This window comes from Bufo bufo, chromosome 3, assembly GCF_905171765.1.
Source record: "Bufo bufo chromosome 3, aBufBuf1.1, whole genome shotgun sequence".
NCBI lineage: Eukaryota > Metazoa > Chordata > Amphibia > Anura > Bufonidae > Bufo > Bufo bufo.
The window spans coordinates 551722255-551866433 of NC_053391.1; the positions used below are offsets into that span (position 1 = coordinate 551722255).

Below are 144179 nucleotides of genomic sequence, written 5' to 3' on the forward strand. Positions count from 1 at the left end.
ATGAAACAGAGCTGTACATGTAACATGGAATCAGAGCAGAGTCTGTGTATGAAACAGAGCTGTACATGTAACATGGAATCAGAGCTGAGTCTGTGTATGAAACAGAGCTGTACATGTAACATGGAATCAGAGCAGACTCTGTGTATGGAACAGAGCTGTACATGTAACATGGAATCAGAGCTGAGTCTGTGTATGAAACAGAGCTGTACATGTAACATGGAATCAGAGCAGAGTCTGTGTATGGAACAGAGCTGTACATGTAACATGGAATCAGAGCAGAGTCTGTGTATGGAACAGAGCTGTACATGTAACATGGAATCAGAGCTGAGTCTGTGTATGAAACAGAGCTGTACATATAACATGGAATCAGAGCAGAGTCTGTGTATGGAACAGAGCTGTACATGTAACATGGAATCAGAGCTGAGTCTGTGTATGGAACAGAGCTGTACATGTAACATGGAATCAGAGCAGAGTCTGTGTATGGAATAGAGCTGTACATGTAACATGGAATCAGAGCAGAGTCTGTGTATGGAACAGAGCTGTACATATAACATGGAATCAGAGCAGAGTCTGTGTATGGAACAGAGCTGTACATGTAACATGGAATCAGAGCAGAGTCTGTGTATGGAACAGAGCTGTACATGTAACATGGAATCAGAGCAGAGTCTGTGTATGGAACAGAGCTGTACATGTAACATGGAATCAGAGCAGAGTCTGTGTATGGAACAGAGCTGTACATGTAACATGGAATCACAGCTGAGTCTGTGTATGAAACAGAGCTGTACATGTAACATGGAATCAGAGCAGAGTCTGTGTATGAAACAGAGCTGTACATGTAACATGGAATCAGAGCTGAGTCTGTGTATGAAACAGAGCTGTACATGTAACATGGAATCAGAGCTGAGTCTGTGTATGAAACAGAGCTGTACATGTAACATGGAATCAGAGCAGAGTCTGTGTATGGAACAGAGCTGTACATGTAACATGGAATCAGAGCAGAGTCTGTGTATGAAACAGAGCTGTACATGTTTCATGGAATCAGAGCTGAGTCTGTGTATGGAACAGAGCTGTACATGTAACATGGAATCAGAGCAGAGTCTGTGTATGGAACAGAGCTGTACATGTAACATGGAATCAGAGCAGAGTCTGTGTATGGAACAGAGCTGTACATGTAACATGGAATCAGAGCAGAGTCTGTGTATGAAACAGAGCTGTACATGTAACATGGAATCAGAGCTGAGTCTGTGTATGGAACAGAGCTGTACATGTAACATGGAATAAGAGCAGAGTCTGTGTATGGAACAGAGCTGTACATGTAACATGGAATCAGAGCAGAGTCTGTGTATGGAACAGCTGTACATGTAACATGGAATCAGAGCAGAGTCTGTGTATGGAACAGAGCTGTACATGTAACATGGAATCAGAGCAGAGTCTGTGTATGGAACAGAGCTGTACATGTAACATGGAATCAGAGCAGACTCTGTGTATGGAACAGAGCTGTACATGTAACATGGAATCAGAGCAGAGTCTGTGTATGGAACAGAGCTGTACATGTAACATGGAATCAGAGCAGAGTCTGTGTATGGAACAGAGCTGTACATGTAACATGGAATCAGAGCAGAGTCTGTGTATGGAACAGAGCTGTACATGTAACATGGAATCAGAGCTGAGTCTGTGTATGAAACAGAGCTGTACATGTAACATGGAATCAGAGCAGAGTCTGTGTATGAAACAGAGCTGTACATGTAACATGGAATCAGAGCTGAGTCTGTGTATGAAACAGAGCTGTACATGTAACATGGAATCAGAGCTGAGTCTGTGTATGAAACAGAGCTGTACATGTAACATGGAATCAGAGCAGAGTCTGTGTATGGAACAGAGCTGTACATGTAACATGGAATCAGAGCAGAGTCTGTGTATGGAACAGAGCTGTACATATAACATGGAATCAGAGCAGAGTCTGTGTATGGAACAGAGCTGTACATGTAACATGGAATCAGAGCAGAGTCTGTGTATGGAACAGAGCTGTACATGTAACATGGAATCAGAGCAGAGTCTGTGTATGGAACAGAGCTGTACATGTAACATGGAATCAGAGCAGAGTCTGTGTATGGAACAGAGCTGTACATGTAACATGGAATCACAGCTGAGTCTGTGTATGAAACAGAGCTGTACATGTAACATGGAATCAGAGCAGAGTCTGTGTATGAAACAGAGCTGTACATGTAACATGGAATCAGAGCTGAGTCTGTGTATGAAACAGAGCTGTACATGTAACATGGAATCAGAGCTGAGTCTGTGTATGAAACAGAGCTGTACATGTAACATGGAATCAGAGCAGAGTCTGTGTATGGAACAGAGCTGTACATGTAACATGGAATCAGAGCAGAGTCTGTGTATGAAACAGAGCTGTACATGTTTCATGGAATCAGAGCTGAGTCTGTGTATGGAACAGAGCTGTACATGTAACATGGAATCAGAGCAGAGTCTGTGTATGGAACAGAGCTGTACATGTAACATGGAATCAGAGCAGAGTCTGTGTATGGAACAGAGCTGTACATGTAACATGGAATCAGAGCAGAGTCTGTGTATGAAACAGAGCTGTACATGTAACATGGAATCAGAGCTGAGTCTGTGTATGGAACAGAGCTGTACATGTAACATGGAATAAGAGCAGAGTCTGTGTATGGAACAGAGCTGTACATGTAACATGGAATCAGAGCAGAGTCTGTGTATGGAACAGCTGTACATGTAACATGGAATCAGAGCAGAGTCTGTGTATGGAACAGAGCTGTACATGTAACATGGAATCAGAGCAGAGTCTGTGTATGGAACAGAGCTGTACATGTAACATGGAATCAGAGCAGACTCTGTGTATGGAACAGAGCTGTACATGTAACATGGAATCAGAGCAGAGTCTGTGTATGGAACAGAGCTGTACATGTAACATGGAATCAGAGCAGAGTCTGTGTATGGAACAGAGCTGTACATGTAACATGGAATCAGAGCAGAGTCTGTGTATGGAACAGAGCTGTACATGTAACATGGAATCAGAGCTGAGTCTGTGTATGAAACAGAGCTGTACATGTAACATGGAATCAGAGCAGAGTCTGTGTATGAAACAGAGCTGTACATGTAACATGGAATCAGAGCTGAGTCTGTGTATGAAACAGAGCTGTACATGTAACATGGAATCAGAGCTGAGTCTGTGTATGAAACAGAGCTGTACATGTAACATGGAATCAGAGCAGAGTCTGTGTATGGAACAGAGCTGTACATGTAACATGGAATCAGAGCAGAGTCTGTGTATGAAACAGAGCTGTACATGTAACATGGAATCAGAGCTGAGTCTGTGTATGGAACAGAGCTGTACATGTAACATGGAATCAGAGCAGAGTCTGTGTATGGAACAGAGCTGTACATGTAACATGGAATCAGAGCAGAGTCTGTGTATGGAACAGCTGTACATGTAACATGGAATCAGAGCAGAGTCTGTGTATGGAACAGAGCTGTACATGTAACATGGAATCAGAGCAGAGTCTGTGTATGGAACAGAGCTGTACATGTAACATGGAATCAGAGCAGAGTCTGTGTATGGAACAGAGCTGTACATGTAACATGGAATCAGAGCAGAGTCTGTGTATGGAACAGAGCTGTACATGTAACATGGAATCAGAGCAGAGTCTGTGTATGGAACAGAGCTGTACATGTAACATGGAATCAGAGCAGAGTCTGTGTATGGAACAGAGCTGTACATGTAACATGGAATCAGAGCAGTGTCTGTGTATGGAACAGAGCTGTACATGTAACATGGAATCAGAGCAGAGTCTGTGTATGGAACAGAGCTGTACATGTAACATGGAATCAAGGGATTGTATCTGTGCCTTTAGCAAACTTTAGCAGACTTCTGATATCTCATAGTGACACATCAAAGGTGTCCAAGCACCCCCTGTATTATGGTGGGATCAGAGGTTCGGGAAAAAATACACTTAAAGAGGGCCTTCCATCAGTTTTAACTTGCTAAAATCATTACCTCACACAGTATCCAATTTTAGGAGATGTCATCGCACTCTTTTTTTATACTGATCCTCTCCTCCGTTGCGGTGCTGTGCCCCACATTTGGTTTTATCGCCGTGTATGTTAATCAGTAGGACACCCAATCTGAACGGGGGCACAGTGCTGCAACAGAGATTAGGACATCTCCTAATCTTGGGCTACTGCGTGAGGTAGTGATTTCAAGCAAAAATTTATGAGAGGTCTCTCTAACACGACTTAGGTGCAAAAAGATAATTTACTAAACTATCATAAAATATTATATATACAAAGATATACAAAGACATGGCACTTGGCCGACATCCATATTAGGGATCGACCGATTATCGGTTTTACCGATATTATCGGCCGATATTCAGTATTTTGACAGTTATCGGTATCGCATCTATTTTGCCGATATTCCGATAACGTATCGGGAACACAGATCGCGCTGCTCTCAGCACTCTCCGTGTTCCCTCAGCAGCACAGGGGAGAAGGAAGCAGTGTCTCCCTCCCCCTGTGCTGCCGCTGCCGCCAATGAGAGGAAGGAGGAGAAAAGAAGGGGAGGGGTTATGGCCGCTGAGCCACCAATGAAGAGAAATCTCTCATTCATTCATATACAGGAGGCGGGAGCTGGCTGCAGAATCACATAGCCGGCTCCCGACCTCTATGAGCGGTAGCTGCGATCTGCGGTAGTTAACCCCTCAGGTGCCGCGGATCGCAGCTACCGCTCATAGAGGTCGGGAGCCGGCTATGCGATTTCGGGAGCCGGCTATGCGATTCTGCAGCCAGCTCCCGCCTCCTGTATATGAATTAATGAGAGATTTATCTTCATTGGTGGCGCAGTGCGGCCCCCCAGTATTAATCATTGGTGGCGCAGTGCGCCCCCCACCCCAGTATTAAAAACATTGGTGGCGCAGTGCCCCCCCCCCCCAGTTTTACTCATTGGTGGCAGTGGCCACAGGATCCCCTCTCCCCTGCTCCTCCAATCGGAGCCCCAGCAGTGCAAGCCTGGGGCTCCGATCGGTTACCATGGCAGCCAGGACGCTATTGAAGCCCTGCCTGCCATGTTCAGCTCCATGCTTCTGTGTGCACAAAGCACAGAGCAGCAGGGACAGTGTGAGATCCTATTCACCCTGATAGAGATCTATCAGGGTGAATAGGACAAGGGTTCTAGTCCCTAAGGGGGCTAAAAGTTAGTAAAAAAAAAAAACACCAAAATATTAATTATAAATGAAAAATAAAGATTTACAAAAAAAACTACACGTTAACAATAAACATTAATTTTCAGGAGATTTGTATAGGAATTTTTTTTTTTTCAAAAATGAAAATTCCCAGAATATCAGTATAAATTTTAGGCTATCGGCCTGAAAATTCACAAATTATCGGTACTAAAAAATCTATATCGGTCGATCCCTAATCCATATGATACAAAGAGAGGTGATGGTAGCAAGACATCTTACCCTGATGATGTCTTCACTGCTGAGCTCACTGTTCTAAAACTATGGAGTACATTTATTAAGATCGGCATTTTAGACGCTGATCTTAATAAGCCCCTGCGCTGGCGGTGGATCGCCAAAGTTATGTAGAGTCACCGGTCTCTACATAACCAGCATATCCACCATCGATTCTAAATATAAGACCGCTTTCTTGCTGTCTTACATTTAGACCATTTTCTGCTCCTAAACCAGGCGTAGAAAATGATGAATGAGATGGCCTACAGGCCCGTCCCTTCACACACCACACCCCCTTTTTTAGACCCGGCGTGAGTGGGGATTGCAGATTCTGCTGCAACATGGGGTGCGACAGAATCTGCGCTAGATATACACAACAAAAGTGGCATATATCTGTTCGTAACCTCATAAGTGTTTTCTATTCTCCTTGCCCCTCCTAGCCCCACCTAAAGATTAGTACGCATGTACAGTTACTTCATACTGCAGATATGCGTCAGGTATCAGACATCTCTAACTATTTTAATTACAAAGAATTAAAGGGGAAGAACAAATTAAAAACCTTGCTTTACACCCCCACCAATCACTAAAACAAGGATAAAGAAGAGCTCTATCTCTCCTCGCTGCTGAAAACATGCTCGATAAAGAGTTCATGAGCATGTTTTCTGCAGCAAAGAGAGACCGCACTCCAGAATTCTTTCTCCTCATTTTAGCGACTGGTGGGGATCTTAGCACTTGGACACTCACCGATCAAAACCTTTGATATGTCACTATGACATATCAAACCTGTACTTGTTAAAAGTACAGGTACACTTTAAAGCATAACTAACCTTTTAACAAACTCTGCATTATTCAATAGTACAGTGTGTGTAGATGAGGAACAACGCTCTTTTTGGACATTATATAACTTTTATCTGGCATTTTTAGTAGTTTTCATCGGTGCATATTGAATATCTAGTTTATAGTTCTTCCAGAGATGGTGGGAGAAGACTAGCTCCCTTCTACTGCACACAGAAAGTAGAGGAGAGTCTGCTTCCTAACCTTCTCTAACTCATTCAGAAACATCTCCAGGATCATGGAGGACATTACAGAGAAGTACTGACCTGTATGTTTGTGAGAAATTGTCTTGTGCTGAGATATAAACTTTCTGTTCAGCTCTTTGTCTGTATCTGTCTTCTCTGTCTCACTTCTGCTGCTGCTCACTCCCCCCCCCCCCCCCCCCATAGACTTGTATTGATCCTTCAGCAGAGCTGGTCTCATCCTGGATGGTTTTCAAGCATATTTCAAAGTGAACAGCAATTAGCAGAAGTGGTGGTGGTGAACAGGTAAACAGTAGATAACATGAGAAGTAGACATTTCTCACTGATAGGCCATATTACAAAGTTTCTTGTGGTCACTTGTACTATTGATTTATGTAAAGTCGTGGGAGAAGTTAGCGACGTTTTAACAGCTAGCTCAGTTTGGGTTATGTATAGATCTATTTCAAGTTCTCTGCTTGCTGTCATTAAATACTAAATTTCAATGTAATAAGTCCTGTCTCTGTGTGTCCATCACTTGCCCATGATAGCAAGCAGAGATCTTGAAAAACTGTGAGCAATTAATGATTTTACTGGACACATTTAGTATGTCATGACTTTAAAAATTTTCCATGCATTTCAAACAATACCAGAATCAATTTTCTAAGTGCAGTTTTCGGGGCATGGCACTTGTTTGAGTAGCAGCATGAAAGGTTTTACGTCCAGGTTCTGTGAGTTTGGGGTGGGGGGGGGGGTGTGAAAGTGACATCAGTAAGAAAGATCACAGCCTGTTGCTGACATCTCCCGAAACCGGAATTCATACACCTTCAATGTCAGCTGAATGCTCATTCTCCTGACAGCTATCTGAGTCCCCAACACACATAAATGCTTGGCCAAGAGTATATGTGTATTCAATGAGAATAGATGAGAACGCCACTGACAGACACTTCAGGCTGTGGCTTATCTCCCAGGGGGAAAAAAAGGACAGTGTGTTGAAATTTAATGTGCCCGATCCTTTTCTCCCCCGACATCATCAGCTTTTATTGACTTTGTGATATGAGTGTTCAGTGGAATCCACTTGACAAATGATAACATTGTAATACCAATGGGAGTCTAGAAGTATATTGGTATACCGTAATTGCTGATTCTTCAGTAGGAGCACATTGCTGAAACGCTGTCACTTGGGACCATTCCTCTCGACATTTTCTGTGAAGCTGATATCAGAATAATATTTGCAATGGCTTTTATCCCCATTGGAGAAGCTATGAGCAACAGATGATCCAAGCATCAGCTCATGGTTAACAGCCACTGTGTGGCTTCCCCAGCTATAGTTGGGGATATAACTTTTTTGCATTTAAATGCTTTCAGAGGATTATTAGAATAAACACAAGCCCTCAGCAGATTTAGGAGATTTTTGCAGTTACTAAATTAATATTTATACCATGAGAACTCATAAGCTCACAGCTCATGCCAGATCTTGCAGCAATGATATTTTCGGTGCTATTATTTATGTAGTACCAACATATTCTGCAGCAGTGTACTGAGATGGTCATCATCCACATCACTGGCTCTCTTAAATGGGCTCACAATTTAAATGAGATTATCCAGGGTTGGTATAAATGGTCTAGTCTACTTTTTCTCCTGTCCATGGACTGCCTGGTATTGGAGCTCAACCCTATTTACATGAATGGGAACAAACACAGTCCCTGGACAGATGTGGCACTGTTTCTGGAAAAAAGCTGAATCCTTTCTAATCCAGGACAATGTGGCCAGATGGGTTTGTTGGAGAAAATGAAAGTGTCTTATTGATGTGATATAAAGGGGTTAAACTTTGCAGTCAGACAGGAGTTAAAGGGGTTGTCAGAATTCAGAGCTGAACCCGGACATATCCCGGTTTTCACCCCGGCAGCCCTTGTGATATGAGCATCGGAGCCCTCTGCCCTGAATCGCGCATGGCAAATGCATTTTATGGAGTTCCAGTGACGTATCAGGCTCTCCATGGGACTGGCAGGCGGAGGCTTCCGTCCAGCAGCGAGCCTGGTGACGTCACCAGCACTGAGGGGCGGGCTTTAGCGCTGCCCTAGCCTGTAAAATGGCTAGGGCAGCACTAAAGCCGGCCCATCAGAGCCGGTGACGTCACCGAATACACTGCTGGGCAGAAGCCTCTGCCTAGCAGTGTGCCGAGGTAAACAAACAAGCCCTTGCCCTGCGCAATCCAGGGCAAGGCAGAGCATCGGAGCATGAAATGCTCCAATGCTCATATCACAGGGGCTGCCGGGGTGAAAATGTGGGTATTAGAGATGAGCGAATCGAAGTTGACGATGTGGAATTCGATCCGAATTTCAGGAAAAATTTGATTCACACCGAATCTGAATTTTCTCACGCTTTGTGGTAACGAATCGCATTTTCTCCTAAAATGGCTGCTGCACGTGTTAGGACATGGAACAAGGAACGAGGGATCAACCACGATGCCATGCATGCAGCCAATCAGCAGCCAGCCAGTCCCTGTGATGTCACAACCCTATAAATAGCCTCAGCCATCTTGGATTCAGACATTTTCCAGGGTACTTAGTGCAGGGAGAGACTTCAGCAGGAGCTAGGGACAGTGCTAGAAAAGACTTTAAAACTTTTATTTTGCTGTATAGAAGTTCAGGGAAAGGATAGGAATCATTCCACAGTATTGAAGCAGAACAGGGTTCAGTAGGGGAGTTTACAGCCTGGGTAATAGGAACAATCCTATTACACCTTGCTGCACTGACTGCATTTTTTGGATTGTGTTAGTGGGAAAATAAAGGGCTTATTAGCCATTGTGTGGTGAAGTGAGAAAATTACAGCCCTTTTTGGCGTGTATTAGTGGCAAAATAATATATATTTGCCGTTCAGCGATGTATAAGTGGAAAAAAGTAAGGGCCTATTTGCCGTTCAGCAATGCGGTTATATATTCTAAAGCCTTCTTTGGTGTGTATTAAGGGGGGAAAAAAGGGCTTATTAGCCGTGGTGAAGTGAGAAAATTACAGACTTTTTTGGGGTGTTTTAATTCCCTTTTTATTTATTTATTTCATCTAACAGTATGTCAGACAGAGAAGTGCCAGGCCCTGCACAGGGGAATGGCAGAGGCCTAAATGTTTCTGGCGCAGGCACAGGTCGCAGCAGAGTAAGTGGGCATGGCAGCAGGAGTCGCAGCGAGAGGCCTGAGCTCCCGGTGTCATCTAGCAGTCGTGTCTTGACCAGCAACCCAGCGGTTCTTGAATGGTTGACTCAGTCATCCACTTCGTCCCAAGTGACATCAGACACCCCAGCCAAGAGTCAGTGGGACACAACCCTTAGTTGGCATGGCCCGGGAGCAGGCCCTGTGCCATCACCTGTCCTCAGCCTTCCTCTGTCTTTTTCTGTTCCCTCAGCCAGACAAGTATATGCTGTGGGCTCAGCTCCACTATACAGCGAGGACGAGCTACTAGAGGACTGTCAGCAGCTACTGGCCAGCCAAGATGTGGAGGAGACATCCACCGCTTCCTCCGGTAAGCGGGCAAGTAGTGATGAGGAGAGTTGCGTGGGAGCTGGTGTTACGAGCGATAAGACTCCTGACCCAGAGACCATTGAGGAGGACATCCCATCGCCTACTCCTGATGCTGCTGCCACCTCCATACTCTGTCATTGTGCCACTCTGTGGCCTCCTGATGCTGCTGCCACCTCCACACTGTCATTGTGCCACTGTGTGGCCTCCTCCTGATGCTGCTGCTGCTGCCACCTACGCGCTCTGTCATTGTGCCACTCTGTGCTGTGGCCTCCTCATGCTGCTGCTGCCACCTCCACACTGTCATTGTGTCACTCTTCGGTGAGGGAGGGAGACCCACACCGAACGTAGGAGGGAAAGGGGTGAGGGGAAAAGGCCTGGAAACTAGGGAAGGGAGCAGGTCACCTTCTAGAGAAACCCTAATAAAAGTCCTGACTGACTGCAAGTATGAACTGACCCCAGAGGTAGTTGAGTTCATACACAGGAACCTATAGTCCTAACTCACCCCGTAGGACCCTGGTACTAATGTCAGGACAAGAGACAACCTGTTCCTCCAAACGGTAGGACAAACAGGAGTCTCCCTCAGGCCTAAACACAAATGGCAGTGAAAAGAGCAACAAAAGAAAACCCAAATAATAAAACAACAGGGGAAGGAGACACTTGAATCCACAACAAGACTGAAGCTATAAAACGCACAGCATGGTGGGAGAAGCCACAATAAATAGGGAAGGTAAAATGACCACATAAGCAACACCTGAGGCAAGGGGTGTGGCCATTACCAGAAACAACACAGACAAGAATTGATCCACAAGGAACCTGTCAGATCAAACCACGTGTTGCCAGTCTTACTGGTCTCCTGGCACCTGTCACGGGAATGTCTGTTACACATTGTGCCACCCTGTGGCCTCCTCCTGATGCTGCTGCTGCCTCCACCTCCACACTTTGTCATTGTGCCACTCTGTAGCCTGCTGATGCCACCTCCACACTGTCATTGGGCCACTCTGTGGTCTCCTCATGCTGCTTCTACCTCACCACTATGTCATAGGGCCACTCTGTGGACTTCTCATGCTGTTGCCACCTTCCCCACTTCATGACTGGGCCACTATTTTGCCTTTCGGCCTGGCTGACATCATCATTTATTTGACCCTTCTTCTGATCTGTCAGAAGAAAGGAAAAATGAGATGCACAACGGATCCTGTTTATGTAACAGCTGTAAGGCCTGTATGACATGTTCCCTATTTTGCATCAGAATTGGCTTATGATTTGGTAGCCAAAAGCAGGAGTGGATACAAAACACAGAAGACATGCAAATATTCCATTCACGTGTCATCTCTGTTTTGGATCCACTCCTTTTTTTTGGGCTTCAGCAATACTGATGGATTACTGACCAAATGCTGACCGAGGGAAGGCGGATGCTCCACAGACAGGATCTGTGTTTTGGGGGTTATGGTTCTGCCGGATCAGAGGAAAGGCAAAATAATCAGTGACATCAACACAAACTTACTGATGACACCCACTCCAATCTGTCGGGGGAAGGGGGGGGGGGGTCTACATGTATAAGCGTTTAATAGAACAGGTTCTGTAGAAATCTATGTGGAATCAGTGAATTGGTATAAAAGGAGTGCGCTCTTTCACACTATAGTAGTATCTTGGGCCTCTGCACGGTTCTTTATACCGGGCGCTAACATTGACCTGTAAGGCTGAGTTCACACTTGAGTTATTTGGTCAGTTTTTGCCCCGTAACTGACCAAATAAGTGAAGTGTGGAGTGATTCTAAGAGCGACGCCTGTCATCTACATGTCATACTGACTCACAGTATTGTTTCACTACCACAGCAGATTCCCTATGCATGTTACTGCAAGGCACAGTGTTCTACACCACTATAAAGGCTCTCTGCCTCCAGGAAATAGCCGTTTTTTAACGCGATTCGCCATGAATAAATTCGGATTGAACCAAATTTTTGCAGAAAATTTGGCGAACCAGCCAAATCTAATTTTTTTGTGGGTATGTTCGGGTTCAGCTCTGAACCCAGACAACCCCTTTAAAGGGTTTCTACCACTTCATTTTCACATAATTAGCTTTCAGACACTAGCGATCCGCTAGTGTCTGCTCTCCCAAACAATCCTAATATAACTGTTTATTGTCCTGCCGTTTCGCTAAAAATCGAACTTATATAGATATGCTAATGAGCCTCTAGGTGCTATGGGGGCGTCATTAGCACCTAGAGGCTCGGTCTACCTTCACAAACTGCCGCCGCCCAGCGCGTCCCTCCAGCCCGCCCATCTCCTCCGGAATGCGATCAAGCGGACGAATTCTAGCGCATGCGCCGTGCGCGTCTGTATTCGGCGCATGCGCAGTGAATGTCTGACCGCTTCCCTGCACAGACATCTCCACTGCGCCTGTTCCTCAGAGCACTATGACGTCATCGGCGCAGGCGCAGTGGAGATGTCTGAGCAGGGAAGCGGTCAGACATTCACTGCGCATGCGCTGAATACAGACGCGCATGCGCTGAATACAGACGCGCACGGCGCATGCGCGAGAATTCGTCCGCTTGATCGCATTCCGGAGGAGATGGGCGGGCTGGAGGGATGCGCTGGGCGGCGGCAGTTTGTGAAGGTAGACCGAGCCTCTAGGTGCTAATGACGCCCCCATAGCACCTAGAGGCTCATTAGCATATCTATATAAGTTCGATTTTTTGCGAAACGGCAGGACAATAAACAGTTATATTAGGATTGTTTGGGAGAGCAGACACTAGCGGATCGCTAGTGTCTGAAAGATAATTATGTGAAAACGAAGTGGTAGAAACCCTTTAATTGTAGAAAAATCCTGGACTGTTGTGAGGACACATGTGTTTCTACTATATAACGACTTGTTGTCACTGGATGTCTTAAAGGGGTTTTCCAGGATTATGGCCACTTTTAATTAGCATGTGGTGTATAATAAAATAAATTAAACTGACCTGCCCCCCACCGCTCTGTTCCAACCAGTGGCGTCGCCAGAGGGGGCCACGGCCCCCCCTACATCACGCTGTGCCCCCCCAACTAAAATGCCCCCCCCCTCAAGTGAGCCGCCGCCGGGCACAGGGAGATGAGCGCTTCCATTGCGCTCATCTCCATAGTAATCTGCCTGTGCTGCGGCAGTGCAGGGGAGGGAGAGGCGTGTCCCTTCCCCTTCCTCTGATAGGCTGCAGGCTGCCTGAGCCATACAGCGCGGGACACAGGCCAGAAGAGGCCTGCATCGCATCGCTGACACTGAGGTAAGTATATTTTAATTTTTATTTTTTTTACAATAGTGTTACTGGCACATTGGGGGGCTTATTACAATACTGGCACATGATGGGGAGGGGGCTTAATACTGGCACATGATGAGGGGGCTTAATACTGGCACATGATGGGGGGGCTTCATACTGGCACATGATGGGGGGCTTAATACTGGAACATGATGGGGGGCTTAATACTGGTACATGATGGAGGGGGGCTTATTACTGGCACGTAATGGGGGGGCTAATTACTGGCACGTAATGAGGGGGCTTATTACTGGCATGTAATGGGGGGCTTATTACGGGCACGTAATGGGTGGACTTATTACTGGCACGTAATGGGGCGCTTATTACAGGCACGTAATGGGGGGGCTTATTACTGGCACGTAATGGGGGGGGCTTATTACTGGCACGTAATGGGGGTGCTTATTACTGGCACGTGATGGGGGCTTATTACTGGCACGTGATGGGGGGCTTATTACTGGCACGTGATGGGGGGCTTATTACTGGCACATGATGGGGGCACTTATTACTGGCAGTGGCACGTTATTGAGGGCACTTATTACTGGCACATTATTGGTGGGCACTATAGGGGCATCTACTGAGGCCACAAAGAAGGGGTATTTTATATGGGGGGCTCTGTACAGAGGGGAAGGGGTGAGAGGAGTACTATGGAGTCATCTACGAGGGGCACTAAGAAGGGGTTTTTTATACTTGCAAATTATGGGGGACACTGAGGGCATCTACTGGGGCACGATATATGGGGCATTTTATACTGGTACATTACTGGGGGCACTATATAGGGGTATTTTATACTGGCACATTATGGGGGAAAGCTCAACTGGGGGGGTATTAGCTCAACCAAGGGGGTATTTTTTGCATTGTCACATTATATGGAGAATTATTTCTACTGGGGGCGTTATGGTGGGCTTTATTACTCCCCCATGGTATGACCCCCCTAGTAGCAGCTCCAGCCTCTCCCTGCTCTGTGACCCCTCATCCCCTTCTCCAAATCCTTATTATGAAATCTCTCTCATTAGGATAAAACACAACATCAGCTCCACCGAGCCCCCGGCCAAAGTGTGGAAGTGGCGTCCGAGATCCCCAAGGGCCAAGTAACAGTAAGTTTTCATGTGAAATATGTTTATGTTATAGACATATAGCATACACTGTGCCACACAATATACAGTATACCGCTACACTGTGCCACACAATGTACAGTATACTTCTACACTGTGCCACACAATATACAGTATACCGCTACACTGTGCCACACAATCTACAGTATACCTCTAAACTGTGCCACACAATATACAGTATACCTCTACACTGTGCCACACAATATACCGTATACCGCTACACTGTGCCACACAATGTACAGTATACCTCTACACTGTGTAGTCTGTTCTATAAGCACCCTTGTTCTGTGGCGGCGGACAGAAAATAATCTGGAAGTGCCCCTCCCGAGAGCAGGCTTTGGATCCGCCACTGGTCTCGACCGCTCACAGGAGTGTACAGTCGTGGCCAAAAGTTTTGAGAATGACACAAATATTAGTTTTCACAAAGTTTGCTGCTAAACTGCTTTTAGATCTTTGTTTCAGTTGTTTCTGTGATGTAGTGAAATATAATTGCAATCACTTCATACGTTTCAAAGGCTTTTATCGACAATTACATGACATTTATGCAAAGAGTCAGTATTTGCAGTGTTGGCCCTTCTTTTTCAGGACCTCTGCAATTCGACTGGGCATGCTCTCAATCAACTTCTGGGCCAATTCCTGACTGATAGCAACCCATTCTTTCATAATCACTTCTTGGAGTTTGTCAGAATTAGTGGGTTTTTGTTTGTCCACCCGCCTCTTGAGGATTGACCACAAGTTCTCAATGGGATTAAGATCTGGGGAATTTCCAGGCCATGGACCCAAAATGTCAACGTTTTGGTCCCCGAGCCACTTAGTTATCACTTTTGCCTTATGGCACGGTGCTCCATCGTGCTGGAAAATGCATTGTTCTTCACCAAACTGTTGTTGGATTGTTGGAAGAAGTTGCTGTTGGAGGGTGTTTTGGTACCATTCTTTATTCATGGCTGCGTTTTTGGGCAAAATTGTGAGTAAGCCCACTCCCTTGGATGAGAAGCAACCCCACGCATGAATGGTCTCAGGATGCTTTACTGTTGGTATGACACAGGACTGATGGTAGCGCTCACCTTTTCTTCTCCGGACAAGCCTTTTTCCAGATGCCCCAAACAATCGGAAAGAGGCTTCATCGGAGAATATGACTTTGCCCCAGTCCTCAGCAGTCCATTCACCATACTTTCTGCAGAAGATCAATCTGTCCCTGATGTTTTTTTTGGAGAGAAGTGGCTTCTTTGCTGCCCTTCTTGACGCCAGGCCATCTTCCAAAAGTCTTCGCCTCACTGTGCGTGCAGATGCGCTCACACCTGCCTGCTGCCATTTCTGAGCAAGCTCTGCACTGGTGGCACTCCGATCCCGCAACTGAATCCTCTTTAGGAGACGATCCTGGCGCTTGCTGGACTTTCTTGGACGCCCTGAAGCCTTCTTAACAAGAATTGAACCTCTTTCCTTGAAGTTCTTGATGATCCTATAAATTGTTGATTGAGGTGCAATCTTAGTAGCCACAATATCCTTGCCTGTGAAGCCATTTTTATGCAACACAATGATAGCTGCACGCGTTTCTTTGCAGGTCACCATGGTTAACAATGGAAGAACAATGATTTCAAGCATCACCCTCCTTTTAACATGTCAAGTCTGCCATTTTTAACCCAATCAGCCTGACATAATGATCTCCAGCCTTGTGCTCGTCAACATTCTCACCTGAGTTAACAAAACGATTACTGAAATGATCTCAGCAGGTCCTTTAATGACAGCAATGAAATGCGGTGGAAAGGTTTTTTTGGGATTAAGTTAATTTTAATGGCAAAGAAGGACTATGCAATTCATCTGATCACTCTTCATAACATTCTGGAGTATATGCAAATTGCTATTATAAAAACTTAAGCAGCAACTTTTCCAATTTCCAATATTTATGTAATTCTCAAAACTTTTGGCCACGACTGTACATTTCTTCTAAACTGTAATGTGTATGCTCTGACCTGCAGAAATCAGCACTCGCTCGATAACAACTAACAGGCAGTACCTGTAGGCTGTAGCCTGACCCTGTTACCGAAGCTAGCCGAGTGGTGTAAGGTTAAGGTACTAGTAGAGATGAGCGGCCGCTCAATCCTGATTTAAAGTTACTGCAGGATATGGATTACAGTTTAGAAATGTCAAATGTACACTCCTGTGAGTGGCAGGAGGTGGATCTGTGGATGACACTGTTATAGGGAGGGGGATCTGTGGATGACACTGTTATGGGGAGGGAAATGGGGATGACACTGTCATGGGGTGGATCTGTGGATGACACATATAGCATAAGATGTTATATACGGTATGTGGCATCCACAGATCCCCCCCCCCCCCATAGCAGTGTCATCCACAGATCCCCCTCTCTATAAAAGTGTCATCCACAGACAGCAGGACTTTTCTTCTCTGTTGCGGTTTTAGGTATTGGGTAAAGTATAACAGCATTTCTAAGCGTACTTGTGTAAATGTATCGTTGTTATAGCTGCCCCCCCTACTTTTGTCCTGGACCCCAGTGTGCCCCCCCAAAATTTGAAAGCTAGAGACGCCACTGGTTCCAACACCCTGGCTCTATTTGAAGATCTTCCAGCCCCTGGCTTGTTGACTTCCAGATGGGATTACATGCATGGTTACAGCCAATGACTGGCATCAGAGGTGACACTGCTGGGTCACATACCTCTTTTGGACATGCCACCACTGAGGCCAGTCATTGGCTGTAGGGGTGCATGTTACCCCATTCATACCCCAACTAGAAGTAAACAAGCCAAAGATCTCCAAAGACAGGGCACCGAAACAGAGTAGCGGGGAGCAGATGGGTATGATTTTTTCATTAAGTACCACAGACTACGGGGGCAATTAAAAATGGCCATATTCCTGGAAAATCCCTTTAATACCATATACAGTAACATGGTATGTCAGCACACAGAGAATTCTTTACACTCAGGGAATTTTTTATTTGACTGAACTTTTGTTAACTAGTTTGTACTAGAGGTATATGCACTATTTGGACAAAGGAATTGGGGCACCTATACTGTACACCTACAGAAGTTTTTATCCTATTCTAAATCCAAAGGTATTAATATGAAGTTGCTCAACCCCTCCAAGAAAAACAGCTTTCACTCTTCTGGGAAGCCTTTCTACTATTCATCCAGAAGAGCATTTGTGAGGTCAGACACTGGTGTAAGATAAGAGGGCCTCAATTCTAATTCGTGCCAAAAGTGTTGGATGGGGTTGAAGTCAGCACTCTGTGCTGCCAGTCAAGTTTATCCACACAAAACTTACCCATCCATGTCTTAACGGGCCTTGCTTTATGCACTGGGACACAGTCATGCTAGAACAGAAAAGGGTCGGCCTCAAACTGTTCCCACAAAGTCAGCAGAGCGTTGGTGACTTTTATTCACAATGCATCACAGCACTTGACGACTACACTCTAACTTTACGTGGTCTGCCATTTCACAGCTGAGTTTCTGTGCTTCCGAAAAACTTCCAGTTTGCTATAAAACCACTCACACTTGATCGTGAAAGGAAGGAGGACATTTCATGAATTGACTTCTTGCAGCAGTGACTTCTTATTACAGTACTGTGCTGGAATTCAGTGAGCTCTTTAGAAGGAGCCATTATTTCACAAATGTTTGTAAAGGCAAACTGGATAGCTAGGGGCTGGATTTTATACTCCTGTGGCAATGGAACTGAATGAAACACCTGAATTCAAAGATTGAGAGACATGTTCCTATACTTTTCTCCATATAGTGTATATGTGTGACTATGCCTATGACATTAGCCTCAGCTGAATCATGAACTGTGGATAGGTGCCTAGTGGTCTTCATCAGAAGGGATGGGTGTATATCTATGCAAGATCTATAACGGGACTCCCCATTTCATTGAGGAAAAGGTACTCACCTGCAACATCTATAACTGCAGCTATCATTTTATTTATTATACCTCTGTATTTTATCATATTCTAGTGTGCGTGTAGTCATTCTTAGACCATCACAAATTCAACCTATGCTGGCTCTAAAGACTTGTGAATATAAAGCATCACAATATATGTTCACTTATATAGATATATCCAAGAGACCTAACCAGAACAAAGTTTTAAAAATAACTGCATTGATTTAATTCATAATATTGCTCAAAAATATACAATGCATTTTCACATAAATGAACCAATTGAATTTTCTCAAATTTAGAAACATCAAAGATATTAAATAACAAATGGAAAACACCGTAAGATCTGCAAGGTAATGGGTACAAGTGCCACAGGTACATTCAATTGATTTTAATTATCATGATTATTAGCTGAAGATGAAGTATACAAGAAATCCACAATTCAGTGACATCTTCATGTGGCATTTCAAAAGTACAAGAGATGTAGCAAAAAAAAAAAATCAGAATGCTATATAAATATTTTTAACAATATAAATACCATGGTAACTCATGACTGCAAAATTGAGGTGGTTTGTATTCTTACAATTCAAGCATTTCAAATAAATAGAAAAATGTTGAATAACCTTCTCTTGAGCCACACTTCTAGCACTGGGACATCCAGTAAGTAGGAGCAAGCCAAGCAAATAATTTCACTGGGTTGATGTTTGCTTCTGTAATAAGTTTGCACTCATATTGCTAAAGCTGTAGTATTTTACGTAATCTCATTTTAGTATGTCATCTACAATATTATTTCATCCAAAATGTCAGAAGACCTGCTGATCACTTAGGTCAAAGAAGACAGAATGTAGCACTAAAGACCAAGTATGAATAAAATTGGGATTAGCTAGAAAATGTATTTAAATGGAAGTGAACCCTTTGGAATTACCTTGATTTCTGCATTTAATACTAATAAAATGTGGTCTGATTATTGAAATCGCACGTATAGACAAACACAATCTAGATAAACTGATCACACAGGAAGGGTTGCACTGTATTTTTTGAGCACATTGAGTAAACATCCACGGTGTAGGGAAAAATGTGATCCCTAACATGTAATAAACTGTAGATACCCATCCCCTCCACCAAATGTATCTTGTAGCTGTGAACAAGATTTGAACATTAAGGAACAATTTTGGACAATTCCTCCCTTTAAATGTGTTTTCGTTAATCAATATTTTTGGGATGCCTTGTGTGCATGATGAGGTTTCGGTGTTTGTGTGCAGTGTTCTTTATTATCCAACACAACATATGACATTTTTGCAGAAGCATTATGAACCATCCTGGTGGTGTCGGGTAAACTTCAGACAGGCCGAAATATATATATATTTTTAATGCAGCAGTTTCCTTTGTGATGTCTTTCCTTGAACACCATTCTTGTCACTGTTTTTCTAATAGTGGACACATGAATAGAGATGTTTTTTTCCGTTTTTAGGGCCTTCAATAGTTCTGTTGCCTTTACACTTGAGGTTTCTTACCCTTTTTTAGGATTGTCTGTTGTGTTTCGGGAGTGGTCTCAAAATGACGTCCACTCCTAGAGAGAGTAATGAATTTTCTCCTGTGGCACATAATTTAATTGTCGATTTGTTTATCAATTTTTTTGTAGCCCTTTCCACGTTCATATGTCTCTTTAACACATCTTCTGAGGTTTTTGCATTAAGTAATGGTATACACTAACAAATCTGTATTGAGAAGAACAGATTTGTCTGGTACTAAGCATTGTGTATCTTTATTTAATAGGTATAGTACCTATGAAACGCACAATTCCAATTTCAACTCCTTAATTGAAACACATATTGCCAATTAGCTATTGGAGACGTCATTAACACAGAGGTTCACTTACTTTTTCTCCCTGCTATGTGGATATTTACTTAATGTGCTCAGTAAAATACATGGGCGGTACAACAGTTTTATTTGTAATCAATGCAGAAATCCAGGTAATTCCAAAGGGTTCAATTACTTTTACTTGCAAAGGTATATGAGATTTGTATCACATCAGGTTTATTTCATCTAATAAAGCCACTGTACAGTTTTCATATAAAAATAATCTACATAAAAGTTGACTTTCCAAATGCATTGTACTACTTAAGCTGTATTGTATATCCAGAGCTGACAACCTTGATCATTCCCTGCTGGTTCAGTGTCTGAACAGTAGTGCTGGTGATCTGAATTTTGTGAAGTGATTTCTTTACCCAGATTGTTGTACAATGCAACTGTGATTGGTGCTGTAAGCTGTAACTGCGGATCAGTGTAAGATATGTAATACATCAAGCTGTTTATGTAGATTACATCTATATATAAACAGTAAATGGTGTTTGAAGATGAAATAGGGCTTTAACCAAACAAGGCAAGAAATATACCAATATGATTTTCTGAATATTAAAGGGGGCTTCCAGGATTTTCATACTCATGGCTATTCTCAGGATACAGTAGGTCATCAATATGAAATTGGCAGGAGTCCAACTTCTGGCAAACCCTGATGATCAGTTGTTTGAGGAAGATGTGGCACTCACCAGAACCACAGTGAGTGACACAGCCTCCTCGCAGCTTACCAAGCAGAGCACTGTACATTGTATAGCAGCAGTGTTTGGTATTGCAGCTCAGTCCCATTCGCTTGAATAGGACTGAGCTGTCTGTTATCGGAGGGCAACAGCCTCTTAAAGGGTTTCTGTCACCCCACAAAACTAATATTTTTTTTTTTGGATAGTTAGATTCCTTATAGCGCGATATTGGAGAATATAATAGTCTTACTTACTTTCATGCGGCCGATTCTTTAGAAAACGAAGTTTTATAATATGCAAATCAGGGCTCTACCAGCAAGTAGGGCGTCTACTTGCTGGTAGCCGCAGCAGAAAACCGCCCCCTCACCGTGTTGATTGACAGGGCCAGCCGTGATCTCCTCCTCCGGCCGGCCCTGTCAGTATTTCAAAAATCGCGCGCCTCTGGTCATTCGGCGCAGGCGCTCTGAGATGAGGAGGCTCGTCTCCTCAGCACTCCCTCAGTGCGCCTGCGCCGATGACGTCTTCTCTTTCGGTGATGTCATCGGCGCAGGCGCACTGAGGGAGTGCTGAGGAGACGAGCCTCCTCATCTCAGAGCGCCTGCGCCGAATGACCAGAGGCGCGCGATTTTTGAAATACTGACAGGGCCGGCCGGAGGAGGAGATCACGGCTGGCCCTGTCAATCAACACGGCGAGGGGGCGGATTTCTGCTGCGGCTACCAGCAAGTAGACGCCCTACTTGCTGGTAGAGCCCTGATTTACATATTATAAAACTTCGTTTTCTAAAGAATCGGCCGCATGAAAGTAAGTAAGACTATTATATTCTCCTATATTGCGCTATAAGGAATCTAACTATCCAAAAAAAAAAAAAAGAGTTTTGTGGGGTGACAGAAACCCTTTAACACAGCTGACTGGTGGGGATGCCTGAAATCCTGAGGTTAGGCCATCAATATGAAAATCCCAGAAAACCCTTTTAAAGAAGAGGACCCATGACCACAAAATGCAGTGCAGTCTGCAGGCAGTATGTTATAGAGCAGGAGGAGCTGAGCAGATAAAGATATTGAGCCGTTCTGTCACAAAGGGTTGACTGTTTTTCTAACTGTGTCACTGGTACTTTTTACTTTGTGTGGGTCATCCAATAACCCTTATCTTTAAACTACTAAGAGGTCATAAACACTTAATTAAGCCACATTCTTATCAGTAAGATAAGAAATGAGCTATAATGAGTGTTTAGGAGTTCAGAGAGCAGAGATAAGGAGTCAGTCAGCTCCCTAAATGACAGAAAATACATAAAATCCACAGGCTGCTACTAGAGAATCTCAGCTATGTACACAAAAAAAGGATTACATATTTTTAATAAAGACCAATTTAAAAAACATTTTTAGCTCAAAATAAGTACAATGCAATAATAAATAAAAAAAATTGCATTTAAATCTCTTTTCTTTCTGATTTAATTGTTCAAAAGGGAAGTGCTGTACCTCCAATGAAGGCAGACCATGCAGCTTCTATGGCTTCCATGGGGCAAGGGGGCCCACAGTGAACCAAACCCTCCGCCCACTAATTACATTCAACACAGGCTCCGGTCCAGCTTCAGCGTAGCACCTCTATCATCAGTTAAGAAAACTAAAGGACCTGTGATGATGTCATCACAGGTCCTGTACATCTATTAAAGGAACTGCACTGATAATAGTGTTGTTCCCAGGTCAAAAAGATGCATTTGCCACGGCCTGTGATGACATCATCATCACAGGTCCTGCACCAGTAAAGGAACTGCATAGAGAATAGTGTAGTTCCCAGGCTACAAAGGTGCATCTGCCAGTACCTGTGATGACATCATCCCAGGTCCTACTACACCCTACATCATAGAGAAGAACTGCACAATGAGCTCTCTATTGAAACTGGAATGGAGTGGTAAGAGGCGATCCTCCCCTTTTCTCTTTTTTTGCGACTCCATTCCCGTTTTTACCTATATCTCACTCATATATAGTACTGCAGACAATTACAACCAAACCTACCTTATGTGCCTCACACAGTAACCATAATGTATACATGACCATATATATCTGCACACACTGCGTCTATCATACCTCCTACCTCTCACATATCAGTACACTGCTGTATATATTATATACCTGTACACGCTGCATCTATTATACCTTTTACTATGTGACTGTCGGCAAAATGTGATGTCACAACTCCTTTTACCCACTCCATTGTACCTTCTACCAGAAGTCTCTATACCTTCAACTCCAGGTTTACTGCTCCTGTCCTGCAAGTTCCAGAGGTGAGAAATTTAAATGGGGACAATGCTGCTGTCAGTGGGGGAGGGTTTTCCAGAGGAAAATAATGCTGGGTATTTTGTACTTCATGGTGGTATTTATTTGGCACTTTTGGGGAGATATTTTGTGCTGCAATGTTGTGTATATATGGTGAAGTTGGGGGGGTAATTTGGCAATGCACAATGGTATCATGCTGCTGGGGAGTTATAAAGAGCTTTATCATGGTATGTGTTGCAGAGGGCAAAGTATGTCCCTGACTATGTGATAAGGCATTTTTATGTTCCACTTTTATTCCCTTTCTTGTATTGATGGTTTACATAGGGGCATGACCAAGTAAAACAAAATTCACCTCTGAAGTGTGCATTGTGCATCATTATTTTTAGGCAATATTATATGTGGGCTGGGGTGGTTTGTATGCCAGGGCATTTTTTTGTAATCGCAGTCCTGCCCTGATGGTACAATATATAACATTCATGTAGTGGGTGGGTCTATGAATGGTACATAGGGGCCTAATTTAGATTCTTGCCATAGGGCCCATGGACGAGGGAGATGTTATCTGTGGTTGATGGTAATCTCTGTGTAAATGTGTATACAGAGGTACCTGTCAGTCACTGATGATCTCTCTCGTAAACAATGAAATCAGAAATATCAGAGATTGAAATGTACAAATTATGCATTGTACTGAACCTTTTACCACAAAGCTAAATATCAATCTGCTCAGCTCCTCCTGCTTTATAACATTCTGCCTGGAGATTGCACTGCATTTTGTGGTGACAGGTCCTCTTTAATTTTATAGGTGAAACCTATGGTCTGTAGAGTCAGAAAAAGAGTAGGACAAATTTCCTTCAGATTACAGAATCATTTGTTCAGAAGAAGTGAGCCTCGCACCCTTGCTAAGATATATTGTCACATATTTTGAGTCTCATGTTTTTTCACTCTATATTATTGAGATTTGCCATTATAAATACATACTATCCCTAAGTCATGTACAAATGCACTAACATGAAGGACAGGATCCCCCATATTAGTAGTGGCTATCAGAAATTATATTGTTCAAGAATGCAACAGTGGTGATGAACCTCGATGAGCAGCCGTCTCAAGATACCTACAAATATTTCATATGTAATACTTCTAATGTATCACTGGTCATTTGATGTAATTGTAAGTTTCTCTTTCTTCTTGATTTTAAAACCGTTAACAAACACATATTTTAAAATAATATGAGTGACATGACATGGCTGAGAGGACTTCATGTTTCTAAGCAAATGCTGGACTTACTTCTTCTGGATTCCTGAACATCACATTTTGTAGCATTTAGTAGATACAGTAGCAGATGTCCCTATGAAAAAAGGTTGATCCTGGTAATCCATTAGCTTTAAAATTACAAAGAGTTCACAGAACAGGTAAAGGAGAGGTATTTTTTGTTTGACTTTTAAAACTCTCGATCTAGAACTCCTGTGAATGGTCTCAAAACCCGAAAAATGCAGGTGTGACGGCAAAAAAAAACAACCCAGCTGTTTGGCAGAAATGCCCACAGATCGGATAATAATGACCTATCCTGAGGATACCTTATCATTACGTACATCCTGGAGAACCTGGCAAATTGTTTGAGAGTGTTTGTCCTTATGCTAAAGAGTAGTGGTCTCTTGCGGATTTTTTTCCTTGACTAAATAATGATTCTATTGGATAATGAGGCGATTGCCCAGTTTAGAAATAAATCATGTCCATATAATCCATTTGAAAATTCTAAATTGTTGGTTCCGGAGCCCCATCTCTTGGTCAGAGTGGAGAGTGTCTCTCACTCTAGAGAACCTACCTGTCCTGTCACATAGACAACCCATTTTATGTAATGCTTTATTTTTCCTGTGGCGCTGCAGAGAAATTTGACAATACTGCCAGATTAACCCCCCCCCCCCCCCCCACAGTGTACATAAAAATGCGGGAAAGGAGGCATATGATACTGAAATTTTCTGCAGTCACACCTGGAATTTTCAAGTTTTGAGAGGTATTTTATATGGTTGTGATATGTATGTATGTACAGTTCAATGTAAATTCTACATACAATCTATAGTAACTTTAAATATGTGTTGTGCCAATTTTGAGTTTTGTTCTTCCCCATTCATGCAATGCATTGTGGGAGCAATGACGTTACGTAACCAGTTACAGCTTGGATGTTAAAGGGTTTGTCTCATGAAGATAACCCTATCTCTATGTGCTTTATTAGGGTATATGGATATGGACATCCTCTATGAGCCACAACAGAGAGCAGCTCTGTGGGAGTAATTCCTATTTTGGCAGACTTTGTATTTTAAAGTGGGCCTGTCACCTCTCCTGACATGTCTGTTTTAGTAACTACCGTATTTTTCACTTTATAAGACAAACTTTTTTCCCCCAAAAGTGGGGGGAAAATGGCCGTGCGTCTTATAAAGTGAATACTAGTGAGCGCTTCCATTATGGTATGCAGTATGCATCAGGTGCCGGGAGCGAGGTGTGAAGCTCTGTGAACACTTCCGGTACTCACTCTCCCGGGTCTTCCTCCCTGGGGCCGGCATTGCACTGTCCTGACTCCATACAACGTCAGGACATAGTGCGCGCACTATGACCTGACGCTGCACGCAGTCAGGTGACAGTGCAGCACAGGCCGGAGAAGACATGGGAGCGCGACTGCTGCCGGAGATGGAGAGGAGCAGCGGCGCAGCAGAGGTAAGGGGAGTGTTTTATTGTGATCTGAGGTCTGATGGTTCTGGCAAGGAATTCTGGTGGGTCTGACATTGAAGGCTGTTCTGAGGTCTGATGGGGGTTTCACATTGAGGGCTGATCTGAGGTCTGATGGGGGTCTCACATTGAGGGCTGATCTGAGGTCTGATGGGGGTCTCACATTGAGGGCAGTGCTGAGGTCTGATGGGGGTCTCACATTGAGGGCTGATCTGAGGTCTGATGGTGGTCTGACAATGAGGGCTCATCTGAGGTCTGATGGGGATCTGAAATAAAGGTCTGATGGGGGTCTGACATGGAGGGCTGATAAGATCTAATGGGGGTCTGACAGGGAGGACTAATATGGGGCTCTGATGTGATGTCCTGATATGGGGCTGTGATCCGATGTCCTGATATTTATGGGGGTCGAATCTAAAGATCTGATATGAAGTCTGATGAAAAATATTTGTTTCTAATTTTCCTTCTAAAACCTGTGGTGCAGTTTTTCATCAGGTGCATCTTATAAAGCGAAAAATACATGTAACAATTCTGGAGCATCAATTCTTATGACTCTATGATGTGACATTCCTTTATTATTCCTGCTGGAAGTTATAAATGAGTTGCTAGCAGTTTGCAATGGAAAACAATCTTGGTGTTACCAGTTGTGAGCGGTGTCCTTACACAGTCTGACATTGTCATCACTGATTGGATAGTGTCAGACGGTGCAGGAACACACCCTAACTGGTTACGCTCATCTGTATCTTCACTGCAAACGGCTAGTAATTCATTCATAACTTCTAGCAGCAATAATAGAGGAATGGCACAACACAGAGTCATAAAAATAGATGCTCCATAATTGTTTTTACATTGGAAATGCAAGAAGTTACCAAAACAGACATTTCAAGGGAGAGGACAGGTCCTCTTTAAAATACAAAGAGTCCTCCAGTCTGCCAAAACAGGAATTAATGCTTGGCTTTGTTGGGGTTCACTTCTATTATTTTCGATGTTCTGCTCCTATAACGGAACAGAAGAACAAAATCAACAGTGAAAGAGGCTTTACAGTATTGGAAAGTGTATAAAATGATTTAGATTTGTAGCTGTTAAAAGTGGAATAACACTGAATGGTTTTGATAGGCACAGTATCTGCCAAAATTCTCTTGTAGGCTGCCCCATGCTGGAACATAGATCGCTAAAGTGCTCGATTTCAGATAAAGGGAGTTCTTTGAGGTACAATAATTTCGGATGAGGCAGGTCTCATAGAAAATCTTTTGTTACTCTTAACTTCTGTTTCTCTTTCTTACAGTGAAAAATAAATATATAACGGATATTTCTACATTGTCCATATACTGTAGAAAATCCCACCCTGGTTTCCATTATAAAATCTTGACGAAGGTCTTAGTTTTCCACATTAAACTCTTTTGTCGCCATCACTTCCAAGTCACTGGCTCCATGTTCAATCAGTATGTAACACATTGACATTTTTGTAACTTTACCACATTCACAAACAACTAACATTTTCATTCACAGATGGTTTATCTAATGGGGGCAATCCTATAGTCACCAACGCATAGTCGTTTGTTTTGGTTTTAGCCTCCTTTTTCATGTTCTTCATTTGCGCTAGCTGAAGTTGACTTGAGTTGTAAGCCAGCGCCGGGATGGTGTTCACTAAAATTAATTGTAAAGGCTTCTTTTCCTCCCTGTACCGACATTGGATATATCTTGAGAATGCAGAGCGGTAGGTTTGGTTAAAAAGTGTGTACACAAGTGGATTGACTGCCGACGATAGGTAACCGATCCACACAAATACTTTCAGCAGTTCTCCCATAATGTGCTGATTGCACAATTCCTTGCAGAATACAGCCATGACGTTAGTGATGAAAAATGGACACCACATAATCACAAAAAGGAAAAACACAATCCCCAGGACCTTGGAGGCTTTCTGCTCATTGCTGATGGACTGCATAGTTTTTCTCCCATATGGAGCAAATTCTTTTTGCAAGGAGCGCTGGAATAGTTTCTCTGATGAGATAGATGTCTGCGGGAGGAAACTGAACAAAGCCAGCTTGCTTTTTGCCCCCATGTTATTAAAATACAGGTCAGCTTCTTTCTGGAGGGACTTTATTGTTAAAAAGTATGTGACCACCATTATGATTAGTGGGATGAAGAAAGCTACAAAGGAACCAACAATTATGAAGTGCTCATCGGACAAGGAGCAGTTCTCTTGGTGGAAAACTTTGCTGTCATCTTGTAGTCCAAACACAGGCACTGGCATGGAGATACCTTAAGAAAACACAAGAAGAGTATTAAATACTGAATGATCTGCAGGTTGAATATAAGGACCCTATTAGACTGCCGGCAAGATGAGCGCCGATCGATTATAAACATGTTGATCAGTGTTCATTGGCAGGGGTGGACTGGGAACTTAAATTGGCCCTGGGAAAAAAAAATAAAAGTGGCCTCAGTCCAAACTGATAGAAGGCGGGGCAACACAAGTAGGCACCGCCAACAGAAGCCGCAAGTAGGCAGGGACAACAGAAGTAGGTTGGGCCAAAAATACCATAGGGCAGCACAAAATACCGCCCCAGCAAAACCAAGATGTAATACCTGATGTTTCTAGTATTAACTACTGTAAGAGTCCATTCACACGTCCGTAGAATGGGTCCGCATCTGTTTCGCAATATCCGGAACGGGTGCAGACCCATTCATTCTCTATGGGGACGGAATGGATGCGGAGAGCACACTATGTGCTCTCCGCATCCGCATTTCCAGAGCGCGGCCCTGATCTTCCGGTCTGTGGCTCCGGAAAAAATTAGAACATGTCCTATTTCTTGTCCTCAATTACGGACAAGAATAGGCAGTTCTATGGGGGTGCCGGCCGGGTGCATAGCGGATCCGCAATGCACTATGGACGTGTGAATGGACCCTAATGCTGAGAGCAACAGATCTATATATACCAGCAGCCATGAGGAGGGCTCGAGCAGCCCCATGGGCATCGATCCACCAGGAAATTTCCCTGTAGGGTCTATAGCCAGTCCGCCTCTGCTCATTTCCATTAGTTTATTACACGGGCCAATGGAAAGTGATTGGGAGGGAAATAATTGCTATCACAGTCGTTCCTCCCCCTTTTAGTTCTATTAGTTATTAGCAGTGCAACCCTGATTACACAAGAAGAAATCAAAAGGCCATAACATTGATATAGCCGTATGATGACTTGTTTTTTTTGTGAGACAACTTGTACTTTTTAACTATTTGTGGGGTGGAAAAAAACACAATTCCACCATTGTTGTTTGGGTATCATTTTTTTACAGAAATTCGCTTCGCTTTAAAAATGACATGACAACCTTGTTCTGGGGGGCAGTATGTTTATGGTGATACAATGCTGTGTTGCCCTATTCTGACGCCTATAACTTTTTATTTTTCCTTCGACTGAGTTGTGTTGGGGCTCATTTTTTTATGGGGTGATCTGCGGTCTATATTGATATCATTTTATGGAACATGCAGTTTTTTGATCATTTTTATTTCATTTTGGGGAAGGGGGAGGGGTGACCAAAAGCAGCAATTGTTTTTTTTTTTTTTTATGGCATTCACCATGCATGAAAAATAACATGATATTTTATTATTTCATAAATTTTCTTTAATTATTTTTTATTTTAGAATGGAGAAAGTTTTTTTTTTTTTAAATTGTTTAAAAATATTTTTAAGAACTTTAACCCATTTTTTAAGTCCCCTTGTTTCCCTATATTCCTATGAATAACAATTTTGGCAGCAATATATTTTAATGGATCTGGATGGATAACTTTTATAGTCATCTTTTGTTTTTCATTCCCTCTCCCATTGGTTTCAATTTATAAAAAAAAAAACATGGAAAAATTTGAGATTAAAACATTTTCCCCAATTTCTTTTCTTTTGCCTGAAAGTCAGTAGAACACTGTATGGGCAATGTAATACAGCAAATGAACATGTGTTTACTCATTTGTCATCTGTTCGTAGACAAGAAAAAAAGTATTAATACAATTAAGCTATTTGCACAATGACACTTTAAAATGAATGTTTACATACAGCATGTACTGTACAGTGTATTTTTAATTTCAAATTTCTGTGATGAGTTCTTAATATATATTTATAGCAGTGTGATAAATAACTTCAAATCTCCTTCATAGACTTACAGTAAGGTTAAATTCTGGTTGCTTGCCGATACCACTAGTGGGAGCTAAGGAGCAGGCTGCATACTGTGCCATTAATTAGTTCAATGTACAAACAATATGTAGTAAGTATGCATCCCACTAGTGTTGGAACAATCAGACAGAATATTATGATATAAAGCTGCGTCTATACAAGGGATTTTAAGATCTACATAGGAAAAAAATTAGCTTCGGTTACTATAAAGATACATTAAAGACAAATCGGTACAGAATTTTTAACCTATTTAGTGTAAAAAATCATGGGAATCAAGAGTGTACATCTAAAAAGGTTGTTTCATCTAGACAACACTTCTTAGATGAAATCTGCCCTGATAGTCACCAGATCACGGCATCTCCAGGTTTTTCAATACTTCTCAAACCCTACATGACAAGCGTAGTGTTACATTGGGCCCTGTTAAAGGGGTTGTCCCCAAAAAAATATTCTACAGTTTTCAAACCAGCAGCTGGATCTTAATACTTTTGTAATAGAATATCATTTAAAATTTTGCATAGCAACTGAGCTATTCAATAAAATTTATCTGTATAGCACCACCTGGTGTTTATTTATTTTTTTCCTATTTCTTTGACCTGCTAACTGAGAAGACCGCACATGCTCAGTTTCATCCTTCAACTGCCTCCTGAACTGTTATAGGGAGATCACAGACACGCCTCCTGAGCTGTGATAGGGCGATCACAGACACGCCCCCGAGCTGCAGCAGAAAAGACACTCCCCTTGAGCTGCCAGCTTGATATAAATCTAGCAGAGCAATGAATGGGGAGATCTCTGGATCCATGTGCGGTACAAGGCTTGTCCTAGCTTTGTTAGAAAGAGATTGTCATGTACTATATAAGGTCTGATTTTCATTTTTTACATTAGTCATGGGATAACCCCTTTAAGGCATAAGAAAATGGGTTAATGGAACAATAACATAACTGAACTGTCCAATCAAGGACAAGATATGAAGTTTCATTCAACACTGTTTATTTCCACCCTGCACACCAATGGATCTGTTACACTTGATCAGAACAAGAAATGTAGCATTACATGGTGGTCATTTGAGTTAATCTAATGAATAGTCAGGCTGGATCAGTAGACAGTAGAAAGGAAGGGACAGTAGAAAGCAAAACAAATCCCTCTACTGAATCATCTAATAATTATTTGACTAATTATTGGTTTAAGAATTACTACAGCGATATTGTCATACATGTCTAGCACTTTTTTGGTTTGAAAAGTGTACATAATATATTGAATGGCAAACCACATTGTTCAGAAATATAGTGAATCTACTCACTGACTTTTTATATGTGCAAGGTTGCATGGTGTGCATGCTTCTGTGGTATAACCCCGGATCGTTGTAAATCAGAAACGTGTGAATACACACATTACAATCAATAGTTGGGGAACACGGACCACTGACGTCTGAATAAGGCTCATTAGGCTCAGTCGCAGATTCTATCAAAAACATCAGACAAAAACATTCCTGCATGTAGGACTATTTTGTTTGCTCCAATGCTGGACTCCAGAATGGAAACCAGATGGACCCCATTATAAATGAATGGGATCTTTCTGGTGCTGTTTGTCTCAGTTATGTGCTGGATCGGACACTTCCACTATTTTCATTTTGTTCCTATAATGGAGCAGAACAACAGAAACCAATAGCACCTATGTGAACAAGCTCATAGGAAGCCACCATGAAACTGTAGATGTCCTGGAGCAAACCAAAACCAGATAAAATAGAGTTAAAACACAACAATCGCAAAGTCTACTGGTGAAAAAAAAGTTTAAGCAAGGGAGAAAATAGTATGTACAGCCAGTGCAAACTAGATATATGTAATATCCCCATTCGAGGCCAGCGACAAACGTCCAGGAGCAACCATCACACATGATGTATGTTTCACCAAGGGCTTTGCCTACAGTATTTCATCTTCTATATATCCTGTTTGATGTTTTTTGGGCTAGAACTGCCTGCATTCTACTATATCTTCATTCACTTACATCTCCAGGGAGAAAATTTGCTGATTTTGTAAGAACTGCAAGCATTTTTTTTTTTTATTGAAAACAGATTTCATGCCCTAAATAGAAAAATTTAAATATGGAAGTCTACAGACAGAATAGTGAATGGAAGGATAGTTAGAACCAGAACTTAATAGTAATGCAAGGAATTCTGACAAATAGAGTTAATGTGACATTTGACTGATTCTTTTGTTAGTCTCATAACGTTTTGGAGCAGGAGTGTATATACAGTGCCTTGCAAAAGTATTCACCCCCTTGACTTTTTTCGTATTTTGGTGCCTCACAACCTGGAATTACCATGGATTGTTTGACGATTTGCATCATTTAATTTACAGAAAATGCCCAGAACTTTGAAGATGTTTTTTTTTATTATTATTGTGAAGCAAACAACAAATAGGCCAAAATAAAAAGTCAATGTGCATAACTATTCACCCCCCTAAAGTCAATACTTTGTAGAGCTACAATTTGCGGCAATCACAGCTCCAAGTCGCTTTGGATAAGTCTCTATGAGCTTGCCACATCTTACCACTGGGATTTTTCCCCATTCCTCCTTGCAAAACTGCTCCAGCTCCTTCAAGTTGGATGGTTTGCGCTTGTGAACAGCAATCTTTAAGTCTGACCACAGATTTTCTATTGGATTGAGATCTGGGCTTTGACTAGGCATTCCAACACATTTACATGTTTCCCCTTAAACCACTCAAGTGTTGCTTTAGCAGTGTGTTTGGGGTCATTGTCCTGCTGGAAGGTGAACCCTTCATCCTTGCCTCAAATCACGCACAGAGTGGTACAGGTTTTGCTCAAGAATATCCCTGTATTTAATACCATCCATCTTTCCCTCAGATTCTGACCAGTTTCCCGGTCCCATCCCCCCAGCATGCTGCCACCACCATGTTTCACTGTGGGGATGGTGTTCTTTGGGTGATGTGATGTGTTGGGTTTGCGCCAGACATAGCGTTTTCTTTGATGGCTGAAAAGTTCCATTTTAGTCTCATCAGACCAGAGCACCTTCCTCCATACATTTTGGGAGTCTCCCACATGCCTTTTCGCAAACTCACAACGTGCCTTTTTGTTTTTAGCTGAAAGTAATGGCTTTCTTCTGGCCACGGGTGAATAATGCAAGTCACCCGTACATACTAAATGGTAAAACACTCGGTAACACTGACATGGAAAAGGATCTAGGAATTTTAATAAACAGCAAACTAAGCTGCAAAAACCAGTGTCAGGCAGCTGCTGCCAAGGCCAATAAGATAATGGGTTGCATCAAAAGGGGCATAGATGCCCGTGATGAGAACATAGTCCTACCACTTTACAAATCACTAGTCAGACCACACATAGTGAACAAGGCAGACATAGCAGAGCTAGAGAGGGTCCAGAGGAGGGCAACTAAAGTAATAACTGGAATGGGGCAACTACAGTACCCTGAAAGATTATCAAAATTAGGGTTATTCACTTTAGAAAAAAGACGACTGAGGGGAGATCTAATTAATATGTATAAATATATCAGGGGTCAGTACAGAGATCTTTCCCATCATCTTTTTATCCCCAGGACTGTAACTGTGACGAGGGGACATCCTCTGCGTCTAGAGGAAAGAAGGTTTGTACAAAAACATAGAAGAGGATTCTTTACGGTAAGAGCAGTGAGATTATGGAACTCTCTGCCTGAGGAGGTGGTGATGGTGAGTACAATAAAGGAATTCAAGATGGGCCTGGATGTATTTCTGGAGTGTAATAATATTACAGGCTATAGCTATTAGAGAGGGGTCGTTGATCCAGGGAGTTATTCTGATTGCCTGATTGGAGTCGGGAAGGAATTTTTTATTCCCCTAAAGTGGGGAAAATTGGCTTCTACCTCACAGTTTTGTTTTTTTGCCTTCCTCTGGATCAACTTGCAGGATGACAGGCCGAACTGGATGGAGAAATGTCTTTTTTTGGCCTTATGTACTATGTTACTTATGTTACTCTGCCATAAAGCCCAACTCTATGGAGTGTACGGCTTACTGTTGTCCTATGTACAGATACTCCAGTCTCTGCTGTGGAACTCTGCAGCTCCTCCAGGGTTACCTTAGGTCTCTGTGCTGCCTCTGATTAATGCCCTCGCCTGGTCCGTGAGTTTTGGTGGGCGGCCGTCTCTTGGCAGGTTTGCTATTGTGCCATGTTCTTTCCATTTGGTTATGATAGATTTGATGGTGCTCCTGGGGATCATCAAAGATTTGGAGATTTTTCTATAACCTAACCCTGACTTGTACTTCTCAACAACATTGTCCCTTACTTGTTTGGAGAGTTCCCTGGTCTTCATGGCAGTGTTTGGTTAGTGATGCATCTTGTTTAGGTGTTGCAGCCTCTGGGGCCTTTCAAAAAAGGTGTGTATATGTAATGAGAGATCATGTGACACTTAGATTGCACACAGGTGGACATTATTTCACTAAGTATGTGACTTCTAAAGGTGATTGGTTGCACCAGAGCTTTTTATGGGTTTTCTAACAAAGGGGGTGAATACATACGCACATGCCAATTTTCTGTTTTCTATTTCTAAACAATAGTTTTATTTATATATTTTTCTAATTTCACTTCACCGACTTAGACTATTGTGTTCTGATCCATCACATAAAATTCAGATTAACAAAACACGAAAAAAGTCAAGGGGGTGAATACTTTTGCAAGGCATTGTAGAAGGAAGGCTAGCCCATATTAAGGATCACTCAAGGCCCAAAGAACCCGGGGCTTGTTTTCCGTTCCCTGCCCTCTTCATGGCTCTTGGCCCAATTCCCCACTACCAATGACAACAATTCCCTAGCATAATAGAAAGGAATGGAATGGGATTCTGACTGAATATAATATTGTTCAAGCCTCTTCTACTTTATAAGGTTCATAAAAGCTGTGTGTGTTTAAAGTCACAAGCCATAACCTTTGATTACCACCTACACAGAGGACAGCTATTTAATTAACAAGATTGTGAATAGACATTGGTCCGTTTTAAATACTGTCCTGACACAACAATATTGAGGCATTTAAATTGCCTCTATTGATATCATACAGGAGACCTCAAAATCTGAGGGATAAATTGGTACAGACAGATGTAGGCCCACAGAAAAAAATTGGGCAGAGTTTTTTATGTCCTCAAAAATTTAGTTGTTTTCCATGCTTAAATTGCATTAATTGTCGTTACATGCAGAAGGGGAATATTTTTATTTACCCTTCGACACATAAACCATTTTCCAACAAGTATTTTTTAACTTGTGAATCTTCTTTTGTTGTATATATTCTTTGATGTCCCTGTAACCTATTGTACATAGGGAAAACGTCACTTGACTTCAAAACATGGTTACACCATCAGGAAGAAACAGATGGATCTTCCAGTATCTAAACATTTTACTGAGTTGAATCATAAGGAAAGTGTTTTAAGATGTTTTTTGATAGATCACGTTCCTGTTTCCCGTAATTGGGGGGGGTAATAGGGGCCTGTCCCTCAAGAAACGTGAAATTCATTGGATTGCTACCCTTACTTCTTTGAGACCGTATGGATTAAATGTAGATTTTAAACTCATAGTCCCCAGTTGAACCCCTGGATGTTCATGTCTTGCCTTGAATATGGTGCTAATTATACTAATGACCTTTTTCTGTGTTTTTAGTTTCTGTTGGATGGAAGAATGATGGAGAGGTGACCGAACCAGCATGGACTTACTACGGTATAACAATTGAAAATGTATTAATTACAACAATTGATTATTATAACTACATACTACAACAATTGAAAATTTATTTTTGGATACATTGTACAGTTTGTGATAGGGATGTTGTCCTCTCACCAGTTTCTAATAATTATTGTTATTTCTATTGTTACTGATTTGTTTGGAATATCATTTTGGACCCCATTGCACATTTATGATTATTATTTTTTATTATTGGGGGTCTTCGTGCTATTGAGGTGGTGTGGACCCCATGTTCAATTATTGCTATTATTGGTTTCCACTGTGCATAAACATGACAGAGTGGTTACCGATGGCAAAAATCCCTTTTTTATTTTACTTTATTTTGTTTGGTGCATAGGGAACGCCTTTAAGGCTGGCATCTCTGACCAGGATATCAGCAAATGATGTTCTTTTCGCGGTGGTATTGCGGGAGCGGTACGATATCTGCCAAGCGTTGCCCATATTATAATGAGGTTCTTAAGGGTGTCCTCTAGGTGTAATAACTATAACATATTTGTGCTGAAAAGAGTCTGATGACAGGACAATTGTATACATGACACACCGTCTCATTATAGCATTCTGTTCAATGTTTCTTTCATGTTGCTTTCCCCTTTGAGGTGCGGAGATAGCGCTCAGACGCTGTGGTGATCGGACGCCCATTGGATGTGGGGTCTGTCCTCTCACCTAGGTGCCCGTGCGTGTGTTTTCTGGCACCGGGACGGGATATTTGAATGACACTTGTCACTAACACACAATGTTCATATTTCTTCTCCGGGGAATGTGATCGTGTGATTTGATTATGTCCCACGATCGCTTTCTCCGTACATTATGAAATTACTCAAGATTGCATACAGCGTCTCCATGGCGATTGCGGTCATGTGACTTAGTTGGAGCATGTGATCGCTCCCCGGGGATGAGGTCACTTCCTCACATGCGCAGTCTGGACATGGAGACGCCGAGTTAAATGCAAGACTCTATGCTGGCGAGGTACAATCCCTCCCTCCTCCATTCATTCATTATGTTTTTAATCTAGCACATATGGAATGTCACAAATGTTTGCATTTAATTAATCATGTGTCATTATCTATTTTGACATTTTTTTGATATTTTTAACATATTTATAATGTAATTTAATGGTGAATTCACTATATTATTGTAATATTAGTGTTTATTTGCTACATGAATGTATCATCATACAATGTTTTGAGCACTATTGCACTTTATTAGTTTATTATCTTAATTGTCTTATCACCATGTGGGTGGTATTTGCTGTTATTGCTTGAAAAAGGTTCCATTGAGAGGACCGAAACGTCGCATCTGGTGGAATAAAGTACGCATGTTATTTTTGGAAGTGCCGCAGAGTTTTTCTTCTTTGTCTGTATAACTCAGCAGCTAAAATGTATTTGGTGTGCACTGGCTCACCATTGGCTAGCTGATTCAGTTAAAAATACTAACAACTACATAAAGGCTGTCCATAACCTGTCCCTTCTTTACATCTCTGACCTGATTTCCCGATATACAGTATACCACACATAATCTCCAATTCTCACAGGAACTTCTTCTTTGTTCTCCTCTTGTCTGTTCTTCACAAAACTATCTACAAGATTTCTCACGTGCCTCTCCCCTACTCTGGAACTCGCTACCCCGGCACATCAGACTCTCCCCCAACATTCAAACCTTCAAAAGTAACCTGAAAACCCACCTCTTCAGGAAAGCCTACCACCTGCAATAACCCTGCTGCCACCACACAGCCAGATGAGCAGCTTTTACCCTCATCTACTGGGTCCTTCCCCCCTTCCCTTGTAGATTGTAAGCTCTTGTGGGCAGGGTCCTCTCCCCCTCTCTACCAGTCTGTTAATAGATTTATGTTTATCGTATTTGTGTTTTTAGATTATGTACATATTATGATGTACAGCGCCATGGAATTAGTGACTCTTTCAAACGAATAATAATAAGTTAATTCAATGGGTTAACATTCAGTCCAACAGAAAACTACAGATATCCTTGGAGGAGACTTACTGACACTAAATTCACACTACACAATCCATGGCAAAAAAATCTGTAGCAGATTACTAGCTGAAAACAGGGTGGTTTTGGTGGCAGATTTCTAATTTGGTGGAAAATTTAGAGGAGTATTACAAGCATTTTAGAAATGTATTTGGTTGAGGATTTGGAACAGTATTTAGCATTTTTTTTAAACCAGCCCTTGTTTGGGTGGTGGAAATACCACTAAAAATGCTTCTAAAATAGCTTCTGGGAATCCCAGACATCCCATTTAAATGACTGGACAGAACAATTCAAAAATCATAATTGCAGTGGTAAATTTTTTCAGAGTTTTCAAAAAAATTGGAACAACTGTGAAGAAATGTGTCTTTTTGGGCTTCCCTAATGTATTTTTCATTCAAATTATTCCCTGTTTTAACTGCATAGCTGGATGCATTTCACTCAGGAGCAGGGGGCTTATCTTGTCTGTGAAATATTCCAGCGCTGTACTGCTGTGACATCCTTTCCCTTACTTCCCACTAAGTTTATTTTCAGCTCCAGGGCTCACAGAACAGATAAGGAGGGAGAGACCGCACTTTCAGAAAGGCAAGAGGCTCCTATGAATTCAGAAGCAGTGTAGAAGCAGTTTTTTTTTTTTTATCAGGCTCTGCATCTCAGCAGTGGACTGCAAATTAGGTGGAAGTGAGACCCCTAGTGGTTATGACTTTACAGTTTTTTTTTCAGGTGGATGCACGCATATTTTTTAAATGAAATTATTTAGAAATCTTCTATTTACACCATTCTCAATAAAATGAAATTGTGTGAAAGTACAGCGACTCTTTATTTAAAACACACAATTTTCCGTAGGTTATTTCATTCCACTTTAGATGACATTTAATTTCCTTCTATCTTCTCTGAGTATTTTTTTTTTTTATACTTTATTTATTCATTTTTTTCCCTTTCTAAAACAAAGTTAGGATAACATTTGACAGTGCTGAGTCCGAGTACATCCATACCTGATCTGCCAGCACAGCAGAAATGTCACATTATATCTCACACTGAACAGACAATAAAATACAGAGATAATACATAGTTTACACTATCCAAAGTATTTAACAGACTCTCCGTCCAGTACTTCAATTGACTCGGATCTCCCGCTATCTATCCATACTTGTCTCCCATACACCCCCCCTCCCATCCACTTGATGGTCATCTCGGTAGAATGGTCGCCAATGGTCGTCCCAGTCTCTCTCCCCCCTACCACCCCCGGGCAGCAGTAGCACTCATTCAGCGCCTACCGCATATTCCTCATACCTCTCAATCCTTGCCAATAGGTTCTTCCATTCCATAATATTAGGTGCTCTTTTTGATCCCCACTCTCTTGCGATAATAACTTTTGCCGCCATGAGGCCTCTTATCCAAACCCTTTTTTCTTTTTTTCCCTAATTAATAATGGAAAACAACCTAGGACGGCCACTTCCAATTTATATGGAAGAGATATTAGGGACTCTGCACTTGGGAAGCCGTAGACCTCTCGCCAGTACAATTGCATACCTGGACAAGTCCCTATCATATGGATGTAGTCAGCAAACTCTTCTCTACATTTCCAACATCTTGATTCTCGTTCTTTATAAATCTTACTTAGCAGTATTGGGGTCAAATAAATTCGGTGAATAATATTAAAATAAATAATCCTAAAGTTGCTAGAAAACGTTGTCATTTTTATATATATTCCCCCATTCTATTGTGTTTGATCCTATATCTTTTGCCCATTTTTCCCTCACTATTAAATTTTAATATTTTCCCCAATCCGTTCTTCATTATCCTGTACACTTGAGAGGTGGTCACCCTTGTTGTTGTGTGTTGAAAACAAAAGTCTATAAATTCGTGTTTTGTGGTGATAAAATACTCCCTATTTTGTGTTGCTTCAAATGCATGTTTTAATTCATAATATCGATATTGATATCAAATTTATATTTATTCCAGGGCCATCCTTCACTAACTGTGATACATAAATAAGACCGTGATTTTCCCAATATTTATAGTCCGTGATTGATTGAAATTGTACAATATTGCTATTATACCACAAAGGTGAAAAATATAAAGTGTTCGAGATTCCCAATATTCTTTTTATCTTTCCCCAAGACAGGTCCACGATTCGACATATTGGGCATTTTTTTCCTTTATTTTTAATAAATCCGGTCTCCAATATGCTAAATATATTATATTTTGGTCCGATAAAACCCCCTTCCAAATATTCTTTTATATTATTTACCCCTGACTTTATCCACTGAACTTGGGAGGCTAAATAATATCCCTGAAAAAAGGGGACCGATAGTCCTCCGTCCTCCTCCGCTAGCCAGAGATATTTTTGTTTGAGTTTTACCCTTTTTGTTCCCCAGATTAGGTCATTCAGCAGTCGTTTCAGATGGCCAAAATATACAAAATCTGGGGAAGCAATGCTATTCTGTCCGCCTGTCCCATTAATAACTTCTGCCAAACAATGATTTTACTTTTACATCTGGTCAGGAGGGGGGTAACATTCAATCTCACAAAGTCTAATATACTCGAGCTCAACTTTATGCCTAGATATTCCATAGATTCCGTGGTTTTGAATACCCTAATTCCTAAAGCATTCGATGGTCTTTCCTGGTACAGTGGTAAGAGTACTGATTTTGTCCAGTTAACTTTATATCTGGAAATATCACTAAACGTATTTATTACTTCCATAATATGAGACAGCTGTAATGTTGGGTTCTCTAAGAAAATCAAAATGTCGTCTGCATACATGCTTATCTTATCAGAGGACCCCTTCATACCAAAGCCGCAGATCACCTCGTCCGCTCTGATTTTGGCTGCCAATGGTTCTATAAATAGAGCGAACAATAAAGGGGAAAGGGGACATCCCTGTCTTGTTCCTCTATACAGCTCTATTTGCTCGGACCATATTCCATTGATATAAATTTTGGCTTTGGGGTGATTATACACTGCTCAAAAAAATAAAGGGAACACAAAAATAACACATCCTAGATCTGAATTAATTAAATATTCTTCTGAAATACTTTGTTCTTTACATAGTTGAATGTGCTGACAACAAAATCACACAAAAATATAAAAATGGAAATCAAATTTTTAACCCATGGAGGTCTGGATTTGGAGTCACACTCAAAATTAAAGTGGAAAAACACACTACAGGCTGATCCAACTTTGATGCAATGTCCTTAAAACAAGTCAAAATGAGGCTCAGTAGTGTGTGTGGCCTCCACGTGCCTGTATGACCTCCCAACAACGCCTGTGCATGCTCCTGATGAGGTGGCGGACGGTCTCCTGAGGGATCTCCTCCTAGACCTGGACTAAAGCATCTGCCAACTCCTGGACAGTCTGTGGTGCAACGTGACGTTGGTGGACAGAGCGAGACATGATGTCCCAGATGTGCTCAATTGGATTCAGGTCTGGGGAACGGGCGGGCCAGTCCATAGCATCAATACCTTCGTCTTGCAGGAACTGCTGACACACTCCAGCCACATGAGGTCTAGCATTGTCTTGCATTAGGAGGAACCCAGGGCCAACCGCACCAGCATATGGTCTCACAAGGGGTCTGAGGATCTCATCTCAGTACCTAATCGCAGTCAGGCTACCTCTGACGAGCACATGGAGGGCTGTGCGGCCCTCCAAAGAAATGCCACCCCACACTATTACTTACCCAATGCCAAACCGGTCATGCTGGAGGATGTTGCAGGCAGCAGAACGTTCTCCACGGCATCTCCAGACTCTGTCACGTCTGTCACATGTGCTCAGTGTAAACCTGCTTTCATCTGTGAAGAGCACAGGGCGCCAGTGGCGAATTTGCCAATCTTGGTGTTCTCTGGCAAATGCCAAACGTCCTGCACGGTGTTGGGCTGTAAGCACAACCCCCACCTGTGGACGTCGGGCCCTCATATCACCCTCATGGAGTCTGTTTCTGACCGTTTGAGCAGACACATGCACATTTGTGGTCTGCTGGAGGTCATTTTGCAGGGCTCTGGCAGTGCTCCTCCTGTTCCTCCTTGCACAAAGGTGAAGGTAGCGGTCCTGCTGCTGGGTTGTTGCCCTCCTACGGCCTCCTCCACGTCTCCTGATGTACTGGCCTGTCTCCTGGTAGCGCCTCCATGCTCTGGACACTACGCTGACAGACACAGCAAACCTTCTTGCCACAGCTCGCATTGATGTGCCATCCTGGATAAGCTGCACTACCTGAGCCACTTGTGTGGGTTGTAGACTCCGTCTCATGCTACCACTAGAGTGAAAGCACCGCCAGCATTCAAAAGTGACCAAAACATCAGCCAGGAAGCATAGGAACTGAGAAGTGGTCTGTTGTCACCACCTGCAGAACCACTCCTTTATTAGGGGTGTCTTGCTAATTGCCTATAATTTCCACCTGTTGTCTATCCCATTTGCACAACAGCATGTGAAATTGATTGTCACTCAGTGTTGCTTCCTAAGTGGACAGTTTTATTTCACAGAAGTGTGATTGACTTGGAGTTTCATTGTGTTGTTTAAGTGTTCCCTTTATTTTTTTGAGTAGTGTATAAAATCTGGACCCATCGAATAAAGTATTTGCCCAGGTTCATCCGATACATTATTTTCCAGAGATATTCCCACTCCACCGTGTCAAACGCTTTCTCTGCGTCTAATGACAGGAAGGAGCGGCAACCGCCCCCCTGTTCAACCTGCATATTTAAAAAAGCTCTACGTATGCTAGATTGTACCAATCTCTTGGGTATAAATCCGGTCTGATCTGGATGAATTAACCTTTCGATGACTCCCTTTAGTCTATTGGCGAATATTTTTGCGCAGATTTTATAATCTCTATTTAAGAGGGAGATCGGGCGATACGCACCGATCTCTCTCTCATCTTTACCCTTTTTTAGGATAAGTGTAATCACTGCCTCGGATAAAGATACCGGGAGCTCACCTGTCTGATAAGTGTTATTTAGAACCTGTAGTAACATTGGCAGAATTGTGTCCCCATATTGGCGATAGATTTCGAACGGGAGTCCGTCTGTACCTGGGGAGGAATTTCCCTGAATAGTCCCAACAGCCTCTGATAGTTCTTTTAATTCTATAGGTCGATTTAGTATTTTACACGCCTGCTCTTTTAATTTTGGGAGGTTGATATCCTCCAGGAACTTTTCAACATCTTCACCCTGCTGGTTTTTGTTATTTGTATATAAGATTTTATAATACTTTACAAACTCCCGCTCAATCTCCTCCGGGCACGTGGTGATTTCTCCATTTCCCAATCTAATATTTTTTATTCTGTTAATACTTTTTTGGTTTTGGATCAAGGATGACAGAAGATTTCCAGGTTTCCCTGCTTGAGAGAAATATTTAGCTCCTGGGAAAAAAAAACTGTGTTGTGCTTTCTCAATTAGATCGTTTTTATACTCCAATCTAGCTTCTTCAAAATGTGATTGCGCAGTAACATTTGTGTTGTTAACTAAGTCTTCCTGTAGGTTCTGGACCCTTTCTTTAAGAGATAATTCTTTTGCTACAAATTCTTTTTTTCCCCAGTTTATTTTAGCTATGTAAACTCCACGCAAAAACGCTTTAAAAGAGTCCCACACTATATGCAAAGGTGCTGATGGAGCATTCAATAGCCCAAATTCCCGGATCTCCCTTGTTATATTTTCCTGATCTTTAACCAACTTAATCCAGTGGGGGTTTAGTCTAAAGCTCCTTGTTTTCTTTTTAACGTTCCCAGTTTTTATCGTAACTACTACCGTGTTTCCCCGAAAATAAGACATCCCCCGAAAATAAGACCTACCTCTAGTTTTGCCTATCGCTGTAATATAAGGCATCCCCCCGAAAATAAGGCCTCCCCGATAATAAAGCATCCCCCGAAAATAAGGCCTCCCCGATTATAAAGCATCCGCCGAACATACCGCAATGCCTCCCCGATTATAAAGCATCCGCCGAACATAATGACTCCCCGATTATAAAGCATCGGCCGGACATAATGCCTCCCCGATTATAAAGCAAGCCACCCCGGAATGTAAGGAGCTCACTGATTGGCCGCAGCCGCCGCCAGGACAAGCTGCCGCCTTCTTCCGCCCGCTGCTCGCTCTGCCCTGATGGAGTCTCACAACTTGGCTGGAACGGACACACAGGGGACGGGGTGACAGGTAGGGGGGGGAATATCTGATGGAAGATGGGGAATGTCTGGTGAAGATGGGGGGGGACTAAAAACGGTAATTAAAATGACACAGGGTGATCAGAGGGGGAAATCAAAATGACACAGGGTGATCAGGGTGGGGAGGGGGATCATTTAAAATGACACAGGGGGATCAGAGGGGGGAATCAAAATGACACAGGAGGATCAGAAGGGGGTACTAAAATGCTATAGTAATCCCCCCCTCTGATTCTCCTGTACCATTTTGATTCCCCCTTCTGATCCCCCTGTGTCATTTTAAGTGATCCCCCTCCCCACCCTGATACCCCTGTGTCATTTTGATTCCCTTCTCTGATACCCCTGTGTCATTTTAAGTGATCCCCCTCCCCACCCTGATTTCCTTTTTTTTTGTTCAACAATAAATGTGTACTGTATTTTTCTTCATGGAAAAATAAGACATCCCCTGAAAATAAGACCTAGCGAATCTTTGGGAGCAAAAATTAATATAAGACACTGTCTTATTTTCGGGGAAACAGGGTATTGGAGAGTGATCGGATATCGTATGTACTTCATATTTCATTTTGATTACACATTCCATACACATACTCTTCTCGGAGTATTAAAAGGCGTGTGCGAGTTGTGCAAAAAGGGTGGGGGGAATGAAACAATAAAATAAATTTTTAGTGTCGTGTACCTCTGAGGCCAGAGATTTCCTGAAGAAGTCACATGGGTATACAGACACATCACTGCTGCTGCCAAATAAACAGAGACCAGAGGTGCTAGAACAACAGGGAAATAAATAATACAAAATTCTTCTTTTACTGTTTTGTCACATTTTCCCACTTGGGCAATTTTTTGCCCAGCATGGACAACCCCTTTTAGGAGTGATTCCAATAATAAGGATATACTGTATTAGGGACTTCTGGACCTGCACTTTTTAAATGTATATGTTCACCAAGAATAAACCAGTACTTTAACTTTTATGAGTAGACTTTTATGGTCTATGTCCGGATTTGCTGAACTTTACTTCCATATTGCACACTGCACATTCCTCTGTGTTATCTTCCTGCTCAACATCTCAAAATAATCCACTAAAGAGATGTCTCACTCTTGTATTTATCTTTCCCAAATCATCTTTTCTTCTTTGCTTTTTTTTTTTTATCAGTGTTTCCTTTCATGCGGCAACACACTAAAGCATGAGTCACGAAGCAGGGAAGGGGGGCTGCGGAAAGCAGAAGATTTAGGTCATTTAGAGTAATCCGCAATGTGAAATCCCCATGGTGTGTAGGGCATCAGTGCTTCCCGAGTCCTGCTTAGAACCTCAATATAATGTTACATTATTCTTCATCAAAATGATGTAAAACACAACAGGAAAGAAAAAGATATGTACGTGCTAGATTTATTATCTGCTATACAGTAATATGATATAGCATCAGCTTCTAAAGAATGCCCATACTATAAAATGTATATATTCCTTCTTTAATGTCTCTGATGCTTAATATTCATCCTCTCTTGTAAATGTAATAACTATAATGTAGCAGATCAACATCTATTTTTTATTTTTTTAAAGTGCATCTTTTTTGTTTTGCATTTTAGATACAATTGTACATATCTGTAACGATGAGTATATTGTTTTACCCATTGACTATGTCTTCTCTAAATGAAATAGATAGATACAGAATGTACAGTTTATAAATACAGTGCCTTGAAAAAGTATTCATACCCCTTTAACATTTCCATATTTTTTTTACGTTACACCCACAAACATAAATGTATTTTATTGGGATTTTATGTGATAGACCAACACAAAGTGGCAAGTATGTGTGAAGTGTAAAGAAAATGATACCTGGTTTTAAAATAAATACAAATCTGCAAAGTATGGCGGGCATTTATATTCAGCTCCCCTGAGTCAATACTTTGTAGGACCACCTTTCGTTGTAATTACAGCTGCAAGTCTTTTGTAGTATGTCTCTACCAGTTTTGCACATCCTGAGGCTGAAACTCTTGACCATTCTTCTTTGCAAAATAGTTCAAGCTCAGTCAGATTGGATGGAGAGCATCTGTGAACAGCAATTTTCAAGTCTTGCCACAGATTGTCAATGGAATTTAAGTCTGGACTATTCTAATGGGCCCTTTACACGGGCCGGGAATCTCGCAGATAATTGCTAACGGGCATTCAGAAAAATCGTTCGTTAGTGATTATGTGGTGGTGTACATGTACTGCTGATTACCCAATGAATGAGTGAAACACTCGTTCATCAGGTAATAGATCATTTGTGCGGTCACAAAAATGGTGTAAACACAATCTGGTGCCAGCAAACAACTAGTCCACGCTGACTCTCCCTGCTGTCAAATGGACGCACGCCTGCCTGATGAAGGGCATTCAATTTGCCCGAAACGTTGTTCAGTGTACCACCATGTCCGGCTAAATAAAGACTAATCAAGCATAAAAAAAATTGGTGTGCTGTCTGAATTGTTTAATACAAATTGAGTTCCAAGAGGTGGAGCCAGGATAACACCCTTGACGAGCACCCACATCAGCCAGAATAGACAGAGTGCTGTGATCACCTTGGATTACTATATTGAAGCAAACAACTAGTCAGTATGGGCACGAGTGATGGTATTAGTGATTACTCCTCCCCATACTGTGGAGGAGATCGCTGCATGTAATTGTAGTGGTCTCCTCCACAACTTTATCCCTGACCTGTCTGGTGTGTTCTTTGGTTTTCATGATGCTGTTTGATCATTCACTAATGTTCTTTAACAAACCATTGAGGCCTTCACAGAACAGCTTTAGTTATATACTGAGAATAAATCACACACAGGTGGACTCTATTTAGTAATTAGGATGACCTCTGAAGGCAATTGGTCACACTGGATTTTATTTAGGGGTATCAGAGTACAGGGGGCTGAATACAAATGCACATCACACTTTTCACATTTTATTTATTACAAATTTTGAAAACCATGTATCATTATTTTCACTGCACATTTATATGCACACTGCATACTTGTTAAGTCGTGTTGGTATTTCACAACCGAATAAAATACATTTAAGTTTGTAGATATAATGTGAAGACATGTTGAAAAGTTCAAGGGGTATGACTACTTTTTCAAAGCTATACAATATATATATATATATATATATATATATATATACAGTACAGACCAAAAGTTTGGACACACCTTTTCATTCAAAGAGTTTTCTTTATTTTCATGACTATGAAAATTGTAGATTCACACTGAAGGCATCAAAACTATGAAATAACACATGTGGAATTATATACATAACAAACAAGTGTGAAACAACTGAAAATATGTCATATTCTAGGTTCTTCAAAGTAGCCACCTTTTGCTTTGATTACTGCTTTGCACACTCTTGGCATTCTCTCGATGAGCTTCAAGAGGTAGTCCCCTGAAATGGTTTTCACTTCACAGGTGTGCCCTGTCAGGTTTAATAAGTGGGATTTCTTGCCTTATAAATGGGGTTGGGACCATCAGTGGCGTTGAGGAGAAGTCAGGTGGATACACAGCTGATAGTCCTACTGAATAGACTGTTAGAATTTGTATTATGGCAAGAAAAAAGCAGCTAAGTAAAGAAAAACGAGTGGCCATCATTATTTTAAGAAATGAAGGTCAGTCAGTCAGCCGAAAAATTGGGAAAACTTTGAAAGTAAGGGCTATTTGACCATGAAGGAGAGTGATGGGGTGCTGCGCCAGATGACCTGGCCTCCACAGTCACCGGACCTGAACCCAATCGAGATGGTTTGGGGTGAGCTGGACCGCAGAGTGAAGGCAAAAGGGCCAACAAGTGCTAAGCATCTCTGGGAACTCCTTCAAGACTGTTGGAAGACCATTTCAGGGGACTACCTCTTGAAGCTCATCAAGAGAATGCCAAGAGTGTGCAAAGCAGTAATCAAAGCAAAAGGTGGCTACTTTGAAGAACCTAGAATATGACATATTTTCAGTTGTTTCACACTTGTTTGTTATGTATATAATTCCACATGTGTTAATTCATAGTTTTGATGCCTTCATAGTCATGAAAATAAAGAAAACTCTTTGAATGAGAAGGTGTGTCCAAACTTTTGGTCTGTACTGTATATATATATATATATATATATAAATCTCAATTAATTTTAATATTGTTGAAAACTGAATTTATTTCAGTAATTCAGTTCAAAAAGTGAAACATATATTGTATATATAAACAAAACATATACAAAAAATGTGAGGTATTTGGAGCTTCGTTCTGTGATTAAATTCCTTCCAAAGGAAGAAAAGTGATGATGCTACCAAGCAAAGTTTTGCGCCAAGCACTTTAAATGGGGTAGGGAATCAATTGAAGATGACCCCCATTCAGGGCAACCTGTCAAAGCAACTTCAGAGGAAATATGTTGTAAAGTTGAGGCCATGATTTTGGAAGATCTTCGGGTCAAAGTCAGTGTTAGAGCTCATGAATTAGGCATTTCAGTTGGCACAGTTTCCAGTATCATTCATGATGTTTTGATGATGTCAAAGGTCAGTTCCCGATAGGTGCCACTAATGTTGAGACCTGAGCAAATAACTTGTTGCCAGCAATTTAGCCAAGAGAATTTAGACATGCTTAGAGAAAATCCAGGAGACTACTATTCTTTAATTATAATACAGGTGATGAAACATGGGTTCACCAGCATGATCCTGAGACCAAACAAGAGTCCATGCAATGGAAGCACAAGGGGTCACCAACTCCAAAGTTGTGTGCAGCAGTCAGCTAGAATGATCTTGGGAACAGTTTTTTGGGATACAGAAGGTGTTTTATTCCTAGAATGAATGCCACAAAAGACAACAATTACTGGAGGCAATCAATGAGAAACACCACAGGAACTTGACAGCAGGTGTGTTGCTACATCATGATAATGTGCCAGCTCACAAGTCTCGAAAATCACCAGCTGGGAATGTGGCTTCATTAAGCTTAACCATCCACCCTACAGTCCAGACCTTGCTACCAGTGATTACTTTCTGTTTTGGAACCTGAAGAAATTTCTGTTTGACCAACGATTTTCTGATGAAAATGCAGTCAAAGAGGCGGTTAAGAAGCCTCCTTCTATTCTGAGTGGATTCGATCACTGGAAGCGAAGTGGAAAAAGTGTGTTGAAGTCTTAGAGAAATACATTTAAAAGTAGTAAGTTCAATTTTCTCAGGTAATTTTTAATGCTGATGATTATGGCTTACAGCTAATGAAAACCCAAAAGTCAGTATCTCAGAAAATTAAAATATTGTGAAAAAGTTCAGTATTGTAAACCCAATGTTGTCACTGTTGACTTATCTACACAAAACACCTGCAAAGGTTTCCTAAGCCTTTAAATGGTTCCCCAGTCTGGTTCAATAGTCTACACAATCATGGAGAAGCCACAAAAGGTCATTGATAAACAACCTGACTCTTCACAGAGTGCGTTATCTAAGCACATTAATGGAAAGTTGAGTGGAAGAAGGTTGGTAGAAAAAAGTGCACAAGCAACAGGGATAACCGCAGCCTTGAAAGGATTGTCAAGAAAAGGCCATTCAAGGATTTGGGAAAGATTCTCAAGAAGTGGACTGCAGCTGGAATCAGTGCTTCAAGAGCCACCACACACAGACATATCCAGGACATAGGCTACAACTGTCACATTCCTTGTGTCAAGACACTCATGACTGGTTTCAAATAAAAGTAAATTTTGCATTTCATTTGGAAATCAAGGTCCCAGAGTCTGGAGGAAGAGTGGAGAGGCACACAATCCAAGTTGCTTGAGGTCTTGTGAGAAGTTTTCACAGTCAGTGATGGTTTGGGGAGCCATGTCATCTGCTGGTGTTGGTTCACTGTGAAATATCAAGTCCAAAGTCAGCGCAGCCGTCTACCATGTAATTTTAGAGCACTTCATGCTTCTCTCTGCTGAAAACCTTCATGGAGATGCTGATTTCATTTTCCAGCAGGACTTGGCACCTGTCCACACTGGCAAAAGTACCAATACCTGGTTTAATAACCATGGTATCACTGTGCTTGATTGACTAGCAAACTCACCTGCCCTAAACTCCATAGAGAATCTATGGGGTATTGTCAAGAGCGAAGATGAGAGACATCAGACCCAACAATGCAGACAAGCTGAAGGCCGCTATCAAAGCAACCTGGGGCATAACACCTTGGCAGTGCCACAGGCTGATCGCCTCCATGCCACACTGCATTTATGCAGTAATACATGAAAAAGCAGCCTCTACCAAGCATTGCGTGCATATACCATACATACTTTACAGCACCTCGCCCCAGTGGTCTCTGCTAGGTTTGCACCAAGGCATGACATTCATCACATGAGCAGCGCAGCTAATGACTGACCTCAGCTGTGATGCTTGCATGCATGATATATGACTGCTTAAGATAGCGACTGGCTGTTGCAGCAGGGGACTTTAACAGGTGAGCCCCTATAAATGTATACCATCTTGAACACTTATAACTTGATCAATTATATAAAGATTAAATACAAGATGTGCCCAGAATCTAAAAGGATTGACTCATTATTGTACAGATTGATTTTTGAAGCTACCTTTGCACGGAGGTGCCGCATGTAGGAAAAGATTGTCTTGGAGAGTGCAAAGGACTAAAAAGAAAAAAATGTGTTCGCTCCCTGAAATCAATGTTATCTGCACATACAGTTGCTGTTTGATCTTTCAGTTACATCACTATTAAGCCTCATTCACACGTCAGTGTTTTGATCAGTGGTTTCCATCAGTGATTGTGAGCGAAAAACAGGATTGGAGCCTCCACAGACATAAGGTATAAGGGAGAGATCTGCACCTGTTCTGTGTTTAGAGACGCACCTGGTTTTGGCTCAAAATCACTGATGGAAATCACTGACCAAACACTGATTGTGTGAATAAGGCTTTACACAATCAGCGCCCATTCTAACCTGCACTAGGAGAATGTGAGCATTAAATCTGTGGAGCAAAGTTTCCCCAAATGAGCATAGATTATAATTATATAGTCACCTTTATGAGCTGGTGAAATTCAATAGTAAGGTTTCAGAACTGCAAGCCATTCCCCACTGATTGCATATAACGACGTATATTTTGCTTATAAAAGGAGCTGTCTCATCAAAGACAAGCCCATTCAGAGAGAAGCTGTTCACCGTATTTGGTCTGGCTCCTGGAAATCCTAGTAAACAGCTGATTCAAATGGACATTTCGCCTGCACCGGCCACTGTAGGGGAAATGCAGTATTACAGTTAGGTTTGCGACATCGACACAATTCTAACAATGGATTTGAAATGAAACGAACAAGATGTGTTTTAACTGCAGACTGTCAGCTTTAATTTGAGGGTATTTACATCCAAATCTGGTGAACGGTGCAGGAATTACAACAGTTTGCATATTGCCTCCCACTTGTTAAGAAACCAAAAGTAATGGGACAATTGGCTTCTCAGCTGTTCCATGGCCAGGTGTGTGTTATTCCCTCATTAGCCCAATTACAATGAGCAGATAAAAGGTCCAGAGTTCATTTCAAGTGTGCTATTTGCATTTGGAATCTGTTGCTGTCAACTCTCAAGATGAGATCCAAAGAGCTGTCACTATCAGTGAAGCAAGCCATCATTAGGCTGGAAAAAAAAAACATCCGAGAGATAGCAAAAACATTAGGCGTGGCCAAAACAACTGTTTGGAACATTCTTAAAAAGCCGATGAGCTCAGCAACACCAAAAGACCAGATAGACCACGGAAAGCAACTTTGGTGGATGACCGAAGAATTCTTTCCCTAGTGAAGAAAACACCCTTCACAACAGTTGACCAGATCAAGAACACTCTCCAGGAGGTAGGTGTATGTGTGTCAAAGTCAACAATCAAGAGAAGACTTCACCAGAGTGAATACAGAGGGTTCACCACAAGATGTAAACCATTGGTGAGCCTCAAAAACAGGAAGGCCAGATTAGAGTTTGCCAAATGACATCTAAAAAAGCCTTCACAGTTCTGGAACAACATCCTATGGACAGATGAGACCAAGATCAACTTGTACCAGAGTGATGGGAAGAGAAGAGAATGGAGAAGGAAAGGAACTGCTCATGATCCTAAGCATACCACCTCATCAGTGAAGCATGGTGGGGGTAGTGTCATGGCGTGGGCATGTCTGTCTGCCAATGGAACTGGCAGAGCATCACAAAGGATGAAACCCAGCGTCTAGTGATGTCTATGCGTTCCAGACTTCAGACTGTAATTGACTGCAAAGGATTTGCAACCAAGTATTAAAAAGTGAAAGTTTGATTTATGATTATTATTCTGTCCCATTACTTTTGGTCCCTTAACAAGTGGGAGGCATATATGCAAACTGTTGTAATTCCTAAACCGTTCATCTGATTTGGATGTAAATAGCCTCAAATTAAAGCTGACAGTCTGCAGTTAAAGCACATCTTGTTCGTTTCATTTCAAATCCATTGTGGTGGTGTATAGAGCCAAAAATCTTAGAATTGTGTTGATGTCCCAATATTTATGGACCTGACTGTACATGACGGTAATTCATAAAAATAGCTATCCATCTATACTTGCAGCAGGCGTCATGGCCGGCAGGTCTCTGCTGCTTCAAACAGCAGAGACCTGCCACGAATTACCGCGACCGGCAATAATGCCGATCGCGGTAATTAAAGCCTTTAGATGCCGTGATCAAGTAAGATCACGGCATCTAAAGTGTCAAAAAAACGGAAGCTCGCGCTTCTGGGCATCTCACTCCGGTGGCCAGTGAGGATGCCGGCAATTGGCTTCAATGCTCTCAGGCTCACTGAAGAGGCTGACGGTATTGAAGCTACAATTTTTATTTTGGCCACCAGGTGGCAGCCAACATAATAAAAAAGCAATTCTCAGTAATAAATACATTAAAAAAATCCATGATTGTTTAAAATTAATAAAATAAATGCATTTTTTGGCTCATAAATGATCTTTAAAATCATTACAAAATAAAAAAAGTAAAAATGATATTAAAAAATATAAACGTTTAAATCTTCCCCTTTTCCATATAATAAAAATAATGGATAAATAACAAAAAATATAAACATCATGGGTATCGCCGCAACCACCTGTACTATTAATATATAAACACCTGTACTATTAATATATAAAAATATTTTTCCAATACGACAATTGGCGTAACAGAAAAAAGGGTCAAAATGGCCAATTTGCCATTTTTTTTATTGCTTCTCTTACCCAAAAAATTTATAAAATGTGATCAAAAAGTCACATGCACTCCAAAATGGTATCAATGAAAACTAGAGATTGTCCCACAAAAAAAATAGCCCCCACACAGCTCAGTAGATATAACTGTAAAAAAAAGTTATGGGGGTCAGAATATGGTGATCTAAAAAACAAAACCCGTAAAACGGTGGAGGATTTGCGTTTTTTTCCCATTCCACACCATTTGGAATTTTTTTTAACCGCTTCTCACTACATTGTATGCCATCATTAAATTAAATTAGAAAGTACAACTTGTCCTGCAAAAAATAAGCCCTCATGCAGCTATGTGAACAGAAATAGAAAAAAGCTATGGCTCAAGGAAGATAGGGATGAAAAATGAAAACGCCAAAACGAAAAAAACCTCCGGTATGCTAAGGGTTAAAGATCGTGCCTCCATTCTTTCCCCTAAATGAGGAATTTACATTAGAGGACTGTATAAATGACAATTCTCTAAAATAATATTATAGTTTGACTAGCTCCCAGACTCTGGAGAATATACTGTAACAGGTTAAATAGTGTGAGCAGAGAACGACTACTGAAGGGGAAAGTAGTATTACATGGTGACCATTCATCACAGAGTGTAGGAGCTGGTAGTATAGAGCAGCTCTCCATTCTTGTTGAGGGGTGTCCTCGGCAGAAGACCTCTTCCACCTTCTTCTCTGACATCCATATGCTCTAATAGGGCATTGCAGGCTAGACATAAGAAAACCTGCATTCCTTGCATCCTCTCAATAGATGAAACTTTGTTCTATAGCCATTGGGATCATTTCTGTGGCAGGTCCCATCAGCAGCTTTTAACAAAGGCTATGTGTGCTCTTCACCATGTAACCAGAAAGAGGAATACTTCTTAGGTTTTAGGATTCATGTTTGGCTTCTTACAGGGGGCTGAAGTTGAGTTTGCAAAATAATCCTGTGTAGCATTTTAAATTGGCCTTGGTCACATCAATAGGATCCACAGAAGTTTTGTCTTTTGACAATGTTGAATAACTGATAACTAGGATTATTGTCTGAGGTTAATTTTAATACCAGGGTAAGTTATGATTCTATGGGTCATTTACTTGATAGGCTGTCCATTTAAGGTCCAAAAATGGAAAATACAGGATGGGAAATATGCATTTAACACAAAACTATGGCCATTCAAATGTCCCTTATGGAGAATCTTTTACTGGTAGTATCCCGTAAAGTACAGTAAAACCCTACTAGGCTTTGCACTGCTGGAGTTTCAATCTGACCAAGGAGAACATCTACATGGAGTTTCTATATTCTCCCCTTGTTTGTGTGGGCTTCCTCCAGCTACTCAGGTTTCTTCCCACACTCCAAAGACATACTGATAGATTAATAAAAATTTTTGATTGTGAACCCCTTTGGAATATGTGTGCGCTATATAAATCAATAAAAAAAAAATAAATATTCCCCATAAGAAGGTATTCAAATTATATCACTCTTTATTAGCAGAAATAGCGGTCAAGAGGTCAATTATTTTAGCTGAGCAGATCATTTGAGATTTGCGAATTTACATATTAATTATTGTTATAATTTGTGTTTTCTATCTCAGCGAAAACCAATTTAACGAGTTAACCATTGGGGTGACAGATCAAGTTTGTTCTCCCCAGGAATCCTGTCTGTTGAAATGTGTGTAACATAACTGTTACTCCTTCTTTCAACAAGATTTCACATTTCAAAGGCGATTACATAATGCACACAGCAGTGTTTATCACATCTTCCGCTCCAAGGTTTGTCAGTACGAGAAAATCCTGCAACAGTTCATGTGCCGTACCGGAGGCTGGTGTTTATTATTGCACGCCGCATGTATAAAGTATTGGCAATGTAAATCAGTTACATATTAGCTTACATACAGGAAAGAAAATAAACCGCTGCAGAAAAGGTAGTGATCAAAGAAAGTTATGACTATTAGAATCCATTAATTCATCTTTAACCAATTCAAATGGAATAAACAATTCACATAATGCAAAATGCCACAGGATGAATCTGTATGTAAATTTTAATGTAGTCTTTACTATTAGCCTGGTTTGGAGGGGACACAGAAAATAATTACTGCAACAGATTTAGTCCACGTTCATTGCAGTATTTTGCAACATTAGGCAGGCATTTATCATTTTCTACTCCTGTTTCAGACATACGCCAAACAAGCCGGCGCCTCTATATAACAGGCGCATCAACTGCCAGCTAAAGGGGTATTAAGACCGGCATCTAAAATGCCAGTCTTAATAAATGACTCCCATAGAGTTTCAAATCTTTCCATTAAACTTCTTGTTTACACTCCAGTGAATTTACTTCTTGTTCACACTTCAGTGACGTGTGCTGTCCACGTTCTCCACTCAGAGCACAAGTACCCATTGACTTTTATGTGTTTGGTCACACATCAGTGGTCTTCTACCATGGGTCAGTGGAAGAATCATGGAGACCAAACACACCCATGGAAGTCTGTGAAAAACCACTGGCACAACACGGGTGGCATCTGTTCTCTGTGGTTTTTCACTGACTGTCAGGATTCGAACCCAGGGACTCCTGTGTCTCAGGCGGCAGCTCTTCCAACTAAGCTATTCTGTCTCCTGGACAGCTTGTGTGCTGAACTTATGCCTAGTTCCTGTGCCTCTAGTTTCGGTTCCCGCCTCCCTGGTTTTCTCCACCCTATTCCATGATTGAACATCCTATTTAAGCCCTGCCTTGCGAGATTATTGTGCTCTCAGCCTGTAATCAAGCTAGTCTCTCCTGCTCTGCTGCTAGAACCTGATGCTCCATTTTGTGCATCGACCATTAGCTTCCTCCTGACTATGGTATTTGCCTATTCCTCTAATACTGACGCTCCATTTCATGCATCGACCATTGGCTTCCTCCTGACTATGGTATTTGCCTATTCCTCTAATACTGACGCTCCATCTCGTGCATCGACCATTGGCTTCCTCCTGACTATGGTATCGGCCGTGCAATTACCCCAAGTAGTTGCAATAAAAGACTCTGAACCAGATCTGGACCGTTAAACTGACCATTGTTAGATGCTCTGGAAATAAATTTTCAGCTGAGCAGTGTCCGTGGAATATGGGTGACCCAGAGAGGGCAAAAAACAGACACATGGACCAAACATAGATTCTTCACAGATAAAACACGGACTGATTCTGCATGGATATCAAACGGACATGGAAATGTGAATGAGGCCTTAGTCTCAACCCTAGTTTTGGCATACACATACTGATGCAAAATACTGTCCAAAATATGCAAGTGTGAAGGCCTAACACAGTGCTCCAGATGGCGACCAAAACGGTTGCCAATGCGCCTTAAAATTTGCAGATGGCGACAAGACTTTTTAGTCAATGTTGGGGTACGTTATGCCAGCTGACTGAAATCTTACCCCCAGTGAAAGGTAACACCTCTGAACCCTGGGCCATGAAGACTGCAGAGTGGATGGCAGGGCACACACTGGCATTCCAGGGGCAGCTCCTTGTGATTCCTGCCGCTCAGTAGGTCAGAGGTCAGCGGAAGAACTTGTGAGGTCATTTATCAAACTGGTGTAAATTAGAACTGGCTTAGTTGCCCATAGCAACCCATCAGATTCCACCTTTCCGTTGGAAAATGAAAGGTGGAATCTGGTTGCTATGGGCAACTAAGCCAGTTCTAATTTACACCAGTTTGATATATGATCCCATTGGTCTATAGACTGCACTGGCGGACATTACTGGCCAGAAGGGTGGCACTGGCGGACATTACTGGCCAGAAGGGTGACACTGGCAGACATTACTGGCCAGAAGGGGGGCACTGGGGGACATTACTGGCCAGAAGGGTGGAACTGGGGCACATTACTGGCCAGAAGGGTGGCACTGGCGGACATTACTGGCCAGAAGGGTGGAACTGGGGGACAATACTGGCCAGAAGGGTGGAACTGGGGGACATTACTGGCCAGAAGGGTGGAACTGGGGGACATTACGGGCCAGAAGGGTGGAACTGGGGGACATTACTGGCCAGAAGGGTGGAACTGAGGGATATTACTGGCCAGAAGGGGGGCACTGGGGAACATTACTGGCCAGAAGGGTGACACTGGCAGACATTACTGGCCAGAAGAGGGGCACTGGAGGACAGTGTGGGGCATATTACTACTGTGGAGGCAGTGTGGGAGAAAATTACTATGTGCAGGCGGTGTGGGGCATATTACTACTGTCGGGCAGTGAGAAGGGAAGTTACTATGTTGGGGCCATGTAGGGAAAATTACTATTGGGGAGGCACTGTAGGGGCAGTTATATTACAGGGGCATATTAGAAGACATTATTTTTGGGGACACTATACAGGCATTATTACCTGGACACAATCTTGGGTTTTATTATTATTACTGGGGGAACTCTAGGGGGAATTTATAATAGCTGTAGACACTATAGGGACATTATTTCTACTGGAGTTACAATTTTTTCAGCAATATAGTACCTGGGGCATTGGGGAGCACAATGGGCACAGTATTGGGAGTGGCAGCAGGATGACCAGGATGGGGAGGTTGATGGAAAATTTTAGAAATCTAAAGTGACTGTGTAACAAACGAAATGTGGCTGAAAGAATTTGTCATGGTGGTCTGGGTCAAATGGAGGAGAAGAGGAAATAGAAGGTCTACACGACAGAAGATGTCACTAGATGTAAGAGGTATGTGGTGCTGTATACTCCTATGTGTAGTGCTGGCTCATTACTGTGACCTGCATCTCATCTTCTCCGCCAAGTCCTTTTTTTTTTATTATAATTATATACATTTTAAATTTGGCTCCTAAATTTTTCAGTTCAGTAGTCAATTCCCTGGTTATTTTTTTTTTGTTCTGGAGCACTGCTAACACGTCATCCTGATGATGATTAGTGTATAATAATTGATACCAAGAATGTTAGGCTTGTGACTCTAGGTTTAGGCCTCATGCACACAATCATATCTTTGGTCCATGATCGCACATGCACGTTCCACAAATTATAGAATATGTCTTATTCTTGTCCATTTTTGTGTACAAGAATAGCCAATACAGTGTAGGACTGAGGAAAGTGCAAAATGCACACGGTCTATATATCCATATTTGGTGGATCGGCAGTTTGTGGACCGCAAAATACATACGGTCATGTGCCTGTAGCCTAAGAGAGACACCTTTTGATTTTGTAGCTGGTGGAGTAAACCAAAAAGATAAACTAATGAAAAATGTGTGACTTGTAGCACTGTACTTTGGAAAACTTTTGAATTAACAAAGTGACATATCAAAAGTTTTGAATGTGACGTCATATGGCCTAGGGAAAGCTGAGAGAAGGCTGTGGTGCGCTGTTAAAGGCTGCTGCCTTCTCAAGCAGCTCATCGTGGGGGTCCGGGTGTCGGACCCCCACCAATCAGAAACTGTTTGGTGACTTAAATAGGTCATCAGTATTTAAGTCACGGAAAACCCCTTTAAACTTATATTAGGCAGGTTCACACTGGGTGTTTCATGACTGTTGCTGTTGCTAGTATGTAGGTATTTTCCTGTTTTACACATTTCTTATTTCTGCTGCAATTTTGTTTTTTTTACATCACAAAATGCTTTATGTGTCATGTTTTAAAATCCAGTAGTAACTGCATGTACAAACCATACTGTAGATACCCATATTTAAACAATTTTCTATCTCTGATGGATATCGTAACTGCCTGATGAAAATTTAAAACGGCTGCACAGGTAAAATAGGGATATAGTAACACGTAATTGGGGAAATAGGTCCTTTGGTTTGAGATACTTTTTATGTAGAGCTGCTATGAAGCAGAACAACAACGTTACTGCGGCTTAAATGCAGGTTACAGTGTCTGGGGAATGTGGAAAAAGCACTCATGTGCAAAGCTTCTCCATAGGACACAATGTTTTTTTGAAAACCCGTTATACAAAGAGCTATAATCAGTCTTAACAGCTGTATTTCAGTAGGACTTGAATGAACTGCATGAATATCGTCCAAAAAAATTAAACATTGCTTTTAAGCATCCGCCTTATCATTTTGCAGAAGCTTTGACTAAGATAAAAAAGGTTAAAATAGTCATAGGACATTAGGATCCATAGATATACATGTTGTGTCTTTGCTTTTAATTTCAAAGAGGATGTCCAGTTTCCTATTGGGGCCCCATAGCAGCTGCTCTGACTGTTACCCTGGGGATAGGTTATCAATATCATGAAATTGGACTGGACCACCCATTTTATAAAAAAAAAAGCCTCCTCAGATTTTTTTAATAGTGCTTTTTAATAGCAATTTGCAATTGTGGTTTTTTTTTTGCCCATTGCCAACCTCATATTATCATGAAATATCACGCGGTTAAAAAGTAAACAGATTTCCAGACTCATTGAATAATATAGTTTAAAGAGAACCTTTCACCATGAAAATGCAAATGAATCTGCAGGAGCTGAGCAGATTGATATATAGTTTTATGGGGAAAGATTCAGCAAAACTTGATCTTATTACTTTCATTTCCTGCTCATTCTGGGCTTTGATGTCAAGGAGGTGGTCTTATCAGTAAATGACAGCTTCCCCTCTATGACTGTGTATACACAGATCGCTGTCAGTCACCGATAGGACCGTCTCCTCGTCCTCAAAGCCCAGAATGAGCAGGAATTTAAATGAATGAAATACTAGTTATACTGAATCTTTTCCCATAAAACTATATATTGTCTGCTCTGCTCCTCCTGCTCTATAACATGCTGCCTGCAGCTCAGACACCATGTTCACCATGACAGGTTCCCTTTAAGGCCCTGATTTATCATGCCTTCACTCCAGAATTCTGGCTTGAAAAAGTCACAAAATGGGGCTTTTGTGTCTTTTTGGGCTCACTTGTGCAAAAGTTTAGCATTTTTATACCACTCACTCCAGTTTTGAAACATGGGTGGGAAAGTGGGCTTGTTTAGCTACGTTAATGAGTTTCACTCCAGAATTATCACTAAAACTTTTTTTTTTTTTAAAGTTGCATTCTAACTCCAGTAGTGGAGGGTGGATTAGGAAAACTGGAGTAGCTTTTCTAGACAAAAGTGTTAAGTTTAAGGATGAGACAAATTTATCAAGTCACATATGACATTAGATAAATGTGGAGTATAGTACCCCAAAACAGACTGCAGCAAATCTGACTTTAAAAATTCCCCCCATAGTTCCTAAATATACCCTGGTTAACATCACTGTAATGTACAGCATTTACCTATTCAGCACTTTTTGATTTAACAGTGTTTAAAGATATAGCATCTTTTCTCACTTGTGTCTAACTCTGTACAAGATATAATCTAAGCATTAACAGGATCTCTCTTCTCACAGGTCGTCACTGTGATCTTTCTTTGATACAAGGTTTACACAACTTGACAAGAGGATCAGGGAGTCATAAAAAGTATATGTACAGTATATGTGGGACAGAGTGGAGTGAAGGAAGACCAGCATACCAGGATAACAACTTGGGGAATAACTGTGTCACTGACATGACAGACTGTTATGTGGCAGTCTTTGCCCACCGGCTCCGCTGTCCTGTGTCCCTGCAGCTCAATCCCACTGGCTTTCCCCTCCTCCTACCCAGTGGGTTTGGCGGCTGGAGAATCGCCACTGGCATCCCTTTCCTCCACACAGGCTGAGGCTTGCTTCTGCTATGCCTGTAGTCTGCCAGTTTCCTGAAAAGTTGTAGTGTTTTTCTACATTTGTCTGCCCATGTACTGACGTCTGCCTGTTTTCCAGATTTGCTGCCTGATCTCCATTCTGACCATGAGCTGTCCACTGACCTCTGACCTCAGACTGTTTATTGGATCACATGAACTCTGCCTGTCCCGACCGTGGCTGATCCCTGACTGCGGTTTTGTCTGATCCCTCTGTGTTCTGCACCCAGACTTGACTCCTGTGGGTCTGCAGTAAGTTGGACAGAGACTAGTCCAAAAGGTACGGTAGTAGAATGGTGATTCCTCTGCAGTGGAGTCCAGATCCCTTTATATGGATTAAAGGGGGAAGACCAGGGGTTCATCTAGACCAGTGTTTCCCAACCAGTGTGCCTCCAGCTGTTGCAAAACTACACCTCCCAGCATGCCCGCACAGCCAAATGCAGTCCGGGCATGCTGGGAGTTATAGTTTTGCAAAAGCTGGAGGCACGCTGGTTGGGAAACACTGATCTAGACAACACCCATAGGAGTAGCCCCAAATCTTTTCAGTGGCATAGCAGTTCAACATCCACCTTGTAACACAGTCACACCCCCATAGACCACTATTAATATCATAGTGTACCAATGAAAAACAAAAAAGGGTGCAATGCATTTACTGTTCCGAATTAAGCATGAGAATACCTGTATGAACCTGTATAGTTACAAATTGATACAAATGATATTATACACTTTTGCTATATTTACTCGCAGAGATAATGTAATTGTCAAACTGCAAATCAAGGAAGTAGCAGGTGTCAATAAGATCTGCAGATGATCAAATTTTCAAGCACCTAGCTCCAATCTGTGGCATGTGGGAGAGGCATAAATCCAGATTGAAAGCAAAGTTTTTTAGCCACATGAAATCTCAAAAATGGAATCTAGTCATGTGGGATGATTGTGTGATGACTCCTGTTTGCCAATATGCCAGTTATTGCCACTTATCACAGACTGAGAGAGACAGAATCCTTAAACTGAAAGGTATTGGTTTATCACTCTGGCAGATCACTACGTGACTAGGCCAAGATGTCAGCACTGTTCAATGTGTCCCATGGTTGGGAGAACAACAAACTGGAATGACAGCCAGAGGTACACAGAGGCGAACCTCTGCACAGAGAAATAATCTAATTAGAAAAGTGGCGCGTACTGATCCATTCTGTACTGCAAGTGAAATTGGACGTCACATCCCAAGCCTAATGCAGCCAACGGTGTCTACACAAACCATCATAAGGCATTTGTACAACATTGGGCTGTGTGACACACTGGTCCTACTCCTTGGATTATGGGGGTAGCATAATGTATTGTAGCAGGATCCCTCTAATCTTCATTGCTGGTACACTATCAGCTTGGCGTTACGTTGATTTAGCTGTGGAACTAGTGGAATGGCCATTTCTGACATTTCTCCAATGTGTCCCAGGAGGACAATATGTGTGGGTGTGCAAGGTATACAAGATTATCAACTCACCATATTAATAAAGTGCTGCCCGTTACTGCCTAGAAAAGATACATTACTTTAGATCTTTTTGGAAACTCGTTAAGTGTGATGAATAAAATTTTAATGCTCTGGATATATTTTGATGATCAAAGGAAAAGGCAGTAATAATGTTTCTAAGATTAAAATCTCCCATAAGTGTTCTGAAGATCGTTATGTACTTACCGCATGAATGAAGGCAAAACAAAATTAAAATGGTACTTTTCTAATGAACTTTTTGACCATTTTTTCTAGTCCTATGTATGCGGTAACTTTTTTTATTTTGACCATGTTATCAATGTATAAATAGACTAACAGGGGTTTTGCAGCATTTTAATGTTGATAACCTATCCTTAGGATTGGCCATCAGTTGATTGGAAGGAGTTCCCACTGATCAGCTGTTTTAAAGAGGACCTGTCACCACAAAATGCAATGCAATATGCAGGCAACATGTTACAGAGCAGGAAAAGCTGAGCAGATTGATATATATTTTTGTGGGAAAAGATTCAATAAAACTTGTAATTTCTACATTTACATCTTTGCTTTTTGTAACTTAAGACCACCCCCATGAACAGCCGTCAATACACGGGGGAAGTGTTATCAGTGACTGATTCTCTGTATAAGTTTGTATCCATAGATAGCGGTCAGTCACTGATAACATCTAAGGTCTGTGATGCTGTGGTCATAGGTGTAAAAGTGTTTCTATACAGTCAAGATCCCAGGGACCTTCACCTGCACTATGTGAAATGTGGCCTAACTGATTATATGTACCAAATGTCCTACTGGGGGTCTCTATGTTGATGAAACTGGTCAAAGGCTTAGAACAAGAATGAACTGTCATCACCAAACAATAAAAGAAGAAAGGAAAGATCTGTCTGTACCGAAACTCTTTTGTAGCCATGACCACAACATCACATACATGAAAGTCTTGATATTAAAATGGAATTTCAAATCAAAGAAGGACAGGATAGTCTGAGAGTATAAACTCACCACAACCTTTGACACACTCAGATCAGGAATTAAGGTGTTACATGGATTTATGTCCTTCTACATTTGTTAAAGCGATTTTCCAAGATTTTTATACTGATGACCTATCCTCAGGATAGGTCATCAGTATCTGATCGGTGGCTGCGGCCTTCTCTCTGCTTTTCCTAGGCGTAGTGATGACTTGTTCATGTGTCATGTGGCCTTGGAGCAGCTCAGCCCCATTCAAGTGAATGAGGCGGAGCGCGATACCAAGCACAGCCGGTATACAATGTACGGCGTTGAGCTTGTTAAGCTGCGAGAAGGCAGGAGCACCAGTGCCTTCTCAAGACAGCTTATCGGTGGGGGTCCCAATCAGATACAGAGGATAGGTCATCAGTAAAAAAATCTTAGAAAACCCTTTTAAGGAATTCATCCCTCTGATCTCCTGGGTTCATCAAATTCATGGACTGGACATATATCAGCAAAATAAAACTTTCACACTCCTTATCTGTAACTGCTGGAACAATTTACTGCTAAAAATGTTTGTTTCCTCCTCCACTCATATTGATTTAACATCACTGGTCTCCTCTACCTCACTATTTCTATGTACTGTTGTGTATAAATATGGGAATCTTTCAAATACTGTATAATGCCTGAGGAAGAGACCTGAGTTGTCTCAAAAGCTTGCAGTTTTGTCATCATCGTTTCAATACGCCTGTTGTCTGGCGTGAAAAAGTCTCAATCTGCATGTTTGTGTACTCTGCCGGTCTATGATAAATCTGCCCCATGGTCTGAACAGTGTATGGCAATGATCTTGGGAAAAAGAGGATTGGGCTTGTTGAATTTCAACTCAGTCCGTTACTGTCACTGCAGGTAAGCCACTGCCAGAGGTGAGGTGTCTAGCAGTGGCTAATTCCCTTTTCACACTTGAAACTGGTGCTCAAGGTACACTTTCACTTTAAGACTGTTTACAAGAATCCATTTTTGTACTCTACGTACAGCTACATGGCAGACATTTTTATAAATACAGCAAAGAGCAGATAAATACAATATAACACTAGGCGTACCCTAGTTTTTGATGTGGACTTCATGCCATATGAAAACACCAAGAAGTGTGAAGGCAAAAGAGAGATGTCTATCAATTTCAACCAAGGGATGGAAGGCAATGTGGTTGAAGGTAAAGGGAGTGAAAAAACAGAATTCTACACATTTACATATGCCTTCATCATTTATCATCCTCTTATAGGCAGAAATGGCTGACAATTAAGCCAACTTTTGTGGTGGTGTTTTGTGTAAAAAGTTGCATTTATGGCAGAAAAATTTGACTTTTTGTCAAAAAGTTGCATCTATGAAAATAAAAAAACAACTTGTCGTGGGAACAAGTGATAGGTAAATATTAAAACAGGATACATTTATTTTTATCTAATATAAATGAGCTAAACAGCAGGGTTCTGTCAGTAAATTGACATTCAACAAAAACAAAACAATAGCAGAAATGTCCCAAGTCTGAGACAAAAGTTGCAAAGGAAATGTTGGAAATATGCTTCAAAAGTCACAAATATTTTTCAAAAGTTGCAAGTGTGGTCTAGCAGGGTTGGCTGAAATGGCGCATTTCTGTTTAAAAAAGTAGCATTATCGTGCTATTGGCGTTAAAATGTTGGAAATCAAGAGAAATAGGCAAATAATCCAGTTTATTTTAAAAAGTCACATTCTAAAAGTCTTCCAAGAATCTTTTGATATATGTGGTAAAACAAATCACCACTTTTGATTTGTAATGTTTGTATATTTTTTTTTTGCGTAAATAATGCTATTATTGATAAATGCCCCCCACTGTCTTTTGAGGGGATTTTAAACGGAACAGCTTTTCACCTTACTTTTGTACTGCCTATTTATATATCTATGTAAAATAATTATGTCATCCTTAGAGACTCTTGTCAAGACTAAATAAATGTAATTATTTTAAATAATCTTTCTTTGTGTTTTTTTGTGGAACATGTGTAGATCATGCAGTACAAAATGGGAGAGATTTGTCAAAACTGGCGAAAGGAAAACTGACTTAGCTGCCTATAGCAACCAATCAGCATTCATCTTTCATTTTTCAAAGCAGCTCTAAAATATGAAAGGTGGAATACGATTGGTTGCAATAGGCAATTAAGCCAGTTTTCAGTTACACCATTTTACATACAGTGGGATGCGAAAGTTTGGGCAACCTTGTTAATCGTCATGATTTTCCTGTATAAATCGTTGGTTGTTACGATAAAAAATGTCAGTTAAATATATCATATAGGAGACACACACAGTGATATTTGAGAAGTGAAATGAAGTTTATTGGATTTACAGAAAATGTGCTATAATTGTTTAAACAAAATTAGGCAGGTGCATAAATTTGGGCACCACAAAAAAGAAATGAAATCAATATTTAGTAGATCCTCCTTTTGCAGAAATTACAGCCTCTAAACGCTTCCTGTAGGTTCCAATGAGAGTCTGGATTCTGGTTGAAGGTATTTTGGACCATTCCTCTTTACAAAACATCTTTAGTTCATTCAGGTTTGATGGCTTCCGAGCATGGACAGCTCTCTTTAAGTCACACCACAGATTTTCAATTATATTCAGGTCTGGGGACTGAGATGGCCATTCCAGAACATTGTACTTGTTCCTCTGCATAAATGCCTTAGTGGATTTTGAGCAGTGTTTAGGGTCGTTGTTTTGTTGAAAGATCCAGCCCCGACGCAGCTTCAGCTTTGTCACTGATTCCTGGACATTGGTCTCCAGAATCTGCTGATACTGAGTGGAATCCATGCGTCCCTCAACTTTGACAAGATTCCCAGTCCCTGCACTGGCCACACAGCCCCACAGCATGATGGAACCACCACCATATTTTACTGTAGGTAGCAGGTGTTTTTCTTGGAATGCTTTGTTCTTTTTCCTCCATGCATAACGCCCCTTGTTATGGCCAAATAACTCAATTTTAGTTTCATCAGTCCACAGCACCTTATTCCAAAATGAAGCTGGCTTGTCCAAATGTGCTTTAGCCCACCTCAAGTGGCACTTTTTGGGCTGTGGGCGGAGAAAAGGCTTCCTCTGCATCACTCTCGCATACAGCATCTCCTTGTGTAAAGTGCGCCGAATGGTTGAACGATGCACAGTGACTCCATCTGCAGCAAGATGATGTTGTAGGTCTTTGGTGCTGGTCTGTGGGTTGACTCTGACTGTTCTCACCATTCGTCGCTTCTGTCTATCCGAGATTTTTCTTGGACTGCCACTTCGAGCCTTAACTTGAACTGAGCCTGTGGTCTTCCATTTCCTCAATATGTTCCTAACTGTGGAAACAGACAGCTGAAATCTATGAGACAGCTTTCTGTATCCTTCCCCTAAACCACGATGGTGAACAATCTTTGTCTTCAGGTAATTTGAGAGTTGTTTTGAGACCCCCATGTTGCTACTCTTCAGAGAAAATTAAAAGAGGAGGGAAACTTACAATTGACCCCCTTAAATACTCTCTCATAATTGGATTCACCTGTGTATGTAGGTCACCGAGCTTACCAAGCTAATTTGAGTTCCAATAATTAGTTCTAAAGGTTTTGGAATCAATAAAATGACAACAGTGCCCAAATTTATGCACCTGCCTAATTTTGTTTAAACAATTATAGCACACTTTCTGTAAATCCAATAAACTTCATTTCACTTCTCAAATATCACTGTGTGTGTCTCCTATATGATATATTAAACTGACATTTTTTTATCGTAACAACCAACGATTTATACAGGAAAATCATGACGATTAACAAGGTTGCCCAAACTTTCGCATCCCACTGTAAATCTCCTTTAATATATCACCATTCTCATCTCTCAGATGAAAAATAATAGTTTCTCTCAACAGGGACTTTTCAATGCAGAAAAATGTTGTAGCAACTTGAAATGTCAAGGAAAAATCCCAGCAAACTGCATCCCTATGGCTTAGCAAACATCTTTTACTCTTTTCTATCATGTTTGAAGGTAGCGAGGGACAGTATAATGTTTATGACCTTTGTTGTAGGGTTTTTACTTTTATATACTTATTAAGTTGACTTTGTCTTCCACAAGTTTTCTTGTCTAATAGCATTCTCCCATTCTACTAATATCTTATAAAAAATATTGAGGAGTATCAATCTCTTTACAATGAGCAGAGCTTCTGAGCAGTGTTTCCGTGTAACATTTAAAGGGGTCAGTGGCGTACAGCCAATATAGGTGAACCACGCCGTTGCTATGGGGCCCGCAGCACAGGGGGGCCCAGAGCGCACAGGAGGCCCCACCCCCTCCATTTATTTTAGACAGTACACAGACTTGTGGCGTAGGCGCAGCGCGCCCGCGGCACTTGCCTTTGATCGGCAGCACCTGCCTGGCTGCGGGCCAATCAGCGCAAGTCAGCACAAAGAGGCAGCTGCTTATTAACCAGTGGCAGCAGGAGCGGGCGCCACTCATACATACAGAGCGCGTGAGCGAGGCAAGTAGGCGATGCACACGGCACCCTGCTGCACTCATTCCTCCTCGTCGCCCGCTATGCTGAAAAAGTAATCTGCCACTGCCCTGCGGCTGCCGTGCCGAGTCCCGATGACAGCAAGTGCAGTGGCACTAGTGAATGCAGCCCAGACTGAAGGACTGCCCGCTCCTGACCGGACACGGACGATGGTCTGTTGATTGATTGGTTGGTGGTTGTGTTGTGTATGGGAAGGGATAATGCAGCATTGCCAGCAAGAGAACTTGTAGGGAGGGAGGGGAGGGGGGCTCATAGAGGGCAGTCTTCTTTCCTTCTACTCTGTCCTCTATGAGCCTCCCCCCCGAGTCCTCTATGAGTCCCCCCAACCCCTAATGACCCCCCAAAAATGCCCAGGGGGGTGGAGTAGTATGAGGAAAGCACACTGTCCTCTATGAGCCCCCCAACCCCTAATGCCCCCCAAAATGCCCAGGTGGGAGAGGAGTAGAAGGAAAGCATTTTGGGGGGCATTAGGGGTTGAAGGGGCTCATAGAGGCTTATAGTGAACTCTGGGGGGGGGGGGGGGAGCTCATAGAGGACAGTGTGCTTTCCTCCTACTCCCCCCCCCCCCGGGCATTTGGGGGCATTAAGGGTTGGATAATCCCTCTAACTCCTTGCTGCTGATGCTAAATGTGCACATAGCCACCAATCATATTCCCCCAAGCCATCCATCCCCCAACACATCAGTCACCTTTAGGGGGGGATATGATTGGTGGCTATGTGCACACTCAGCATCAGCAGCAAGGAGTTAAAGGGGTTTGGGGTAAATGAAGTGATGACAAAATGGCGCTGGTAGCAAAGGGGTTAAGATGTGGGGGATGGCCTACGTCTGGCTTTAGCACAGTGGACACAGGCAGGAGGAGCGATGTGTATGCGGGTCCCTGCCCTGCACTCACTCAGCTGTGCTCGCATACATATCGCGCCCTGTGCCCACTCTGCTAAAACCTGACATAGCCCATCTATACCCGGCTTTACCAAAGCAGACAGGCAGGAGCAGTGATGTGATCATATTTATTGTATGTGTGTGTGTGTGTGTGTCTGTTACCATCACCATGCCCACAGTGTTCCTATGTCTTGACGCAGCTGCATCAGGACATTCTGTGCAGGGCAAGAGAAAGAAGAAGGAAGAGGGGACAGATATACGCCAGCATGGAGTCCGTGGGAGAGGCACAGTGAGGGACACTAAGGACACAGGTAACACTACCACATGATCTACACTAGTGTTATCTGTGGTTTTACATAGGACTGCAGGTAACACTACCACATTATCAGCACTAGTGTTATCTGTGGTTTTACATAGGACTGCAGGTAACACTACTACATTTTCAGTAATCAGAGAGCCATCACTGTGTTATCTGTATCCAGAGAGCTATCACTGTGTTATTTGTGGTGTTACATAGGACTACAGGTGACCTCTACTACATTATCTGTACTCAGAGAGTTATCACTGTGTTATTTGCAATGTTACATAGGACTGCAGATAAAACTTTTATGGAATATCCACAGTAGTCCCATAGATTCAGATACCACAGGGTTTTGTTCATACGGCATTCCCTTTGCCGCAAAACTGACCTCTGCCCTTCATTCTCTGGGTCAGTACGAATACGTACGAACGTATGTATACATTTCTTTATTAGCAAATAGGGGTGTGGCAGGGGAGGAGCCAGGACAGGAGGTGGGACGGGCCAGGGGTGGGTAGTGCGCGTGGTTAGGGGGCCCAATTTAGATTTTTGCTATGGGGCCCAGTGATTTCTATGTACACCCCTGAAAGGGGTTATCCCATGATTTATGTGAACAAATGAATATCAGACATGATATCATACATGAAAATCTCTTTCTAACAAATTTAGAACCAGCCCTGTACCTCCTATTGCTATGCTAAATTTATTTCAAGCTGGTAGCTTGGGGGGAAAGGAGGGGGTCCTTTCTCAAGTGGTGTGTGTAACAGCGGCTGCTGTGCGCCACTGTTCCCCTGCTTACCGCCACGGTCCCGGGTGCTGTGTTCAGCTGTGATCTGCCAGTGTTTCCTTTCAGCCCTGGCCACAGCATGCTTGCTGCTTGTTTCCTGCAGCATTTCCTTAAGGTCGGCACTTGTCACTTCCTGTGTTTTATGGGTTGGATCATGTGACCTCACCAACGAATCCTAGCCATCCTGCACATACAGTGGGATGCGAAAGTTTGGGCAACCTTGTTAATCGTCATGATTTTCCTGTATAAATCGTTGGTTGTTACGATAAAAAATGTCAGTTAAATATATCATATAGGAGACACACACAGTGATATTTGAGAAGTGAAATGAAGTTTATTGGATTTACAGAAAGTGTGCTATAATTGTTTAAACAAAATTAGGCAGGTGCATAAATTTGGGCACCGCAAAAAAGAAATTAGATCAATATTAGGTAGATCCTCCTTTTGCAGAAATTACAGCCTCTAAACGCTTCCTGTAGGTTCCAATGAGAGTCTGGATTCTGGTTGAAGGTATTTTGGACCATTCCTCTTTACAAAACATCTTTAGTTCATTCAGGTTTGATGGCTTCCGAGCATGGACAGCTCTCTTTAAGTCACACCACAGATTTTCAATTATATTCCGATCTGGGGACTGAGATGGCCATTCCAGAACGTTGTACTTGTTCCTCTGTATAAATGCCTTAGTGGATTTTGAGCAGTGTTTAGGGTCGTTGTCTTGTTGAAAGATCCAGCCCCGGCGCAGCTTCAGCTTTGTCACTGATTCCTGGACATTGGTCTCCAGAATCTGCTGATACTGAGTGGAATCCATGCGTCCCTCAACTTTGACAAGATTCCCAGTCCCTGCACTGGCCACACAGCCGCACAGCATGATGGAACCACCACCATATTTTACTGTAAGTAGCAGGTGTTTTTCTTGGAATGCCGTATTCTTTTTCCTCCATGCATAACGCCCCTTGTTATGGCCAAATAACTCAGTTTTAGTTTCATCAGTCCACAGCACCTTATTCCAAAATGAAGCTGGCTTGTCCAAATGTGCTTTAGCCCACCTCAAGCGGCACTTTTTGTGCTGTGGACGGCGAAAAGGCTTCCTCTGCATCACTCTCACATACAGCATCTCCTTGTGTAAAGTGCGCCGAATGGTTGAACGATGCACAGTGACTCCATCTGCAGCAAGATGATGTTGTAGGTCTTTGGTGCTGGTCTGTGGGTTGACTCTGACTGTTCTCACCATTCGTCGCTTCTGTCTATCCGAGATTTTTCTTGGTCTGCCACTTCGAGCCTTAACTTGAACTGAGCCTGTGGTCTTCCATTTCCTCAATATGTTCCTAACTGTGGAAACAGACAGCTGAAATCTCTGAGACAGCTTTCTGTATCCTTCCCCTAAACCATGATGGGGAACAATCTTTGTCTTCAGGTTATTTGAGAGTTGTTTTGAGATCCCCATGTTGCTACTCTTCAGAGAAAATAAAAAGAGGAGGGAAACTTACAAATGACCCCCTTAAATACTCTTTCTCATAATTGGATTCACCTGTGTATGTAGGTCGGGGGTCACTGAGCTTACCAAGCCAATTTGAGTTCCAATAATTAGTTCTAAAGGTTTTGGAATCAATAAAATGACAACAGTGCCCAAATTTATGCACCTGCCTAATTTTGTTTAAACAATTATAGCACACTTTCTGTAAATCCAATAAACTTCATTTCACTTCTCAAATATCACTGTGTGTGTCTCCTATATGATATATTTAACTGACATTTTTTATCGTAACAACCAACGATTTATACAGGAAAATCATGATGATTAACAAGGTTGCCCAAACTTTCGCATCCCACTGTATATAAGTGGCTCAGCCCCCTTCCCAGATGCCTCAGTGTCAAGGTCCTTGTGTCCTGCTAAGGTTCCTGATATCCGCCTGTGTTCCTGACTCGTACTCGTGTTCCTGGACTCTTCTACCTGTTTGATCCCTGCCTGCTTGCCTTGACTCTCCTGTTGCCGACCCGGATTGCCTGACCTGTACCTGTGCCGCCTGCCCTGACCTATTGCATGTCTGATTTCACCTCTGCCTCATTCTTCGGTCCTGCACTGTTGCTCCTGGTACCGACTCAGCCTATTGACAATGCCTGTACCTCTGGTACCTTTCTCAGGTACCTCCTGGTCTGCCTGGACCAGCTGCCTCGTGTGGCTACCCTCCTCAAGAGGTAGTGACCTGGTGTTCCCCTTGGGAAAGTCTATCCCCACCATCAGGGGTAGTGTGAAGATCGAAGGGTTCACTTAGACAATGCCCTTAGAGGAGGTAGGACACGTGGCACAGTGGGTTCACACCTCGTGACAGTGTGCACTTTCTGCTGCAGCTCTTTCCAAGTATCCGTCACAGCTTCTAACAGTAAATACAGCTGGTGCAGCTGAAGGATGAATCTGAGCATGTGCGACTACCTCGGAAATAAAACTGAGGTGAACAAAGAAATAAGGTAAAGAAAAAATAGCAGGTGGTGCTATAGAGGTACAGAGATACATTTAGAGATGCAACTTTTTTTTTATTACATGCAGTTATAAAAGTATTCCCATCCAGGTACTGGTTTGAAAAATTTTGAATATGTTTTGTGGACAACCCTTTTAATGAGGTGCATTTTTCTGGCATTTCATAGAATCGCTTCTAACTAGGTACATTCTTTATGCTGCATACAAACACCCCTAATTTAACACTGTTATTCACTTAATCTAGGCCATTAAATGTTTTTTTGGGGGGATTAAAGTTATACTATATTCTGTGTATACAAGCATAACTTTTTGGCCTAAATTTTTGTACACTCAGTGATTAAGTGATGGCAGTTACTAATGAATCACAGCTTTACTATTACAAGTAGAATGGCTAGTTCAGTTCTTCATTTCTTTATGGCGCAATAAAGGCGAAGTATTAAGAATGTTAATAAAAAGAAGTGCTCTACAACTGGCAATTTGTCAGCTTTCGGTATCTGTTAGGTGGTTGTTATTCTGTCACAGTTTGTCTTTATAATTAGCTTCCTATGCCTGAAATATTGATGTACTTACCCACAGATATAGTCCATACTGCAATTATTTTAGTGAAAGCCTTGGTTCTTGAGTTGAAGCGGCTGTGATGGATAGGATTTCGTATTGCAATATACCGATCCAGAGAAATTGCACAGAGGTGCATTATAGAAGCAGTGGAGAAAAGTACATCCAAATATATCCAAACAGGACAAAGTTTCCTATGTAAAGGCCATTCATAATCTAGAAGATAATAAAAGGTAATATTTTTAAAATATTGGTATAAAATGTACTACTACATTTAAAGTAAAACAAATATTTATTAGAATGTATATTTTGCTGTATTAACTAAATAAATAATATAAAATAAATATATAAATAAATACTAAATATTTCAATACATTGACTATAAAAAAAGTTATACAATGGATAATATATACTGTATTTTTTGTATAATAATCAACTAGGAGGAGGAAAAAAATATATTTTTCATCAGACCTCAGATCAGACCCCTAATCTTTATCAGACCCCGAATCTAAACAAATATTTATTGGAAGCCAAGCCTTATATATTATAGTTATACAATATAAATCATGTATATTTTGCTATATTAACGCAATACATAATATACAATAAATAATATATAAATATATACCGTACTAAATATTTCAATACATTGACTATAAAAAAAAGTTATACAATGGATAATATATACCATATTTTTATATAATACACAACTAGGAGGAAAATAAATATTTTTCATCAGACCTCAGATCAGACCCATAATCTTCATCAGATCCCTAATCTTTGCACACCCCAATCTTCATCAAACCTCAGACCAGACCCCCAATCTTCATTAGACCCTCAATCTTTATCAGACCTCAGATCAGTCCCCCAATCTTCATTAGACCCTCAATCTTTATCAGACCTCAAATCAGACCCCCAAATCAGACCCTCAATCTTCATCAGACCTCAGATCAGACAAAATTGAAATAAAACAACTTATCTCTCCTGCTCTGGACAGTGCTGCCACTCAGGAGATCCAGCACGCTCTCCCAGCAGCGCTGCCCTGTGACCTGACGTTGCACAGCATCAGGTCATCGTCCTGAAGCTATGTCCTGAAGCTATATGCTGTCAGGACACAGGGCAGCAGCCCGAGAAGACCATGGACAGGAGAAGTGAATAATACCAGCATTATACTCACCATTCCCTGCACCTTCTGTGTACTAATCAGCGCTTCCATAATGAAAACCCAAATTAGCATTCGCTTGATAAGACACACCACCATTTTTACCCCACTTATTAGATGAAGAATACGATAAATATATACTAAACATTTTCCTATATTGACTATTTATATAATATACAATACATAATAAATATACAAGGCTAATAGATATTTTACTACATGACAATATAAATTGGGTAAGATCCTCTATATACATCTTATAGTGTAGAATTTATTTAATCCAATATTACATAGAAATAAAGAGTCTTCACTCAAATGGCTAACGCAATATCAGTGTGCAATTTAGGCCTCATGCACGCGGCCGTTGTTCGGCCGTTCCGTGCATTGGGGACCCCAATTTGCGGCCGGGACGGATCGAGACCCATTGAACTTGAATGGGTCCGTGATCTGTCCGCACCGCAAAAAAATAGAACATGGTCTATTTTTTTTGCTGTGCGGGGGCACGGACAGACCGCGGATCCACAAAAAACAGAAGCCGCCCGTGTGCCTTCCGCAATTTGCGGAACGTAACGGGCGGCCCATTGTAGAAATGCCTATTCTTGTCTGCAAAACGGACAAGAATAGGACATCCTATATTTTTTTTCCGAGACCACGGAACGGTGCAATGGATGCGGACAGCACACGGAGTGCTGTCCGCATCTTTTGCAGCCCCATTGAAGTGAATGGGTCCGCACCCGAGCCACAAAAAAATGCGGCTCGGATGCGGACCACAAAAACGGTCATGTGCATGAGGCCTTAATATGTAAAAACAAAAAACTTTGGAAAATATTTTTTTCTTTGCATCGCCATATTCTAACCCCCATAACTGTTTTATTTTTGCATCTACAGAGCCATGGATAAATAATTTTGTATTTTAACTCTTTCTAAACGAGGTGATTTTTCTCGGAGCCATAACTTTTTTATTTTTCTGTTCACATAGCCGTATGAAGGCTTGTTATTTGTGGGACAAGATGTACCATCTAATGCCACCATTTAATATTGCATAGGATGTAGTGGGAAGTGAAAAAAAAAATTCCAAATGGGATTGGAATTGTAAAAAACGCAATTCTGCCAGTTTTATGTTTTTTTTCCCCTTTTCTTACGGTGTTCACTAGGCATTAAAACTGACTTGTGCTCTTCATTCTCCAGGTCAGTATGAAACTGGCGACACCACATACTTTTTATTGATACCATTGTGGGGGTGTGTACAACTTTCTGATCACTTTTTATTTAATTTTGTGGAAGGAAAAGCAACCAATCAACCGCGAAGCAGCCATTTTGACACTTTTTGCGTTTTGCCTTTTTCCGTATGGGATAAACATTGTTATATTTTTATAGTACGGGCATTTTTGCATAGGGCGATATCTATGATGTGTATTTTTTTTTTACATTTTTTAATAGTTTTTTTAAACTATAAAACTAAGAATCATTGGATTGCTTCTCTCACAGACTCCATGCATTAGCATCGGAGTCTATGATGATTTTACTGTGTTTCTATGGAGCCCTGCCACAGGCAGGGTCTCCATGGAAACTACCATGCAGCAGCCTCCTGTCATTCTGAGTGACAGGGGCTGCCACACACGCTCTGGCTCCTCTGATCGCCACACAGGGAGCCGGAGCATTACCATAAGCGTGCACATCTGGTATTTCAAGTGCTCAGATGCCGTGGTCATTGGTAATTTATTTTTAATTTTGGGGGAAAACATTTTATGTTTATATATTTTTTAATATTTTAAAAAAAATTTAAAAAATTTAAGTCATCCTAGGTGACTATAGCATGTAATTATTAGACTGCCATTTTTATTCTGTAATTATTTTTTCTATTACAGAATATGCAGTGCTGCCGTCTGCAGGACGGTATTGGAATATGCTAGCAATAGGCCTGGATGCCTTGTACAGGCTTAGGCCTATTGCTATCACAGAATGCCTTCCCTGATCTCAGCCAGGGGATGGTGTCCCGGGCCAGAAGAGGTATACCAGTTTTAGAGCTCTCAGATGCCGTGGTCGCATTTTGGGCTCATGCACTAGACCGTATGGCTTTTTCAGTGTTTTGCGGTCCGTTTTTTACGGATTCGTTGTTCCGTTTTTTGTTTCCGTTGTGTTTCCGTTTCCTTTCCGTTTTTCCGTATGCCATATACATTATACAGTGATTACATAGAAAAAAATTGGGCTGGGCATAACATTTTCAATAGATGGTTCCGCAAAAACGGAACGGATACGGAAGACATACGGATGCATTTCCGTATGTGTTCCGTTTTTTTGCAGACCCATTGACTTTAATGGAGCCAAGCACCGTGATTTGCGGACAAGAATAGGACATGTTCTATCTTTTCACGGTAAGGAAATACGGAAATACTGAAACGGAATGCACACGCAGACACTTCAGTTTTTTTTGCTGAACCATTGAAATGAATGGTTCAGTATATGTACCGCATAATGAAGTAAAAAAAACGGCCAGTATACTGAACGCAAAATACTGTCGTGTGCATGAGCCCTTAACCACAGCATCTGAGGGATTAAATGGCTGTGATCATCGTTATTGCCGATCGCAGACATTAGCCCCAGGTTTCTGCTGTTTGAACAGCAGGCACCCGGTGGTTATAGAGCCAGAGGATGATGTCCCAGGCCAGGAAGTGTGCACTTCCAGTTTTAGGCTAGGTCTACACGACGACATTTGTCGTGCGACAATAAGTCGCGCGACAGATAGGGCACAACTACACAGCAACATTTGTAGCGCAACATTTTGTTGCACCAATGTCGCGCAACAATTTTTATAATGGCAGTCTATGGTGTCGCACTGCAACATGCAACATGCTGCGACTGCGACGCAACAGTCGGAGAAAAATCCATCTCGAATGGATTTTCTGCGACTGTTGCGTCGCAGTCGCAGCATGTTGCATGTTGCAGTGCGACACCATAGACTGCCATTATAAAAATTGTTGCGCGACATTGGTGCAACAAAATGTTGCGCTACAAATGTAGTCGTGTAGACCTAGCCTTAGACCACAGCATCTAAAGGGATTAAATCAATGCAATCAGTGTTATTGCGGATTGCAGACACTAACCCCAGGTTTCTGCTGTTTAAAACAGCAGGTACCTGATGACTATGTTGCCCACTGTGCTCAGGAGTGAGCGCCATCTTTAAACTCTGCACTTTTGCCACATGCAGGGAGTGAAGGGGTTAAAGGTCCTTTCACACCAATATGTAATAAAAAATATAAAAAAAATCCCATTTACTTGCTACTTAAAATGATCCAGTTAAGAGTTATTAACTTTAATTACATAATAAAGTGTATAATAGTGTATAATAAAGTGTATAGCAATGTGCACATCCATCTACTAAGCTGAGTCCCTCTCCTTACAGCCAGGTCTCTGCATCCTCTGTTCCCTGCAGATCAGCCAATAAAAATAACTTTTTTCCCCTGTACTCACGAGTAGATAAAAATGGCTCTCTTCCCTGCAGAAGTTTATTTTTATTAGCTGTTCTGTAGTGAACAGACGATACAAAGACAAAGACCTGGCTGTGGGAGAGTAAGGGCTCATTCACACAAACGTGTGCTGCCCGCATTTTTATAATCTATACATCTCCTTTAAAGTGATTTTTGCCTTTTAATATCATTTTCTGCTTGTAATCTAAATCTCTACTGATTAACTTCCTAAAGTGGTATTCCAGCCTGAAGCATTTATCGTGTTATCACTGGATAGGTGATAAATGCTATACCAATTGAAGTCCTTTCCAATGGATAGGTGATAAATTCTTCAGGCTGTAATAAATCTTTTTTTTTTTTTAGCTTGATAAGACACAGACCTCTAAATCCCCTTCATAGCCCTAGAGTTAAAAGATCATTTTCTGGCTGCCTGCCACTAGAGGGTGCTTACTGTATACTGTTATATGCAGTAAACTTTGATGCTCCCTCTACTGGTGGTTTCATGGAGCAAGCATGTGATCCTTTAGATCTGTGTCTATGCCAAGGAATTTAAAGTGCCCCTACAGTTTAAAAAAAATATATAAATTGTTATATCATAGCGACTTAGCCTGGGTTCACACTTGAGCATTTTACAGCGCGTTCAAACGCGCTGTAAAACGCTCAACACATGAAAACCAATGCTTCCCTATGGCCCTGGTTCTCACTTGAGCGTTTTACAGCGCGTTTGAACGTGCTGAAAAACGCCCTACGCTCAAACAAGTTCTTGAGCTTCTTTGGGGCGTTTTGACGCGCCTTTGTGGCCATAGGACACTGCAGTCAATCACACAAACGCGCGTCAAACGCGCGTTTACTATTGCAAAAAACGTGCATAAAAACGCGCGACAAAAACGCGCGTTAAACGCGCATATCAAATACGCTCAGGTCTGAACCCAGCCTAATCAAAGGTTTTGATCGGTGGGGTCTGAGTGCTGAGACCCCTACAATCACTAGAACGAGGAGAGATGTGTGATGCGTAGCGGCATGACGTAGGTGTGCCGCGCTCCTCCTCCGGCTGCCCTCTCCTCTCTCTCCCTACCTCCTTACCTCGCTCCTGGATGTAGACCTCGCAGGAGCGCCGACTACAGATCAGCCCTGGCCAGCCGAGTCCAGATGGGACTGTGATACGCCTTGATGCAACCGTCTTGATGCCGCCTGCTGCCGCCTGCTGCCGCCTGCTGCTCGTCGTGGCCCGCCGCCTGCTGCCCGCTCTTGCCGCTTGCTGCCCGCTGCCTGCTGTGACCCCGCTGCATGTCTGCCGTGACCCGCTGTACGCCGCATGATATATGCTTCCCTGATCGGCGGCTTGCCTCTGCCTTGCCGTACACTGTTCGCTGCCTGGGAAGTTCTGGACTCTGGAGCCGGTAAGCCTCTGGTGATGCTGGGCTGTGGCTTGTGTGGGTGAAGTGGAGGTCCAGGGGTCGGTGCTCTGCGGGTGAAAATAGTGCTCTGCCTTGACTGCTAAGATACTGTCGGGAGACGGCAGCGACCTGGTGTTCTCGGCGGGGGGCAATGTGAGGTCGGAGTGTGTCTCTTTTCTTACGGTCATCTGTGGTTCCTGCTGGACTGCCCTGGGACTCCCGGCTGGCTGTTTTTTTCTGGACGTTGGAGCTGGATTCTGGGAACTCACTGGAACGATCCCCCCTTTCCTTTTTCTTTTCTTTGCAGAACAAGCGACAAGGCCCATAAGCTCCCCTTCTCTTTACTCCCTGGATGGACGATCCGTCTGATAATTGTCGGTGTTAGTGGGGAACTTAGTTGGGTGCTTTTCTCATTTTAGCGGAGTGGCTGGAAAGGCCATAATTTTGAAGCCCCAACTGGCTAGTAAGAACGACGCTACCACTGAGTGTTCTGTTGCCGCACTCAGTATACTGGACTTATACTTTAACTCTAACTACAACCATTGAGTATTCTATTGCCGCACTTAGTATACTGGACTTACACCTCAAACTCTAACTACAAACACTTATCCATACACTTAGTGGCTCTACCTAATTTACTGTCTATATGTTTGTCATATAACTGTTGGCACCTCTATTTTTGCCTGTTAGTGGCCCCGCATCGTTTTTGTCCTATATGATTATTATATAATTGCGCGCAACCGTATTTAGCCTGGTATTTGGGGGAAGTATCAATTTAGTCTGTAACTATTTTGTGTTATCTGATGTGCATCTACCCACTATTTACTCTTATGTGTGTATCTACCTAATATTTATTTTTCTCCTCTATGAGCACTTGGTAATATTGGTGTTCGGCGTCCGGGGGCGCTGAGCTGTGTTTAGAGTCAGGGCATTTAATTGTGGTCACACTTCCAATTCACTTACTGAGATAAAAATGCCGCCAAAATTTCGTAAATCAGCAGGACTGACCTCTCCAAAAGGTGGAATAGGGGGGAGCCCACAGGCCCGATTAGACAAATTTTTGAAGTCACCCCCACATAAAACTAGAGGAGGTGTACAGAGATCTGCCCTCCAGTCTGAGGCAGGATTAGACAACATGGATCAGTTAGAACGGGGTCTATCAAAGTCTAGTTCCTCCCATAGTGAAGGGTTTGAGGGTATTAATAAAAAACTGCAGGATATACTGGGAGTAGTAAACGCTACTAGTGCCTCGGTGGCTGAGCTGGCCTCTTCCCTTGCAGTAGTACAAGGGGACGTTACCATAATAAGAGACAAAATGATGAAGCTGAGATTAAAGGTGAAGGAATTGGAGTCTGCAGTCAACTCGGTCACTGTAGAGAATGGTGTATTAAAGAACAGACTGGAGGAGGTAGATGAAGACCGCGCCTGGTTAAGAAAGAAAGTGGTGGAATTGGAGGATAGATCTCGTAGATATAACCTGCGGTTAGTAGGGTTCCCAGAAGGGGTGGAACCGGATAACCCGTCGAATTTCATCCAGAAGTGGCTGGTAGAAAGTTTGGACCCAGATTATGATGTATCTACCTTCTGTGTGGAAAGGGCCCATAGAATCCCTTTCAAAAAACCTCCTCCAGGGGCCCCTCCCAGGGCAATCCTGGCAAAATTTGTTTGCTCAAAGGATCGGGATTGGGTTCTTAGACGTAAAAGAGAAGTAACAGATATACAATTTAATGGTAATCTGATATCGTTTTTTCCCGATTTTTTCGCGAGAGACCCAAAATAAAAGAAGATCTTTTTTTGATGTGAAAAAAAGATTGATTGCTGCCAAGATTAAGTATTCAATGCTATATCCCGCTAAACTGAGAGTGGTTGATAATGATTCTGTGCGTTTCTTTTCCACACAGACTGAGGTGGGGCAATGGTTGGATTCAAGGGGCCTATGAAATATTATGGAAAGGTGGTGAGGAGGGAGGTTAATGAGGGGAGATGACGGGAGGGGAGGTTTGGTGGAAGGAGAGAGGTTGATGGGTATTGTGAAATGCCTTGTCAACCATGTAGGTTTTTTTTTTTGGGGGTGGGCTTAGGGGAGGGATTGGCTGCCGTCGCTCGCTCTGTAGATATGCGTGCCTCCCTGTTAAGATGGGGGACTCGGAAATATCTTCATTCGTTGGACATGCCGTGTAACATTCTATTCTGGAATGTGAGGGGGCTGGGAGACAGAGTGAAGAGGACAGTGGTATTTGATCTTGTGGTCCGCCATCTGCCTGCGATTGTGGTACTATTGGTGACCCACGCTACATTAGAGAAGATCTATACACTGAAAAGGAAATGGGCTTCTCTTGAGTACCACGCTTGCTACTCTTCTTATGCAAGAGGTATCAGCGTATATATTCATCCCGGGATGGACTATCAACCATTAGATAGTATGATTGATAAAGAAGGGAGATATGTATTCCTTCATGGGTATTGGAAAGGGCAGGAGGTCATATTGGCGTTTATTTACATTCCTCCACCATTTAAAGCAACCGTTTTTTTACAGTTAGCCAAATATATATCCACAAAAAATCAATGTGCATTGTTAGTGGCAGGTGACTTTAATGCAGTACTTGATTTTGAGTTGGACCGGTTCTCTCCGCTATCTGGGCGCGCCCGCACTGGATCCCCCTTGACTGCTGTGTGCCAGGAGCTGGCGCTGGTTGATATCTGGCGCCACCTCTATGGCAATAAAAAAATCTTTTCATGTTTTAGCCAGTCATACGGGTCAATGTCCCGTATAGATCTGGCCTTTGCAAGTCAGGATTTGTGCGGCCGCGTCCTGAGAATGAGGTTTGAACCCCATGGAATATCGGATCACACCCCAGTCCTCGTTGTGTTTTCAGAAGCTCCAAACACAGGAAGAACCTTTAAATTGAATCTGCATTGGTTGGATGTGATAGGGGAGCAATCCTGTTTAGATCAGGATATTCAGGAATTCTGGGGCTTCAATATAGGCTCAACACATATTCATTATGTGTGGGACTCTTTGTAGGCCCATATAAGGGGCTTATATTTCAGCAAAATTAATAGGTTTAGATTGGAAGTGCGGCGCAGGGAGCAACAACTGACAGACTCAATAAGGTGTTTACGTGCCGCACTTATTGACTCCCATACGGAGCAACGCATCAATCAGTAAAAGGAGGCTAATCTACAGCTTAAGACGCTCCTCAATAAAAAAGCACAACATAAGCTCCTATTCCAAGGCCAGAATCGTTTCTGCGAATCTGGTAAAACGGGCAGGTTTTTGGCTCGTTTGGTGGCCAACCAGAGAGAGGCTACCAGTATAAGGGAAATTAGGAACTCACGGGGTGCTGGGGTGAGATCTGCAGAGGAGATAAGGGAGGAATTTGTGAGATATTATTCTACTCTTTATAAATCTGAGTCTTCGTTTAGCCGTAATGACATGGATCAATATCTGCAAAAATTAGAGCTCCCCCAGTTATCTGCTCAAGATAGAGAGATGTTGGATTCTCCTATTCTTTTGGAGGAACTTGAGGCGACTCTTTCTTCCCTTAGATATAATTCAGCTCCCGGCCCAGACGGATTGCCGTTTGAATTATATAGATTCCACGCCAAATCACTCTTGCCGATCCTGCTGTTAGTTTTGAATGAATCGCGCGCTGCTGGCTCTTTACCGCCATCATTTGGAGAGGCAGTGATTATCTTGGTCTTAAAAAAGGAGAAGGATCCATGTGATATGGGGTCATATAGACCCATATCACTCCTAAATACGGACTATAAGATTTTCGCTAAAATATTGGCTAATCGTCTGAAGAGGGTTATAGCGTGTCTGGTACACCCCAATCAGACGGGCTTTATCCCGGGACGGCAAATACAGATGAGTCTATATAGGGTTTATTTGAATTTGTCTGTTGGGGGCAGTATAGACCACTCCATTCTGTCCTTAGACGCCGCAAAGGCGTTTGACAGGATGGAGTGGTCTTTTTTGTGGGCTACAATGTCCCATTTTGGCCTTGGGAATCTGTTTCTAGAAATGACTCAAATGCTATATGCACATCCAGTTGCATATATCAGTGTCAACGGTATTAGTTCTTCCCCCGTTATGATGCAGAGAGGGATGCAACAGGGCTGTCCCCTGTCTCCTCTCCTCTTCGCTCTTTTTATTGAACCATTGGCTTCCCGGATTCGCTTAGATAGTCGTATAGATGGCTTTGGGGTGGCGGGAGTGAGTGATAAAATAAGCTTATATGCCGATGACGTGATTCTGTTCCTGGACCAGGGATGGAAAATTCTCCCGTATGTCATAGAGGTAATAGAGGATTATGGTAAACTATCAGGCTATAGAATCAACTGGTCAAAGTCATCGCTCCTCCCGCTGAATCGGAAAGCTGTAGATGAGGGGAAGCGAGTTCGCGTTTTGGTCCCCAATGATACCTTAGATTATTTGGGGGTTAAGATTGGGGTTCCTATAAATAGGTTTTATGAGCTTAATCTGGCCCCGGTTTTGAATAAAGTCAGGGACAAAATCAGCGCTTGGCGGAAATTGATACTGGCACAGACGGATCGAATATCTCTGATTAAAATGATTATTTTACCGATAGTTTTGTTTCCGTTGTGTGCCTCCCCCATCTGGATCGATGATATCTTCTTTCATAGGTTGGAGACTTTGATCAACGATTTAATTTTGGGAAGGAAGAGGGTGCGTATAAAGCAGAGATATCTATGGCTGTCGGAGGCAGATGGTGGGCTGTCATTACCTTTTTTTCAAGGTTATTTTTTATGTGCACAGATTCAGCGTTGCTGTTATTCAAAAGAGAGTTTACTTTCACGATATTTGACTAAAGTTTTTGATAAACCAATGGATAATATCTTTGCATGTTTGGAGACTGGGTTTATGGGGATGAGGAGGCCCTTGCTGATCCCGTGCTCACTGCAGAGGGTGTGGAACAGACTGAAGGAGATCCTTAAATCTTCCGGTCCGTTTGTTTTCACCCCTTTGTGGGAGAACAGGGGACTGGAGGAGTTCTTCAAAATTACAGATTTTGGTTATTGGTTACGTAATGGTATCCATAGGGTGTCTGATCTTTTTTATTTGGGTCGTTTTAAATCACTTTTGGAATTTGGTTTTACTGATAGTTCACCATTAGATTTATTTATGTATTCACGCTTGAAACATATATTTGAAGCCTCTAGGAATAGGGGTCGCATTTTCCCACGAGAGAATATATTCTTTGATTTTAGTGACGCTCAGAAGTATGAAAAGGTGAAGTTATCCAGACTTTATGCAAAACTCCGAATGGCACTGGCAACTGTAACACCTTTCAAAAGCACAGATAAGTGGGAGCAAGAGTTTAATTGCCCCCCACTACAGTGGTCTACTATTTATAGGAATGTGAGAAAGGCGACAGTTTCCAGTGCGCATAGGTTAATTCAATTTAAGATCCTCCATAGATTGTATTATACGCCTAAAACCCAAGGAAAATTTCCCCAAAATAAAGACCAGGATTGTTGCTGCTCTAAATGTGGATATGTTAATGCAAACTATGTCCATTTGCTTTGGAGCTGCAGCAAAATAAGAAAATATTGGGATGAGGTTTTCTCTACCCTACAAAAGGAGTGTTCAATGAACTATAACCCGGGGATTTTGATAGTGATCTTTGGAGATTATGGGTCAGAAGTGGAAGTCCCGCCCCAGGTCAGACGGATTTGGATGCGGGGATTGATGGTCGCTAAAGCTATATTGATAAAGTATTGGGGCTCTGTCTCCTCGCCCTCAACAAGGGAGTGGAGTTCATATCTTCAACAAATTAGAGTATATGAGGACATTGAAAGGAAACGGAGAGTTATACGCAGAACTACATAGCTATAATTAATACGGATACTATTCTATACATCAATGAATGGAGCGGACGGCAGCCAATGGGGGGGGGGGGGTGATATAGTTATTATTACATATTATCGCGGGGGTGTACTTAGGATGATGTGTAGAATTTCTTCTATAATGATGTCTATGATTGCCATGCTAGGCATATCGTTGTGATTAATATTGTTTTATGTATTAATATTATGATCTGGAAAATAAAAATATTTATAATAAAAAAAAAAAGAACGAGGAGAGAGAAGGGCTGCCATAGAAAGCTGTCTCTCCTTGCTTGTAAGGCCTCCTGCACACGAACGTATTTTTTTGCGGTCCGCAAAAACGGGTCCCGTTTTTCCGTGATCCGTGACCGTTTTTTCGTCTGTGGGTCTTCCTTGATTTTTGGAGGATCCACAGACATGAAAAAAAAGTCGTTTTGGTGTCCGCCTGGCCGTGCGGAGCCAAACGGATCCGTCCTGAATTACAATGCAAGTCAATGGGGACGGATCCGTTTGACGTTGACACAATATGGTGCAATTTCAAACGGATCCGTCCCCCATTGAAATTCAATGTAAAGTCAGGAGTTAATATACCATCGGATCGGAGTTTTCTCCAATCCGATGGTATATTTTAACTTGAAGCGTCCCCATCACCCCATAACACATTAGTGGCCAGTGTGGCCGGCCCCCCCCTCCCCTGTAGTTAACTCATTGGTGGCCAGTGCGGCCGGCCCCCCTCCCTCCCCTGTAGTTAACTCATTGGTGGCCAGTGCGGCCGGCCCCCCTAAGGCCCCTTTCACACGGGAGAGAATTCCGTGTGGGTGCAATGCGTGAGGTGAACGCATTGCACCCGCACCGAATCCGGACCCATTCACTTCAATGGGACTGTGCACATGAGCAGTGATTTTCACGCATCACTTGTGCGTTGCGTGAAAACCGCAGCATGCTCTATATTGTGCGTTTTTCCCGCAATGCAGGCCCCATAGAAGTGAATGGGGCTGTGTGAAAAAATCACAAGAATCCGCAGGCAAGTGCGGATGCGGTGCGATTTTCACGCATGGTTGCTAGGAGACTATCAGGATGGGGATCCGATCTTTATTATTTTCCCTTATAACATGGTTATAAGGGAAAATAATAGCATTCTTAATACAGAATGCTAAGTAAATTAGGGCTGGAGGGGTTAAAAAAAAATAAAAAAATAATTAAACTCACCTCATCCACTTGTTCGCGCAGCCTGTCTTGTCTTCTTTCTTCTTCTTTGAGGACCTGGGAGGAAAAGGACATTTGGTGACATTACTGCGCTCATTACATAGTCCATCACCATGGTGACTGACCATGTGATGATCGCAGTGACGTCACCAAAGGTCCTTTTCCTCCCAGGTCCTCAACAAAGAAGAAGAAAGAAGACAAGGCGGGCTTTGCGAACAAGTGGATGAGGTGAGTTTAAATTTTTATTTTTAACCCCTCCATCCCTAATTATACTTAGCATTCTGTATTAAGAATGCTATTATCTTCCCTTATAACCATGTTTTAAGGGAAAATAAAAAAATCTACACAACACCGATCCCAAACCCGAACTTCTGTGAAGAAGTCCGGGTTTGGGTCTGGGAACCAAACATGCTAATTTTTCTCACGCGGTGCAAAACGCCTTAAAACGCTTTGCACTCGCATGGAAAAATTGTGCATTTTCCCGCAACGCACCCGCATCTTTTCCCGCAACCGACCTGCAACGCCCGTGTGAAACCAGCCTAAAGCTAGTGTGAACCCACCCTTATTTGCGACTTTTTAAAAAAGTCTCAATGATAAATCTGAGTGAAACTCATTGACATATCTCACCCACTTTTCCATCCATATTACAAAACTGGAGTGATTGGTGTACACATGCAAAATGTCACAAAATTTTGCGCAAGTCAGTGTAAAAAGTCTAAAATTTTTGCGCAATTGCATACATTTTGTCCCAAAAGCCCTATTTTGAGAATTTTTGATGCCAGAATTCTGGAATGAAGGTATGATAAATCAGGGCCTATGAGTCTGTCTCCTGCAGAGAGGGAGAGCACGCTGTGTGAGCACTTCTCTTTCCTTGTACTAGTGATTGTGGAGGTCTCAGCACCTATGCCTTTGATATATTGCTATTACATATCAATAGTTTGATCAAAGTACAGGTACACTTAAAAAATATCAAGAGTTCAATTAATAATGAACTTGGACCTAAAAATAACATGATAATAAAAGGGGGAGATTCATCTTAAATCAGTTCTGTTTAGAATTATATGTGATTTGACAGCACTACCCATTTATTATTGCTGCCTAATGAATTTAAATTTAAAAAGAGAAATGATGTAGTATGACTGCTGCCAGTCACGTATGACAATATGGTTTCTGAAGATACACAGCCAGAATTGACAATGCAGAGAAAGAGCAGGAATTACATTTTGTGGCGTTATCGAGCACACGTTATCTACTATGACCACCAACAACGCATTCCGACTCTAATCTTTTCTGTTGATCTTTGTATAGAATTAGTCTTTCTGGTAATACATCTAATATTTTCTCATTTAGTTCTTATGACAGTGACATCTTAATTACGGAAAGTTGTATTAATCTATGAAATATGCAACATTTGCGCCCCTTCCTGATCAGACCCATTTTCTGTTTTTTTAAGGACGTGTGTTTGAAAGCCACAGTGATCAGTTATGTAAATAATTGTTGTACCTTTTTGGTGATACATGGGCCTTTACTCTAATGTAATTTATTTGGCTTTATTTTTATATTGTGGAAAATAAAAAATAAAAAAGTGAAAAGCTAATATGTTTTTTTTTTACATTTTTTTATTAGCACAAACTGCAACTAAAATATTTTGTTGAGGATGTATGTTTTTACTGCTGCAGCTCTCTTTCTGTAAGGCCTCATGCACATGACTGTATATACAGAATGCTCAAAATAATAAAGGAAACACAAAAATAACACATCCTAGATCTGAATTAATTAAATATTTTTCTGAAATACTTTGTTCTTTACATAGTTGAATGTGCTGACAACAAAATCACACAAAAATAAAAAAATGGAAATCAAATTTTTTAACCCATGGAGGTCTGGATTTGGAGTCACACTCAAAATTAAAGTGGAAAAACACACTACACGCTGATCCAACTTTGATGTAATGTCCTTAAAACAAGTCAAAATGAAGCTCAGTAGTGTGTGTGGCCTCCACGTGCCTGTATGACCTCCCTACAACGCCTGTGCATGCTCCTGATGAGGTGGCGGACGGTCTCCTGAGGGATCTCCTCCCAGACCTGGACTAAAGCATCTGCCAACTCCTGGACAGTCTGTGGTGCAATGTGACGTTGGTGGATAGAGCGAGACATGATGTCCCAGATGTGCTCAATTGGATTTAGGTCTGGGGAACGGGCGGGCCAGTCCATAGCATCAATGCCTTCGTCTTGCAGGAACTGCTGACACACTCCAGCCACATGAGGTCTAGCATTGTCTTGCATTAGGAGGAACCCAGGGCCAACCGCACCAACATATGGTCTCACAGGGGGTCTGAGGATCTCATCTCGGTACCTAATGGCAGTCAGGCTACCTCTGGCGAGCACATGGAGGGCTGTGCGGCCCTCCAAAGAAATGCCACCCTACACCATTACTGACCCAATGCCAAACCGGTCATGCTGGAGGATGTTGCAGGCAGCAGAACGTTCTCCACGGCGTCTCCGGACTCTGTCACATCTGTCACATGTGCTCAGTGTGAACCTGCTTTCATCTGTGAAGAGCACAGGGCGCCAGTGGCGAATTTGCCAATCTTGGTGTTCTCTGGCAAATGCCAAACGTCCTACACGGTGTTGGGCTGTAAGCACAACCCCCACCTGTGGACGTCGGGCCCTCATATCACCCTCATGGAGTCTGTTTCTGACCGCTTGAGCAGACACATGCACATTTGTGGCCTGCTGGAGGTCATTTTGCAGGGCTCTGGCAGTGTTCCTCCTGTTCCTCCTTGCACAAAGGCGGAGGTAGCGGTCCTGCTGCTGGGTTGTTGCCCTCCTACGGCCTCCTCCACGTCTCCTGATGTACTGGCCTGTCTCCTGGTAGCGCCTCCATGTTCTGGACACTACGCTGACAGACACAGCAAACCTTCTTGCCACAGCTCGCATTGATGTGCCATCCTGAATAAGCTTCACTACCTGAGCCACTTGTGTGGGTTGTAGACTCCGTCTCATGCTACCACTAGAGTGAAAGCACCGCCAGCATTCAAAAGTGACCAAAACATCAGCCAGGAAGCATAGGAACTGAGAAGTGGTCTGTGGTTACCACCTGCAGAACCACTCCTTTATTGGGGGTGTCTTGCTAATTGCCTATAATTTCCACCTGTTGTCTATCCCATTTGCACAACAGCATGTGAAATTGATTGTCACTCAGTGTTGCTTCCTAAGTGGACAGTTTGATTTCACAGAAGTGTGATTGACTTGGAGTTACATTGTGTTGTTTAAGTGTTCCCTTTATTTTTTTGAGCAGTGTATTTTGTGGTCTGCAAACATTGATCGGCAAAATACGGATACTGGCTGGCTGTGTCCCACAGTTTCCCATTCCAGCACTATTATAAAAATTCCTATTCTTTACTGCAGATATGCCTATTCTTGTCTTTTTTTGCAGGATGGTGGAACGAACATACGGATGCGGATATCACATGGTTTGCTTAACTGTCGGATGATTGTCAGGAAGGAAGCATAAAAGTGCTTTCCCCACTGTTCTATAAAAAAAAGGCTCTCAGAGGCTACTTTTGAGCAGTGTATCTCTTGGTGAGAGATCTTTGACTGCTAGACATGCCTGTATAATGCAGTTGAAGAGGGGGCGCATCATTGGACTGAGATAAGCTGGATGGTTATTTTGACAAACTGCCTGCAATCTAGGCCATTCTGACCTAGCAGTTAGGATGTGTCGGAGAACAGACTCTGGACGGCCCAGACAGACCACTAGTAGAGACGAGCACAAGCAGCTTCCATAGTTTCGTTGTCCACCATCATAGTCTACCATCCAGACACCGGTGGTGCCTTCATTACACGCTCCTGTCTCTGCAGAAGGAAATTTGGTGTTACGACACCCATTAATGTCTTACCATTGACAGGCAGTCACCGTCACTTTGTTTGCAGTGGTGTTAAGAATGAGAAACCTGGACTGCTACGGACTGGAACTATATTGTATTTAGTAACAATTACAAGTTCTGGGATTTGACAACGGTCGGCCTGTTGGTGAGTGACACATTGCCCCAACTGCTGGTGGAATGATCCTGGGAACCATTGCATACGACAGTCGGTCACCCCTCATACTGATACAAGGGATACTAGCAGCTCAGTGATATGTGCAGGACATCCTGCGGTCACGTGTTGCCTTCTAAGGCGGGCCTTCCAACCTGGCATTTTTCAGCAGTATAATGCTCGCCCACACACTGCAAGGGTTTCCCAGGAAAGTCTCTGCCAGATTGCAGCACTTCTTTGGCCTGCCGGTCACCAGATTTATCATCAAGCATTTATGGGACCAGCTGGGACACCAACTTCAATGACCTACGAGTGTGCAGGCTCTACGGGCCAGCTGCAATAGTCTGGGCAAATGTGCCACAGGATACTAAATAGAACCTGTATGCTTCCATGTCCAACCATATCTCATCAGGGTACTAGAAACTCCTTTTAATTTTACAGTTTTCCCAATAAACGTGTCCTTTTGCTCGAATCACCTACATACTGTATATCATCATTACAGTCACAGATATAAGTTTCATTCCATTCCAACAACTTCTTCTTGGTGCATTTTTTTTTTGTCAATGAGCACACATATGCAGCCTGGCAATTAGCAGTAATTCAAATGCAGATCTAGAGGCCGGACTGCTCAATGTATGGGCACCTTAACAGACGCCTCCTTTACTTGGTTTTTAAAAGGCTTATCTGTGTGCCTGGCTCCACCATTGCATTTCCTCAATGGGAACCTGTGCCGAGGTTTGGATCCACTAAATCACTAGAATGCTCTTATGCAGTTGGGGTTTACCCGCCAATCTCATTTCCTGTAATAGATAAGTTCTTTTACTCCATAATATCGAGATGGACAGTTGTGACAGCGGCATCCTTAGTAAAAACTGATGCCCGACTGTATAAGGATGCCAATACAAAGTGAATGGGGGAGACAGGACTGCAATGGCAGTTGTTCCTCTCTCATTCAGTTCTCTTGATGATTTGCAGCACATCCCTGAATACATAGGCGATGTGCTGCCAATATTCCTGCATTTTTTATTCTGATGAAAGAAGCTAATCAACTGAAAAATTAGCTTGTTTTCAATAATTGACCCGGAAATTGTGCAGTGTAGTAGGGCCTGCCTCAAATTAATAAATTATCACTTTCCTTCACTGCAGAAGATAGAGCTCATTGGCTATTACCGCCTCCTGCCCCCCGGTTATAGGTTATCTGTGTGCCCGGTGCCCTGTAATAACCAGTAAGCACTTTCTCTTACTAGTGGGTAATACTGCTCCAGTCTTGCAGACAATAGCCTTTAACTGGGACAGGTAAATGTAATTACCAGAGCACTCAGCAGTGAAGGAAAGCGCTTGTTAACTTTTTAATGACCAGGCCTGAAAAGGCCTTGATTACCAGAAACTTTTATGATATTTAGCACATAGGATGAACCTAAAATCCACTCTAACCTTTACTGGTGACCTTGCTCTAAACGTTTGATTGCACATGTCCAACTGTTGAATGTTTCAGTACTTTTTGCACAACTTGCTGTTCTCTAACAAGGAGCTTAATGGCAAAATTCACAACAGGTGTTTGATCCAAGAATTTCCTGGTTCAATTAGAATTGGTATTTAAACAGTCCTCCTCATCATGCGGTTCACATTTTGACATCATGAGACCAAGACGACGCCTAACAGTTGATCAACAGTACCTCGCTATTGCAAGACTTCAAGCAGGATGTTCTCAGAAGGAAGTGGCCACTGAGCTTACAGTGTCACAGAGTGTCATCAGCAGGTTGCAAACAGAAATACAGAGAGACTGAAAGAGTCACAGAAAGGCATAGAAGTGGACATCCTTTGGCCACATGCCACACTGATGACCGCTTTATTGTGAACAATGCCCTGCGGAACCGGATAATGAATGCCACACAACTCCATGCACATTTAAGGGAGGTGAGAGGCACCCAAGTTTCACGCCAGACCATTCTAAACCATTTACTTCAGTGTAGTCTGCGTGCTAGATGACCTGCAAAGGGGACAAGTAGCATCTACACTGGACCAGGGACCAGTGGGCCTCAGTGTTGTTCACTGATGAAAGTCGATTCACGCTGAGCTGAAATGATGGCCGCCAACGATGCTGGAGACGTCAAGGAGAGCGCTAACTATTGTCACCAGGCGAGCCTTTGGTGGTGGTGGTGTTACAGTGTGGGCAGGTGTGTCTAGCCAATACAGAACTGCCATACACTTTGTGGTTGGTACAGTGAGAAGCCCCTACTACTTGAATTCCACTCATTCTGCCTCTGCATGAACAACACAGGCCTAATTTCATTTTCATGGATGACAATGCGCCAGCTCATAGAGGTTGCATCCTTAGGGAATGACTGCTGGAGACTGGGGTACCTCAAATGGAGTGGCCTGTGCATTCTCCAGACCTGAATCCCATTGAAAACCTATGGGATTAGCTGAGTTGCAGTGTAGAGGCTCGTAACCCCAGAACCTCAATGACCTGAGGGCCTACCTTCAAGAAGAGTGAGATGACTTGCCTCAGCAGACAATAGGTCGACTTGTGAACAGCATGAGACGTCATTGTCAAACTGTAATTCATGTTCAAGGCCACATGACAAGTTATGAGACATTGACATTTTTTGTATATATATATATATATATATATATATATAAAGATATATATATTTTTTTGGACACAGGTGCCCCCCAACAGGTCACTAAAAGACCTCTGGGGGACAGAGGTGTTATTTTTATTTATTTTTTGCACTTTCCACCAGTAACGGGCATCCAAAGGAGCAACAGTTACAGGGGATAACCGCACACTATTGAGGGAGGGGAGCAGGCATACTACACATGCAGAGCTAATCTGCTCTGCCTAAGAACACCCAGCAATCACGACTGGCATGTCCTCCTTTATTTATTGCATAGTGTTCATTGAGCTCTATGTGCCAAGGAAAGGAGAAGGCAAAAACGGTAAGAAACTACTTCTGACTTCTCCTTGTGATCCCCAGCTATCAGTGACAGCTGGACACTTGACCTGCTCCTGCTAGATTGCAGGAACAGGAGCTTTCATCCTGCAATGTGCACATATGGCGCTGCGGTAAGGAACACAGCTGATCGCACAGGCAAAGTGTTCCTGTCCAGCAGGATGTGAGCTGCAAGCCTTGGCAGGGAGGGCCATGGGTTATGCACCCCTGCTATACATAAATGAGAACATTGCAACATTTACTGCTCAATTTTTTTTGTCATTGGGCCCCCCTTACAGAAATGGTGGCACTCCTCCTACACTTTTTTATTTTTATTATAATCTTTATTTATTTTTTACAAAAAAAATTCTTACAAAATCTTCACAGTCATTTGATTTTCATTTGCATTGTAAACAATATACATACCATTTACATTTCCCTTCCCACCCTCCCTCTACCCACTGCCTGCTCCCCCCTGGAGAAAAAAAAAAAACACAACAAAAGAGATTCCCCTTCTCTTCTCTCTCCTCCCCCCCAGGCCTCCAGGCCACTATTCTTAATAGCCAACGTCCCTAAAAGCAACAACTATTTTAACCAAATCTGCCACATTCTGGCAAATCAATATTTTTTTTAGTGGTTACCAGATGGAATTCACCTCTAGCAAGCGAAACTCTAGTGAGGCTCTCCCATTCCTTAGCCATTGGAGCAACACTATCTCCCCAATGTCCAATAATGCACTTCCTGGCCTGAAATAAGAGTTTAGATGCTATAACTCGATGATTCAGAGTGTCTATTTTATCCATTACCCCCAGAATATATGTTTCAAAATACCTAGGAACTTTGAACAGATGTTGTCTTTATACATGTCCAAAGTATATAAACATCATCCACACCTACCTCCCCACATTTATGACAGCTAAATTCTTTGGATTTATAGCATTTCATTAAGATCTTGGGTGAATAATAAAAACAATATAGTATATTAAATTGAGTAATTCTATGTGAGAACATTTTTTAAATGCTATTTTTGGCTTGAATAGCCAGTTCCTAAAACTCTTCCCGTTGGATATTTAAAACATTTTGCCATTTATACATTAGAGTAGTAACTTCTTTTCCCTTAACCTTTTGATGTAGCAGGCATTCATATATTTTAGAAACTAATTTCCTCCTGCCGTTAATTTAGGGATATTGGCCAAAGGTCGCGGAAGGATAGCAATTTGTGTTCCTTTTCCTAACATCGCTCATAGAGCTTGTTTCAGTTGTAAATAAAAGAGCCTCAGATCTTTACTGCCCATTTCATATTCATTTTTGAGATCTTGATGTAATTATATCCCCCTCTTTCCATACCTGGCCCAATTTGAAGATTCCATATTTCCACCAAATTTTCTGTTCGATTGACTTTAATTCTGTGAGATACACATTATCCCACAGTAGGGTATCTAATTGAAATTCATTTTGAAGCCAGAGCTTTTTTGCTTCCTTCCAAACCTTAGCTAGCAGCTCAAATAACGGTATTTTACTAGCTTGCTGTTGTACCAAAATACCAGCTTCAACTAATTGTAAAATGCTACAGTTGTCCAACCTTTTATTGATCCCTGTTATCATAGTCTTGTATCTTTGCGAATTGCTCCATGTTATCATGTTTTTGATATGGCCAGAAATAAAGTAAAGTTCCAAGTCCGGAATTGATAATCCACCCTCCCTCTCATGGATCTGCAATATTTGTGATCTTATCCTCGGTTTTTCCCCTCGCCATATCAAATCCGATAAAAGATTAGCTATTATTTAAAAAATTCTTTTAGGAATTATTACAGGTGCGTTTCATAAGATATAGTTCAGGGAGGGCAATAAACACATTTTCACCAGTGAGATATGGCCTGCCATCGAGACATATAATCTTTTCCATATCTCTATTTTCTTCCTAATTTCCTGTATTTTGGGGATCACATTCAGTTGAACGTAGGATTTGGGGTTATTTGGATTCCTAGATACTTAACGGGTTCTTTGATCGTCTTTATTTCTAGCAGTCCCGGTATTAGATCATTCAGAGGATCAATCGGAATGCAAGCTGATTTGGACCAATTTATATTGAGTCCAGCATATTCACCATAGTAATCGAAGACCTGGAAAATCTTAGTAAGTGATCTTTGGGATCCCACAAACAACATAATATCGTCTGCATATAGAGCAATTTTTTCCTAATGATCACCAAATCTGAAACCCACAATTTCTTTGTCTTGCCTAATCATATCAGCTAACAGCTCCATGGCTATGGCAAATAACATAGGGGAGAGGGGGCAACCCTGTCTAACCCCTCTACCAATATGCATACTGTCGGAATATTCTCCATTCAATATCACCCTTGTGGAAATTTCAGTATATAGTAGCTTGACCCAGGAGACAAAATTGTCGCCAAACCCCATTTTCTTCAGTGTTGCAATTAAAAAGGGCCATTCTATAGTGTCAAAGGCCTTTGAGGCGTCTATAGTTACAATCAGTCGTTCGCCGCAATTTGTAGGTTCAAGTTGGGTGTTCACAAAGTATCTCATAATGTTATCAGTTGTACTTTTGCCTGACATGAACCGCGTCTGATCCTCATGAACAAGCACCGAAACCACCTTCCTAAGCCTGGCTGCCAAAATCCTTGCTAATATTTTCTTATCGGTATTAATCAATGAAATGGGGCGATATGAGTCCGGAAGCTTGGATCTTTTCCAGGTTTTAAAATAAGTGTAATTAAAGCTTCTCTCAGGGAATTTGGCAGTTTTCCTGATTCCCTCGAGGCAGCCCACATTGTGAGCAATTTCGGGGTCAGTATTTCCCCTACTCCTACTACACTTTAAATTGATTTGTGCTTCTGGTTCCATTCTCAATGGTAGTTCTGGTGACTGTAGGTAACAGCTGATCGGTGGGGGTGCAGAGAGTCAGACCCCAGCGATCTGATAGTGATGGCTAATCCTGATCACAGGTCATCAATATTGTTAGCCTGCATAACTCCTTTGCACACGACCATTGTTGTTTTGCGGTCCCCAATTTGTGGATCTGAAAAACAAGGATCCCAGCTGTGTGAATTCTGCATTTTGTGAAAAGGAACAGCTGGCCCCTAATAGAACAGTCCTATCCTGTCCATAAAAAGCTACGTGACAATGCATCCGCTTTGACATTTTTGACCCCAGGGCGTTAGGTGACCACAAAATTAAATCTAGTAAAAAACAATGACCATCTGGCCTGCCTAGGGTTCAGACGCTTTGCTGATTGCAGGTAAGCCAGATTCTTATGGTCAGTAATTACCGTAATCGGATGAATCGCTGCTTCTATCCAATGACGCTATTCCTCAAAGGCCAATTTAATGGCCAGCAATTCTCTATTCCCAACATCATAATTTCTTTCGGCAGCAGAAAGTTTCTTTGAGAAAAAAGCACACGGGCGCCATTTGCTAGGAGAGTGACCCTGCGACAAAACTGCTCCGACTCCCACTTCTGACGCGTCAACCTCCACAACAAGGGTTGAAACACCTCGGGTTGCATCAGAATGGGAGTGGAAGCAAAACATTCCTTTATAGCAGAAAAAGCCTGTAATGCTTCTTCTGACCAGACTGAGAAGTCCACACCCTTCCTAGTCATATCAGTCAAAGGCTTGACAATAGTGGAATAATTCAGGATACATTTTCAGTAGTAATTTGTAAAACCCAAAAATCGCATCAGAGCTTTCTGATTCTCTGGCCGATCCCATTCCAGTACTGCAGGACCTTTTCAGGATCCATGCGAAAACATGAGGCAGAAAGTCAGTAACCCAGGAACTGCAGCTCCTGGACAGCAAACACACATTTCTCCAACTTAGCATACAATTTATTCTCCTGAAGGATCGATAATACTTGTCTTAAATGATCCTGATGAGTCTCCATATCGGGTGAGTAAATTAGTATGTCATCGAGGTAAACAACAAACCTCCCACCAAATGATGAAAAATTTCATTGATCAAGTTCTAGTGCCGGGGCATTAGTCAAACCAAAGGGCATGACCAGGCTCTCGTAGTGGCCCTCAGTGGTATTGAAGGCCGTCTTCCATTCATCCCCTTCCCTGATTCTTATCAGATTATAAGCCCCTCTCAAATCCAACTTAGAAAACACCTTGGCTCCGAGAGTCTGATCAAATAAATCCGGGATCAAGGGAAGAGGATAAGGATCACGAACAGTAATGAGATTCAGTTCCCGGAAATCTAGACATGGTCTAAGGGTCCCGGTCCCTGCCATAGGTGACTTAGATGGCCTAATATGCCCTTTTGTCAAACTCTCTGCAATATACTCCCGAATAGCTACTCTTTCGGGATGAGAAAAATTATATAGCCGATATTTTGGCAATTTAGCTCCGGGAATAAGATTGATCGGACAATCATATTCTCGGTGAGGGGGCAACTCCTGATCTACACCCTCAGAGAAAACGTCAGCAAAATCAGAAAGAAACTAAGGTAACGCCTTAGTGGAAACCACAGAAATAGATGCGCCGAGACAGTTGTCCGTATAAAAAATCACTCCAATTACTGATTTTTCTAGTTTGCCAATCAATGGTAAGGTTATGTTTGATCAACCATGGTAAACCCAGTACCAGCGGAGCAGGCAAACCTTTTAGAACAAAACAAAAAATGGAGTCAGCATGAGAATCACCCACCCTCAAATGAATATCCTGCACAATATGAGTTAGATACTTTTGCGAGAGAGGAGCGGAATCAATAGTAAATACTGATATCCCTTTGCTTAATGCGCTTGTTATAAAACCATGACTCTGAACAAATTGATAAACAAGGTTAACCCCTGTACCTTCTAACTCAATATTTTCAGAGTCTAGCGCCACCATGGCAGGCAGGAGAAATCGGGTACTGCAGGTAGAATACAAATATACCTTTTCTGACTCCCCATTCACGCTACCAAGGGTAATGGAACTCGTTTTATTGGAAAGAACCCCATTTTTATTTATTTTTCGACTTTGAAGCTTCCTAAAAGGACACACATTAATGAAATGTCCTTCTTTACCACAGAAGAAACAGAATCTTCTCTGACCTCTAGAGTTCCTATTACCAGGGCAAGAAGAGACCTGACCTAACTGCATAGGTTCATCCTCAGGCACTGGTTCAAGTGTCACTATGCCCCGAGGGACAAAAGGAACAGTTTCCCCACATGATAGTGCATCCTGGTTGAGGGGAACCTTGCACCTTTCCCTCAGGTGTCTATCAATCCGTTCAGCTTGGGACATGGCCGCCTCCAAAGAATCACGGTTTTCATGAAATGCAAGGGCGTCTTTTAGTCTCTCAGACAGCCCCTGACAAAACTGACTACGGAGAGCTGGGTCATTGCACTCCGAGTCAGTCACCCATCTTCTAAATTCAGCACAATATGACTCAGCAGAACGTTCTCCCTGACTCAAGCTACGCAGCTTAGATTCAGCTAGAGAGACCCAGTCTGGATCATCATAAATCAGGCCCAGGGCTCTGAAAAATGCATCTGTCAGATAGACTCACGTGCAGCAAGTCTGTCAGATCTTCTCAGGCCTCTCACAGGGCAGGGCGTGACAGGTTTGCTGCAGGTGAGGGAGCCCATCGGGTTCCTGCACTGCTGTAGCGGGGACCCGATGGGTGAGAAGGCAGCCTGATGCAGTGCAGAGGCTGCCCAATGCCTTGCATGGCATCAGGACTTTCCTTCTACAGGTGCCCAGGAGATCCAGCCTCAGGCTTGGTCTCCTAGGCAACCTGTTAATGTATTACTCAGTGTAATACACTAACAGGCAATGCATTACAATACAGATGTATTGTAATGCATTGCAGAGGGGATAAGACCCCCAAAAGTTAGTCAGAAATAAAGTTTAAAAAAAATTAAAAAGTGTTTTTAATAAAAAAAAAAGTTTCAAGTAAAAGAAAAAAAAACACCCCTTTCCCCTGATTTTATAATAAAAAATAGAGAAAAAAAAAAGAAAAAACACACATATTAGGTATCACCGCGTCTGTAACGACCGTCTATATAACTATATCACATGATCCAACCCGTCCGTTAAACACCATTAAAAAAAAAATATTAAAACTGTCAAAAAAAGCCATTTTTGTCACCTTACATCACAAAAAGTGCAACACCAAACAAACAAAAAAGCATATGTCCCACAAAATGGTACCATTAAAACCGTCACATCATCCGGCAAAAAATTAGCCCCTACATAAGAAAATCTCTCAAAAAATAAAAAAAACTATAGCTCTCAGAACATGGAGACACTAAAACATTTTTTTTGTTTCAAATATGCTATTATTGTGTTAAAGTGAAATAAATAAAAGTATACATATTAGGTATTGCCAAGTCCTTAAAGATCTGCTCTATAAAAATATCACATGACCTAACCCCTCAGCTGTAAAAATAAATAAATAAATAAAAACGGTGCCAAAATTACCAATTTTTTGGTCACCTTGCCCCATAAAGTGAATGATCAAAAAATCATATGTACCCAAAAATAGTACCAATAAAAACGTCAACTCTTCCTGCAAAAAACGAGCCCCTGCACAAGACGATCAGCAGAGAAATAAAAAAAATAAGGTGTTCAGAAAATGGAGACACAAAAACATAATTTTTTTCCCTAAAATGCTTTATTATGTAAAACTGAAACAAACAAACTAGATACTTAACGGACCGTTGTTTTATTCCGTGTCCGTTGTTCAGTTTTTCGTGATTTTCTGCGGACCCATTGACTTTCAATGGGTCCGTTGAAAACTTGGCTGATGCACCGTTTGTCATCCGCGTCCGTGATCCGTGGTTCCAGTCCGTCCAAAAAATATAACCTGTCCTATTTTTTTCACGGAAAACGGTTCGCGGACCCATTCAAGTCAATGGGACCGTGAAAAAACGCGGAGGCACACAAGAATGTCATCCGCGTCCTCGTGTCCGCGTCCTTTTTTTCCTATCATTTGCATGGCAAACTTGACTTAGACTTTTTTTTACTTTCCTTCATGTCTGGTGATCCTCCAAAAATAAAGGAAGACACACGGAAACAAAAACAGAAACGGATCACGGAACAACGGAACCCCATTTTGCGGAACGGAACACAACAACGGTCGTGTGCATGAGGCCTTAGTAAAATCAGTTTTGAGTAGCTTAAGGGGTGTAGTTTGTATAATGGGGTCATTTATGGGGGGTCTCCACTATGTAAGCCCCACAAAGTGACTTCAGAACTGAACTGGTCCTTAAAAAGTGGGTATTGGAAACTTTCTTAAAATTCTAAAACTCTAAGCCTTCTAACGCCCTAAAAAAATAAAATGACATTAACAAAATGATGCAAACATAAAGTAGACATATGAGCAATGTTAAAGGGGTTCTGCACTTTCATTTAACTGATGATCTATCCTCTGGATAGATCATCAGCTTCTGATCGGCTGGGGTCCGACACCCGGGACCCCCGCCGATCAGCTGTTTCATAAGGCAGCGGTGCTCCAGCAGCGTCGCGGCCTTCTCATTGTTTACCGCCGGGCCGCCGGCCCACTGACGTCACGACTAGTATCAACTAGCGTGGGCGCGGCTAAGCTCTGTTCACTTGAATGGAGCTTAGCCGCGCCCACGCTAGTTGATACTAGTCGTGACGTCAGTGTGCCGGCGGCCCAGCGGTAAACAGTGAGAAGGCCGCGACGCTGCTGGAGCGCCGCTGCCTTCTGAAACAGCTGATCGGCGGGGGTCCCGGGTGTCGGACCCCCGCCGATCAGAAGCTGATGATCTATCCAGAGGATAGATCATCAGTTAAATGAAAGTGCAGAAACCCTTTAAGTTATAAATATTTTATGAGGTATCACTTTCTGTTTTAAAAGCAGAGAAATTGAAATTTTGAAAATTGAGAATTTTTCCAAATGTTTGATAAATTTTTGATTTTTCCATAAATAAAGGTGAAATATATTGACTCAAATTTATGACTATCATGAAGTACAATGTGTCACGAGAAAACAATCTCAGAATGGCTTGGATAAGTAAAAGCGTTCCAAAGCCATTACCAAATAAAGTGACACATGTCGGATTTGCAAAAAATGGCCTGGGCAGGAAGGTGAAAACTGGCCCGGGGTAGAAAGGGTTAAAAAAGAGCCGTGTAAAAAGAAACCATAGATTGCAATGATTGTGAAAATGGCCGCGTGACAGCCGTTAAAAAACAGGCATTTTTCACTGTCATATGAATATACCTTAAGGCCTCATGCACGCGACCATTTTTAGGGTCCACATCCGAGCCACATTTTTTGCGGCTCGGATGCGGACCCATTTACTTCAATGGGACCTCAAAAGATGCGGACAGCACTCCGTGTGCTGTTCGCATCTGTTGCTCCATGCTGTGGCCCTGCAAAAAAAAATAGGACATGTCCTATTCTTTTTGCAGACAATAGGCATTTCTATTATGAGTGGCCCGTTCCGTTCTGCAAATTGCGGGAACGCACACGGGCGGCATTCATGTTTTGCGGATCCGCAATTTGCAGACCGCAAAACACGGCATGATCGTGTGCATGTAGCCTAAGGGTATTTTCACACTTGCGGAAGAGGATTCCAGCAGGCAGTTCCGTTGCCGGACGCAAACTGATGGCATTTGTCAGACGGATCCGGACGCGAATCCGTCTGACAAATGCATTGCAATACCGGATCCGTCTCTCCGGTGTCATCCGGAAAAACGGATCCGGTATTATATTTTTTTTGCATTTTTAAAGGTCTGCGCATGCACAGACCGAAAAACCGGATCCGTTTTGCCAGAACACTTAATGCCGGATCCGGCACTAATACACTTGAATGTAAATTAATGCCGGATCCGGCCTTCTGGCAAGTGTTCGGTATTTTTGGCCGGAGATAAAACTGCAGCATGCTGCGGTATTTTCTCCGTCCAAAAAACGTAAAAGGGACTGAACTGATGCATCCTGAATGGAATGCTCTCCATTCAGAATGCATTAGGATAAAACTGATCAGTTTTTTTCCGGTATTGAGCCCCTAGGACGGAACTCAATACCGGAAAACAAAAACACTAGTGTAAAAGTAGCCTAACTCTGGTTTGTAGCGTGGCGCTGTTATAGCATCTGCTTTATTAAACTGCTGCATGGGTTACATTTTTATATTTAGAACCAATGACTTTATTGTGTTTAGATTTCCATCTCCGCTTGCTTGTTTCCAGGATATTGAATGCGCCTTCTATGTAAATGGAAGGTCCCACAATATGCAAACTTATTGAATACATTCTGATAATGGTTTCCCATTTCTTTGTGTCTGGGGTGTCTCATAGCATTGTGAACCTTGTATTCATTTAAAAGGTAAAAGTTAAAAGTGAGTAGCTATGAAATGACATGCAGATTGGGTCAGTCTGCATGCGTTTGTTAATTTGGTGGTTAGATATAGCACAGGTAAAAGGCTAAACATGATGTAAAGATGTTACATTCCAACTGGAGGAGATGCATAATTCCTTGATGATGCTAGAAATTTAAAGGTAATGTACGAATGAATCTGTCTCATCCTCTTGTTGTATAGAATCCATTGTAGTGTCAATGCCTATTCTTTGCTTGTAGTACTATAAGAGAATTGTCAAATTGTCACCAGCAGGGAGAGGTGTAGTGCTACAGAAATTCTCTCCGTACCTAGCAAACAGCTGCTTGCTGATAAATACAGTGTGTGTGTGTGTATATATATAATCCAACAAAAATTGTAAATGCCATTATGCTAGAAAAAAACAGCAGTACAATAAAATGCATTCATGATATGTTACTATTTTTTTTTTAAATTAAATACATTATATGCAATCTCCTGTCCTAATAAGTCATTGTTCACATCATGGATATCTAACTGAAAATCTTGAATGAAGCACCACACATGCCACTGACTATAGTTTTCTTGATGTGCTATGTATAATTTATTACAGTTATTACACGCTTGTGAATATGGTTCGTCACATTCACGTCACATTCCGAAGCTGTGATGGGCAAATGTTGGGAAGTATATCTAATTATTTATTTATTTATTTTCACTGTATCCATTTGAATGGAAATTCTGGTCCAAAGGAGGCTAAAATATACACTAGTTTAATAAGTAAATCAAATCTAATGTATCTGCAACAAGTTTATTTTCAAGTAGTATGGACACAAGTGCAGTGTATTCCAAGACTGAACGTCTCCACATTCATACTATTGATGTGTGCTCTATTGCCTATACACTACCTATAGGATTGCTGGATCTTCACATACATACTGTATACTTGCAATTAGAAATGATAACGTTTGCTATATTGTACTTACCATACAGTATATTTAGCATAGAGATGGGCATAACAAGGAAGCCTATAAGCATGTCAGCTATGGCCAGGGACATAAGAAAATAATTAGTGGCATTCTGAAGCTTTTTCTCCAAAGACACAGCCATAATCACTAGAATATTCCCAGCAATGGTCAACAAAATAACTGTGACCGTCAGAAGGGCTGGCCAGTTCTTTTCTAATGAAAAAGAACTTCCTTCTGGAGGGAGTCGCGTTAGATTTTCCGAATTCAAGGTCCAGTTAAAAATATCGCTTGTGTTAGCCCCTCCTGTGGTCCTTTCACTGTTATAGGATCCCTTGTCAGAGTTAAGCTGGAAGAGAGAGCTCTTGGAGATATTCAGGAAGTTCTCCTTTTCTAGAATATCCATATTTAATCCTGAGTTTTGCAGAGAAATGATGTGAAAGAACAAAAGGGAGTAACTTTTCTCAAGCATTGGTCTTTGTTAAATCCACAACGGAGAGATTCATAAGAGTTGGTCCAGCATTCTTCTGAGAAGCTCACTTGGGTGTCCACCGTAGGTCTATTTGCTGTAAGATCCATAGGTTCCTTATCATAATTCCAGGAAACTAGAGCGATTTTCTGCGGTTCCTTTTATACTCAGGCATCAGATCGCAAATGCATTTAATCCAGTCTGAACTGATGTTGCATTAGGAAGTTTTCAATTAGAGACAATCATCCTAAACTGTAATCTTTCCCCGAGTGTTTACGTCCTTCACCTCCTGAGGAATCTGAGAAAAACAATTGCAATAGTAATACCACCCGGGAACACAACTGTCCCTTAAACTTACAAAATCACACTGCCCGTATGGTTATCTTAATGTGAAGCTCTATATTTGACGTTTAGCTTGGTGTATTATTATTGTCTTCTATTATTGTCTTGCATAAAATATTTAAATTGGGTTTTAAGGCTAGAATCACACATGCAGTTTTTTGATCCAAAGCCAGAAGTGGACCCAAAAGGCAATATGAATATAAAGGAAAGACTGTTAGATCTTCTCTCTTTTGCATAAAATAAAATAAAAAGTCACAAACACATCATGCGTGATTCCAGCCTAAATCTAAATCTATTAAGTATATGGTTTAAATAAGGAAAAAATGCAAAAAAGTAACATACTGAGATACTGCACACAACAATAACAAAAGCGCCCACATTTAAGAAAGTGACTTACGGGAGTTGCACAGTGTGACGTCCATTGCTGTTCTTGTCTTTTCCTTACTCTTCCAATATTCAGTATGATAACATTCCAGCAGGATTATTTTTTTTTGGACCTCACATGTGCCTGTCGGATTAAAGGCAGTTGATGCCACAGGAATCTTGTTTCTCCATCACAGATCTGCTCAGCTTGTTGACTTTCCAACACCACATTGTAGGGGGGAAAAAAATGCTAACAGAGGAGAATCCAGAAAAGCTGAAAAAATATACAGATTTGTTTTTAATTAAAACTCACATGGCAGCAGCTCCCTGTAACCAGAAAGAGCAGTGCCCACAATGAGATTACATAGTGATTTAACAAGGAATGGCATTTCTTCCAGTCTTTTCAGACCTCCCACTACACACCATGTCATAAAGGGAATACAGTAAACTGACAATAGTGGTCTGCCTTCCTCCCCAGTCTGTGCTCGTCTCTCGTCATTTTGCACAGCGTGGCTTAAGAATTGGCTCGTCGTAGAGTATCTTGAAATGAAAATGCCTAAAAATAACCACATGCAGTGTAATGACACATAGCAAAGGTTAATTCAATATATCACAGCGAGCACGCGTCGGCTACGTTGTATTTTGGTTTCCATGTAAATGGTTCTAATTGTGACAGTCGGATATTTATGCAGGTTCCCCTCCAAGAATTATGATATAAGTAGCGGATCTGGGAACAATCTATCCTCTCCAGGCATGTTGTGTGATGTATTGTGTCTGTCCTCAGCAATCTGCTCATGTGTTGCACAGTAATGTTACTCCGATCACTAGAATTCTCATGGAAACCTTCTGCGCCAAAGAGTCGTTGAAGAAATGGTGGGTGTATTCATGACTTTTAGAAATGATTTTCAGTGGTTTAGCAGGCATTAGGAAAGTATGTTTAAGCAACGCACAGAATAAGGGCTCGTTCACATGCACGTTTTTTGCGTTCCGTATAAGGGCCGTTTTTTGCATTCCGTATGCAGTCCGTATAGGGAACCATTCATTTCAATGGTTCCGCAAAAAATACGGTATGTACTCCGTATGCATTTTGTTTCCATATTTCCGTTTTTCCATTCCATTGAAAGATAGAACATGTCCTATTATTGCCCGCAAATCACGTTCCGTGGCTCCATTCAAGTCAATGGGTCCGCAAAAAAACAGAACACATACGGAATGTGCTCCGTATGTCTTCCGTATCCGTTCCATTTTTGCGGAACCATCTATTGAAAATTTTATGCCCAGCCCAATTTTTTCTATGTAATTACTGTATACTGCATATGCCATACGGAAAAACAGAACGGAACCGGAAACACTACTGAAACAAAAAACGGAAAAACAGATCCATTAAAAACGGCCCGCAAAACACTGAAAAAGTCATACGGTTGTGTGAACGAGCCCATAGAAATAATTTTCAGTGGTTTAGCAGGCATTAGGAAAGTATGTTGAAGCAATGCACAGAATAAGGGCTCGTTCACACAAAGTTTTTTTTGCGTTCCGTATACGGGCTGTTTTTTGTGTTCCGTATACGGACCCATTCATTTAAATGGTTCCGCAAAAAAAAAAACGGAGTGTACTCAGTATGCATTCCATTTCCGTATTTCCGTTTTTCCATTTCGTTGAAAGATAGAATATGTCCTATTATTGCGCGCAAATCACGCTTCTTGGCTCCATTCAAGTCAATGGGTCCGCAAAAAAAAAACGGAACACATAAGGAATGTGCTCCGTATGTCTTCCGTATCCGTTCCGTTTTTGCTGAACCATCTATTGAAAATTTTATGCCCAGTCCAATTTTTTCTATGTAATTACTGTATACGCCATACGGAAAAAACAGAACGGAAAAACGGAACGGAACCGGAAACACTACGGAAACAAAAAACGGATCAGTTAAAAACGGCCTGCAAAACACTGAAAAAGCCATAGGGTCGTGTGAACAAGCCCTAAGGCAGTCGATAACGTGGCAGTGTAACCAAAGCATTCCCCACTGATATTGAAAAATGACTTCAATACCCATGTTATTTCAGTAGAAGTGGGGGAGAGAAGCATCGTCACAGTGATAGGTAGCACTGTCATTTGTTTTTTGGATATTTATATATAACTTTTTAGACATAACATTTGAAGCACTGACAGATGAAGTGAATAACATTCATTAGGGGTGACAGGTGAACAGTTTTTGAAGATATGTTGGAAGCAGGAAAACTGGGCAAGCGTAAGGACCTGAGCAAGAGCCAGATGACTGAATCAGAGCATATCCAAAACAACAGGTCTTGTAGGATATCCCTGGTGTGCAGTGGTTAGTGCCTACCAAAAGTGGCCCATGGAAAGGCAACTGGACAACAGATAACAGGATCATGAGTAGAGATTAGCGAAATGATCAAAAATTCGATTCGGCTGCTTTGCCGAAGTTCACAAAGAAATTTGATTAGTTACAAATTACTTAGTCACGAATGACATTCGTTTGTATGTAACAGGCGCAATGATGGGGAACAGCGATTACGCTGCACCTCCCCTCCCCGTCATTGAACCCCTCAGATCATGCGTTCAACGCTGATCACGGCATCTGATAGTCACATTGACGCCTTTCAGGGGTTAAAAAAAATACATACTCACCTCATCCATTTTCTTGTGGAGAAGCCGTCGCAGCCATCTTGATTGTAGAAAACGTGCCAAATCTCGTGCGTGCTGACATAAAAATTTCATTACGCTGGCGGGCGCGGTGACGTCACCATGCCTGGCCAGAGTGATGATGTGGTGACGCCAAATATCAGTGTGTGCGAATCTAATTTTTACTGAAATTCAGATGGAACTCAATTTGTTTAACTTTGATTCGCTAAACACTAGTCATGAGTGTAACAAAGCGGATGTGGATCCGCTGTGTTACTTGAACAACTCTGGCTTGGGGCTGCTTCTAAGTGCTTTAAGTGGCCTCCCTGGTCTTCCCCCTTTAACCCCTGTACAGGAATCTGAACTTGGCTGCAGGAGAACCTCAGACCACTACCTCTTGGGGTAGTTTCTATTCAAGTGGTTGCTGACCCACAGGGGTCATGAGACAATGACACAAAGCACAGAGGAATCTGGCAGAACAATAGTCAGAGACAGGCATCAGGGTCAAGGTCAAGGCATGCAGTTCATGCTATCCGATAAACAGGCTGAGGTCATGGCAGGCAGCTTAGGGTCAGAACTAAGATCAAGCAGATGGCAGATCAGGCAGCAAAGGGTCAAGTCCAGGAAACAGGCAGAGGTTGGTACACAGGCAGATAAACATATTAAACAATAAATTTTTCAGGAACATAGTGAAGTAGGACCTATTGATCACATGGGAAAGTACCTTAAGGCCTTATGCTCATAACCATATGTATATTGTGATCCTCAAACCACGGATCTGCAAAATACAGATAGTGTTCATGGAGTATAAATCAGGAATCCAGCCCCTAGCTCCTTTACAAATGTTTGTGAAAGAATGGCTTGTTCTGATCACTGAATTCCAGCATGGTCCAGTAATAAGATGCCACTGTTGCAACAAATCAGTTTGTGAATTATTTTCCCTTCTAGATATTACATGATCAACTGTGAGTGGTATTCTTGCAAAGTGGACGCTTTAAGGAACCACAGCAACTCAGACACAAAGTGGAGACCATGTAAAGTTACAGAGAGGGGTCACCAAGTGTTGACGTGTTTCTCGCATAAATGCCAACCTTCTGCTGGAGAAATCCTGCTGCATGCCAGAAACCAGCAGGATCCAATTGTAGTGAATGGGGATTCAGTGGTTCTTGGCGATATCCGGCTATGTCAGGTATGGAAACTCTGGTACCCTGCCTACGAAAATGAGTTGTCCATAATTTTACATAAAGGTTTCTGCTTGGGCATTTTTTAACCAAAAGGAGATTGATTATATCTTTGTTCAGCATCCAGTCACTGCTATTTTTCACCCGCTTCCCAAGGTGCATAAGCAGGGTTTCCCCCCACCCATGAGACCGATTGTGGCTGGCATCGGCTCATATGCAGAAAGGTTCTGCGAGTGGGTGGACTCCCTGCTACAGCCCTTGGTTATATGCATCCCAGGTTATATCAGGGATACTAGAAAAGTGTTACAATTATTCTCTAGCTTTGAATGGATGAGGGAGTATGCAAGGATGACAGCTGATGTAGTTTCTCTGTATACTACAATACCACACGAGCAGGCACTCATAGCCCTCCAATGGTTCCTTTGGACCTATAGTAATTACACATCGACACTCCAGGATTTTATTTGCGTTTCTGATTTTTTTTTGCTAAAACACAATTTTTTTATGTTTAATAATTCATATTATTTGCAAATTTCTGAAGTGTCGATGGGGGCAAAATTCTCCCCCTCCATTGCGAATATAAACAGTGGATATAAAAAGTCTACACACCCCTGTTAAAATGTGTTTCTGTGCTGTAAAAAATGAGACAAAGATAAATAATTTCAGAACTTTTTCCACCTTTAATGTGACCTATAAACTGTACCACTCAATTGAAAAACAAACTGAAATCTTTTAGGTGGAGGGAAGAAGACAAAAAAAAAACTAAAATAATGTGGTTGCATAAGTGTGCACACCCTCTTATAACTGGGGATGTAGCGGTGTTCAGAATTAAGCAATCACATTTAAAATCATGTTAAATAGGAGTCAGCATACACCTGCCATCATTTAAAGTTCCTCTGATTAACCCCAAATAAAGTTCAGCTGCTCTAGTTGGTCTTTCCTGAAATTTTCCACAGAGAGCTTCCAAAGCATCAGATGGATCTCTTTGTTAAAAGAGATCAGTCAGGAGAAGGGTACAAAATAATTTCCAAGGCATTAGATATACCATGGAACACAGTGAAGACAGTGGCAACCATATTATTTTATTTTTATATTTTTTATTCCCTCTACCAAAAATATTTCAGTATGTATTTCAATTGAGTTGTGCAGTTTATAGGTCACATTAAAGGTGGAAAAAGTTCTGAAATGATTGATCTTTGTCTCATTTTTCTACATCACAGAAACCTGACATTTTAACAGGGGTGTGTAGACTTTTTATATCCACTGTATATGGCGTGGTGGGAAATACATTTTCTATTCTCTGATGTGAACCCTTATGTGGGATCCATAAAATGGTATGGAAGGTTTATAGATGACTTGCTGCTTGTGTGGTCGGATGATATAACCAGTATTCCAGATTTCAATAATTACCTAAATAATTGCTGTAGTTCTCTCTCCTTCACTCTGCATTATAATGTGAATTACATCTCATTTTTAGACCTGAAATTAGAGGGGGATAGTGCTAACAGCAGAGTTTGCACGACATCATATAGGAAAGACACAGGCGGGTACACTATTCTGTTAGCAAAATCCTGCCACCCCGCACATATCATACGAAATATACCCAGGGGAGAGGTCATCAGAGCGAGGCGCAATTGCTCCGATGAGGGAGCTTTCCTACAAGAAGCCCAGGACATCAGCAATAGATTACGGCAAAGGAGATATAATACATGGTCTGTACAAAGAGCAGTGAATGAGACCCTTTCCTCTGATAGACAGTCTTTAGTTTTTCCTAGGGAGAACGGTAAGAAACTGAAATGGAAAAATATGCGCAATACACAGGCTATTTTTACTACGCAGTAGTAGCGAAGAGTACCAGGAGATTTGTAGAATAGTTAATCGCCATTTACCGGTCCTAAATTATGATAAAGAATGGGCAGCGACAGTTAAAGATGGTATTAAATGTGTAGCCAGAAGGGCCCCTAGTTTGGGTCAGTTGCTGAGTCCAAGCCTGTATGTTGAGCCATCAACCACTAAACTATCATGGTTGAGGCATAAAGGCAGTTATAAATGCGGCCAGACTAGGTGTATCTGCTGTGAGCATATGCAGATCAGTAAATCTTTTTCTTCCACGGTAAGTGATAAAATATACAGCATTAAAACCTATCTCAATTGTAATACGGATCATGCTGTGTACTTGATCACTTGTACTGCCTGCAGATTACAATATGTGGGTTGTACTATTAATTCCATTAAGACAAGAATCCGCAGACACATATCTGACATACCGCATTATAAAACGCGGAATGTGTCTGCGGCTACATTGCATTTTGCTGTTCAAGGAAATGTATCGAGCTTAATAGCCCAAGGAATAGGGAGGGTCATCATGCCCAGTAGGGTGGTGATTATAAAAATAAATTGCTTAGTCGTGAGACTTATTGGATGCATGAACTAAGAACGTGTTCCCCCTCAGGCTTAAATAGAAATTATGACCTGATCTTGCAGTACTAATTCTTCCACTTTATTTAGTTTATTATTGGATGTTTACTATATATACAGGGTGGGCCATTTATATGGATACACCTTAATAAAATGGGAATGGTTGGTGATATTAACTTCCTGTTTGTGGCACATTAGTATATGTGAGGGGGGAAACTTTTCAAGATGGGTGGTGACCATGGCGGCCATTTTGAAGTCGGCCATTTTGAATCCAACTTTTGTTTTTTCAATAAATTTAACGTAACTTTATTCTTTCATGAGTTATTTACAAGTTTCTGACCACTTATAAAATGTGTTCAATGTGCTGCACATTGTGTTGGATTGTCAATGCAAACCTCTTCTCCCACTCTTCACACACTGATAGCAACACTGCAGGAGAAATGCTAGCACAGGCTTCCAGTATCCGTAGTTTCAGGTGCTGCACATCTCGTATCAAAAATCTGCCAGGACGAGAAAGTAAAAGGCTGTTACTTAATGCCCCCGGACGAGCATTCTCGTCCTGCAGTCCTTCCTCCCCCCTGTTACTGACAGTCAGATCTCTGCTGCATCCACCAGCATCGGTGATAACGCCGATGCCAGCGAATTAACCCCTCATATGCTGCGGTCAGCACTGACCGCGGCATATGGGAAGTTTGCGCTCCCTCACCTCATCCATCGGGTCTCCGCTGCTATAGTGGGGACTCGATGGCTGCCATGGCAGCCCTAAGCCATTCCAAGGCTTGGGGCCCGGCATGTACAGAGGCCTAAGAGGCCCAGCCCCCAGGCTGGGTCTCCTAGGCAACTGTTAGCATCTTACAGTGTAAGACACTAACAGTTCAATACAGCACAATACAGATGTATTGTGCTGCACTGAAACAGGGATCAGACCCTGTAATGATGAAGTCCCAGAGTGGGACAAGGAATAAAATGGAAAAAAAAGGGGCCTAAGGGTGACTGATGCTACTATATGATGTCACAGGCATCCATTACTCATTTACATAATGAGCCTTTTAAAGAGTTATGCACTAAACAGGTGCCATGATAGTCTATGGGTGGCGGATGCCAGTGTTAGCCATCTGTCACAGGCTCCATTTAATATATACATGAGCCTTCCTGCCGTATATACTAACATAAAGTAAAAACTCGATGTGAATATAGCCTAAGGGCAACATCTGCATGGAGTTTGCATGTCCTCTCTGTGTTTGGCTTTCCTCCCATACGCCAAACACATAGGGATTTGGAATTTAGACTGTGAGCCCCATTGGAGAGACAGTGATGACCATCTCTCTACAGCACTGCTGTATATGTTGCTGCTATGCAAATGAGTAAAATAAGTATTTTTTACTCAGACTGTTAACCCTCGATGTGTTAAAGAAAAAAATGGATTAAAATGGAAAATCTGCCCAAAAAGTGAAAGTTTCAAAAAAATCAGTTTTGAGTAGGTGTAGTTTCTACAATGGGGTCCTTAAAAAGTGGTCCTTAAAAAGTGGGTTTTTAAAATTTTCTTAAAAATTTTAAGAATGGCTTCTAAAATTCTAAGCCTTTTAATGTGCTAAAAAATAAATAAAATGACATTTACAAAATGATGCCAACATAAAATAGACATATGGGGAATGTTAAAGGGTTTCTATCACTTCGTATGACATAATTAGCTCTCAGATACTAGCGATCCGCTAGTGTCTGCTCTGGCCAACCATCCTAATATAACAGCTTTTGTGGCAGCCGTTTTGCTAAAAAAATAACTTTTATAAATATGCTAATGAGCCTCTAGGTGCTATGGGGGCGTCATTAGCACCTAGAGGCTCCGTCTACCTTCATACACAGCCACCGCCCAGCGCGTCCCTCCAGCCCGCCCATCTCCTGCTGAATGCGATCCTCCGTGTGACGCAACGGACGAATTCTCGCGCATGCGCCGTGCGCGGCCGTATTCGGCGCATGCGCAGTGAATGTCTGGCCGCTTCCCTGCTCAGACATCGCCGATGACGTCATAGTGCTCCAAGGAACAGGCGCAGTGGAGATGTCTGAGCAGGGAAGCGGTCAGACATTCACTGCGCATGCGCCGAATACAGCCGCGCACGGCGCATGCACGAGAATTCGTCCGTTGCGTCACACGGAGGATCGCATTCAGCAGGAGATGGGCGGGCTGGAGGGACGCGCTGGGCAGTGGCTGTGTATGAAGGTAGACGGAGCCTCTAGGTGCTAATGACGCCCCCATAGCACCTAGAGGCTCATTAGCATATTTATAAAAGTTATTTTTTTAGCAAAACGGCTGCCACAAAAGCTGTTATATTAGGATGGTTGGCCAGAGCAGACACTAGCGGATCGCTAGTGTCTGAGAGCTAATTATGTCATATGAAGTGATAGAAACCCTTTAAGTAGTAAATATTTTATGAGGTATCACTTTCTGTTTTAAAGCAGTGAAACAGAAATTTTGAAAATTGCTAAATTTTGGTAAATTTAGAATTTTTTCTAAATAAAGGTGAAATATATTGACTCAAATTTATGACTATGAAAAATTATGACTACTAGTACCAGAATCACTGGTACTCAGTTACCATCACTGGATGAAATCTTCACTGCTCGCTGCAGCAACAGGGCAAAAATTATCTGCGGGGATCCAACTCACCCCGGCCACAGCCTTTTCATTCCCCTACCCTCTGGTAGGCGTCTTAGAGCCCTACATGCCCGCACTACTAGGCTGAAGAACAGCTTTTACCCCAAAACAATCAGTCTCCTAAATGCTCAGAGATTATTGCCCCTTCCTAGGATAAAAAACTACCACAGACTGAAAGTTACTGCTGCATTTGTGACCCTATGATGATCTCTTGTCTGCAGTGGTGTCTGAATCAGTGTGTATATACACTCACCTAAAGAATTATTAGGAACACCATACTAATACGGTGTTGGACCCCCTTTTGCCTTCAGAACTGCCTTAATTCTACATGGCATTGATCCCACAAGGTGCTGATAGCATTCTTTAGAAATGTTGGCCCATATTGATAGGATAGCATCTTGCAGTTGATGGAGATTTGAGGGATGCACATCCAGGGCACGAAGCTCCCGTTCCACCACATCCCAAAGATGCTTTATTGGGTTGAGATCTGGTGACTGTGGGGGCCATTTTAGTACAGTGAACTCATTGTCATGTTCAAGAAACCAATTTGAAATGATTCGAGCTTTGTGACATGGTTCATTATCCTGCTGGAAGTAGCCATCAGAGGATGGATACATGCTCTCATTCTGTTTACGCCAAATTTGGACTCTACCATTTGAATGTCTCAACAGAAATCGAGACTCATCAGACCAGGCAACATTTTTCCAGTCTTCAACAGTCCAATTTTGGTGAGCTCGTGCAAATTGTAGCCTCTTTTTCCTATTTGTAGTGGAGATGAGTGGTACCCGGTGGGGTCTTCTGCTGTTGTAGCCCATCCGCCTCAAGGTTGTGCGTGTTGTGGCTTCAAAAATGCTTTGCTGCATACCTCGGTTGTAACGAGTGGTTATTTCAGTCAACGTTGCTCTTCTATCAGCTTGAATCAGTCGGCCCATTCTCCTCTGACCTCTAGCATCCACAAGGCATTTTTGCCCACAGGACTGCCGCATACTGGATGTTTTTCCCTTTTCACACCATTCTTTGTAAACCCTAGAAATGGTTGTGCATGAAAATCCCAGTAACTGAGCAGATTGTGAAATACTCAGACCGGCCCGTCTGGCACCAACAACCATGCCACACTCAAAATTGCTTAAATCACCTTTCTTTCCCATTCTGACATTCAGTTTGGAGTTCAGGAGATTGTTTTGACCAGGACCACCCCCCTAAATGCATTGAAGCAACTGCCATGTGATTGGTTGACTAGATAATTGCATTAATGAGAAATAGAACAGGTGTTCCTAATAATTCTTTAGGTGAGTGTATACTCATAAGCACTACCTACCTTGCTCTTGCTATATATATGCTGTGAACTGTGAATAGTAATGCTTTATAGTGCAATGTTTTTGTTTTTTTTCTAGTGTAATGCTTTAGTTTAAATGTCAGTTCTTGTTCCTCTGTCCATGGCATCTAGGATTGCTCCAAACAACATTTCATTGTGATGTACATTGTATTACATTTTATTGTACAGTGACAATAAAGGCATCTTATCATATCTTATCTTATGATGAAGTACAATGTGTCACGAGAAAACAATCTCAGAATGGCTTGGATAAATAAAAGTGTTAATAAGCTATTACCACATAAAGTGACACATATCAGATTTGCAAAATTAGGCCTGGTCAGGAAGGGGGTAAATAGCCCGGTCTGGAAGTGGTTATACATAATCTGCCCCTGATAAGGGACAATTTTTTAAAGCTTTGGAATATGAAAAAGCATGAGACATGTGCCAGCGTGGTGTATTTTTAAACACACTGTTTGTTAACACTGTCGAATGTGCGTTTACGTTTACATGACTATGTATGTCAGTGTCACTCAGACATGATTTACTATTGCTGTCATTGTGTTCCAGAGCTTGGATGTTGAAGGGGAAAAAATGTCTAAAAAATAAATGAAAAGAGATAGCAAGTTTTCCTTAGGAGGCTAGAGTCCCAGGAGGCTATACAGGGTTATATACCAACTTTCAGGGCAATTGGAGCAACTTCGATTCAGCCCGAACCGATTCGGGTCCGAACCTAACTTTTTCAAAAATTTGTTAAACCGGGCCCGAAATGAATCTCGACTGGTTCACTCATCTCTAGTCTAAATGTTTATAGAGAAAATTATGTATGTCAACAGTTTTTCTCCATTATAAGTTTATGCTGCAAACCCATAACTTTTTCCTTCTCCATGCCAAACAAGCCTACTTCACTTTTCGCATCTTCTCACTATCCAATAACCAATAGCAACTCTTTGATACTTTTGACTCCCTCATTAGCCCTAAAGTTTCCATGCCCATCAATGACCTGTGTGCTGAAGACCTGGCCACTTATTTCAAAGATAAAATTGATAACATCTGTCAAGAAATAACCTCCCATTCCCCAATCAGCATCAATCTTCCTCCCTCCCACACTTCCTCTTGTTGCTCATTTGACCCTATAACACAAGAAGAAGTCTCCAGGCTGCTCTCTTCTTCTCGTTCAACTACATGAAGTACTGATTCTATTCCCTCACACCTCATCCGGTCCCTATCCCTGGCTGTGTTTAGACACGTAACCAAAATATTCAACCTCTCTCTTTCTTCTTTCCCTCCTCCTAAACCCTACTACTAAAAAAAACAATCTCTTGACCCTTCCTGTGCTTCTAACCACCGACCTGTCTCTAATCTCCCCTTCATCTCTAAACTCTTGGAATGCTAGGTCTGTTCTCACCTAACAAGCTACCTCTCTGCTAACTCTTTTCTCGTTGACTTACAATCTGGTTCCCTCATTCTGCACTCTACAGAAAATGTCCTCACTAAAGTATCTAATGATTTTCAGACAGCTAAAAGTAAAGACATCTTCTGAACTCATTTCAGCATTTGGCACCATAGACCATTAACTCCTCCTCAGTATGTTTCACTCTATTGGCCTCAAAGGCACTGCACTTTCTTGGTTTTCTTCCTTCCTTTGCTGGCCACCCTTTCAGTGTACCATTTCCTGGCTCTACTTCTCTTTTTCCACTTGCTGTCACTGTTGGTGTTCCTCAGGAACCAGTCCCAGGTCCTCTCTTCTTTTCTCATTGCACAGTTCCTATTGGCAGACTATCAGCAGATTTGGTTTTCAGTACCTTCTTTATGCTGATGATACCCAACTACATTCCTCATCCCATAGCATCACCCTGGACTACTACAAAACACCAGTGACTGTCGGTCAGTAGTCTCTAACATCATGTCTTCTCTCAATATGAAACCTAATATTTTAATTTAAGTCTGTGGTACTACTGAAACTCCTGGGAAGCATGCCTGCTGTCTTGGGGTTATGTTTGACTGAGACCTTTCCTTTGCTCCCTATATCCAATCATTGGCATGCTTATGTCACCTGCACCTCAAGAACATCTACAGGATAGTCGGTATCCTTGTAATCATAATAAGCTGTACATTATAGTGAACATGTTATTTATGATGATTTTCCCCCCCTTCATTTCAGTGATATACTGTTTATTTAGAATTATTCCTGTGACGAAAACAGCTTTTTTACATAGAACATTTAGCCCTTCCAACAGAGCAGGTCTGTATTGTCATGGTAACTCTTCTGCTTACCATAAAGAAAGTCTGGTGTTCAAATCCTGATGAAGACCTGCTGACTAATTTCTTTAATAAAGTCTATGTGCTGAAAGGGACCCCCTCTCCCCCATCCATATTCAACACAGCTTCATTATTCCCTGCACTGAATATTGCTTGTGCGTCTTGCACTAGGATGTAAACACAATGCAGGTCACAGATCGCAATTACACTGGAGGAGTCAAAATGCACTCAGAATTTCATCATCTGATTTATATAATGCAGCAAGGTTCCATGCTGGTGTTTATTTTATTTTTTATGTAACCAGAACACCCCTTTAATATATCACTAAAGGTCATATTTAATATCTGCAAGAAACCTCAATAGGATATATGATTTTTACCTGTTCTAATTGGTACTAGAGAAGGAAAAATTAAAGGAAGGAAATATTTTCAGAGTAGAAGATGATTACTTTATAGAATGGAGATGGTAATTCCAGTAAAAATGAAACATTAAAGATATTAACTTTCGGACAGAAACATGGAAAAAGAAGATTTCAAGGTTACGATCAAGTAACAGAAATAAAGTCGGCATTGCATTACCTCACCCCAGGATATACTGTATAATTCAGCATGCTCAATGATGAATAGATATCTGATGAGTTTCTAACCTTAAAGGGGTTCTCTAGGAATTTAGAAAATGAAAATAATTATATATTACTGTATTCTAAATATAGAAACATAGAAACATAGAATGTGTCGGCAGATAAGAACCATTTGGCCCATCTAGTCTGCCCAATATACTGAATACTATGAATAGCCCTTGGCCCTATCTTATATGAAGGATGGCCTTATGCCTATACCATGCATGCTTAAACTCCTTCACTGTATTTGCAGCTACCACTTCTGCAGGAAGGCTATTCCATGCATCCACTACTCTCTCATATATTTCCAAATACCTTTCACTAGTTAAAATGGCTTGTTTAGTTTTTTGAGCAATCATTAGGAGAAATAAAATGGCCGCTGTCCTATTAGTACTTACAAAACCTGTCCTAATCACATAGTAGGACAAGTTACTTTACAGCACTGAGCTAAAGAGCTGCCTAATCCTCTTCTCTGCTCTCAAGGATTTTGGGTCTGAATACAGATGATAAGATCTTCAGCTGAATCTCTGTGGGAATGGAGTTCATGAGATACAGAGAGGAGGTGGGGGTAATGAGCAGCAGCACTTGTGTGCAGTCTCCATTACCACAGTCCCACATTACCACAGTCTGTGCTGTCCGTCCTCCCTGTACTTCATGTCTCCTCATGAACTCCATTCTTACAGACATTCATCATTCATCAGACATAGATCATATTAAACTGTGTTCATTATCATAATCCCTGACAAGCAGAACAGAGAGGAGGAAGAGGTAGATCTTTAGCTCACTGTTCTGAAGTAACTTGTCCTGTGTGATTAGGACAGGTTTTCTATGTACTAATAGCACGGCGGCCATTTTATTGCCCCTAATGATTGCTCCCTAGAGAATACAAGCCATTCTAACTTATGAAAGGTATTTGGGAATATATTTCTAATAAAGTAATATTTAGGTATTTTTATTTTCTTAATTCCCAGAGAAAGGTTAGTATATAAAATGAGAACGCTTGGACTGGGAGAAAATGTCTGTATGTGGGTAAGTACGGTAACTGGTTCAGTAATAGAAAACAGAGGGTGGTTATTAATGGTACACACTCAGATTGGGTCACTGTCACTAGTGGGGTACCTCAGGGGTCAGTATTGGGCCCTATTCTCTTCAATATATTTATTAATGATCTTGTAGAAGGCTTGCATAGTAAAATATCAATTTTTGCAGATGACACTAAACTGTGTAAAGTAATTAACACTGAAGAGGACAGTATACTACTACAGAGGGATCTGGATAGATTGGAGGCTTGGGCAGATAAGTGGCAGATGAGGTTTAACACTGACAAATGTAAGGTTATGAACATGGGAAGGAATATTGCAAGTCACCCATACATACTAAATGGTAAAACACTGGGTAACACTGACATGAAAAAGGGCTTAGGAATTTTGGTGGAGAGCAAACTAAGCTGTAAAAACCAGTGTCAGGCAGCTGCTGCCAAGGCCAATAAGATAATGGGTTGCATCAAAAGGGGCATAGATGCCCGTGATAAGAACATCATCCTACCACTTTACAAATCGCTAGTCAGACCACACATGGAGTACTGTGTACAGTTCTGGGCTCCTGTGAACAAAGCAGACATAGCAGCGCTGGAGAGGGTACAGAGGACGGCAACTAAAGTAATAACTGGAATGGGGGACTACAGTACCGTGAAAGATTATTAAAATTAGGGTTATTCAGTTTAGAAAAAAGACGACTGAAGGGAGATCTAATTACTATGTATAAATATATCAGGGGTCAGTATGAAACGCCCGTACGTGAGACTAAGGTCTTTTTAGTATGTGGTAAATGTAATTTTCCGTGACGCCAGTTGCATTTCAGCAACAGGGAACGGAGTTCCATTAAGTAGGTGGTGTTGGTGATAGGTGGTACCCAGGTGTAGGACTGCCAGAGTGGTGTAAGGGTTGCCCATAATGTCCCTTGGCTGAGGCTTTAGCACTTGTCACGGTGGTCCTACATGGATATCCAGAACCTCCGGCGTCGCCGAACGAAGCAGAGCAAATAGGTTGAGTAGGTGGTGGAGAGGATGATGAAAGAGATTGAGTCCAGACTTTGTATATAGTTCAACTGCAGCTTTACTTTGCAGAAACATTTCTTCAAACAGTTTACAGACTTGGTCTTGGTTTCCAGAAAGTTTTAGCATGAAAATGGCAGGCAAACACCTTCGGCTCTGCTACATCTGTCAGGATTAAATAGGAACGTTTCCTTTTGCTTTCTGCTGCAACTTCTCTCTTTCTGTCTCAGTCTATGGCAAGGCACAGGGCAACTTCTTCCTGGCTAATGAGACTTCTAGAAGTGGTCTCTCTGCTCCAGCTGTACTGGAGGTGTTCTGGCGGGTGTGGGCAGCACACGTCCAGGAGGGACACAGCACTGCAGACCTGCTCCCGTAGCAGGGGTTTAGCGAGCACTCACTCACTGCAACTAACTGGTCCCCACCCTTTCTGCAGGACATGGGACTCACCCACTCTTCCACAGGGGGGGGTTAGAATGGACTGGAAAGGTTCCATTCTGTTCTACATACTGCTCTGCCATACCCGCTGCCACCTGCTGGTGAACCAGGAACAATACATTTGAACTTAAACAGATGCATAACAGGAAATGCACAATATATGAGAGCTGGAATAGATGAATAAAATTACATTGAGATTGCATATCCAGATGGAAACAGGGCATAGGTGTGGTTATGCCACTCTAGGTGTTACAAGTACAGAGATCTCTCCCATCATCTATTTATCCCCAGGACTGTGACTGTGACGAGGGGACATCCTCTACGTCTGGAGGAAAGGTTTGTACACAAACATAGAAGAGGATTCTTTACGGTAAGAGCAGTGAGACTATGGAACTCTCTGCCTGAGGAGGTGGTGATGGTGAGTACAATAAAGGAATTCAAGAGGAGCCTGGATGTATTTCTGGAGTGTAATAATATTACAGGCTATAGCTACTAGAGAGGGGTCGTTGATCCAGGGAGTTATCTGACTGCCTGATTGGAGTCGGGAAGGAATTTTTTACCCAAAGCGGTTTTTTGCCTTCATCTGGATCCACTTGCAGGATAACAGGCCGAACTGGATGTCTTTTTTCGGCCTTATAAACTATTTTACTATGTTGCTAACCCCTTTAAAGAAGAGCGATCACCTCTCCTGGCACTCTGTGTTATTAACTACTTGCTTTCCCCATGTAATAACAATATTGGGGCATCTATTCTTACTTCTGGGGGAGATTTATCAAACTGGTGTAAAGTAGAACTGGCTTAGTTGCCCATAGCAACCAATCAGATTCCTCATTTCATTTTCCAAAGGAGCTGTCAAAAATGACAGGTGGAATGTGATTGGTTGCTATGGGCAACTAAGCCAGTTCTACTTTACACGAATTTGATTAATGACCCCCTATGTTGTTGCTATTTTTCTATTATTCCTACTAGAAGTTATGAATGAATTGCCAGTAGTCTGCCATAAAGGTAGTGAGTGGTGTTACCAAGTCTGCCCCTGCACTATCCAATCAGTGTTACTGGTGTCAGACTGTGAAGGGACACCCCCCCAATTAATAACATCTAGATGGATTTTTCTTGCAGACTGCCAGCAATTCATAAATGTCTAGTAGGAACAATAGAAGAATAGCACGACATAGAGATATATGACAAAATGCTCCAGAATTGTTATTTCATGGGGAATGCAGTTAGTTACAGACATGAGAGATTACAGGTCCTCTTTAACTTCAAGCAAACATTGCTGTGTCTCTTTTAGTTGTGTAATGTTACATAAAGACATGAGAAAGAAATGCCGGATGTGATTGATGAGTCTGTGCTAATTAGAGACAAGACTTGGAAAGCTTCGATTGTAAGGGCTCATGCACACGACCGTATGCCCTCTGAGACATACAGTCCGTGAGTGGGCCATATGTCCCGGAGCGGCATACATCGTGCGCACAGCATCATAGGTTACTATGATGCTGTGCACTCCCGTGCGCACGATGTATGCCGTTCCGGGACATATGGCCCACTCACGGACCGTATGTCTTGGAGGGCATACGGTCGTGTGCATGAGATCTAACTCTGTATAATCTTTCTGCTTCCATTTCTCTGTAAGGTTTTCAAAGGGGTCGTGTCACTTCAACAACTGCCATGTATCATGTAGAGAAAGTTAATACAAGGCGCTTACTAATGTATTGTGATTGTCCATATTGTCTCTTTTTCTGGCTGGATTCATTTTTCCATCACATTATATACTGCTCAGTTCCAGGGGCAGGGGTGTACATAGAAATCACTGGGCCCCATGGCAAGAATCTGAATTGGGCCCCCTTGTGAGTGACTAGGGTTGAGCGAACCCGAACTGTAAAGTTCGGGTTCGTACCGAACTTTACGGTGTTCGGCACCCGAACCCGAACCCGAACATTTCAGTTTCGGGTTCGGTATTCGGGTATTATTAATATACCATCAGATCGGAGTTAACAACCCCCCTCCCCCCCATCATTGGTGGCAGCTGAGCGGCAGTTCCGATCGGAGTCCCAGTTTAATCGCTGGGGCTCCGATCGGTTACCATGGCAGCCAGGACGCTACTGCAGTGGTTACTTAGCACTTTTAGCAGCATTATACTTACATGCGCTGTCTATGGCCGGCGCTCCTCCTATTGGTAAGTGAAAGGTCTGTGCGGCGCATTGCTTATAGCACAGACCTGTCACTTACCAGTAGGAGGAGCGCCCGGCCGGCCACCGACAGTGCACGTAATGCTGCTAAAAGTGCTAAGTAACCATGGCAGCCAGGACTGCAGTAGCGTCCTGGCTGCCATGGTAACCGATCGGAGCCCCAGCGATTAAACTGGGACTCCGATCGGAACTGCCGCTCAGCTGCCACCAATGATGGGGGGGGGAGGGGGGTTGTTAACTTGTGGCCACTGCCACCAATGATTTTAATTAGGGGTGGGGGGGGGGGGAGGCCGCACTGGACACCAATGATTTTAATAGGGGGGGGGCCGCACTGGACACCAATGATTTTAATAGGGGGGGGGGGCCGGACTGGACACCAATGATTTTAATTGGGGGGGGCCGCACTGGCCACCAATGATTTAAATACGGGGGGGGGGGGGGGGGGGGGCCGCACTGGCCACCAATGATTTTAATACTGGGGAGGGAGGGGGGTCTGGCCCCTGCTGCCTGGCAGCACCCGATCTCTTACAGGGGGCTGAGATCCGCACAATAAACTCCTCAGGTGCCAGCAGTGTTTGGCGTATGCTGGATCTGGCGATTCTGGAATTCTGCTGGTATGCTAGAACAGAATGCCAAAATCTGATTGCAAGTGATTACCTAGCCTTACCCAATGAATTGTGCCTGCTGCTGCTACTTCTTATATAGTGTGCTATCCTTCCCCCATTGACTGTCCCAGCTCCTGCTTCACCTCCCCCCAATGCTGACTTACAGTTTGTGCTGCTGGCAGTGCGCAGTCAGGGCCTGGGGCAGATCTTCACAGAGCTGGTCTGGAGTCTGGACTGGTGATGCTGCTGGATCAGGTCAGGTCCGGACTGGTCAGTCAGGTCACAGTGCGACACGTGCTGGCAGCGGAAAAGGATTGGGACATTTTACAAAGTGCAGACACAGAAAACTAAAGGATTTAATCCAGTCACAACTGATGTTTCTCTGACTGCTGCAGAACCTTCTAATACACACCTTAGTTTCTGCAGAACCTCCTAATACACCTCAGCTGCAGCAGAACCTCCTAGTAAACAACTCATCTACTGCAGAACCTCATAATACACACCATATCTGTTTGCAGAGCTTCATAATACACACTTCAGTTTCTGTAGAACCTTATAACACACACCTCAGCTGCTGCAGAGCCTTCTAATACACACCTCAGCTGCTATAGAACCTTATAATACACATCTCAGCTGCTGCAGAACCTCCTAATATACACCTCAGCTGCTGCAGAACTGCTTAATACACACCTCAGCTGCTGCAGAACCTCCTAATACACACCTCAGCTGCTATAGAACCTCATAATACACACCCCAGCTGCTGCACAACCTCCTAATACACACCTCAGCTGCTGCCGAACCACCTCCTAACACACACCTCAGCTGCTGCAGAACCTCCTAACACACATCTCAGCTGCTGCAGAACCTCCTAACACACATCTCAGCTGCTGCAGAACCTCCTTATACACACCTCAGCTGTTGCAGAACATCATAATCTGATGCTAGAGAACATATAAGGCTTTGATCACATCTGTGTTAGGGGCCTCAGTCACAGATAAGGTCATAAATACTGGACACAATTTTCTAGCCTGGCAGATGGAAACCCGTCAGATCTCATCATAGTCAGCAGAATCCGTCAGGTGTTGTTGTCCATGAAGTGCCAGATTCGGCATTGCAGTGATTTTCATTGTTCTGCTCCTATGACAGGAAAGAACAGCGAACATCATCAGCACAGAAGTGAATAAAGCCTAATACACACCTCAGAAGCTGCAGAACATTATAATAGTGACAAGGGAACTACAAGTCTCATCATCACCAGATTGTTATTATGGGAAATTAGGGGGCAACACAGGGAGAGGTAAAAGTGGAGAGAACTACAACTCCCAGCATGTCGACGTTGTTATTATTGGATACAAGTGGATATTACACAGAGAGAGTATAAAGCCGGGTTCACATCACTGATCCATCAGAACAGAGAAATAAATAAGAAAAATAAATAAATAAATAAATAGATCTTGTATTTCAAGCACCAGTTCTGCATATTTGGCATCCGTGGCATCCCAAAACGTAAAACTAAACGGTGATGTGAACCCAGAACTACAACTCCCAGCATGTCCTGATTATTATAGGGCATCATCCAGTTGTACTAGGTAAGAGCTTTAAAAGGAAATAACTATAACCCCCAGTATGGCCAGACTTATTATGGGGCATCAGTATACATTACAGAGAGGAAGTATAAGAGGAGAGAACTACAACTCCCAGCATTACCAGACTGTACTAGGGCATAAGTTGAAATTACATGGTGAGGGATACAATAGGACAGACGAACTACAACTCCCAGCATTACCAGACTGTACTTGGGCATAAGTTGAAATTACATGGAGAGGGATATAATAGGAGAGGACTACAACTTCCAGCTTTTATAGTATGTTATATGGGCTATCCTAGGACACCACTAACCTATCCTCCAGGTGCCACACAGAAGCTCTGCCCACTAACAGCAACACCCCACAGGTCTTTCACCAATCCTCTGCACTGGTCACATGATGATGACATCACCAAAGGTCCTTTAGACTTCTTCCATTTTTCATGAAAAAAAATTGAACTTGATGGCAGCTACAAATCTCTAAAAGGTTGGGACAGGACCATGTCTACCATTGTGTAGCATCCCCTCTTCTTTTAACAACAGTCTGCAAATGTCTGGGAAAGGGGGGGGGGGGGGGGGGAATACAAATTACTGGAGTTTTGAGAGGGGAATGTTATCCCATTCTTGCCTGATATAGAAGTCTAGCTGCTCAACAGTTCTTGGTCTTTTTTGCCAGATTTGTTGTTTCATGATTTCCCAAATGTTTTATATTTATGAAATGTCTGGATGCAGGAAGGCCAGTTCAGCACTAGGACTCTTCTTCTGTGAAGGCATGCTGCTGTGAAGGATGCAGTATGTAGTTTAGCGTTGCCTTCCTGAAATTTGCAAAGCCTTCCCTGAAAAAGACGTCTGCATGGAACATATATTATTTCAAAACCTCTATATACTGTCCAGCATTGATAGTGCCTTTCAGGAGCATGGTAATATGTGAATTGCTCATTTCTTATGTTGGCCTGCCACCTGCTGGCCAACATAATAATTGCAGCTCTAATACGCTGGGTCTCTTCAGAGAGACCCAGTGTATTAAAGTCAATTGACGGCATCCCTATTGGCCACAGGGGGATGCCAGTAATGACCCGGAGGCTCACGCTTCCAGGTTTTTGAGTGTTTAGATGTTGTGATCACACTTGATAACGGCATCTAAAGGCTGCAATGACTGCGATCAACATTATTGCTGGTTGCGGGTCTCTGCATGTGCAGAGCGGGCGCCATGTTTACCCATCGCTATAGCACCGTACATGTACGGGGCTGGTTTGCGAAAGGGTTAATTTAAATACAGAAATAGTTATCAATCATCGCCCCCTTGACTTTAAAGCCCAGAATGAGCAGGAATTATTTTAACTAATGAAATACAGATTTTACTGAATCTATATATTATTTGATATATATATTTTTTGTTCAGTAGATTACTGTAGATACTAGAAGCAATTACCGTATTTTTTGCCCCATAAGACGCACTTTTTTTCTTCCCAAAAGGGGGGGGAAATATCCCTGTGTCTTATGGGGTGAATACTAATAAGCGCTTCCATTATGGAAGCGTTCATTAGTACCGGAGGACCGGGAAGCGGTGAAGGCTCTGTACTCACCGCTTCCTGGTCCTCAGCTGTCAGCTGTGCAGTGGCTGCGCACAGCATGAGGGCACTCTGTGACCTCACACTATGCGCGTCGGTTCACAGCACAGCCAACAGCAGAAGGAAGAAGATCGCGGGCGGTGAAGAGCGGCGATGTCCAGGAGCAGGGGATGTAAGTGGTTTATTTATTTTGTGATCTGAGGCTGGGGGCTGCTGAATTATGGCTGGGGGCTCCTGAATTATGGCTGGGGGCTCCTGAATTATGGCTGGGGACTGATTATATGACTGAGGCTGATTATGTGACTGGGGGCTGATTATATGACTGGGGGCTGATCACATATGACTGGAGGTAGATTACATATGGCTGGGGGCTGCTGAATTATGGCTGGGGGCTGATTACATATGACTAGGGGCTGATCACATATGGCTGGGGGCTGATATGAGGCATGGAGGACTGATATAAGGCATGGGGGTCTCATCTGAGGTCTGATCGGGGGTCTTCTTTATATTGGGCTCTGATCTGAGGTCTTATTAACATTGGGGATCTGATTGGGGCTGTGTGCTTAGGTCTGATAACATTGGGTGTCTGATTGCTGATCTGAGGTCTAATGACAAATATTTTTTTCTTATTGTCCTCCTCTAAAACCTAGGTGCATCGTATGGGCCAGTGCATCGTATAGAGCGAAAAATATGGTATGTAAGCAGAAAATTGATTCTTATGGTTAATTTGTGGTTTTACGTTATTACACAGATGGGTGTGGTGTGGTTCAGCTTAGATTAATGTAATTCACTATATAAACTAGTTTTAAAGATATTGCAAACTACTTTTTTGTCTCCTGAAGACCTTTGAATCTCTAGCAAGTCTAGTGTCATATTTGCATAATTGTCTTACATTAAGAGCTATGTACACCTTTGGGAGCAATTTTTTTTTATTATTGCATTGTACTCATTTTGAGTTAAAAATATTTTTTTAATTGGTCTTTATTTAAAATATGGCGTCCTTTTTTCTGTGCAGAGCTGACATGCTCTAGTAGCACCCTTTGTTTTTTTTTCTTTTTCCGTGAGACTAGGAGCAGACAGACTCCTTATCTCTGCTCTCTGACCTTATAAACACTTATTATAACTCAGTTCTTATCTTACTGATAAGAATATGGCTTAACTAAGTGTCTTTGACCTCTCAGTAATTAAGAGATAAAGTTTATTAGATGACCGGCACAAAGTGAAAGTACCAGTCACACAGCTAGAAAAACATTTAACCATTTCTGACAGAACAGCTCAGTATTTTTAATAAATATTTTTAGCTAAAAATAAGTAACATGTAATCATTAAAAAAAAATTGGTCATCACAAAATGGTAATAACTAACCCATCTAGGTATGCTCACTGCAAATGACATCCACCACTGGGATTAATATTGCTTGATGTATATTGATTTACATTTATGTATACTTAATATGGTACTGTATATGCAGTGATTGTATAGTATCTCCTATGGTTCTAGATTTACTTAGCCAAACCAGGAGGTGTTTTTAACTTTTGTCTGTTTTTGCATGATTACTTATCATTGTGTAATAAAGATTATGAATTGATTTTTAAATATAGTGACATGGAAAATAAATAAAAAAAACTATAAGAATTTAGCTATAATTAGTGTTTATGAGCTGTCAGGAATTCAGAGATAAAGGCTACAAATCCAGCCATCAGAACAGTTCTCTGACAGATTCAATGTAAAACAGAAAGCAGGCTAGTTTGCAAATCCACTTAAAGTAAAATCGTTAGAAGAGATAAACTATTGAAATTTTTTAATAAAAAACAATTGAAAACAAAAACAATTTTAACCCAAAATGAGTGGAATGCAAGAATAATAAAAAAAAAAAAACTACCAAAGGAGTACATACACTCACCTAAAGAATTATTAGGAACACCTGTTCTATTTCTCATTAATGCAATTATCTAGTCAACCAATCACATGGCAGTTGCTTCAATGCATTTAGGGGTGTGGTCTTGTCAAGACAATCTCCTGAACTCCAAACTGAATGTCAGAATGGGAAAGAAAGGTGATTTAAGCAATTTGAGCGTGGCATGGTTGTTGGTGCCAGACGGGCCGGTCTGAGTATTTCACAATCTGCTCAGTTACTGGGATTTTCACGCACAACCATTTCTAGGGTTTACAAAGAATGGTGTGAAAAGGGAAAAACATCCAGTATGCGGCAGTCCTGTGGACAAAAATGCCTTGTGGATGCTAGAGGTCAGAGGAGAATGGGCCGACTGATTCAAGCTGATAGAAGAGCAACGTTGACTGAAATAACCACTCGTTACAACTGAGGTATGCAGCAAAACATTTGTGAAGCCACAACACGCACAACCTTGAGGCGGATGGGCTACAACAGCAGAAGACCCCACCGGGTACCACTCATCTCCACTACAAATAGGAAAAAGAGGCTACAATTTGCACAAGCTCACCAAAATTGGACTGTTGAAGACTGGAAAAATGTTGCCTGGTCTGATGAGTCTCGATTTCTGTTGAGACATTCAAATGGTAGAGTCCGAATTTGGCGTAAACAGAATGAGAACATGTATCCATCATGCCTTGTTACCACTGTGCAGGCTGGTGGTGGTGGTGTAATGGTGTGGGGGATGTTTTCTGGGCACACTTTAGGCCCCTTAGTGGCAACTGGGCATCGTTTAAATGCCACGGGCTACCTGAGCATTGTTTCTGACCATGTCCATCCCTTCATGACCACCATGTACCCATCCTCTGATGGCGACTTCCAGCAGGATAATGCACCATGTCACAAAGCTCGAATAATTTCAAATTGGTTTCTTGAACATGACAATGAGTTCACTGTACTAAAATGGCCCCCACAGTAACCAGATCTCAACCCAATAGAGCATCTTTGGGATGTGGTGGAACGGGAGCTTCGTGCCCTGGATGTGCATCCCTCAAATCTCCATCAACTGCAAGATGCTATCCTATCAATATGGGCCAACATTTCTAAAGAATGCTATCAGCACCTTTCTGAAGGCAAAAGGGGGTCCAACACCGTATTAGAATGGTGTTCCTAATAATTCTTTAGGTGAGTGTATACTGTAGCCTTTAAGCTCAATGTCTGTTTGTATCTAGGAGAGGGGAGTTTAGGAAAACCCTAGCTACAGTTACAGCTTAAAATAGAACTCATGCACTTTCCTACCATTATAACAGTACAGATCACACATTACCCCCATGAAAGTTCTAGCCACATACTGTAGTACCCAACATAACACTGCATCATATAACAGTTCTCGCTTGATCAGCATATCTTTTAAGAATCTGAAAAGCTGCTGCAGCTTCAGAAGTAACTGGCTCATCACAGCAGAGAACCTTCTATATACCTGAAGGAGCAGAGATAAAGGTAAGACTGAGCATGCGTGTTCATCTTGGCACATTTACTGAGGTGGACACAAAAAAGGCTGCTCAATAGAAACAGTTGTTGGCACAATATTAACATTATCCCTGGAATATCTGAGAAATATAAGGATTATTTTATTTTATATTCTGTCTATCTATCCATCTATCTATTTATCTATCTGTATGTCAGTCTGTCTATATGTTTACATATTCATATTATCTGGTGGGTCCACGAAATGTAAGCTTTTGACTTCCGTCCAGGGCATCATTCCCTCTAAGGCTGCAGTCTTCCTCAGGGCTTTCTGTCAGGGATAAATGTCTATATGTTGCACACCTAATGAGTTGACACTGGTGTGGTTGGGGGTGGGGTGGGGGTTATATTCAATTTTTAAAATGAATCTGCAATAGTAAGGAACATGCATCAGACAAGGAGATTAGGACCTCCGTTCTTCTTGTTATCTGAGGTGCACTACAATAAGTGTCCCACCAGAAACACTCCCCTGAGATAGATGGTCCCACTCTAGTGTCATATTACAGGACTTGTATACTGCTATTCTGGCACCTGTTAAAGGGAGTCTGTCACCACATTTGAGCATATTAGACTGATCAAATAGCGTTATATGTGCCACCCAGAACTTAAAAACGGTACCTTTGTTGTATCTAATGGAGTTTTCTTTCAGCCAAAAATGAACTTTTAAGATTCTGTAAATGCGCCCTCTCAAGTGCCCAGGGCGGCGTCTCAATCGTCCGAGCCCCAGGCAGCACCTCCTCAACGGCTCATAACCCCGCCCTCCGTGTGCCTCTGCCCGCCCGTTTACTCTCCTCCTCTCTCCTTTTCCACTGCGCTATGAATTTGACCGCGCAGCCGCAGTGGAAAAGGAGAGAGGAGAGTAAAGCTACTCCTGAAAGTGTGGGCTACTACTAGGACATGGTTGAAGGTAAAAGGTTCACTTACATTCACGCCTCTTTGGCACAATGTCTACCTACAAAGGTTAGATGATATTGCAGCTGACACATTTTGGCAAAGGAACAACATTTTGTATATCTCACAGGTAGTTAGGGATGGAGACATTAAGCCATTTATAGAGATGACACATAATATAGAAAACTTTTCATGGTTTAGGTATTTTCAATTGCGTTCAGTACTATCTAGTCTGGACGATAAATTGGTGTTGGAAATAGATAGTTCATCTTTTTTGAATGATTGGGTAGGGGATACACTGTCTAGAATAAAGATCTCAAATATATATAAGCGATTACTTAAGGCACGTTTTAGTGATACACAGTCACCAGGACAAAGAGCATGGGAGGTGGATTGTCCGAATATACAACGAGAAGGGTGGGAGAATATTTTTGGGAATTTAGGTTCACTATCCCTGAACTTCAACCATGTTGTAGTACATTTTTATATTTGCCACAGATTATATATTACTCCTTTATGGATGAATAAATGTGGACTAAGGGATACGTCTAATTGCCCTAAATGTGACACTTTAGGAGCGGATTATCTTCATATGATCTGGACCTGCCCAGAACTCATAAACTATTGGAACAGCATCAATAATTTTATCAGGTACAAACTAAAAATACGAATCCCTTTTGAACCTCATCTATTCTTGCTTAATGATCTTTCCAAAATAGATAATCCTAAGTATCAAAAGATTTTTCTGGGTAGGATATTGATGCTGGCCCGAGTTCTGGTTAGTCGGACCTGGTTTGCTCGTTATACTCCAGATATAAATATATGGGTAAACCTTATTGACAATGTAAAAAACTATGAGAAAATCATCTTTAAACAGAGGGGAGCTGATGATAAGTGGACTAAGATATGGGGTGGTTGGAGGATTTGATTAGTTGTGAAAATTGTGGTTGCTGTGTTTTTTTTTTTTTTTTTTTTTTTTGTCGCACCACAGGTAGGGGGAGGGGGGTGGGAAAAAGGGAAGGGAAAAAATTTATTTTTTGTATTTTCTCTTGTATTGTAACTTGTTTGATATATTAAATAATAAAGATAATTAAATGAAAAAAAAAAAGAGCAGTCATGTCAAATTAATTGTAAATCTAGCAATGCTTATGAAAAAAAAAAAAAAAAAAAAAAATATTACTTTATTATAAATATATTCCCAAATACCTTTCATTAGTTAAAGTGGTTATTTTTGTCTACGGAGCAATCACTAGGATAAATAAAATGGCCGCTGTCCTATTAGTACACACAGAACCTGTCCTAATCACACAGGAGGACAAGTAACTTCACAACTCTGAGCTGAAGAGCCGCCTCATCCTCCTGAAGTACAGAGAGCAGCGTGGGGGTAATGAGCAGCAGTACTTATATGCAGTCTCCATTACCACAGTCCCAAATCACCACAGCCTGTCCTGTTTATCCTCTCTGTACTTCATGTCTCTTCTAAACTAAATTCCCCAGAGATCTAGCTAAAGTTCTTATCAGCTGTATTCAGGATCATAATCCCTGACAAGCAGAGAGAAGGATGAGGCAGTTCTTTACCTCAGTGTTGTGAAGTAACTTGTCCTCCTGTGTTATTAGGACAGGGTCTGTATGTACTGGCAGGGCAGTGGCCATTTTGTTTTGCCTGATAGTTGTTCGCCGGAGAACACGAGCCATAATATATAATGAAAGGTATTTGGAAATATATTTATTATAAAGTAATATTTAAGTATTTTCATTTTCTTATTTCCCGGAGAACCCCTTTAATTGACCCAGACTTTTTGCCTAAATCTTGTGCTAAACAGCTCCAGCGCATGCCGAACAAATCCCCATATTCATGAGATCCTGGAAAAAAAAACTGTCAATCAGAGGGAGGTGGGCAGGGAGAGCTGTAAAGGAGTATATATAAGGAGTATATAAAAAGGACCTAAGGATATGTGCACACTGTCTTCCTGATCCAGCCAATTTAATAAATAGATCATAAGGATGGATATAACTGACCAATGTCATGTTTCTGGTCAACTGAATAATACAAAAAAAACTATATCACATTTCACAGGTAAACTTTTTTTTCCCTTCCCTTGGTTCTAATGGCATTGCCCTCTGTGAAAACCCTTTAGCTGACATTCCTTATAACTATATGTAAAATGATTCCTGCTCCTCCATGGAAAACATTTTGTTGTTAAATAACGAGTTTCGTGCTTACACAGCACACACACCGCAGAATCTTGGAAGTATTTGCTCTGAGCTTTAACTTGGCTGTTTAGACCTCCATTTCTTTTTTTTCATGGTCTACTTTCGGTTGAGCTTCAATTTTCTGACAGATGTTTTCATCTGGATAATTCATAATGGATTCTATATGATGAGCTGCAGAAACCCTGATGCAGCAAACCAGCCCGAACCTGTGTATCTTCAGTCGTTGAGATATGTTTTGTATGCAAATTAATATGGTTTAACAAAGCTCTGTTCGTACTTATGCAGCAGAAGAAAATTAAAACAGTACCATAAGTCCCATCATCTATATTATTTGTAAATGAGTTGTGTAATACTGGATTGAGGAATGGACCTCAGCGTACATCACCAGGAACATTCACACCATGAATCTGTAACCACAACACTCTGGTCAAAGGCTCATAAAATCATCTGAATTACAAACTATACTTTCTATCAGTAAGACCTTAGTATATTCATCGCATGTCTTAAGGAATAGTGTCAAACACCTTTGCATAATCAAAAAAACACTATTTTCCTATGTCCAGGATTCTTTTTCTAGAAAGCACACAATGAAAGGTTTAAGTCCTTAGGTACAATCAAATAGAGACACATTATTAAACAGTAATTAATTAATTAACCCTTAGGGTACTTTCACCCTTCGTTTTTCTTTTCCGCCACTGAGTTCCGTCAAAAGGGCTCAATGCCGGAAAAGAACTGATCAGTTATATCCCCATGCATTCTGAATGGAGAGTAATCCGTTCAGGATGCATCAGGATGTCTTCAGTTCAGTCTTTGTGACTGATCAGTCAAAAGATAAAACCGCAGCATGCTATGGTTTTATCTCCGGCGGAAAAAACGGAAGACTTGCCTGAATGCCGGCATTTTTTTCCATAGGAATGTATTAGTGCCGGATCCGTCATTCAAAATACCGGAATGCCGGATCCGTCCTTCCGTGCTGCGCATGCGCAGACCGGAAAAAAAGGTGAAAAAAATAAATGCCGGATCCATTTTGCCGGATGACACTGGAAAGACGGATCCGGCATTTCAATGCATTTTTCTGACTGGTCAGGCATTTTTAAGACTGATCAGGATCCTGATCAATCTTACAAATGCCATCAGTTGGCATACATTTTACCGGAACCGCTTGCCGCATCTCTCTGCCGCAAGTGTGAAAGTAACCTTAATCAGTAGGCTATATAGCGCCACAAACTACACCAGAGCCTTTGTATTTGTATGTATCAATACATTTATTAAGAAAAAAGAAGGGAGGGGGGAAAAGCTGTGTTGCCTACAGACTCCAGGAAACTCAAATTTCAGTGAGTAAATCTTAATTTTCCTGATTGTCCTTGGCAGCACACAATGAAAGGGACCTGTTAAGCGGTAGTCAATGGGAGGGAGCACTGGCTGCTAACCAAATCACCCTTTTGCCAAAAATTGACTGTTCAGATGCTAGGATGTCTAGCCTATAGTGCCTCATGAAAGTAGAAGTAGAGGACCCCATTGCTGCTCTGCAGATCTGATCCGGTGATACTTGAGCCAACTCCACCCAGGAAGATGTTGTGGATTCTGTCAAATGTGCTTTGAGACGTAAGGGGCACTCTATCCCTGTCAAAGAGTAAGAATGTTCTATGGCTTGCTTGATTCCCCTTGTAAGCCTTATCTCAATTATTTGGAACTTGGAATTGGAGAAACAAGGTTTCTGAAGGAACTGGTAGCACTGAGGTAAGACAAAACTGAACTTCTAACATTCAAGAGATGCCAGTTCTCCTGTTCCGGATTCTCATGATCGGACTGTAGCACTGGATGAACTATTTCTTGATTAATATTAGAGACTGAAGGTACTTTGGGAAGGAATCCCAGCATTGTACTCAGGACTAGATAGTCCCCTAAATCCCTGAAGTAAGGCTTTTTGGAAGAAAGGGCTTGAAAATTGCTGATGTGGCTTGTTGATGTAATTAATACCAAAAATATGCCTTCACAGAAACTTGCTTATTTGTGGCCATCTCAATCAATATTCAAATGGCTCCTTGGATACAGCTGTTAGCATGATGGATAAGTTCCAAGAAGGAAACGGAATGCTGGTGGTCTGAGATTTTTTGGTGCCTTGAAAAAAGTTAGTATTAGTTGATTTGCAAATCTTCCTTGAAGTTTCACATTTATGGCTGTGAATTGTACTTTCAATGTATTGGTCTTTAGGCCTTTATTAAATCCTTCTTGCAGGAATTAAAGAATGGACTTTAAATCTTCCAGGGGGCTACCATTTTGTTGACACCCTGATTTGAAAATTGACCAGACTCTATTGTAAATTTTTATTGTTGCTGGTTTGCATGCAGCTACAATAGTGTTCACTACTTCTGAAGAGAATCCAAATGAAATCAGGGAGTCCCGCTCAGCCTCCAGACCGTTAGATGTAAACTGTAAGCTGTTGGGATTGGGATGTAGAAACCTCTTCTTGGACAACAGATCTGGACATAGAGGAAACTTCCATATTCTTCCCTTGAAGAGGGACAAGGCTAGAGCAAACCACGGTCTTCTAAGACCAAAAGGGAAAGACTGCGATTGCTTCTGCTCAATCTTCCAATATTTTCCTGAGCAAGGAATTAACGGGATTGGCGGAAATACATACACACGTGGACAAAATTGTTGGTACCATTCCATTAAAGAAATAATAAACCTACTGAAACTTGAAACTAACAAAAGTAATAATAAATAAATATTTACTGAAAATCAGACATTGCTTTTGAATTGTGGTTCAACAGAATAGTTAAAAAAAAAAACTAATCAAACTAGTTTGGACAAAACTAATAGTACCCTAACGTAATATTTTGATGAGGCATTCACTGCAATCAAGCAATTTCTGTAATTCTTAATGAGACTTATGCACCTGTCCATAGGTATTTTGGCCCACTCCTCGTGAGCATTCTGGAGCAATATGTGCTGTCCAGTGTCAGAGTGGTCTTCTATGAGCCTTAATCTAAATCCTATTGAACATCTGTGGAAGGAGCTAAAACGTGCAGTCTGGAGAAGACCCCCTTCAAACCTGAGACAGCTGGAACAGTTTGCTCACGAGGAGTGGGCCAAAATACCTGTGGACTGCTGCAGAAGTCTCATTGAGAATTACAGAACTTGCTTGATTGCAGTGATTGCCTCAAAAGGTTGTGCAACAAAATATTAAGTTAAGGGTATCATCATTTTTGTCTAGGCCAGCTTCATTATTAAATTTTTTTAAATTATTGTCTGATTTTCATTAGCTGATTTCAGTAAATTTGTACAGTATTTATTATTACTTTTATCAGTTTCTGGTTATTTCTGTGACCATTCTGTTTTTTTCTTTCTTTAACCGGAAGGGCACCAGCAATTTTGTCTACTTGTCTATATATGCCCCCTGCTCCAGCTGATTTGTCAGGGCTTGACTAGAACGATGAATGGAGCAAAACTGGTTTTCTTTCTTGTTCTGTTCTATTGCCATGGTGTCTAGCCATGGCTTCCCTATTTCATCCACCATTTGGGTAAAAATTGACTGTTTAAGGCTCCACTCTCTGGATGTAAAGGAGTGCAGATGAGGAAATCTGCAGATATATTCGAGGCATCTTTAATGTGCACTGCCGATATGATTCTCTGCCCAGTCCATAAGGAGACTGCATTCTTTGGATAGGCTGTGACTTCTCGTACCACCCTGCTTGTTCACATAAAACACTGTTGGTAGATTGTTGGACTGTCCTAGGATTTTGAATCCTGACAGGTTAGGTAAAAAATTAAGAAGCTCACTGCTCTTAGTTCTTTCCAATTGGATGACATGACAGCTTCCTGCTTTTTCCATTTCTTCTAGACCCAGAGGTTGTCGAAATGGGTACTCCAACCACAGATGGAAGCATCCGATGTGAGGAGTTTCTGGGGATAGGGTTTTAGATCTCTGCCCTTCTGTAGGTGATCAAACGTGATCCACCAGATGAGGTCTTGGCATGTCAGGGCTGATACTGCCAGTAAGCTCTCCATTCTGCCAGTAAGCTCTCCCCTTTACTGTCATTCAGTGACTCCAAAATCTTCTCCAGTAGGGGCCCAAACAAAGACTTTGGCTGAAAGGGAAGATTACGAAAGTGATATTTTGACAACATATTCTGACGGCATGAGTAAGTGCCACAGCATTAGACGAGGAGTTCACTATGTCTAGTGGAGAGTCACAGAGGAGTTCAGATGCCGCTTTCAATATTGGTATATTTTGCTGAATTTTCTCTCTGGATACTCCTTCTTCTAAGTCATGTGTCAGTTGTGACAACCAGATGCGCAAAGATCTGGGTACTGGAATTGATGATAGGCCTGACACGCAAGCTGCTGAAGAAGAGGCATAGGCTTTATTTAAATAATGATTTTCCCTTTCTATCAGTTGAGTCCTTAAGCAGTAATGTTTCTTCAGATGGAGATACAGCATTTTTGGACAGACGAGCTGCCGCTAAGTCCACTTTAGGTACTAAGAGCCATTCCTTAGCAAACTTCTCATCTGGCTTATAGACAGAGCTCAGTTCTGAATCTGCACTTGTTTGGCTTGCCCCAATCACGTCTGATCCATTCATTCAACAGAGAAGGACCTAGAAACACCTTTGATTTTGTTTTAGGGAAATAGAACAGCCTGTCTGTCTAAGCTTTCCTTGACACATCTCTGTCAGACTTAATTGTTTCCTTGACAGCTTAAAGGGAGTCTGTCACCACATTTTGACATTATAGACCTCTTACATAGCGTTGTAGCATAACTGTAGATGATTCAAATGGTACCTTTGTTGTGTTCTTGTGAAGTTCATCCGAGGCAAAAACTGACTTTTATTTTGTATGTAAATGAGAGCTCGCAAGTGCTCAGGGGCAGCGTTCACTTCGTTGGAGCCCAGGCTGCTCTGATGCCATGCCCACAATGGGCATCACAGTGCGCATGCCCCGGCCCAATAAGGGAGATCGCAGGCACGGGATCTCGCTGGGAGAGAAGGAGGACGCAAGGGAAGAGAAGGGCCGGCAGAGGCCGGGGCAGGGATATAAGCAAAAGAGGCAGAGCAGCCTGGGCTCCATCGAAGTGAACGCCGCCCCTGGGCACTTGCGAGCTCTCATTTACATATGAATAAAAGTCTATTTTTGCCTTGGGTAAAATTCACAAGAACACAACAAAGGTATCCTTTAAATCATCTACAGTTATGCTACAGCGCTATGTAAGCGGTCTATAATGTCAAAATGTGGTGACAGACTCCCTTTAAGTAAGTTATTTTCTTACGGAACAGAAAACTTTCTTCAGAATCACCAGAAGAGGAGTCTGAGGATATCACACATCTGATAAGGAATCCTCATCTTTGGATGAAGTATTTATGTGAGGAGGCAGGGATATATCTGCCCTCGTTGACTTTTCGTCATCCTCATCCAATGCAGCGGAACTCTGACTTTTAAACCATGAGAGAAAATCCTCATTGTGCGACTGAATAGATGGCTCAGGAGATAAACAGTCTATGAACACAGAGGACAAGTCATCAGGGATAGGCTGCTGGTATTTTTCACACACAATGCTTAGACTTTCTTTTCCTTTTGCGGCTTTCATTTTGTGGGACTGGCATCTGTTAGTTAGACACAAAAACAGAGTCATTACTAACAGAGCACATGACAGATCAAGAAAAACCCAGTGCAGGGTACCCCTAATGCCACAGACAGCATACACTGTTATATGTGTAAAATCTTTGGCATATGCATATGTGCCATTGGGGCAAAGTGAAACAATTGTACAAACAGTCCAAGCGCTGTATGTTACATGTGGGTTTCAAACAGCAAACTGAGAATCACCAACATGGGACTGCTACTTATTATATTATCCAGCCTGCTGCCCATATAAATGAGAGAAACTCCATACTGGTGGCTAAACACATGGAAATCAGTCCCATATATTACTATTAGTAATATGCCAAGGTAGAACAGCAGGAAAACAAGCAAATTTATTCAGCATCTTTTCAGTCTCCTGATCCCCATACCAGCCATCTTACTTACTACAGTATGCAGCGGGTGCAGCCTTCTGGCATAGCACATTCTACATAACAAAAAACGGAATTTAAATACAAGTACTTCCGGTACGTGCTCACTGGGTAGCATGTACAGACTCAGTCCTGCCCTATGCGCTCCCACGATAGCCAATCTCTATGTTGTCTCGCCAGGATGCAGATATGCTGGTTTATTATCCTGTGAAATTAGGCTGTGTACATACAGTTGCAAGAAAAAGTATGTGAACCCTTTGGAATTATATGGATTTCTGCACAAATTGGTCATAAAATGTGATCTGATCTTCATCTAAGTCACAACAATAGACAATCACAGTCTGCTTAAACTAATAACACACAAAGAATTAAATGTTACCATGTTTTTATTGAACACACCATGTAAACATTCACAGTGCAGGTGGAAAAAGTATGTGAACCCCTAGACTAATGACATCTCCAAGAGCTAATTGGAGTGAAGTGTCAGCCAACTGGAGTCCAATCAATGAGATGAGATTTGAGGTGTTGGTTACAGATGCCCTCCCCTATAAAAAACACACACCAGTTCTAGGTTTGCTTTTCACAAGAAGCATTGCCTGATGTGAATGATGCCACGTACAAAAGAGCTCTCAGAAGACCTACGATTAAGAATTGTTGACTTGCATAAAACTGGAAAGGGTTATAAAAGTATCTCCAAAACCCTTGCTGTTCATCAGTCCATGGTAAGACAAATTGTCTATAAATGGAGAAAGTTCAGCACTGCTGCTACTCTCCCTAGGAGTGGCCGACCTGTAAAGGTGACTGCAAGAGCACAGCGCAGACTGCTCAATGAGGTGAAGAAGAATCCTAGAGTGTCAGCTAAAGACTTACAAAAGTCTCTGGCATATGCTAACATCCCTGTTAGCGAATCTACGATATGTAAAACACTAAACAAGAATGGATTTCATGGGAGGATACCACAGAGGAAGCTACTGCTGTCCAAAAAAAACATTGCTGCATGTTTACAGTTTGCACAAGAGCACCTGGATGTTCCACAGGGGTACTGGCAAAATATTCTGTGGACAGATGAAACCAAAGTTGAGTTGTTTGGAAGAAACACACAACACTATGTGTGGAGAAAAAGAGGCACAGCACACCAACATCAAAACCTCATCCCAACTGTGAAGTATGGTGGCGGGGGCATCATGGTTTGGGGCTGCTTTGCTGCGTCAGTGCCTGGACGGATTGCTATCATCGAAGGAAAAATGAATTCCCAAGTTTATCAAGACATTTTACAGGACAACTTAAAGCCATCTGTCCACCAGCTGAAGCTCAACAGAAGATGGGTGTTGCAACAGGACTGAGATGCAACGCGATTGAGATGCTGTGGCATGACCTTAAGAAAGTGATTGACACCACACATCCCAAGAATATTGCTGAACTGAAACAGTTCTGTAAAGAGGAATGGTCAAGAATTACTCCTGACTGTTGTGCACGTCTGATCTGCAACTTCAAACGTTTGGTTGAAGTTATTGCTGCCAAAGGAGGTTCAACCAGTTATTAAATCCAAGGGTTCACATACTTTTTCCACCTGCACTTTGAAAGTTTACATGGTGTGTTCAACAAAAAGATGGTAACATTTAATTATTTGTGTGTTATTAGTTTAAGCAGAATGTGATTGTCTATTGTTGTGACTTAGATGAAGATCAGATCACATTTTATGACCAATTTGTGCAGAAATCCATATCATTCCAAAGGGTTCACATACTTTTTCTTGCAACTGTATGTACCATGAGGAAGATGCACTCACTTCACCTTCAGGTTGAGGGACAGTGAAAACCCTGTATACCACCTGGAAAGTGGGATCTGTGAGGCAGCAGGCTGTAGATATTGTTTTGTTGGACCTAGAGAAAAAATACAAAGGCTCTGGTGTAGTTTGTGGGGCTATATAGCCTACTGATTAAGATTCAATTACTGCTCAATAATGTGTGTCTATTTGATTGTACCTCGGGGACCTAACCCTTTTATTATATGCTGCCAAGGATGATCAGGAAACATGCCACACACCTTCCTGCACAGCAACATCTTTAAACTGCGAACCCGTTGCACTATGCTCCCTTAACTAATTCCCCACCCTGAAAGCCCCATAAAAAACAAAAAACAAAAACAAAGAAAAGGCCAACTGAAACAATTATCCACAAATAGGATACACAAAAAATATTTGAGAGAACAGCCCTTTCAACGTCTGAAAAGAAACAAGCCTAGATTTATGCTTCAACAAAATCCCTGACTCATATCATGTCAATTCCCCAACCAGCTGGAACAAAAAAAGGCAAAATAGCCAGTGACCTGTTTACCACAGACACCAAAGCTTGACCCTTTAACAGTAAAGAAAGAAAACAAAACATACCATCCATCCAAATATCACTCTGATTTTCACAAATCCTCCAAATTAAATAATTGTCTTCACATATGTGTGTAGGCCGCCTAAGTCGTCATTTCTGCTCTAGAAATGGGACCAGATCCAACTCTGGCACCAACCATTAGAACTCGAGTCAGTAATGTTGTTGACCATGCTTGGAACAGGCATTGTCCTGAACAAAACATTCTAACACAAGCACAGCAGGACCAAGTGTCACAACAACATAATGACTGAAGGAAGTACATATAGCAGACAGCCTATTCCATTGCACACCACTGACATTGTTATAGTGAAAACAGGTAGACTCATTGACCATCCCTGGACTCCACAACTCAGTGGCTACAAGGATGGTAAACAGCTCACCAACAAACAGTGCAATGAGATCAGTGATGTTGACATGCCACTGGTAGAGAGACCTAAACAAGGCTCGGGGGTGGGGGGCAGAAGTTCATTTCTTTTGTTGGTAAAACCATTCACGACATTGGGCATACATGTGTGCCCAATGCCAGTTCCTTAAAGATGGCACCTGCTCAGCAGCAAAGTGAGTGCCACAGCCATCGGGTGCATGCTGTTTTACCAGTGCCAGAGTCCATGATTGGCAATGGCTGGTCAACTGTGACCATGACATCTGAGTGGTCTTTTCCCAGGAGCGCTGTACTCCCCTGAGCTCCCCTGAGATTGAGGAAGCCATTCGGTTGCTGTGGCAGTGATCAAAAAATCATACACAGCGCAATAAAAAACTACAGATTGCCCCACAAAAATGAGCCCTCACACAGCTTTATAGACATATATAAAAAAGGTGTTGGGGTCAAAATATTTTTTATTTTTTTTAAGTATTACACCACAACTAAAACTACAAAATATGCTACTGCTGTAATCTCACTGACCTGCAGAATAAAGTTAACATGTAAGTTTCGCCACATAGGGAACTCTGTAAAAATAAAACCCATAAAAATATGGTGGAATAGTTTTTTTTCCAATTCCACCTGATATAGAATATTTTTCCAGCTTCCCATTGCACTTTATGAAATAATAAATGGTGCCATTAGAAAGTACAATTTGTCCCGCAAAACACAAGCCCTCATATGGCCATTTGAATAGAAAAAAGTTAAGGCTGCAGGATTGCAGGGAGTAAAAAGCAAAAATGAAAAACCTGGAAAGGGTTGCGGCATAATGGGATTAAAAAAAGACCAGTCATGGTACTGGAAAAATTCATTAAAGAGGTTGTCCAGTCTTAGAAAAACATGACTTCTGTATTCTACAGTAGAAACAGCACCACCGGCTGTGTGTGGTATTGCAGCTCAGCCTAATCTACTTCAATGGAGCTGAGATCCAATAGCAGGCACAACCCATGGACAGGTATGGCACTTTATTTTTTATTTTTTAAAGCCTCCACAGTTTTCTAATCCAGGCAACCCCAATAACGTATCCAAATATTTTCTTCTTACAGTGGAACCTCAAGAGCTTAAACCGAATCTTCAGACATCACGTAACTTAACAAAAATGAACACTAGAAATGAATGAAGTTTTGAAAAATTAGATTTGGCAGCTTCGCCGAATTTTCACCAAAAATTTGATTCGTTACGAATTACTTTGTCGCGATTTGCTTTCCATTGTATGGAACGGGCGCAATCGCTGTATCTCTGACTCATATTCAGCTGCTCAGGGGTTAATCAGTGGTTAAAAAAAAGATATATTATACTCTTCTCATCCACTTTCAGCCACCATTTTAGGAAAAATTGATTCGTTACCACGAAGCGTGAAGAAATTCGGCTTCGTGGTGTATTGAACTTTTCCTGGAATTCGGATCGAAGCCCACTTCAGATACTTTGATTCGCTTGACACTAATGAGCACCCTGATGATGATGATGAGGCTTCACAATTATACATATAATAAAACCTTATATTTATGTTATTTATTAGACATAATTTCCAAGGAACAGTCCCTAAGCTCCCACCCTTGGCTGAGCTTAGTAGGAGCATGACTGTGTCTGCCTCGGACAACTCCTGCGGGTGACAACCACTCACTACCCACTTAACTTTGTGATTGATGCACCTATCTGACAGAGAGGAAATTGTGATGCATACAGATGAATGCGTGAACAATTTCCATAAGGGAAATCAATAAATGAGTAAACAATGAAAGGTCACGTCTCTGAACCACGTCATGAGTCCTATGAAATCTTCATTCCTCAGTAATACCAGCACAACTAATTCCACGCAGCACCAATAATAAAATCTTGTCCATAGTGGCCTCTATTTCAGCTCAATAGGCAAAAAGAAATGAAAGACTTCTCCAATGAGCAGTGAAATTAATCTTTTGATAATGTCTCCAAAAACCAATTAAACACGTGGATCCAATTGTAGTGAACACTAGTGAAAAGACTCTAAGCCTGAATGGTCACAATTATAGCTACTGCGATGTCACTGGCTTCTAGTGTTCATGGCAACAGGTATGTAATGCATAATATAGGAGAAATAACTATGTATACATACTGTATAAACATTTAAACATGTGACCACCATATTTTTCATTATGTTATATTAATGAATACATCCAATCAGTCAGGACAAGAACATATTCCAAATATTTGCCAGGCTTTGTTACCATTTTTGTTCTGTCCAGAAATGTACAATTTCCATAAACATTATTTTATTTATCAAATAAGTAAAAAAAATTATGAAAAAAAAAATCAAAAAATGCTATTCCAAAAATACTTTCATCAAATAAACATTCATTTAAAACAATTCTAGCTGTCAGTTTATTTAGGTTATCTTTAGAAATGTTCTCCATGCTTTCTGAAGCTCCTCACAAAAGCTGGATTGGCACTGTGGGCACTTCTTACCAGATAATACAGTCATCTGCTCCTATAATAGCTGAATGATGATTTGTTAAAGGGGTTTTCCAGAGCAGGGAGATGTCTACAATGAAAAGACCCTACTCATATTTGAAATGTCCTGCCCTTCCAGCAATGCTGCTTCAGTCCAGTTGCTCTGCAAGTCTAGCGGAGATGAAGTCTTGTCAATCACGTGATCGCTGCTGCCAAGCACTGGCCTCAGTTGCCATATGTTGTTCATATAGCAATCAGAAAGACAGGGACAGTAAAATACTGTCTTTGCCTTCTTTATGGGGAGTCTCGCTTTCAGTGACTGCTGCCTCTCCTCTCCTGTAGCTGCAGATTGCTATTAAGCTGTAGACTCCACAGATTCTGTAGTATCATCAGTACTATGCTGATTGCAGCCCATATCAAACCTAACAGGTATGGAAAACCTACCATGCTTACTCAAAATATATGCTGGATGGCCATGTAGAGGAATTTTCAAAGGTAAGTGCTGACAGTTGCAGAGAAAAATACAGGTTCTTCTAAAAAAATTAGCATATTGTGATAAAGTTCATTATTTTCTGTAATGTACTGATAAACATTAGACTTTCATATATTTTAGATTCATTACACACAACTGAAGTAGTTCAAGCCTTTTCTTGTTTTAATATTGATGATTTTGGCATACAGCTCATGAAAACTAAAAAATTCCTATCTCAAAAAATTAGCATATTTCATCCGACCAATAAAAGAAAAGTGTTTTTAATACAAAAA

General features: G+C 41.9%; 1 protein-coding gene across 1 annotated transcript; it reads right to left on the reverse strand.

The window, feature by feature from the left end:
- Nucleotides 1-27302: 27302 nt before the first annotated feature.
- Nucleotides 27303-103417, reverse strand: HTR2A (5-hydroxytryptamine receptor 2A). Its single transcript, XM_040422022.1, has 3 exons — nucleotides 102967-103417; nucleotides 72649-72849; nucleotides 27303-28084 (listed from the first exon to the last, which is right to left on the reverse strand). The coding sequence occupies exons 1-3, from the start codon at nucleotides 103415-103417 to the stop codon at nucleotides 27303-27305; spliced, it is 1434 nt and encodes a 477-aa protein (XP_040277956.1).
- Nucleotides 103418-144179: the final 40762 nt, after the last annotated feature.

Excerpts from the sequence above, each read along its gene's own strand:
- HTR2A (XM_040422022.1), bottom strand. The coding sequence starts at position 103,417 with ATGCTTGAGAAAAGTTACTCCCTTTTGTTCTTTCACATCATTTCTCTG. Across the intron at positions 72,850-102,966 it reads TATGCTAAATATACTGTATG|ATTATGAATGGCCTTTACAT; the intron begins GTAAGTACAATA and ends ATTATCTTCTAG. Across the intron at positions 28,085-72,648 it reads AGTATGGACTATATCTGTGG|GTATCTCCATGCCAGTGCCT; the intron begins GTAAGTACATCA and ends TGTTTTCTTAAG.